This window comes from Helianthus annuus, chromosome 13 (genome assembly GCF_002127325.2).
Source record: "Helianthus annuus cultivar XRQ/B chromosome 13, HanXRQr2.0-SUNRISE, whole genome shotgun sequence".
NCBI classification, from domain to species: domain Eukaryota; kingdom Viridiplantae; phylum Streptophyta; class Magnoliopsida; order Asterales; family Asteraceae; genus Helianthus; species Helianthus annuus.
In genome coordinates this window covers 161,928,552-162,069,316 of record NC_035445.2, presented here as the reverse complement: position 1 = coordinate 162,069,316, position 140,765 = coordinate 161,928,552, and the positions used below count along the sequence as shown (strand labels likewise).

Genomic DNA, 140,765 nt, shown 5'->3' with positions numbered 1-140,765 from the left:
AAGGTGAGTTCATCTAACATCTTTAATAATCAGATATATTGAATATTGTCAATTAAAGTATACCTTGTTCAAAATATCAAACTATGTTACCCTATGAATTTAGTATGCAGATTATGGTATATTGGTGTAAATTTTCATACAATATTTATATGTATGTATTACTAAATTGTCGCATATACATTATAAAGCCTTCAATTTGATGTCAAAAACCTTCACTTAATACAGGGGACATAAAAAGTATTCATGGACACTACCATTTCACTAAGGTAACAACAACAACAATAACTACAATAACCATACTCAGTGAATCCCACAAATAGCAAAGCTACTCATAGAATCTGGGGAGGGTGGAATGTAGACAGACCTTGCCTCTATACCATTTCACTAAGGTGATTTTGTTAAATTGAATGAAGTGATTGAGATCTTTGAATCTCATTAAGCCTTTAAAGGGTCTTAGTTTTTAGGTTGGTTGAAGTTCAAGAACTTCATTTGTTTTGTTTATGTAACATTATGATGATATGCTTATAAATTGGAATGTGTATGTACTACTTACTCATATCCATATGAACATATTTTTAATTGATGCCAATAAACAGTACTGGGTATGTAAATGTATGATTATATTTAAATAAGACTACAATCGCTAAATGTGATTGAACGGAACCAATTAAAATGGGATCTTAAAATTTCAACAAATTATAGATTTGAAGTTCTAGAACTCCACATGTTTTGTTTGAAAGATTCAAGAATATAACACCTTTACAAACACACTAAATTGTGATAGAAAAATTGTAAGAGAGTCATTAAGTGTTTGGAATCATACTAAAACCAAACGTGTCATGAATTATATATATTTTTTAGTTTAAAGACCCGTTTGAATTGTTAGGATAAATTCATAATATGATTAGGTTAATTCAAAATATACACTTGGGGGTACTAGCATGAATTTGGACTTGAAAATTGTGTTGGATCACATTCAAAACAAAGTTGGGCTATATTGATATGTAGGTAGTTTTGACCAACGCTATACTAGTATGCGCTATGGTATCTACACAAATGAAGTCATTTGTCGACATGGTATCCTCATTGACATCATTTCTGATTGTGATGGTCGTTTCACCTCGCGTCATTGGCAAACTTTTCAAACCGCTCTTGGTACTCATCTTAACCTTAGTACTGTTTTTCATCCTCAATCCGACGGTCAAACCGAGCGCACTATCCAAACTCTTGAGGATATGCTTCATTCTTGCATGATCGATTTTGGTGGCAACTGGGATACACACTTACCTTTGGTAGAATTCTCGTACAACAACAGTTATCACGCTAGTATTCAAATGGCACCATTCGAAGCATTGTATGGTCATAAGTATGTTCGCCTATTCATTGGCATGTGTCGCAACCCCCGACCCCTGCCCCGGGAGGCGGGCGGCCGCAAGCTACTCAGAGCTGGTGGTATCGGTGTTTATTAATTTGGTAACGGAATTTACATCAGGACCGTAGTTACGAAATAGTTTATTAGAGTAAAACACCACATTTTTTTATAATAACAAATACATGGGATACACCCAAGTTTCCATTATAAACATGTTTATAGGGATAAACCCTAATTTATTGAAATAAAACTTCTTCTTTATTTAGGTAACTTTTATAGCCACTTTTCCAAACCTCCAGTGCTCTCCAGCTGCCTTCTATTTGGCTTTCACATTTTGTTACCTGAAACGCGTTTAAAAACATTTTATTAGCAAGAAATACTGGCGAGTGAATCCCAGTTTAATCAAGAAAAGTTTTATCATTTTACAGCATTGAGGGCAACCCGCAATTACATTTGTTTACATCTACTTTAATTACCACCCACGGTACTGTTAATCCTAACTGGTGGTAATGTTACTACTCACAGTGTAGTAACAAATCTTGTATACAAAATCCCAACATACCGACGATAATTGTAGAATCACAAATACTCAATCACTGTTAATTATAGTTTAAAACAATTGAGGTTTTGTAAAAAATTTCACAAAAAGGTTTCACAAAAAGAGGAATTACTCACATTGCTAATTTAGGTATTTACTTGTGACTTCCTGGTTATAATCTATTAAATTAAACAATGCACACCGTTAGTATAATAACCCAATTTACATTAGCTATACCCTCCCCGAGACAGAACTCCAACGGCTGAGTCAGGCAGAGCCTTGACATGCGTTACGGAGCACTAGATCAATCGGGCAGCGTAACTAATACGTAACCGGGGGTTATGATACTTACATCGAGGCAAAGCTTTGTTATTTTAGGGGGTATTATGTCCGAGAATTATGTCTATTACTTCAGAAATTTAGAAAGAGATTTTGATTTTGAACGGTTTGGAATGAGACCCGAAGCCCTCCATTTATAGGCCTGATCGAGCACTCTCTCGCGGCCCGCGAGAGAGATTGCTTTGGCCTTAGCGGCCCGCGAGGCAGTCTAGGGTAGGCCCTAGCCTTGCTGCATCGACCACTAGCCTTGACACGAGGGGACACGTGGCAGCATGGGGTGCGATCTGGTGGCCAAGCTGTCGCGCCCCGCGACAGATTTAATCAAGGGGGTCGCGGGCCGCGAGCGCCCCATAAACCTTGTTTTATTTGATTTTTGTAAAATTTAAGGTATTTTGGGCCTTTTTTTGTATACGGGGTGTCTTTTAGGACGTATAGGAGTCTTTTAACGGTTTTAGGAGAGTTGTTATATCCTCCCACCTTGTTTTAGAACTCGTCCTCGAGGTCTTCTGGAACAGGTGTGGATATTTCCTCTGCATCTCTGATTCGAGCTCCCAATTGTAATCTGGTCCTCTCTTGGAATCCCATTTCACTTTGACTAGAACTAACCTCTTGTGTTTGAAATTCTTGATTTTTTTGTCTTCAATTTGTAGGGGTTTCTCTACAAACTTAAGTTTTTCATTTACCTCTATGTCCTTAAGAGGTCCCATTAATGATTCATCTGCTAAGCACTTCTTTAGATTACATACATGAAATACATCATGTATTCTTGCCATTTCCTCTGGCAGTTGTAGCTGGTAAGCTACTGGTCCTATCCTTCTAATAATCTCAAAAGGTCTAACATACCTGGGGCTTAGCTTTCCCCTTTTGATGAATCTAACTATTCCTTTCCATGGCGAAACTTTTAATAATACCTTATCTCCTACTTGAAATTCCAACGGTTTTCGCCTGTTATCAGCATAACTCTTTTGACGATCGCGTGCTGCTTTTAGTCTTTCCTTGACTTGAATAATCTTGTCCGTTGTTTCTTGTACTATCACTGGTCCAGATAGTTGTTTTTCTTCAATTTTTGCCCAACAAACTGGAGTTCGGCACTTTCGTCCATAAAGTGCTTCAGACGGTGCAGCATTGATACTAGTATGATAGCTATTATAGTAGGAAAATTCTATTAATGGTAAATGATCGTCCCAATTTCCTCCGAAATCAATTACACAAGCTCTAAGCATATCTTCCATCGTCTGAATTGTACTTTCGCTTTGTCCGTCCGTTTAAGGATGATAAGCGGTGCTTAGATTTAACTTGGTTCCCATTGCTTTTTGGAAACTAGTCCAAAAATGAGAAGTAAAACGGCTATCTCTATCAGATACAATAGATAAAGGAATTCCATGTAATGAAACTATTTCATTTACAAACAACTTGGCTAATTTTTCCATACTGAAAGTTTCCTTCATCGGTAAGAAATGAGCGGACTTGGTTAGCCTGTCTACAATCACCCAGATTGTATCATTACCTTTTCGTGTCTTGGGTAATTTGGTAACAAAGTCCATTGTTATTAATTCCCATTTCCATATTGGCATTTCTAATTGTTGCAATAAACCTGAGGGTTTCTAATGTTCAGCTTTAACTTGTGAACAGGTTAGACACTTGGCAACATAAGCTGCTATATCCTTTTTCATTCCTATCCATCAGAAATTATTTCTAAAGTCTTGAAACATTTTATCACTTCCAGGATGTATCGTATATTTAGACTTATGAGCTTCTTCTAATATTCGGTGGCGTAGGTTTCCTTGTTTGGGTATCCAAATTCTTTGCTTATGGAATCTCCAAATTCCATCTGTTCCTTGTTTTAACTCCTTAATTATTCCTTTCAATTTTTCAATATCGTCCTTGATTACTGATTCTTGTATTTTTCTAATCTTTTCATTTAAATTTATCTGCAGATTTAATTTGAGAGAACGTACTCGTCTTGGATTTTCATGATATTTCCGACTTAAAGCATCGGCTACTACATTAGCCTTTCCTGCATGGTACTGGATACTACAATCATAATCACTAAGAATTTCCATCCAGCGTCTTTGTCTCATATTCAACTCTTTTTGCCCGAAGACATATCTTAAACTCTTATGATCAGTGAAAATGGTAAACTTACTACCGTAAAGATAGTGTCTCCAAATTTTAAGGGCAAAAATTATGGCTCCTAACTCTAAATCATTGGTTGTATAGTTCTCTTCATGATTCTTAAGTTGTCTAGAGGCATAGGCTATAACCTTTTGACGTTGCATTAATACACATCCATAACCTAATTTAGACGCATCATAGTAGACTATAAAGTCTTCAGTTCCTTCTGGTAATGCTAGTATGGATGCGTTGGTTAATCTTTGCTTAAGGATTCTAAAGGCTTCTTCCTGTTTTGGTCCCCATTCAAACTTAACAGATTTACATGTCAGTTTTGTTAAAGGAATGGCTATTCTAGAAAAATCTCGAATAAACCGTCCATAATAACCTGCCAGTCCGAGAAAACTTCTCACCTCCGTTGGTGATTCAGGGACTTTCCATTTAGTAATCACCTCGATCTTTGTGGGATCCACATGAATTCCTTCATGATTGACTAAATGTCCAAGGAATTGCACTTCTTCTAACCAAAATTCACATTTCGAGAATTTAGCATAAAGCTTTTCTTTTCTCAGCAAATTTAGGAGTGTTTGCAGATGCGCTGCATGTTCCTCTTTACTCTTAGAGTAAATGAGAATATCATCTATAAAGACAATTATGAATTTATCTAGATATGGTTTACATATTCTGTTCAACATGTCCATAAATGCAGCTAGGGCATTGGTTAAACCAAATGGCATGACGATAAATTAATAATGGCCATACCTTGTTCGGAAGGCAGTTCTAGGATGTCCTCTTTCTGTACTTTCAGTTGATGATATCCCGAGCGTAAATCGATTTTAGAAAAGAATTGAGCTCCTTGCAATTGATCAAATAGATCATCAATTCTCGGTAATCGGTATCGATTTTTAATCGTGACTTTGTTCAGTTCTCGGTAATCAATGCACATACGCATTGATCCGTCCTTTTTCTTGACAAACAAGATTGGTGCTCCCCATGGCGAAGAACTAGGCTGTATGAATCCTTTCTCCAGAAGTTCGTCCAACTGTTTCTTTAGTTCATGCATTTCTACTGGTGCCAAACGATAAGGTGCCTTAGCAATCGGTGCTGTTCCTGGTAGTAGGTGGATTCTGAATTCGACTTCCCTGTCTGGTGGTAGTCCTGGTAATTCTTCTGGGAAAACATCTGAGAATTGAGATACTACGGGAATATCTTTCAACTCTTTTCCATTAGTGTTAATGATTATGGAAATCATATACACTAGTGATCCTTTTCTTGCATAGCTGGTTGTTTTCATCACCGAGATGAATTTCCTGGATCTAGATGGCTTGTCTCCTTTAATTGTGATCTTTTCACCTTTTGGTAAATTTACTTGTATTGACTTTTGATCACATAGAATACTGGCTTTGTTGGCTATTAACCAATCCATTCCTAATACAATATCAAATCCAGCCAGATTCATTGGGTAAAGGTTAGCAACAAAATTATGGTTTAGAATTCCTATTCTTGCTCCCTGCAAGATTTCAGTAATCTTAATGGATTCTCCATTTGCCATTTCTACTAGTCATTCTTGTTGAAGTTTAGTTAATGGTTGATTGAGAAGTTTTCAAAATGAAGTATTAATGAAACTTTGGTGTGCACCAGAGTCAAATAATACTTTAGCAAAAACATCATTAACTAAAAACGTACCGGCAATCACGTCCGGAATCATCTTTTCTTCTTCTACAGTCAGAACAAATGCTCTAGCATTCTTGGTAGTCTTGTTGTTCATGGTTGGAGCTAGTTTCAGACAATTCGGCTTAATATGCCCCTTTTCTCCACAGTTGAAGCATATTCCATTGCTGGATTTCCTCCTACAGTCTTCTTCCTTGTGTCCCGGTATCTTGCAGAAGTTGCAGTATGTGGAACATTTTCCCGAATGCTTCTTCTTGCAGAACTTACAGTAAGGTGTAGAAGTAGAACCTACGTTTTTCCCACGATTGGAATTACCGTAGCGAAATTCCTGCGTAAGCTTTTGGACTAGGTTCTTCCTCTGGTTTTCTTCTTGAGTACGTATTAATTCATCAGTCAAGGTATTTGCTAGTTCTACAGCTTCTTCTATGGTTTGTGGTCTAGCTGCCTTGACTACGTGCCTAATCTCATTGATTAATCCCTAGATGTAACGGGACATTAATACTAGTTCTGGTGAGGCTAGGGTTGGCACAATTCTAGCATATTCGAAAAATATGGCAGTGTAACCGTTACAGTCCACTCAAGTCATTCTAAGGTTTAAGAACTTGTTAGCTATTTGTTCTTTTTCATTGGAAGGACAGAATTTCCTTTCAACCATATTCTTAAACTCATTCCATTCCATATTATAAACCCTGTCACCTCCCCTAGACTGGAGAATAGTATTCCACCATTCTAGAGTTGCATTCTTAAAAAGATTGGAAGCAAACATGATTTTATCTTCCTCTGCACACTTGCTTATTTTTAAGACTGCCTTAGTCTTTTCTATCCAACCTAGAGCTGCAATGGCTCCTTCATTGCCAGAGAATTCTATAGGTTTGCAAGACCAGAATTTTTTGTAAGAACAACCATATGACATGGTTCTTCTTCTTTTTGGAATAGGCAATTGAAGTAACGGTCCATTGTTTACACTGTGACTGGGTTCAGTTGGTGGTCGCTTACTTCCACTGTTAGTTTTATTATTTTCTGCTTCCTTAACCGTTTTGATAATATATGGCATAGCATCTATGATTCCTTGTGCCACTATCTGTTGGATGGCACTATTATCTAATTGGTTCCCGTTATTATCGTTATCGGGTTTTCCTGGTTCACTTCGTTGTCCATCTGGATTATAAACATTTGCCAAGTATTAATATCACAGAACAAGAATTAATACCAACAATTGCACAAACAACACATTGGTCAAACCGTCGATCATTGCGACATTTACTCTATTTCATATATATATATATATATATATATATATATATATATATATATATATATATATATTACAAGCTGCAACTGGAAATTAAAATACAATACTAGTTATGCAACAGTAGATATTGGATTAGCTATTTTAGTTTATTTTTATTTTCTACTACATTTATATATATATATATATATATATATATATATATTATTGTAACTAGGGGTTCATCCAATATTGCATATTTCGCTCGTCGTACTTCCAAACGAGCTTTTCCCCTATTTGCCTTATTCTTTCTCCTTCATCTACTAACTCCTCACCAAATGTTCGGAGTTCCTGCACGTTTTCGGTACTCATGGGTGGTGGTGGTGCGGGTATTGGGTCAGCTTACTGTGGTACGGGTTCTCCATATGGGTATGGGTTTTCTAGTATTTCCCGAACATACGGATCGGCATCCCAATATGGATCTAGAGGGTCGAGGTTGGGGTATGGTGATACAGGGTTTGGTATTGGTTCCACCTGTGGGTAGAGTTCTCGATAATCCCTATGGTCATCCTCCCATGGGTCGTACGCTAGAGGATTTGGTGCTGGGATTCTAGGGATTTCGTTTGGGTCGAAAGCGGGTATAGGAACCTGGTCTCCTGGGTTAGGCTCTATTTCCATGGGATGGGTTGAGAACAGTGGCTGTGGCTGTGGTGCAATGATTTGGTCTAAGTTTGGGTCTGCGGCAGTGGTAACTAGTATGTGAAAATTGGCCAATCGCCTATTGACTATGTCTTGGGTCTGGGCATTCATCTCCCTATTTGCTGTTGCTAATGCCCTTTGCTGCTGTAACTTCCTCATTCTTTTCCTACGCTCATGTGCTCCCCGACTGAACCGTCCTCTCTTTTTGGTAGGGAATGGTTCTTCGGATTGCGCCTTAAATATGAAAATCCCTTCTTCTGTGTCAGCTGAATACCCCGAGGGAGTAGGCTGGGAGGAAGTTCCTTCATCTCTAGGAGACTAGACAAGTGACGATAGGCGTCTGACGGAACTTGATCATTCATACTATAAACTAACAAATTGTCAAATAACACAAAACAATAATATACGGATATAAATGTAATTACATAGATTATTTCCTAACATAATAGATAAAATTTTGGTGTCAGCAAAACACTTCTGTGGCTGAAATCAGTGGCTGTAGCTCTGATACCACCTTCTGTCGCAACCACCGACTCCTGCCCCAGGAGGCGGGCGGCTGCGAGCTACCCAGAGCTAGTGGTATCGGTGTTTATTAATTTGGCAGCGGAATTTACATCAGGGTCGTAGTTAGGAAATAGTTTATCAGAGTAAAACACCACATTTTTTTATAATAGTAAATACATGGGATACACCCAAGTTTCCATTACAAACATGTTTATAAGGATAAACCCTAATTTATTAAAATAAACCTTCTTCTTTATTTAGGTAACTTTTATAGCTACTTTTCCAAGCCTTCAGTGCTATCCAGCTGGCTTCTATTTAGCTTTCACATTTTGTTACCTGAAACGCGTTTAAAAACATTTTATCAGCAAGAAATACTTGTGAGTGAATCCCAGTTTAATCAAGAAAAGTTTTATCATTTTACAGCATTGAGGGCAACCCGCAATTACATTTGTTTACATCTACTTTAATTACCACCCACGGTACTGTCAATCCTGACTGGTGGTAATGTTACTACTCACAGTGTAGTAACAAATCTTGTATACAAAATCCCAACATACCGACGATAATTGTAGAATCACAAATACTCAATCACTGTTAATTATAGTTTAAAACAATTGAGGTTTTGTAAAAACATTTCACGAAAAGAGGAATTACTCACATTGCTAATTTAGGTATTTCCTTGTGACTTCCAGATTATAATCTATTAAATTAAACAATGCACACCGTTAGTATAATAACCCAATTTACATTAGCTATACCTTCCCCGAGACAGAGCTCCAACGGTTGAGTCAGGCGGAGCCTTGACATGCGTTACGGAGCACTAGATCAATCGGGCAGCGTAACTAATACGTAACCGGGGGTTATGATACTTACATCGAGGCAAAGCTTTGTTATTTTAGGGGGTATTATGTCTGAGAATTATGTCTATTACTTCAGAAATTTAGAAAGAGATTTTGATTTTGAACGGTTTGGAATGAGACCCGAAGCCCTCCATTTATAGGCCTGATCGAGCACTCTCTCACGGCCCGCGAGAGAGATTGTTTTGGCCTTCGCGGCCCGCGAGGTAGTCTAGGGTAGGCCCTAGCCTTGCTGCATCGACCACTAGCCTTGACACGAGGGGACACGTGGCAGCATGGGGGCGATCTTGTGGCAAGCTGTCGCGCCCCGTGAAAGATTTAATCAAGGGGGTCGCGACCCGCGAGCGCCCCATAAACCTTGTTTTCTTTGATTTTTGTAAAATTTAATGTATTTCGGGCCTATTTTTCGTATACAGGGTGTCTTTTAGGACGTATAGGAGTGTTTTAAGGATTTTAGGAGATTTGTTATAGCATGAGATCAACGAAGCTTAAATCACTGGTCCCGAGCTCATCAAGAAACAACAGACAAGATCCTGCAAATTGGTGATAACCTACTCAAAGCAAGAAGCAGACAAAAGAGTTACGCCGACAGAAGACGCAAGCCCTTGGAATTTAATGTTAGTGGTCACGTACTTCTCAAGGTATCCCCTTGGAAAGGAGTGGTTCTATTTGGTAAGAAAGGTAAACCCGGTCCTCGCGTCGTAGGTCCTTTCAAAATTCTCGAAAGGATTGGCAAGGTAGCATATCGACTGGATCTACCTCAAGAACTCAACAACGTTCATCCGACGTTTCATGTTTCCAATCTAAAGAAGTGTCTAGCCGAAGAAGGACTTCAAGTTCCACTCGACGACCTCCAAATCAACGAGTCCTTACACTTCGTGGAGAAACCGGTCGAAATCATGGCCCGAGGAACTAAGCAGCTAAGGCGCAGTCGCATTCCCATAATCAAGGTTCGATGGGAAGGCAAACGTGGTGCGGAATTCACTTGGGAACTCGAGAGTGAAATGAAGACCAAACATCCGCATCTTTCCGTTGAGTCTTACTCTTGAATAAATTTCAGGAAGAAATTTCCTAAAGTAGGGGAGACTGTAATGCTCTACATTTTTGTACTTTCCTTAATTAGAATGATGTGATCATATTTCTATTTTTGGAAACTTGTATTCGTATCATGTTTGTATTCCCTTTCCAACTTTGTAATCCGAGGCTTTGATCGTAATGGACTTCATACTTTATACATACTTGTTATACATGCAATCAATCGTTTAAATACATAATTACTTGCAAACCGACTTAAAAACATATGAATTATAAAAGTTATTGCATAAAATAATAACATAACAAAAGTTCAGGGGCCAAAGTGTGAAAAATCAAAGTTGTTGTGTGACAACCTGTAACTTCGAGGTAAAAACCGTTCGTTTCGCTTTTGCAAAATAATTATATACTGATCTTATTCGACGAATTTAATTTATACTTATTTAATTTATAGTGTGCGAACGTGTAGTCGAAACCAAATCCATATTGTGTTGAACCAACCCGAACCGTTTGAACCAAAGTACATGTCTCGCCTGTCGATTCGACTCACCCGCATAACTCGAAACTTATGCTAGCATGATCATTAGACTTTTATTATTATCATTATACTTTATTATTATTAGTAAGAAACAAAATATATAACAATATTTTGTCACAAGCGTTCCTCCCACATTCCCCAATTCTTTCTCTTATGACCCAAGCCAACCCCCCCCCCCCAAAGACTCCACTTTATTCTCAAATTTGGAAGGTAAGGAATAATAAGGTTTTTTATTTCCAATTTGGCTTTGGAAGTGGCAAAGACCGTTAAAGACATCAAATGTCTCGGATTTCTTTGGATTATAAACCGTTCGTCTTTTAAGTCTCTTTCATGGTTTGATTGGTGTAATTTCAGTTTCTAACGTGTTAGTTCTTATCTTTACCTCTAGCGTCTTGCTATCGGTTTTTATAGTGAAGTTTGCCCTTTAGGAAAAAAAAGAATTTCCTAAAATTTAGTATAATAAAATATGTTAAGCCGGATTTTGTGTAATTTAATAAGAACGTTTCTAATCATTACAACATATTTTAATGTTTCTTTGTCCTGTCTATATTTTATATAGTCTTGTGTTTTAGTGGTTTTAATCAATATTTTCAGAACCGGACCGGAGGTCGACCCGGTCGTCTTACCGGGTCAAAGGTCGGACCGGATTCAAGACCCGGATTATGTAATAAATTATATAAAAATATAGATAAAATACATAAAAATAGATAAAATTCCAAATACTAAATGAACTCAAAAAACAACCAATAATCATCCTACTAGTTTAAAAGTCCTACTAAAATGATAAAATTATATAAAAATATAGATAAAATACATAAAAATGTTAGGATTTTGATTTTTGAAACATAAAAAAACTAAAAAAAATACAAATCCGGTCCGACCCTTCACCGGTTCACCGGTTCAACCGGCCGGTTCCGGTCCGACCTCCGGGTCGATGAACAAAAGGCATGTTGTAGTGACCCGGCCCGCTCTTATGTCTGGTTCCCGGCCGGCCCGGTCCGACCGGCCGGTCTGGTCCGACCCTCAAAACACTGGTTTTAATCATTTGAGTCCAAAATCAAAATGTTTAACGCCCTGAGTCCCTAGATGTTTTTTATAACCTTTTGAGTCCTTTTGAGTTCATTTTTTTAATAAAATTGGACTCAAAACGTAATAAAATGAACAAAATTGGACTCAAAACGTTATAAAATGAGTGGTTAGAGACTCAGGGCGTTAAACTTTTTTATTTTAGACTTAAGTGATTAAAACCACTAAAACACAGGGACTCAAAAAGTAATTTACTCTTTTATATATTTCTAAGTAATTTACTTTTACAATACTCATACAATATATTAACTTTGACAAATATTATACCTGTTAGCTTTAACTCTAAAAATTACTATTTTAAACATTTTGGAAGTAAATTATATTCTTAGGTAAAACAAAACTACACAACCCTAAATAAAAATATCTATACTTTCTATAAAAGGAGAAATCCCAAAGACATAAGAATAGCTGATGTGTCAGCAGAAAAGCATGTCCAACAATGCTTTTCTTATGACATTATTACATCATAATGCCTAATATTAAAAGACTTTAAAATGCAAAGTTGGTCCGCATCCACCTTTTCAAAGGTCTGCCCATTTGTATAATGTCTTATACTCAAAGATCTGCCCTCATTCATAATTTAAAGTACTGATGTTTATTGAAAATTCAAAGAACCTCTTCTCACATTTAAAATTCAAAATTCAAAATTTTGGCTCCACATTCAAAATTCAAACCATATATATTCTAATCCTATAAATAAGATATAATTATCTGGCTCCACATTCAAATCTCTCTCGCTCATATCTACATATGAATTTGGCTCCACATTCAAATTTCAATTTATCTCTCTCCTTTATATTTGCGATCATATCTCTCTTACTCAAATGCATAGCTCTCATGATTGAGTCGGTTAATCTACATATACAGTTCTTTGTTCCAATATCATTGTTCCAACATCGTTGTTTCATGGAAGCTCTGTTTCACACACTCACCTTTGACCTCGGCTTTGCATATTCAGTCTGTTCATCTGCAATTACAGCTTTTTGTACTTCATGAAATTTTTCCAACATCATTGTTGCAACATCGTTGAGGGTAAACAATCAGTTGCGGTTTATTTTAGGTTTGTGGATTCTTTTAAACTGTTGATATATGTTGATAATATTTATTTTAAGGTGTTGATATATTTCAGCTTTTTTTTCGAGCGAGCAGTGGGGAGTTCTTCTACACTGTTTTTGAAGTCTGAAGTGCAGAAAGTGGAGTACTTCTTTATTGTAAATGAAGAAGTTAATGGTAATATGAGAACCTGTTTTTTTTTTATTTTATTTTTGTTCTTTCGGTTTATTGATATTTAACTTTTTACTACGATTATTATATCCTTCTTTTACATGAGACTTGAAGAAATATACGAGTTAAATAACATATATGAATTTGGCTCCACATTCAAGAGTTAAAAATGTCATCATACCCTTCTGTAGGTTCTTATGATTTAAAGTATCGGTTTATCAAGCATGTTGAGGATCAAGTATATGAGGCTAGGGCTACTGTTCAAGAGCTGAAGAGCTGAAGAGGTGTTTTGGTGATGTCTTTCTGCACTTCAGAATTCAAAACAGTGCAGAAGCTTTTCATCACGGTTTACTACCATTATATCCTTCTTTTACATCAGAGTTGAAGAAATATACAAGTTAAAAATGTCATCATATCCTTCTGTAGGTTCTTATGATTTAAAGTATCGCTTTATCAAGCAAGTTGAGGATCAAGTATATAAGGATAGGGCTACTGTTCAAGAGCTGAAGATTATTAAATTTCGTTGTTCAGTTCTCAATGTAATTGTTGATCTATCGTCATATGTGATATGTAAATTTTAATTCTATTAATCTTTGTAGAGCATTTTATTTTTACTGATTTGATCATCAACAGTTGTTAGTGTTGTCTGTTCTGATAATTCCTGTTTTTTGTAACGACTGTTGAGTTGCTACTGTTGCGAACATCTGTTATTCCCAACAGCAGTTTCCAAAGGATTGTCAACCATTAACCCAATAGAAGTTCTGAACATTCTTAAAAAATAGGTATTTTGAAAAAAATTAGACAAAAACCTTTAAAAGTATGTTGAAAACAGCTGTTTTTAAAACTTCTGTTTGGCAAAAGATTCATCCACTGTTTAAAGGTATTGTCTGTTCTCATAATTCCTGTTTTTTGTAACGACTGTTGAGTTGCTACTGTTGCGAACATCTGTTATTCCCAACAGCAGTTTCCAAAGGATTGTCAACCATTAACCCAATAGAAGTTCTGAACATTCTTAAAAAATAGGTATTTTGAAAAAAATTAGACAAAAACCTTTAAAAGTATGTTGAAAACAGCTGTTTTTAAAACTTCTGTTTGGCAAAAGATTCATCCACTGTTTAAAGGTATTGTCTGTTCTGATAATTCCTGTTTTTTGTAACGACTGTTGAGTTGCTACTGTTGCGAACATCTGTTATTCCCAACAGCAGTTTCCAAAGGATTGTCAACCATTAACCCAATAGAAGTTCTGAACATTCTTAAAAAATAGGTATTTTGAAAAAAATTAGACAAAAATCTTTAAAAGTATGTTGAAAACAGTTGTTTTTAAAACTTCTGTTTGGCAAAAGATTCATCCACTGTTTAAAGGTATTGTCTGTTCTGATAATTCCTGTTTTTTTGTAACGACTGTTGAGTTGCTACTATTGCGAACATCTGTTATTCCCAACAGCAGTTTCCAAAGGATTGTCAACCATTAAACCAATAGAAGTTCTGAACATTCTTAAAAAATAGGTATTTTGAAAAAAATTAACAAAAATCTTTAAAAGTCTGTTGAAAACAGCTGTTTTTAAAACATCTTTTTGGCAAAAGATTCATCCACTGTTTAAAGGTATTGTCTGTTCTCATAATTCCTGTTTTTTGTAACGACTGTTAAGTTGCTACTGTTGCGAACATCTGTTATTCCCAACAACAGTTTCCAAAGAATTGTCTACCATTAACCCAATAGAAGTTCTGAACATTCTTAAAAAATAGGTATTTTGAATAAATTTGACAAAAATCTTTAAAAGTCTGTTGAAAACAGCTGTTTTTAAAACATCTTTGGCAAAAGATTCATCCACTGTTTAAAGGAATTGTCTGTTCTCATAATTCCTGTTTTTTGTATCGACTGTTGAGTTGCTACTGGTGCGAACATCCGTTATTCCCAACAACAGTTTCCAAAGAATTGTCAATGATTAACACAATATAAGTTCTGAACATCTGTTATTGCTCAACGTCTTTAAATGAAGAGGTTTTTTTCCATTGTTGATTTACCACTGCTCAACAGTTCTGAACATCTGTTATTGCTTAACTGTTGATTTACCACTGTTTACAACATTTGTGTCCAATGAAGTAGTAGTAGCCTTTGTTTGCCATGTAGATTATTGTTGGTCTTTAAATGAAGAGGTTTTTTTAAATTTTTTTTATGGAAGAGGTTTAAAATTTGTCCTTTCAGTTTCTTGATATTTAATTTTATATTTTTCCCATGAAAATTTATTTTTTAAATGTTTTGCATTAAATGGCTGCTGATATTTAATATCAATTTATTCGTTTATATTAAAAGTCTGTTGAAAGGACTGCTGACTTACTATTGTTGTATAAGATCTGTTGTTGCCCAACAGTGGTTTCCAAATATTGTTGAAGGGTATTGTCTGTTCTCATAGGTTCTGTTTAATCTGAGGACTGCTGAGTTACTAATGTTGCCTAACATCTGTTGTTGGCCAACAATGGTTTTCGCAACAACTGTCATCCATTATCAGAGCAGAGGTTGTGACGTGGACAGATGTTAGCCATCAGATCTTTCTAACTTCTGACACGTCAGCATTCACCTTTTCACTTTATAAACCCCTGTTTCATCCCCAAATAGAGGTTTTACTTTCGTCTCGAGTTTAAAATTCAGCAGAGCGATTTCCACCTTCTTCTTCAACACTTCTTCGTCAACCTCTCGCAACTTTCAATTCCGATCATGACTTTGGTGATGAAAAATTCGCATAACTACCTTGCTATTTTTGAAAAAACCAAGAATAATACTCTCTATCATTCAATGATTGATATTCTTACATCATCAAAATATAAGGTCATTCTTACCGCCGACGCACCCATTTTCCAAGAGACGCTCCACGATTTTTGGGCTAATGCGGATATTGAAGAACAAAACAATGTGGCCGTAAGTATAACTTCAAAAGTCGGAGGTGAATCGGTTGCTATTACCCCCAGTACCAAATCAACAACATTTGAGGTAAACGATTTGGCAGGTAAGACCTTTTTGCCGAAAAACGAGATTCAAACATACTTGATTGGGAAGGGATATCATGGACAGTTGAATCAGGCAACTATGTTTAAAGGTAATTTTCCACCACCAATGAAATTCCTGTTCCATACTCTCTTAAACTGTCTCTCAAATAAAACTACTTCTTTTAATGAAATACCTTTGAAAATTCAGTCATTGGGGTATGCAATTTTGACACATACTGATTTTAACTACTCCCAAGCACTGTTTGTTGATTTGGTTGCAAATTTAAAAAACATTAAAAAGGGCAAAACTGCTGCTATTAAAAAAGGCAAAACTGCTGCTATTAAAAAGGGGAAAGCTGCTGCTATTAAAAAGGGGAAAACTGCTGGTTTTATTCTCTTTTTATTTAATATTAGGTTTAATTATATAAATCCTAATATTTACAGGGTTAATTTTACCACTAATCGGTATTTTACCCGTCTTTTAGTATTAATGGGGTTTGATTACCAAACCCGTTTTCGGGGTGTTACAAGTCTATCCCCCCCCCCCTAAAGAGGTTTCGTCCCCGAAACCTTATCTACGTAGTTCGTTGGTTTAATCAAACGAACCTAGTTTCGTTTTCAAGGCACCCGTTTCTTTTGGTCAAAGTTTTCATTTATATTGACGCGTACGTCTTTCATGTGTAAGGCCTCGTGGGGCGTTACTTTCAGCTCGTGTCCGTTATCCTTATTAATTATCTATTTTTGCGGTTGGACTTGTTAGTCGCCGTCATTTCATACCCCGTCACTCGGGTATTCTATTGCCAACCCGCCCCTTTGCGTGTTTTCTGATTTAATATCTCGTAACTCACATTATGACGTGGTTATATTATGTATCACCCTTTTTTGTGACCGTGACCACATCACGTCTTGTTTACGTTTATGTCGACTTTTCATTACCGTAAATCTTTCTCTCGAATGTATCGCCTTGCACCTGTCAGTGTCAAGATCTTTATTCTTTGATACTAGTCATTTTTTGAATTCATCTCATAATATTCATATTTGTTAAAACGTTGTTTCTTACTAAAACTAAATTTTAGTTTAATGTTTTCCCCTTTAACTATGTCAATTACTCATGCCAAGGAAATTGACAACCCATATTTTATTCTTTGTCCGTTCTCGTTTTACACGGGGATCGTAACCAGTTCCCTCGCTTTACGCTATTGACCCATAGGTTCTTTCACTTAGCCTCATAGGCTATTTCTTTAGATTTTTCACCTTTTTAAGGTGAGACCCGAACAGTTCGTTTCTTTCTCTTTATGACCCAAGGGTCTTCTTGGTCCTGTAGACCTTAACACTACTTTTAATCGCGTAGGTTATGATGATCCCGTAGATCATCTTTTATTTGTGTCTATATTCAAATGTATACATATACATATATAGCTTCAAGGCATTCCTTGTTATATTTGGAGTCATTTATTTTCGCTTTTGAACTTTAGTTGACCTTCATTCGTTTAGTTTCGGACTAATCTTCCGACTTTATGACTCCTTACGTCATTTACACATCAGTTTGTTTTACGCTCACCGTTTCCCGGTTCATAATTATACTTCTTTACAACCCATTGCCCGGGTCCTTTTATCTTAATGTTTTTAACGCCATAACACTTTACATAGGTTTATTAATATTCCGCGCTCTTATTCATTCGGTTCGTGCTTACTTACATTAGCAGGCGTCATCCTTTATTTAACTCGTTTAACTTGTTCGTGTGAAACTTCATCACTTATGAATGTCAAGCCTCATTCTTTGTTCGACCCGTTCAACTTTAAAATAGTTGAACATAATTTATCAAAATTTCTATTTATAGTATCTTATCATCTTTTAGTCATGACTCGAAACCCGAGTCTTTTGACTTTCCATCTGCGTTCCCGTTTCTCGGTCTACGCATATGTTTAAATCCTTACCCGCCAACCGGGTGTTTTACCGAAGTCGTTATCATTGCAACCCTTCCGGTATGCATTAAGACTTCGCTTCAATTTATTTGGTCGTCTTAGCGAAATCCATCGCTTTTATTCAACCATGTCTTTTATTCCGTATGTGACCATCCTGACGGCCTTATAGATTCCGGGTGACGATTATCATCGTCATCCTTGCTTTACTACGACTAAAGTTAACAGCCTTGATTATCTTTTTGGTATGGGTAATACCTTCGTTTTTATGATCCGGCGGATCATATATACTTTGGTTTTACTTGCCCATTTTGTCAACCATGACTCTTTCGTCCGGAATGACTTATTTTCATGAATTTTTGTTAGGTTATTCATTTATATCATCATTTACATTGGTCTTTGTCCCTTCTCTCGGGCTCATTATTCTAATGTAATACGCTTCCGTTACCCGGCTTGTGTTTACGTTTACCATCAAACATTTTACTTATTTGACTCGTTTGGGTGCCTTTTTAATTTGTCCCATTAACCCTGCCCTTACTACATCGGATGTAAGTATGTCCATCATAAAAAGTTCATGGTACCATGTGTTCACTACTTACTTGGCCAGAGTAAGTGATCAACACCCGATATACATGACCTTTTATAATTTTCATATTACACCCCATATAAGTAACGCTCCTATTTAGCTTTCTTGGAAATAATATCCTGGATAGGTATTCTATTCAGGTTTTCCAAGCTTTTAATTTACATATGCAACAATCATTCTCTACATGTTTGTTGCATGTTGCTATTTGTGCCATTGAATCTAAAATGTGCACCTGATAATGCTTGCCCTAACGGGCTTCTCTTGTCGTTAACCTTGTTCGCGATCGCTACGCAATTTAGGTCCTTGATGAGTATGCTCTGCTTATCATACCTCGGGCCGTTCCTCCGTCATACCCGCAATTTATTCATTTCTCGTCATCTTCAGATGCGAGTTTCCTTCAATTAAAACATTTTTAAAGGTTAGTAATGTCGACATCCATTATCGCCCGTATTATAATACGAGGCTTTCTGCTATACGTGTCAATGCACGTAGTTTCGTTAACTGTATCAATCATTTTAATTGGGGTAGCGTGTGTTACGCGATAACCCTATGTGTTGTTTACAACACTTTAACATGCTAAATCATTAACATACCTGTACTTACCGGATTTGCGATCAAGCCTCGAACCGAACACTTTATTCTTTAACCATGAGCTCTGATTACCAACTTTGTAACACCCTTGTTATTATTTTAAAGGTTTTCGTATATATAACGAAAATAAACATGTAATTACGATTAAGGATCCTTAAAAGTACGAGTAATTTAAAACTTTTACAACTTAAAAGTTTACAACATAATATAAATAAGTTCATCGTTTAAAATGACAACGAAACGCCGTGCGAAAGCTTGTGTCTTTGATCGTGTTCGGTCCTCCCTAAAGCTTGATCTTCATCCGGGAACTTCAAGTATACCTACATTTCTATAAACCATCATAAACGTTAGTTTTGATAGTTATACAATACAACAAGCCAAGTTCTCTAAGCCAAAATTACAACAAAACAACAATTTTCAGCTTGTACACCCGTCGCGCGCCGCGACGGGTTTGATCAATTCTTGCCGCGTGCCGCGACGATGGTCGCGTGCCGCGACGATGATATTGATTGGTTGTCGCACGACGCGACGGCCCCGTTTCAACAGAAAGTTCACTTGGCTAGTGCTGCAGATGCCCAGCTCCACTTTTCTAACTTAACCTATACAAAAACGTGCATAACTTTTGATCTACTTAACCGTTTTACGTGATTCTTGTTTCTATGTGACCGTAATTCAATTACGGACCCGTTTATTCCATCAGGTCACATCAAGAGCTGATTTTTAAGCAAACGACTTAAAATTCAATTATCAATCTTTTTGACCCATTCATATTTAAAAACCACAAACTTGTTTCTGAATAATCATTAAGCATACATCGGCATGTTTAACTCAAAATCTTTAGTTCGGGTTCGTAACTTTAATGGATTATGCGGCTAATACTTAAGCTATGCGCATAATTCTTTTGACCCGTTTAGAAGATTTAAACCTTTAAGATTAAATCTTTCCCCTTATTATGCACAATCAACTTTTATACTTATCTATGACTTACATATTCATAATACATGTTCTTCAACGACTAATAAGGACCGTTTACCCGGTTTAACGTTCATGGGCATTATAGCCAACCTCCGTCTTTCTTTTACGACGAAGGACTATCAACAATATATTTGACCAAAATCTCGCATTTTAGCCATAATCTTACGTATACGTACCTGGCTTGGGTCAAGTATTGACCCGTTTAAAAATACCTTTCTTTAATAAATCGCTCCTTGATAGTGACGCAAATTTCCATACACTATTCATCCCTGTGAGCATAAAACTTGACAAGCGTTTGTTAGTCGTTATTGTCAAATGGTGTTAACTTCACCATTTGACCCATTTAGTCTAAATGACCAAACATAACATAATTGTAGGAGGATGGTATTTATTTACCATTTTGCTCAATTGGCCCTCATCGGATTCTCATCATAATGTCATATTTCTTTAAATCTTTTTTCTTACATGTTTAACCCATCTTGGCTTATGCCATAGGGTATCTTTTGAACTTAAACTTAGTTTTGTCAACACATGACTACCATTTTATCCCTTTTTCTCATTATAAGTTACCCCATGAGATAACATTTCAAAAACTTGTTATTTGTTCGTCATCTCTTGACTTAATTACCGTTTTACCCCTTTTTACCATTCATTATGGTTTTCATCACTTTCGCTTATTCCGACCCGTTTCAATTTACGTCGGAACATCACATTTCAAATATTAGCTTATCATTTTCATAACCTTTATAATCATTACGCATTCTAAAATAAAAGGGTGTAAGATTTACTTACCTTGCATCCATGCCACGCTTTTCTTTCCATACTCGCTCCGCTTGACCCGCTTCATCCACAAGCTTCCACCTAGCTTGTTAAGCGCCAAACTATTATCCAATGTTCACAAGGTGGTTAGATTAACTATAATTTAATACGATTTTCCACCTTAAACATTTCTTATCATTAGCACTCATCCGAACACCTAATATAATCACGTTTTACACACAACCAAGTAGTCCGCGATTTCATTTAGGCATTTCATATCACTGAAAATGGGCTGTTTTTGGTGACCTGTTTAACATGTTTAAAAGTCTTCAAAAATTATGATTTTTTTATGTGACGTACCTCTCGGAGGGTTAGGCCTTGTTTTAAAATTTCAAGATCTAACTCTTTACCAAAAAATCATAAAAATTCATTATTAAGCTGCAATCAGATTCGTCACTTCAGACTTCATCTTACGAAAAAATTCATTTAAAATTCCTCGTTTATCCGATTGACGAAATTCCAGTTGGGGATTTTTGGAATTACCTGAAGCTACCTACAGTAAAAATTTGAGATCATAAATCAATTCTTAAATTGAGTTATGACATTCGTAATGGGCTGCAAATTCTGCCAGAAAACGCAGCCTGAACCTTCGATACCGAAAAATTCATAAAACATTCAATTTTCGTCGAAAAAAATGCAATTCTAGTGGGGTTTTAAAGATATTTCCTGGAATTACATTTTAGACTCAAGAAACACATGTTTTTGTCACGTTTTGTCCACGTTACAGCCAATACAAGTCGGCTGCAAATTCTGATCGGAAGCTGTTTGAATTCAGCTTTCAATTAAAACATGTTTATGACATTATAACAATATTTTTTAGCAATCAAAACCCTAAAAACATCACATACACGAATTTAGCATCAACAAATATGAATTTACTTCATGGAACTCAAATTACACTAGAATAACTATCAAAATCCTAGTGTTTAACATGTTTCTACAAAACCCACTTATCACCTTCAATGGTGATTATGAATTTTGCTACAATTAGGCATGATTTCATCATATACTTGTCTAGGGTTTACCCCTGGACATTATATTGTTCCTATATCACCTATATAACAAACATTCAACCATAGTTTCGAATTCTCTAAGTTTACTCAGAAATTCAACTACAGATTTCTCATGAAATTTACATACCTTGTGACTCCTTTTTCAGTGGAGATCACTAATTCGTGCTCATATTTTGATTTAGAATTGATTTGGACCTTCAATTTGAGAGATTCGACAAGAACTAGGGTTGTGGGGGTTTCTCCTGGTCGCCCTGTGCTTCTGATCGAACTCAAACACACACAAGTGTGTGTTTTGAGTTTTAATTTATGTTTTATTATTGTTAGTTTCGAACTAAACACTTTTAGTCCCTCAACTATTGTTTAGTTCTTATTTTTAGTGTTTTATCCCACTTATGAGTTACTACAAGACTTTTATCTAACTAGGTTATTATTATTCCTAGTTAACTTATTGGATTCCGGGAGTTATAACCCGTCTTATTTAAGTCCCGCTAAGTCGGCCTGTCATAAGCTTTGTTTTTCTCAAAACTTTTATTCTCTTTTTATTTAATATTAGGTTTAATTATTTAAATCCTAATATTTACCGGGTTAATTTTACCACTAATCGGAATTTTACCCGTCTTTTAGTATTAATGGGGTTTGATTACCAAACCCGTTTTCGGGGTGTTACAGTTGCTGAGCCCGCTGCTCTTGGTGATCACAACACTACAACCACTGCTGTGAAACCCCCATCAACAAAACTCAAAAAGACCAAAACAAAATCCAAAAAGCCCACCGAAACCAGCAAAACGGGTCCTCTGGAAGATGAGATCCCAGAGGTTAACCCCGTGACAACATAGATGTCACTACAAACCACTGTTGCTACTTCCTCACAACATGTGGAAAGATCTCAACCCATAAATCAAACTCCTCATGATTCCTCACAAAAGGAACATGTTGTATTCACAGGGACACCACAATATGATGTCATACCCTCATATGAGAGTATACTTAAAAGCCCTTCTCCCGCGGCAATGTCTCTTTCGACAGCAATCCCTTCATCTTCCATTCCACCAAAGTTTGTAACACTGCTTCAAGCTATTGACATTCAGAGTGATAGCAATCCCTCTCACGAACACTTTACTGAGAGTTTAACTTCAACAATAGCTATGTCTGAACCTTTTCAGTTACCTAACCCAGAAATAGTTGAGGAGGCTACACCTCTTGAATTTCAGCAAATTCTTGATGGTATTTCAAGTGGAGCATCTACTACAAATGTCAAATCCACTGATTTACATTTGGACAGTAGTTTCATCAGTCAGACTCCTTTGAAGGCAACCACTGCTGTGTCTATCAAGGTATCCACTAGTGAGTTCAAGTTAACCACGGGTGAGATCACTAAGGTAACCACTGATGCAGAGGGAAGTCCCCAGAACCAAAAACAGGGGGTATCTGCTAATGAAAATTTGGAGATACCTCCTCTTTCAAAAGCAGATACAACCACCTCTGGTAGGAATTCAGATGATCCTATTAAGTTAGGTGATGGATTAAAATACCAGGATTTGACGGACATGATATCTAACTTGGAAATAACTGTTGCTGATATGAAAGATCAATTGAAGCAGTTGGTAGATGCTTTCAAAAGTCGACCTTCTCATCAGCAGTTATGCCAAGAGCTTTGGAATTCGGTACAACCCATTCTTGCAGCTCAAAGGGAACTGGCTGAGATTCAACTTAATTCCCACATGAAGCTAATTAGAGTTATGGTTGAAGCAAGATACAAAGACACACAGGCTGACATCAAGGGCATAAAAGAATGCATTGCAAAGTTAACTGGTACTACCCCTGCACCTGTGTTTGAAAAAGACGATGAAGATGATGCTGAAAAGAGGGAAAATGATTCCATGAAAAACTTTGGGAAACCAACACCAAGGAATCAGCCAAAACAAAATCCAAATCCTGCCGAGCAAACTTCTGCAAAATCTCCTGGAAAATCTGATACTAGTAAGAAAAAGGGAATTGATGATTCCGTTAACAAACAGATAGATAAGGAGATTGAACGAAAGCAGAAGAGGAAGCATACAAAAGAGAAAGATGAAGTGCTCAACATTGAAACTTCAAATAGAAGAAAATCACAGAAAGATAACAAATCTCCTGTTGTCATATTTCCTAAACCAATATCACCACCAGAAAAACCAACCACTGCTGCGAAACTCAAAACCACTGCTGAACCTAAGAAGTTAGATTCTGATACACCTAAAACAAAACTCTCACCAGAAAAACCACCTGTCAAAAAGCAGAATATAAAATCCTCATCACCACTGCCAACCTCGACTGAAACAATTGTTGATGCAACAAATGTTTCAGCATATGTTAAGACAACAACGGTTAAGACACCGGTTGTTTCAACAGTTGTTAGGGGCTGTTTGATAGCCTCTGAATGGTCATTAAGAGGCTACCTCTTAATGGAACCATTAAAAATTTTACCAATGAGAAGGTGAAAGAATGTGAGATGTGATGATTTACCATTCAGAGGTTACCTCTTAACCATTCAGACTTGAAGTTACCTCTTATTCATTCAGAGGTTTTAAACCATTAAGAGGTAGCATCTGAATGATCATTAAGAGGCTACCAAACAGCCCCTTAGTCAATCCAATGATTCTACCCAATTTCAATTTCCATCACAATCAACCCTTACAGTCATGGCACCTTTTTCTTCCCTAACTCCTCCTTCTCCAAAATCTGTTTACACAAGAAAGAGAAAATTAATGGTGCATGAAGAAGAGAGGGAAGAAAAAGATATACCCGCACCAATTCCGTTATCAGCTACTCCGTTCATTCAAACTTCACCCAAACCATTCGTCCCACCTCCATCAACAAAGATCAACCCATTGGCAGTAACTTTCCCTCTGGAACTCCTTGCAGTTCAAGATGAAATGACTCAATTTTACACAGAGGATGATCCATCCAAAATAACCTTCCCATCTCTTCAGGGATTCGAAACTCCAAAGAATATTTATGAATATCTGAAGCTAAAGGGCAAGCAAGCAGAAGATAAGGCAAATGAAGAGTGTAAACGGCTAGGAGACATTAAGTTATCAGCTCGCATGCAACATTGGCTTGGTGAAGTCAAGAAGTTGGAAGATTTTGCTAGAGACCTGAGTAAGAATATGTTAAATCTGTCACCAAATGCTGAGCTAGAAAAGACATTAAGGAATGATTTCTTGAACAGTATCATGGAAACCAAGCCCTACGAAGCCTATAGGTCTGATTTCAAAGACTGGCCCCTTGAGGCTCTTAATGAGGAAGTTAATAGAATTGAAAAGATGAAAAAAGATCCTCAAATGCCAAAATCTGCTCCCAACTGGAAACAATACAAAAAGGTTGAAGTGGATGAAGTGTTGAAGTATAAGAGAATGAAGGCAGAACTTGTAGCAGCTAAGGTTGGGACTGCTAGACAAATTGGAAAATGGACTAGGCAGTCTATTGATCGAGCTTACAGTAGGTTAGAAGAGCGAAGAAAAACAGATCCATCCCTTCCTAAAAAGCCAGTATACAAAGATGAAACGATTGTTATACGTCGGCAGACCGTTACATCTAAAAAGCTGTTCTCATCAGCAGATGTATCCATCGCTGCCTTGAACCAAAGAAAAAGACAACAACTGATGGATGAGGAAGATGAAAATAGGTATGCTGAGTACAGAAAAGAGTCTATCAGAAATCGGTTACGATATGGATTGGATGATGCTTCATTGCAATTACAAGCTCAAGTTGCTCAAACACTTCAGAAGTTGGCAAGCAGGCCTCAATCGCCAAACTCCTCTCAAATAAAGCTTCTCCCAAGAAACCCATCAAACCCAAAAATACTAAAGTGGAAGTCTGACAAACAGACCCATGAATTGACTTTGACCAAGTCTGATGGTAGTGTTGAAAAGATATCAAGGGAGAATGCACTTGGTCTGAATCCAGTTGACCTCCAAGATCTTTTTAACATTCAGCTTGATAGGGATGAAGATGATACTGGTTCCTTGGATTTTGAGCTCCAATTCAAAGGGCAAATCAGGGAAATGTTGATGAGAGAATAAAGATCCGCTGAATTCTAAATCTGCTGATTCCTTGATTTAGTTTTGCTGAAAGTTGTTGAGGCAGGTGATTGTGTGTTTGTAGTTAACGTTTGCTTTAAGTTGTATTCAAATTCTATGAAGTGCGTATGTCTATAAACAGTTTATATTGTCTTTTTGGGTAAGCAGATAAATTGTATGTAACTGATATATTAACCGATAATCTATGTTTATAGTTGTCTTTTAGCTATAATAGATAACACGTTTTGGTACAATATCTATGCACGTATCTATATGTTCTATTAATATGTGTTATGCATGCTTGTCTAAGAAACGACCGTGTTTGCAGCTCTCATTTTTAATGAGTATTAAATTCTTTGTTAATAATATTATTCTCTTAACATCTGTTTACTAACCTTTGTCATTTCTGTTGACTGACCTTTTTAACATAGGTTGACTAACATGCATATCTGTTTACTATCTATCCATCTGGCAAGCTCTGTTGGAGATAATGGATAACATTTTTTAGGAAAGTCTGTTGGAAAGCAACAGAAGTTTTTAACAGTTAATAGACAACAGTAGTTTGCTATCAACATAATGGAATTGCTGTTGAATAAACCTATTGACCATTAGTGTATATCAATTTTATAAGTCTGCACTAATTATTTTTTATTCTCTGTCAATATGAGTTATGCATGATTTTCAAAGAAACAACCCGTATTTATTATAATAAAATAACAATTTCCTTGGATTTTCCTAATCATTTGAGATGGTGGTCGTACTCATATGTTTGAATGCACATGAAGAGAAACATGGAACGTGCAATGTTTGGTACTATAAATAATTGGATCATTTTATAAAAATAATAATAACCACTAGTTTTTCTTTCAGGATTGTGACAATACATCATCCAATCATTCAAATCATTTTCATGTCTAATCATAGTATTTTATTAATAATTAATATGTAAAGGTTATCTTCTATCTAGTAAACGAAAATGATTTTAGATTGTTAAAAATATTTAAAAAACTAGTAAACGAAAATGATTTTAGATTGTTAAAAATGTTTAAAAAATATTGTTGTGTGTGTATATTTTGATTGTTAATAGATAGAAAACTGGAAAATTGTCTTTCATTAAAATGAAAAATGTCATGTTATTTAATGGCTCAATTAATTATATATTTTATTCTGACAGGAAATGCTTGACATTTTTATTTGACAAATTACAACAATTTGATTTGATACTTTTTGTCGAAGTATCGAGAATGATTTAGATTAAAAAGGCATGATGACCCTAAGTTATGGGATACAAAGATGGTCGAGGATATAATAGAAAGTTTATTTTGATAGAAAGATTAGGAAGTAATCTTGATTATCTATTTACTAATTAAGGCTAAAATTAAATGAGCGAAATTGAAGAAAAAAAATGAGGGGTATTCTAGTCAATTAAAGGCAATAGTTTCTGTCTCCTTCAATTTCCCTCTATTTTTTAAACGTTAATAACACTTTCATACGACATTATATTTTTATAAAAATTGCAACAAAAAAACTAACATTTTTTATCTTTAAAACGAGTATACTATTGCTATACTTTCGATTTTTTTTTCAAAAACTCAGTTGCGTAAAACGCAATGGACAAAATCCATAAAGAATGACCTTTTTTCTAAAACGTAATTGACAAAAAACACAAAGAATTATCTTGTTTCTAAAACGCAATGGACCAAAAAACACAAAAGAAATGTGTTATTTCTAAAACGCAATGGTTGAAAAACACAAAAGAATGATTTTTTCTAAAACGCAATGGACTAAAAATACAAAAGAAAGTGTTCCTTCTAAAACGCAATGGACTAAAAACACATAAAAATGTGTTTTACCTAAAACGCAATAGACTAAAAACACTTCAAAATGTGTTTTCCTAAAACGCAATGGACCAAAAAAACACATAAAAATGTGTTTTTTTCTAAAACGCAATAGACAAAAAACACAAAAGAAAATGTTTTTTTTTTCTAAAATGCAGTGGACTAAAAACACATAAAAATGTCTTTTACCTAAAACGTAATGAATTAAAAACACTTCAAAATATGTTTTTCTAAAACACATTAGACCAAAAAATACATAAAAATGTGTTTTTCTAAAACGCAATAGACAAAAATACAAAAGAAAGTGTTTTTTTCTAAAACGCAATAGACTAGAAACACATAAAAGTGTTTTACCTAAAACACAATAGGCTAAAAACACAATAAGATGTGTTATTTCTAAAACACAATTTACTGAAAATATAATAAAAAAACTGTTTTTTCATTCCTTTGTAAAACGTAATGACTCAATACAAAAACTCATATCGTAAAAATGCAATTCAAAATTTTCTTACAAGATCGAAGCCAATTTCTTCATATTTCTTCAACGATTGACGAAATTCGGATGCTAGAAACACTTACCAGTGATCGAATGGAACAAATCGAGTGATTCGCTTCAAAATCACAGGAAAAAAATGAGATATTGTATGAAATTAAACTGGGTTTCTTAAAAAAAGTTAAAGAACACGTTGATTGGGTATTTGAATCATTGATTGGTGACGAAAATCGCACTATAATATAGTGATTATTGAGATAGAAAGTGAAGAAAAGGTTGAAGATGGTGGGGTTGGAAGTTACAGAGAAAGAAGAAAGGAGAAGATTGAATAAAATTAAGTAAAATATCCTTCCCCTTTATTTTTAAATTTTGAGACATGTCATAATCTTATTGTTTCCTATCCTTTCTAGTCAAAATAAACTTTCTATTTGATCATCTCTTATAACAACCATCCTAGAACCCTTAACGTGATCCTAAACGTCCCTAAATATACACCGTACGCGAGAAACGAGCCCGAAATACCCTTATCCTTTTAAAAATCAACAAAAACAAATATTATAGTCGCTCGCGGGCCGCGACCTAGGCACCCTGGGTCTGTCGCGGGGCGCGACGGCTTAAACTTGTCTGGCACACAATTGTGCCACGTGTCAAACACGTGGCAGGGCAACCCTCTTGAATCGACGAAGCTATAAACGCCACGTAGGCTCTCGCGGGGCGCGAGAGACTGGCCGATCAGCCTATAAAATGGGTGGTCGAGCTTATTTGTTCAGTCGTTCATTTCCAAAATCTCTCTCAAACTTTCTAATAGTTATTATTATACCCGGGCAAAATACCCCCTATAAAGTGAAGCTCTGCCTCGTTGTAAGTATTATAACCCTGGTATTACCCTACACGATCGATTTAGGGCTCCGTAACGCATGTCAAGGCTCTGTCTGACTCAGTCGTTGGAGTTCTGTCTCGTGTTACACCCGATTGATCTAGGATTCCGTAATGCATGTCAAGGCTCTGCCTGACTCAATTATTGGAATTCTGTCTCGAGTTGTACGGTTAATGTGATTTTGGTTATTTTACTAATACTATGCATTGTTTAATTTTAATAGATAATAACCAGGAGATTCCCAGAAAGCTTTAGTTTTACCTAAAGTAAACAATGTGAGTACATCTTACTTTTTGTCACCTTTTGTAAACTGTTTTTACAAAACCTCAAATGTTTTAAAATATAACTAACAGTGATTGAGTCTATGTATTCTACAATTACTGCCGGTATGTTGGGGTTTTGTATACAAAATGTGAAAGACGTTACCATTGGATAAAGAGTTGGCCAATGAGTAATATGACCCACAAGTCAGGTGTTGATAGTACTGAATGAGTAATTGTGTAGATATAAACATTGTAATCGCTCCCAATACTGTGAAATTATAAAACTGTTTTGATTAAATTGGGATGCACTCGCCAGTATTTCTTGCTGATAAAATCTTTTAAAACGTGTTTCAGGTAACAAAATGTGAAAGCCAATAGAAGCCAGTTGGAGAGCACTGAATGCTTGGAAAAGTAGCTATAAAAATTGCCTAAATAAAACGGAGTTTTTGTTTTCAGTAATTAGGGTTTATCCCTACAAATGTACTGTCAAATGAACTTGGGTTTTATCCCAATGATTTGTTATAAAAATTTTGGTGTTTAACTCTGATAAAAATATTTCCTAACTACGATCCTGATGTATTCCGCTGCTAAATTAATAAACACTGATACCACTAATCTGAATCTCGCAGCACCCGCTCCCGGAATAAGGGTCGGGGGTTGCGGCATCTCTCATCTAAATAATTTAACTATTCAATTTGTTATTCACATCCTCAAATAATTATTAAAGTCACTTTATATCTTCACTTTCGTTAAGTGATTATAGTTTTTCTTATTTTCTATTGTTGGATAATTATTTATATAGAAAAGGGCCCGGATAGTCATTATGGTTTGCCCATTTTTCAACTTTAGTCCCTAACTTTCTAAATTTACAGCTATAGTCTTCAACTTTTGCAATTTCGTTCCCGGATAGTCCCTGACACGGATAGGGGTTAGTTTTCTCAGTTAAGTTGATGTAAAATGACTATAATGCCCTTAGTATTAAAAGATTAACAAATAAAACATTAAAAGATTAAAAAATATATGTAGGCCCCACCATCCACCCCACCCACTTCATCTTCCCAACTCTTCACCACAACCACCTTTCACCACCATAACACCTCCATACCACATAACACCACCAAATTCAATCATTCTTAGCAACAATTAATAAAGCACATATAGTTATGGTTTAGAAACTATTAATAATGCACATTAATTAATCAGTAAACATATATTTATGTGTGACCCACAATCTTTTTCCTAGAAAACCTTCCTCTCCTTCCTCCAACAGAACCGGAGAAGACCACCATTTTCTCGCCGGAAAAACGAGGGGACCCTTACAACATTCCGATCTCTCTCTGAACTTGAATGGGATCTGAAACGGTGGTTGGTGGTGTTCCATTGCCGGATTTCAGATCTGGCCATAGGGTTGAAGTAGTAAGCGAATAGGAACAGGGGGTTGACATCACTGCTTCTACTAACGATCAATATTTCATGAACTTGTATACATACCATAGTAACATGCAGGAAGGTGCATCCAATGCAGACCTCAACGCGCTTCCTAAATACAGATTTCGGGCATCCAAAAATAACGACGACAAACCTGAGGTTGGAGCAGGTAGAATGGTTCTTGCTGAATCAAATGGCGGTCACTTAGCTGTCGAACGTGTTCTTCTACCTAAGGATGCTGTAAGTTTATTGTTGATGATTTGGAAGGGTATGTTAGGTATTTGACAACAATTAAAGTTTTCGTGGGATAAAATGTTGCAACTTTCTTTCTGTAGGGGTATTTTGGTCATTTTCCATCCAATTAACACCAAAAACTAACCCCCATCCGCGTCAGGGACTATCCGGGAACGAAATTTCAAAAGTTGGGGACTATAGTTGTAATTTTAGAAAGTTAGGGACTAAAGGTGAAAATGGACAAATCACAGAGACTATCCTGGCATTTTTCTCTTATTTATATTTATATCAGTTTTTTTTTATTTTCTATTGTTGGATAATTATTTATATTTATATCAATCAATTCACATAAAAATAACCAAATTTTTTTTTGTTTTTCTATACAACTTTATATGTATTATGTCATCAGATAGGTTTTCGTTATCGCATATAATATAAATAAAACTAAATATTTAAAGAGTTATAAACTATTTTTGTTACATAGAAAATAGTTTAATAGTACTAAACGTTTTTTTAATTACAGATGATCTAATTATATATTATCTTTTTAAATTTAAAATGTAAACCTTTTTGATTACTTAGATAATTTTGTTGTTCGTCTACCTAATATTCTTATGTAATTTGCTCTGGTGATTAAAATGAAACATTTATTATATAAATGTAAACCTTAAACATGTGGGACTGAGTAGTCCAAGTTTCTTCAAATCAATCAAAACCCCTAAAACAATATTAGTAGTTAACTAATTTGTTAATTTAGATACACAGTAGCCACGTATTCCCTGTGGAGATAACCTTACTTAGCCGTACGCATATAGTTATTTAAGTCATTAGAATACTTGTTTTTTATTAGCACACGACAGTTACATCAATTTTTTAAACGGTTTTTTAAGAAATGATATGATGTTAACACGTAATATTCTTTTTTTGGTATCGTTTATTATTAGTAAGAAGATAGGTAAAGTTTATTTAGTAGTGGTTGATTTTAGCTATAATGTTATGAGATTTAAAATTTAAAATTATTACTTGTAAACGATTGTAGATTATAGTTATGTTGCTAAAAAATAAAAGTAATTGTTAGTGTTGTATGTAACTTACACTCGAATGCACTTTAGAAGTGTAACACTTTTATGTCTAATCGAAGCTGTGTTTACCAAATGAGGTTTAACAAGTTTCTAATACACAAGTACATAAGATGCATCCAACTAACGGTACGTATATCTTTTAGGTTTAATTAATTGTTGTAATAACAGTTGACGCATAGGTATATAACAATGTTTTAATCCGTTACACCGGTTCTTCTACTTGCTGGGTTAAGTTATTCTACAAATACTGCTAATTGTAAGAAGTGTACGAAAGATTTATAGATTGACAAGTGTCCAATAACCTAAACCCACTACACCCACCCAAAACCTAAACACCCACCCCTACCCACCACCATTCAAAAACCTAAAACCCCCACCCCGTGCACACACACACACACACAAAAAAAAAAAAAAAAAAAAAAAAAAAAAAAAAAAAAACCCTCACAAAAACCTAACCCCCTAACATAAACGTTTTTTTGCATCTAACGTAAACGTACATCTTTTTTGTTAGTTTTTTTTATTTAATTCTTTACACCCATTTTTGACATAATACCCACATTCTTAATACACCCATTTTAGAAAAAACGTCCAATAATGCCTCTTGCTGACTGGACTACCACATGGCGGAAAACGCCCAATACTGAGGGCATTATTAACCCTTACCACTATGCATAATCTTATATTTGATCCTAATCCTCTACTTGCTATATATGTTTGTTTTGATTTAATTACGCTTGACGCACGTGTATATAACAATGTTGATAATCATTGCTAATAATCATTTTTACACATTCATAAAAAAAATATTTGATCCGGCATACATAGTGTGCGAAAACATGTGTAGCAAAAGAGATTACATTACATATATATAAAGTTAATTTTTCATGATGATAAACATAGCAAAGAGCAAATATTAGCTCCCCATTGTAAAGTCATTAGCTAATAGGGTTTTGTTACATGTCACATTTAATTTAATAAAGTTTATACAAATAATTGATTATATATTATAATTTTAAAATTAGCTACATCAGATAATAAATAAAACTAGACATTACACAAAAAGTTCTGTTAAATAATATAATTTCCAACTACTATAATTATGCATATTCTTTTTTGATAATTAAAATTTAAAATCTCTCTTAGAAAATAAATAATATTGTTAAAAAGAATTAATTCTATTTGTCGTGAAAAGGGTTAACATGTGGGTGCGATGTTATCCCACACGTTTCTTTGTCCTTGCCGTCATGGACAATGTGCGTCCCCCATACTGACCATAAACGAGCTAGCGTATATAGATACCATTAAAAATATTTGTTGATATATAATTTTCTAGAAAACAATTATTGTTATCATTTTCTAATAATTACTAATTTAGTTGAAAGAAATGGAAAGAAAGGATAAACCCCGACATTCCAAGTTGTACCGGGTCCTATGTACTCATGCCAACCTTAGTTTTCACTACTTTATATTCTTTATGTTTAGTGGGTTTGGAGAAGGGGACTGGTTATATATATAGTTATTGAACTTTTTATATATTATTTTAACCTTTAAATGTTCCAACATGTTATTGAGTTTACTACATTTAATGCCTTCTAAAATTGTTTGCTTGACTTAACAAGAGTGAGAGTTAAAAATAACACATAATAGATAGGTATAAAAGATTATTAGTTAAACATGTTGTAACTTGTACCTTATCGCTTGTAGATTTGTGATTTATGACCAATAGAGTATATATTTTGTCGTTTTAATATCAAAGGGAGTTCGAAACATGAAAAAATATCATATTTATAGTGTGTAGATTTATTAGGGAGAAATGTCCACTTAAGGGTAGTATCCTAGCTTCAACCAACCAACACTCGTCATGTAAAATTTGTTTCAAAGTATTCATTAGCAGGTAAACACTAGCGGCACCTACCTATGCCATAAATCATTTTTAATTAAAAATTACATAAAAATAAAACATAAAAACTGAAACATTTCATAAAAATAAAACATAAAACTTAAACATTACATTACATAAAAACATAAAACCTAAACATTACATAAAAATAAACATAAAACTTAAACATTACATAAAACCTGAACATTACATAAAAATAAAACATAAAACTTAAACATGCATCCTAATAATTTGTAATGCTGAAACGTACTCAAAGTCCTCGTCGTAGGCATGTTTATAGTCCACAAGTGCCACTTGAATGACTTCCGTTCCGAGAGCTCGTTGTTGGGATTTTGCACATTCATGAACCTCCCAGCTCCAATGGAATCTTAAACATTTGAAACCGACAAACGAGAAACGTGAGTTTAGATTATCCACATTTCGGGTGGTCTCACTAACATGGAGACAAAATTGTTGAAAAACCTGGTTCCAAAACGAAACCCTTCTACTAGTGGACGGGCATTCGTGATGGGTTGCTACATAAGACATAGCCAACGCAATGTCTCCCTCTTCAGTCCACGGATTCGTTGACATTTTGTGAGGAGTTTTTTGTATATGAAAATATAAAATTGAGAGATTTTTTTGGTAGATGGAAATATAAAATTGAGAGAATTTATGTTGATGTGGTAGATTAAAATAGTGGAATGGGTTAATTAAATAGAGAAAGTTATTGATTATTTGAATTTGATTTTTTTTATAAAAATCAACGATCAAAGGTGGGGCAACAATCATAAAAGGAACGACCAAAACATCGAATTCGAAAATCTTACACGTGTTACCTTTATTGGCTAGCCGAAGCCATACCCACAAGAGTGGTGATGGTGTTTTGGTACGGCTTTGAACCCAAGGAGTCTTACCCGTAGAATGCCCGGCCACCCTTAGCTTTCATTCATGTTTTCAACATGACATGGATTAAATGGACTAGAGCTCATTATGACTAACTGCAATATATATATATATATATATATATATATATATATATAGGGGGCTGCTAGAATGAGAACCACCCCGAGTTGTAAGAACCGCGAGAACTACACCCCACGGAGCGCCGTTCGCCGCGATTTTTTTTACAAGTAGATGTGTGCATTATAAACACGGCCGTAAAAAATCACGGCGAACGGCGCTCCGTGGGGTGTACTTTTTTACACCTCAAGTTTGGTGTTTTTTAATTTTTTTTCTTTTTTCTTTTTTTTTTCACCAAACTTGAGGTGTAAAAAAGTACACCCCACGGAGCGCCGTTCGCCGTGATTTTTTACGGCCGTGTTTATAATGCACACATCTACTTGTAAAAAAAAATCGCGGCGAACGGCGCTCCGTGGGGTGTAGTTCTCGCGGTTCTTACAACTCGAGGTGGTTCTCATTTTAGCGGCCCCCTATATATATATATATATATATATATATATATATATATATATATATATATATATATATATATATGAAATTTTAAAAAAAGTGACTTGAGGTATCTATTATTGTACTTCTCAAGTTCTAATGTAAAACCTTTATTGCCAAAGGAATTCACTTTTAAGGGTGAAAGTTTTAATATAATACATTTAAGGGAAAAAAAGATGGTAACAACTTATTACAAGTATGGGCTGAATTTCTTAAGAGTTGGGCCTAATTTTGTCGCTAGTTTGACTGGACCTTGAGTTCTCTAGTAACGGCCCTTTTCTTAAATTGCAACAGAACAATTCTATATCTTATCTAAAGATATAAATAATATTTATGTTACATAAAACAATATCAGCTTAAAAAATTAAGAATACTCATCATATATTTAGTTAAGAAATATAACAATCACATAAACTATTATATCTATTGCTTCATTATATATATATATAACTATTATTCAAATGCTATATCATAGGTGGGGGTTTGCATAGGTCGGTTTTGATCCCTAACAGAATAAAAACAGAAACTTTCGGTTATGAGATTTTGTAAACAAATCTGTTTCGGTTATTTATTTTTGTAATCGGCATCGTTTCAGTTCGGTTAACCGCCCATATCGGGTATATGTTTTTGGGTTTGGGCCTGATAAAAATCAATCTAATATAATAAGTTAGAACTAAACTTTTGGGTCAAAAATCAAAATAGTGAATTTCAATTCTTCCAAATATATTTTAACACTTCTCTTTTTTCTGTAATATGTTGATGATATGGTCAGAACAAAAAAAAAGTAACTTTGTTATTATTATCAAGTTGTACAAAGAATTTATTGAACCATAAATCCTAAGAAAGAGACCTTCAATCAATGAAAAAACCCCATAAGAGAGGCACAAACAAGTAACGCATATATACACTATGTTACCACTAGGCTACAAACCCTTTGGTATCATAGTGTTCTCTTGATTAATCTAATTTGGCATACTCGTTGAAAACATTGAATCGGTTAATTTGGTTCAATTAATCCGATTTCCAGTTATATGTAGCTTGTTTGGTTAATTGATCAATTCAGTTGGGTTATCCAGGTTTTGTAGATTTATCATAACTGAATTGGACACGTTGGTTATAAAAGAAAATAATAACTCAAACATCGGTTAATCATTTTCTTCAAGTATTTTGGTTTGATGATGTTCGTTTTTTGGTTGGTTAGGTCAATTGTTTTTTATTCTCACCCATAGTTGTAACTTTATTGCCCTCACAGTTCCCTCTCACAAACCACTAATCACAACACAAAAATATTTAGGCCACCCGGGCGGTGATAAATTAGCCCATGATGATTAACTATAACGAGTGATAAAATACAAAACACCACCACCACTCCTTAACATCACGCGTTGAATTGATAACGCGTGGCCACCATCACGCATGATTGTTTGAGTTGTTTGAGGGAAATTGTTGGGTGTGGTGAGTGATGAACATTTCCACTAAAATCTATCACTAGTGATGGAATAAAGCTCGATGACGTGGCGAAACTTGATTGAAAGTTATGAGTGAGTGATGAGTGATGACCACCCCTACCCTTTTATCATGGGATAATGAGTCCTTTCCGTATAATAAACTTGTCATATTTGGATTAACATGTCTAAATGATTTGACAAAAGGTAGTAATTTGGTTGTACAAAGTTAAAATGGTAAACACAACCAACAATTTAAAATTAGTATACATATATATAATACAAATATATAACTTATAAGTTCAACCGGCCAAAACCGCTTACTACCTTTATAAGGTGGGGAGGGGGTGGTTATCACTTGCAAAAATTCCATCACTCACAACATCCAATCATGGTTGCAAAAGTCGTTAGGCGCTCCCTAGTCGGTCGACTAGGGAGTTGAGAGTACTCGGTCTACGCGGAGAGTACTCGGGGAGTACTCGGACATGTTAAATTATAAAGAAATTACTTTTTGGAGATTAAATATATGTCAAATAACACAAATTTACTAATATTTATAACAAAATACGTGAAAATGATATTCATTCTTTAATATGATAGGAATAGAAATTATGTTATATTATTATTTAAGTCAAACTAGGCTCGAGTTGACCTACTAGATCTAATTCTGGCCGAGGTTGACCGCGTTTGACCGACTCCGAGTAATTAGGCGGAGTCAAAGAAAGTCGCCTCGGCAGCCTGCCTTGTAGCGACTACTCGGGGAGTACTCGGCCTTGGAAACCTTGTTTTACAACCATGCATCTAATCAAGTTCCGTCATGTCATCAACCATTATTCCATCACTCACAACCTTTTTTTATTGGCAATGGTCATCACTCACAATACCCAACAATACCCATCACTCATAACACTCAACAACACATCACTCACAACCCTTCAACGCGTGAAGAAATCAACGCGTAAAGAAATCCACGAGTGACAGTGTATGGTGACGGCGGTGTGCAAATTGCCATCACACGTGATGGGCTTCCATCACAGATCCACCCCACCTCCCCTAAGATAAACGTTCGTTTACAACTTGTCACATTATTTACAAGTTGATTACAAACCTTCAACCTGTTTTGAATTGCCAACATGTTTGACTTTTCTAGATAATCAAGTTTTACAAGTCATCATTACAATCGCACATGTGGTTTTGGACACAATTGATCGGCCACATCATGTCTCATTACAATCCAACATGCTTAATATCTAGACACATTGTAGACATCCTTATAAATTTAGACGTACTATTGTAATTGGTTTAAACACGTCATTGTATCTAGTTTTGACACACACTTATGATAGTCAACTTATACACACCTATAGTTTACACGTACCGTACATTCAGGGCCGGCCCTGAGAATTCATGTACCCTGTTCGAGCTCGAAAAAACGTGCCCTTAACGAAGGCCTGTTCATGTGCGACGTTTCATTACCCAGTCCCGGATGAAAGAGTTGCCACCCATAATTGTTTTTTTATTAGTTTTTAGAAAAAAATTGGGTATTGGGCTTACTAACCTAATGGGCTAAATAGTTTAAACAATATGATTTTTTTAAGTGGGCCTATGTTAATATTTTTTTGGTTATACCCTATTAAATTTTCTTTTACATATATAATATCGAATTTTTTTTTTTAAATTACGTGCCCTACGAAATTACGGGCCCTGTTCGGTTGTCCTCCCCGCCCTCCTTCAGGGCCGGCTCTGCGTACATTGTATCAACATTTGTTTAGAAATATCATCCTTATATGATAAAAAGATATTTCAAATATGTACTATACTCAAATTAAAGATAAGACACATTTAATCCTTTTTTTACACTTTTTATCCACATTATTTCTATATATATACACACATATGACATACCTATATACCGATGTGTAAATATCCAATAGTTAAGCTCAAATGGAATATATATTACTATTTATAAGAAGTATATTTTTGTTTACACCCCCCCCCCCCCTCTCTTCATCTCTCCATAGATTGGTTTCCAATTTTCATGGTGTTTATAATCTTGTAGTGAAAAGTGATGGTTGTGTGATTTTTAAGATATGTGCACCTTTCTCCGTCGTCCGTTGGCAGCTTGCCACCGTGACCACTACAAAAAAAACATTAATACAAGTCATACAAATATTTATGTTTCTAAAACTACTACCCTCCTCCCACTTGTCACACACACTCAACTCCTACTCCATATAAACCATTACTCTTACTAAAAACTAGGACAACTTCAACTACAAGATCACAACCCAATCTATCATCATTTCCTCCATTATCCTTTGGTTTCATCTTCTTCATCTTCATGGCTTGTTCCGATGATCAACAACCGAATTTCAAGCATTTTTGCAAGGTTTGTAAGAAGGGTTTCATGTGTGGGAGAGCTTTAGGGGGCCATATGAGAGCCCATGGAGTCGGGGATGAGATTGAGGGTCTTGACGATGGGGATGATCCGACCACCGACTGGGATTCGTCATTTGTTTCGTCACCGGAAATGGATGAGGATGAGGATGTGGATGGTTATGGGCGTCGTGGTGGTGGAAGTGGGTGGTGTAAGAGGAAGAGGTCGTCTAGGGTTTGTGCTAGCGAAAGCGAAGAAGATATCGCGTTGGCTAAATGTTTAATGGCGTTATCAAACACTAGGGTTGATTTGATGGATATAGAGCCGGAGGGACAAAAGAGAAACCCTATTTTCTCTCCGGTGTTTTTATCAAATTTTACAAAACCACCACCATCGCGGGTGGATAAAGCCAAAGGGGTGGTGGCAAACACCACCCCTAAAGGTATGTTTGAATGTAAAGCATGTAAAAAAGTATTTAATTCACATCAAGCATTGGGTGGGCATAGGGCGAGTCACAAGAACGTTAAAGGTTGTTTTGCAACACGAAACGACCAATTTGATGAAAACCTAACGGATGAAGATGTTATCATCCATAGCGATGTTAAACATACAAGCACCTACCAATCGGACCATGAACCTAGCACGGGTTCAGTCGCATTGGCAGGACGAAAATCAAAGGTACATAAGTGCACCATTTGTAGTCGGGTTTTCGCATCCGGTCAAGCCCTAGGTGGCCACAAAAGGTGCCATTGGCTCACCTCTAATTACACACCAAACAACTACATAGGTAAGTTTAACTTCCATGAACACATTGAACAACTTCATCAAAGAGCTTTAGCTATACCTAAAGAACTCGACCTTAAACTCAACCTCCCGGTTTCTTGTAACACCACCACCACAACACGCCAGGAACCGCAAGTTCCGATGAATGAAAAAGAATATCATAAACATCAAGCAAACAAAAACAATGGTGATCTTCATGATGATCATATTGCAACAACAACAACAATTGAGAGTGTAGATGGTGAAGATGAGAATAAGATGAAGTTGGCTAAACTCAGTGAGTTGAAAGACATGAATAATACAAATGGGAGTTCATCTTCATGGTTACAAGTTGGTATTGGTTCAGTTACTGATGTGGCTCCTGACCCATAACTTTTATACATATTTTTTATTTTTTATAAAAGTTTTATACCAAAACAAGTATATATGTAGGTGAGAAACTGTAATTAACTTTGTCATGTCTTATGTATATCTTTTTAACAAATTTGTAAATGATATGTGATCAAAAGTATAAATAATAATTTTACTACTGCCTTACGTACTTATGCAACACAAAAAACTTGCATGGGAAAAGCTATCTTAAATTAAGGGACTTGAAGAAGATATTTGAGTAATTGAGGGGCCATTTTTGTAAAAGTTTTTTTTTGTTTCTAAACGGCAAGTATTATTAGAAAACTAGCAAGATACTAGACAGAAAAAGATACAACGAATTACATTGAGAAAATAAAGGTACACCACGAATTCCGATCCAAAAATTGCATATCCGCCCTACGTTTGATCCATAAAAACGTATTCGATTTTACCGTTTCCACTACTACACCTTGTGATTAAGACCGTTAAAGTTTTTTTAATTGTAAAGTATATTGTATACCATAATAACAAATATTTATGGAGGTCAGAAACTGTAATAAACTTGTTACATCTTATGAAGTTATGCATGTCTTAAAAAAAGTTAAATTTTGTTCATGTGGTTTGGTCTATTTTGGCAATTTAGTCCAAAGGTTTCATTTTTCACATGTGGGTCCAAAAAGGTTTCACCGTTGCAATTTTAGTTCACATGATTAACTTCATCCATTTTTTCTGTTAACGAGAAGGGCAATTTGATTATTTTATATGGCCGAAACCCAAACCACCGGGACTAAAATGACATTTAACTCAAAAAAAAAAAAAACCCTTACATGCGAAAACGACGTCGACACGTTATCACGTAAATAACTTTTCACTTGATCTTTACCTGTTTAGTTTGAAAACATCTTAAACAAAGGGACTTAAAGAAGATACTTGAATAAATGAGGGACCACTTTTAGAAATTATGATATCATATTAATCTGTAATAAATTTATCCCCAAATTTTAGGGTTTTGGTTCATTTGTTCGTATATTTGTTACAGAGAGAATCTCGTCAATCAAACACGAAATCAGGTAAATAACCTTTCACTTGATCTTTATCTGTTTAGTTTATTATGAATCTGCATCTGTTTTCGATCTGTGTAACCGTAATTAGCCCTAATTTGTATGTAAAACCCTAATTTCAACTAATTTTGCAAGTTTATGAGAGATTTTTCGGTAGTTTTTGTGAATGAAGCACATGTACACTGAATTGATATGATTTACACTCGAATTGTTTTGATTCTGCGTCTGTTTTCGATCTGTGTAACCGTATTTAGTCCTAATTTGTATGTAAAACCCTAATTTCAACTAATTTTGCAAGTTTATGAGAGATTTTACGGTAGTTTTTTGTGAATGAAGCACATGTACACTGAATTGATATGATTTATACTCGAATTGTTTTGATTCTGCGTCTGTTTGGATTTGCATGACTGTAATGAGCCCTAATTCGTATATAAAACCCTAATTTTTAACTAATTTTGCAAGTTTATGAGAGATTTTGCGGTAGTTTTTTGTGAATGAAGCACCTGTAGACATAATTGCTTTGATTCACACTTTAATTCTTGTGATTCTGCTTATGTTATGATTTGTGCAACTGTAATTAGCTTTAATTAGTATGTAAACCCCTAATTTTTAACTAATTTTGCATGTTTATGCTAGATTTTGCGGTAGTTCTTTTGGAATGAACCACCTGTACACAAAATTGCTTTAATTTTCTGGTTTTCCGGTGATTTTAATTCTGTATTTACACTCTAATCTAAAGCTAAGATTGGAAAACCATTGATAAAAATGTTGATATCCTAATTAACGGCTTGCATTGTCTCTCAGCCTGCAATTGTTGAACTCTTGTTAGAAGAATCTGGTTAATTGCAATCTTGTTGTTGCTTTCCTTTCTATGTTTGAACCCTAGACATTTGGTTTGTTGAAATTTGGGATTCTTTGAGAAAGGTTATTGTTGGGCTAAATGTAGATCCTGTTTAAAGAAACATAGCCCCAAAGTATACTAGTTTAAGGTTTTTGGGCAGTTGCTTATTGGTGGTTAAAGTACAATGGTTAAAGCATAGCCGCCATGTTTGGTAAAACCTTAAAGAAAATAAATGTTTGTCAAACTTTAGTATAGATTCTAACAACTAGAAAATGTATGCGGTGAGATCGTACCATTCTTCTTGTTTTATGATTGAAAAGTGTAAAGCTTTTCATTGGCTCATAGTCTTGTAGGTTTGTATCACACGTTATGCCAAGTTTCCATGCATACAGTCATAGGTTTAATTCAAATATTAACCTGCAGATTCTTTCTTTATGGAGTAGGATGAGTGATGTTTGATGAAAATTGAGAAGCGATCGGAACTTAATTTGCTCTTTTATTCATAGTTGTCAATAGCGGTCGCTATAGCGAATAGCGTAGCGTATAGGTCGAAGGTCGCTACTCACTACAGGGTATGTAGCGATAAATAGCGGGATTTCAGTTTTTTTTAATATAAATAGCGATTAAATATAGCTATAAAATAGCTGGATTTTAGGTTTTTGTTAAATATACATGTAAAATAGTGTATATACCAGGGTCTTTTGATATAATATACATATAAAATTATAAAAAACTTTTTTTCTAGTGTGTTGCTATTTATAAAATAGCGCCTGCTATTTTTCGCTAGTCGCTATGTAGCATATAGGTACCTTATCGCTATTTGCCATTAACAACTATGCCTTTATTGTTCTTTAAACAGATAAGAGTATTATTCTTGACATTTTTTTAGATTGCATGATGAATCTGTGACCTATTAACGTGTTTAATTAAAATGGACTCAAAATGTTTAATTATATATACGAGTCAATGGATATAGGGGACTGGGCGTGAGATCAACCATTGCACCTACGCTACTTTTCCTTTTTATAGGATTAAATTAATATTTGCAATATGATTAAGTAACACTGTTGCTGACTTGTTGCAAATGGCAATGATTATCTAATCATTGAAAATAGAACCACTTTTAAAGTTTTATGCATTGTGAATACACAGAGGGAAAGAAAACATGATGAAGCAATCCAAAGATCCATTTGAAGTGGCGGAAGAATCACCGCCAGATTCACCAGCCGGTCATGCTGACACCGCAACTCAAGATCCAACCTTACAACCCACTGTTAGTACCCAGGGAGTTGATGCTGATAATAGTATTCATCCTTCAAACCAGCAAAAAGCAACGGTCAAATCAGCCTCCACATCAGCAGCTGGAAAGTCCGTTAAGAACAAAGAAGATGATGACGAGGAAGAAGAGGAGAACATGGACGTTGAACTTGGAAAGTTTCCGTCCTCTAGCGATCCATCCAAGTTAACCAAGATGCAGTAAGTTTTAATATGTTAACGTTGTTTTAACCGTATATTATATGTTGTGATTTTGGCTGACTTACAATGAGATCGTTTTATTTATCGGTGGCAGTTATAACCTACTTAACTAAAACTGGGTTGATGTGATATATATATATATATTTTTATCTTCAACGAGTCATACGGTTACAAATTTGAAAACTTACCTGAAGTGACCGAAAATGTAGTAAATGCTTACAACCTCTTGAATCACTGTATACAAAATAAGTGGAATATTGTAAATAATATACTAATACTGTATCTGTAATCATATTTGATACTTTATTTGTTTATAAAATTAGAAAATTAACAAAAGAAATGTTAACGGATCAACCTACCTGTTTAGACATGTATTCAAAGTTACGCGTTTTGACTAGTTATCCAACCTACTAACTTTTTCCATTTAGGTGACTTTTTTTCTATAATCTATTCATGAAAAATATGAGTTAATTACTGTTTTCGTCCCTGTGGTTTGTCAAAAATCACTATTTCAGTCCATTAGTTTAAAAATTGCGATTTCAGTCCCTGCTGTTTCACTTTCGTAACCATTTCAGTCCCTGTGATTTCACTTTCGTAACCATTTCAATCCATTATTCTGTTAAGTACAGGGACTGAAATGGTTACGAGGTGGACTGAAATGGTTACGAAAGTGAAACTACAGGGACTGGAATCGCAATTTTTAAACTAATGGACTGAAATAGTGATTTTTGACAAACGACAGGGACGAAAACAGTAATTAACTCTGAAAAATATTGTACATAGAATCTTTGTGTAAGTTTTGTATGTGACGAGTAGATACAAATCTTTATGATGCTATTTTTGCAGGTCTATTTTATCTCAGTTTACTGAGGATCAAATGAGTAGATACGAATCTTTCCGAAGATCTGGATTTCAGAAATCCGTCATGAAAAGGGTATATCTTTCTTCATATTCCTTTTTGTGGGTCCCATCTCAACACTTGTAACACACACGGTGTCACGGTCTACTATTTATATCATATAAAGTACAATGAAAGTACCATCTGATCTGGTTACTTTTTTCGTTCTTTGCGTTCATGATATGCTTGAAACGTCACATGGAGCATAATCTTAATCAGCTTTTAACAATTTTAATTTGTAATATGTGTGATTAACATTTAATCGTAATGTTGTACCATAAATGCAGTTATTAGGCAGCATCACTGGGAGCAATAAAATTTCAATGCCTATGACCATTGTAGTATCGGGAATAGCAAAGATTTTTGTTGGTGAACTAGTTGAAACAGGTATGTAGACACCGTCTACTACATAGTTGTCAATAGCGATCGCTATAGCGCGCTATGTAGCGAAGCGATGAAGTGTCGTTATTTGGGTTATAGCGACTGATATCGTAAATAGCGACAGTTTTTTTTTTTTTTTTTTTGATGTAAATAGCAATTATATATAGCTATAAAATAGCTGGATTATAGGTTCTTTTAAATGTACATGTAAAATAGCATATATACCAGGGTATTTTGATATAATATGCATATAAAATTTTTCAAAATTCTTTTTCTGGTGTATCGCTATTTACAAAATAGCGGTGGCTATTTGTTGCTATTCGCTATGTAGCATATATGTCGCTATTCGCTATTAACAACTATGGTCTACTATTTATACCATATAGAGATATATGAAAGTAACACAAACGCTTTTTGTCGGTATTTCAACTTTTGATATATATTAAATGCATTAATTATGATTACAAAACAAGTATTGCATTATTAAAATAAGATTAACGTGCACTGATGGACCCCATGGTTTACCAAAATTTTGGATTTGGTCCCTGGCTTTCCAAAAGTACATGGATAGTCCTTGTGGTTTGCACTTTGTAATGTGTTTTGTCCCCAACCAACAAATCTAAAGGTTTTAGCATTTCCAAGTTAGGGACTAAATGTGGTACAAAGTGCAAACCACATGGACCATTTATGTACTTTTAGAAAAAGTTGGGGACTAAATGCGTTATAAAGTGCAAACCACAGTGTCCATCTATGTACTTATGGAAAGCTAGGGACGATATCCAAAGTTTTGATAAACCACAGGGATCATCCGTGTATTTTACTCTTAAAATGATCTACAAAATCTTTTGAGTAAAAACAATTTTTGGGGTTGTACGCGTTATAAATAGACTTTTGTTACTTTTAGTTGTTCGACATAATTGACCCGCACCCCATTTTATAACTTGTTTGAGATAAAAAACGTAACCATGGTCAAACTCGTTCATGAGTAAATTGGTCAAAATTGATACATGTGACGGATGACAATATGAGAGTGATGATGACATTGCAGCCAAGGTAGTTATGCGAGAGAGAAAGGAGAGTGGACCGATCAGACCGTGCCACATACGAGAGGCACACAGAAGGCTTAAACTAGAAGGGAAGATACCAAAAAGATCAGTTCAGAGGCTGTTCCGGTAGGCGTTTTGGTTTTCATTTGTCTCTGTGTTAAGTCTTTGTTTTTGGGATTGGAAACATGTGTGTAATGCTTTAGGCATGCTTGTAAAGCTTATCCTAGAACCAGTCATGGTTTTAACTGTTGTAACGTGATTGGTTTCCCCGTGGCTAGAAAACATGATGGCTTTTGTTCTAATTTTATATATTATATGTATTATTTATATAACTTCTATGTCAAAGAAAATACATATAATATATAAACTGTTTAACTACTCCTACAACAACCATATCCGGTAAATCCCATGTATAGCAAAACTTTTTGTAGGGTCTCGGGAGGATGGGATGTAGGCAAACCTTACCTCCATCGCTGGGATAGAGAGACTGCTTCAAGAGAGACCCCCGGCTCTAGACAGATAGCAAAGAACAAAACTAAATAAATAGAGATAAGGCCGGAGGGTGTGGGGGCACCACCCCCGTCAACTCATCATCTATAGCGCCCCGGGGCGCTATACCTCCACACCCTCAGATTTAAAGGGGGGGCGCTATAGGAGGGGCTCCATCATGGTAAAGATTGAGAAGGGGCGCTATAGGAGGGGCCCACTTGATTTAAACCAATGAAATCTTTTTTTTTTAAATTTTGTTTAATAGTGGGCTCCATCCACATCATGCAAATTAAAGGGGGCTTTATGGCTGAGGTGGATCCTAGGGGGCGTTGACGTGGCCTGATAAAGCCCCTAGGGGGCTCCAACTACACATAAGAGGGAAGATGAATAAGTAACGTAGAAAAAACAGGCATAAGTATAAACATATAGACATGTATATTCACAATCATGTATAAAGTCCATCTTCGTTTTAACTAATTTAGTTAAAGTAGTTACATAGACTAATTTATTTTTTTCAAAGGTAATAAATGATGTATTTCTGATTTTTTTTTAATGCATTAGATAAGGCTAACGAGATGGTCCTTGAAGATGATATTTTGGAAAACATCGACAATAAGATGCATTAGACTAGTAAATTTTGGTATAATCAACTTGCTTATAAGATCGATTTTTTTGAGACACTTAGTTTTGAAATCAAAGGTGGACTCTTATTATAAACATGCACATAACATTGGAGAAGAAATAGATGTGTTCGAAATATAGGTGGAATGCTCGTATATCTACATCTACGTAGCAAGCGTAACGATATCATATAATATATATCAATAATAACAATCACACGTATAATATATAACTATTTACATTCATGCTCTTGCTGGAAATTGTAAGTCTTCGTTGTAAAACCCTAGACCATATATGGTGAGCAAAGCTATCTTTGCTTGAGTTTGGCTCGAATTTTAAACAAGTCAATTCAACTCGGAATGGTTTTTCACGAGCAGAGCCATCTTTGGTTGAGTTTGACTCGAATTTTAAACAAGTCAATTCGACTTGGAATGGTTTATTTAAGAGTAGAGCTATCTTTGCTTGAGTTAGACTTGAATTTTAAACAAGTCAATTCGACTCAGATTCATATATAACCGATCTGAAAGATAAGCCTGAGCTCAAATTGGTTTGAACTCAAGCTAGCTCGACTCTATTTGGCTCGTACTTGTTTTTTTTTTTTTTTAATATTAGAGGAAAATGATACTCTTTTCTTTGTTTTTTTTTTCCAACAATTTCCCACTTCCAGTCTGTCCTTTTCTATTGGAGATCCTTTCGGAGATTCGTAGGATTATCCGTTCCATAATCCAATATTCGATGACCAAAGCTACAGAGACAGCAACTTGTCACCTAAAATAGTACAACCATGTCACATGTTCAACACCGACTTTCACGATTTGCATGCGTCATTATTACTTTGTTCGTAAAATATTATATAACGTACCGACGTCGGTATAATATTTTATATATTTTATATATTCTTTTTAAGCAGGGCCGTCTCCGAGAATGTTAAAAAAAAAAAAATTGGCCCCGTGCAAGATAAAAAAATCGGACCCTACCCACCAATTGCCATGTAATATAAACTCATCAATTAGTCATTCACATATATATAAAAACTAAAAACCATAAGACAACGTAAAAACTTTGAACCACGTATTCATGTGTTGCCTCGGATTCATTACATGAGAAATTCAGTTGTTGTCGGCTCGGCTCATTACATTATTGTTGTGATAGTGGACTCGATATAGCAACACAAAAAGGAAACAAAAACAAAAGTAAATTATTACTATCACTATTATATTTGCGATTGTTATTTATAGAATGACAATTTATTCATAATAAACAAACAAACATATACTAGTGGTAAGCTAGAGATTTTATTAGCCATGAATATTTGTTTTAAGTTTGTTTAATGAAAGTTTATAAAAGAATAAGAAATTCATAATAACAAACAAACAAAATCTCACACGTATTCTATAAAATATATATCTACAATGTAAATTAAACAATATATTGAATGGAAGCTATTAAATAAAATAATAATATCATGATCTCAAGCTATGGATTTTGGCATCGCAATGTAAATTAATTTTAAAATTGAACCTGTGGTTATTATCTAATGAAATTGTGAAAGAAAGTTACCAACCACTGTAACACCCTTGGTTTATTTATTAAAATTGAACTGTGTTTTATATATATACTTATTATAAAGATAAATTTTAAAAATTACGGGCCCTTTGCGGGTTTGGGCCCTGAGTGGCGGCCCACCCCGCACACCCTCAGGGCCGGCCCTGTTTTTAAGTTACACTTTGTCCCTAGTATAAATAATATACACTTTTAACTTATTTAATTTTTTTAATGACGGGATCACTAATGGATCACCGGAGTATCATTGTGTTACCATCGGAACCACCCGATCATATCCATCACCACTATGTAATAATGCATATACACCAATTCAAGAGTAAACCTATAAATCTGGGAAACCCTCCGCCCCTATGGGAATCGAACCCAGAACCTAATGATCTCTAAACCTTATCTCACCTCTAAGATGTCACTATACGGTTGTGTTCGTGAAATGTTTAAAAGAACATACATAATGTATTTCTTAGTGTCGTAAACTATACCACGTATCGGTAATGAAATGAACCGAACTGTTACCAACCGAACATCGGTGCCGGAATCAGTATATCGGAAGTTCGGAACCACTATTTGTATTTGGGCATATCATGACTTTGTTTTTTCGATTATATGAAAAAAACTTTTGTGTAATCAAACAATTGTAAATAAATTTTTAATTTTGTAAAACCGAACTGATACCACTCGAACAAAATCGGTATCATTGTTATTGTTTCGTTACGAGTCGGTTTTAGTACTTACTAGTATTTTTCACTACAACGTAACTTTACAGCTCGCAATTTTTTGTTTGAAATTTTAGTTTATTAGGTACTGTTGTAAACAATATTTTATGTTTTATACATATACCGAATTCACACATATCACGTAAGAAATTCCACTTGTTAATGTTTATATTTTTTTTTTTGAACGATGACTTTCTTTTTAGTGACTCAATGTCACACCGTCTAAACGGCAGCCCTAGTCAAGATCTGCTCAGATTACGTTGTCTTAACCAGGCCTATGCTGGGTTGGTCAGACTTGGTTACGGCGTTTCCCTGAAAACCATACTGCCTCCACACGAGATGTCTCGCTGAAGTAACAGCTCGATAAAAATCAGGGTGCGACTCAGAATCTAACCCCCCAAGTGAATTTGTCACCATCATTGTCCAATATCTACTCCAATACTCCAATATCACACATCTGAGAATTGATTAAAAGTGTAGATATCTTTGTAGTAAAAAAAAAAGGTAAACCAACGGTCGTTATCAGGCATTTTATAATCACAAAAACGGTGTTGTTGGTCTAAAGCATGAATATTACTAACGGAATATGCCAATAATTCTCTTCCGTCCACGACTCAATTCGTAGCTTTTTCTCTAACTACCACTTCATTCACGCCAAGCATATGCTCTCTAAATATTCTAAACCCTTTACTCCTAATAAATTCTCAAAATTTTTACATTTTTCATTACAAATTTTGATTTTTGTGATGTGGGTATTTTAGATTTTGAGTCCCTTAACAATACCCATATTACGGTTTTAAGGTCTTGTTTGATCAATAAAACTGGAAAATGAAATTCGGTAAGAGGTTGAAGCAACATGTTGAAGAAACTTTGCCTGGGTGGCGTGATATGTACTTGAATTATAAAGATTTGAAGAAGCTTGTGAGGTTGATATCTTCGTCGTTAGAGTATGGGAAATCGGAAGCCGAGTTTGTGTATCTTTTGAACAATGAGATAGATAAGTTTAATGTGTTTTTTATGGAACAAGAAGAGGATTTCATTATTCGTCATAAGGTTAGTTTATAACTTATAAGTGCATACAAGTTTATACATTTGTTGATACATTATACAATAATTTGCACACGTGATATGAAATTCTCTTTTTTTTTTGTCTTGTATATGGATTAGCTTGAAATCTAAGTCGATCTCGGGTCTCTTTTGTATATAGACTAGGAAGAACTCTAAGAAGATTCATGTGAACAAATTTATTGCAAGTTACAATACCCCATGTATAAGTTACATAAATTACGTGTCAAAATAACAACCTTTTGTTTTGTCTTGTATTGTTATATGACAACATGATGTCACTTACAAGTTACAAGTTACAAGTTACAATCCTTATCACATACTATAGACCGTTTGTATAAGCGTCTACATATCAATTGGTGTTTAAAAGCGGTTAAGATGACTTAGCCATCGCGTTGACAAGTCATCGTCTACATATCAATTGGTGTTTAAAAGCGGTTAAGATGACTTAGCCATCGCGTTGACTAGTCTAACGGCATGTGACACTAAGGATCAAGTTTTTTGTTTTTTTTTTCATTATGTGTATCTATTTTCTTGAATATGTAGGAATTGCAACAAAGAATAAAGAGGGTGAATGAGAGTGAACCATCTTCACAAGAAGAGTATGAAGAAGAGATGGCAAGAATTAGCAAAGACATTGTTGACTTCCATGGTGAAATGGTGCTTTTAGTCAACTATAGCAACATTAACTACACCGGTAAACAAAAGAAAAGTCAAACTATTTGACAATTTTATGTCCAATCAAATTATTAAAATTAACAGTTTTATTTTATTTTATGGGCCATGTTTGTATCATATCTCAGGCCCATGTCCAATCATTATGTCCAATCAAATTATTAACATTAAATGTTTTTTTATTTTATGGGCCATGTTTGTATCATATCTCTGGCCCATTAGCTCATAAAAATCTTGAATTTTTGGCATAGGGATGGCCAAGATTTTAAAGAAATATGACAAACGAACCGGTGGATTATTGCGTTTACCGTTCATCCAAAAAGTCTTGGAGCAACCTTTCTTTACCACCGAGCTCGTCTCGAAGCTTGTGAAAGAATGTGAAACCATCATCGATGAGCTTTTTCCAACAGCGGTGATAGCAGTAGAGATGAAAGAGGCGGCAACCACGATGGTGGGAGAAGGGATTTTTAAAAACACCGTTGCGGCGTTGATGACAATGAAAGAGATTAGAAAAGGGAGCTCGACTCAAAGTCATTTTTCTCTCCCGGCTCTTAGTTTGCCGGATACCGAACTTATTCGATCCTTTCAACTCAACTCACCCATACCTACTATATAACTTCATGTTTTAATTTATGTAGTGGTATGTAATGTAATATGTATTAATCCTTTCTTATAAATATAGCTCTTGAAGTCTTAGAACTTGAAATTTATGGTGAACCACAATAAATTGGAAAATTTACAGAAATTTGGTATTTTCCAATTCTATAAATATTTAACCTTTTTCACATATCCGGTTCGAATTTGTTATTTTGTATACCCCATTTTTTACATGTTAGCTTCGGTTTTCATTTGGGTATGACCATAATATTTATTGTTAGGGAAATTTAAATATTTATTGTGAGTCTGCCATGTCTAAAACTTTACTCAATACGGATTGTATAGGCCTATACGATCCGTATTGGACCAGTCAAAATGTGTGGATAGATGGGCCGGTGTGTTAATAGAATTTTCCAAATATAAATGCAATATAATTTACTCTTTCAAGAATATATAATATATAGGGTGAGGTTCGGCTACAAAGTCAATTTTTCCTACAAAGTGTATAAAGTCATAAAACACCACAATTTCAGCCACAACACACACTCAAAACCCACACATAACAGATTGAAGATCAGTAAAACACAATATCCAAAACCTAACATTCCATAAAAACTTCAAACATACCATCGTAAAACTATGAATATAAAACACAACATGATAATCAACATAGAACACACTAATGTTAGTTATTCGATAATCAAAATCTTATCATCCAAAACACAACACAAAACCCATATATATGGGGTTTTAGTAATTCTCATTTTGTTATTTGTGGGTTTTGAGTGTGTTTATGATTGACATCATGGTGTTTTATAACTTTTTACACTTTGTAGGAAAAATAGTCTTTGTAACCAACTTCACCCGTAATCTATCTCTTATATTAAAGCAAAATAACTTTGCCACCTCACTTGATGAGGTGGCATGAGATGGCATGGCTCTTAATCAAGATAATTCAGAAAATAGGCGGGATTTCAATTCTCTTGCTCCTCCTTCTCTTTGAAACCGCGGCTTTATATCTTAGGAAATCATAAATTTCTCTCAATTTCTCTTCTCAATCAAATCCCTATTTCCTAAATTACGAAATCCTTTTCTTTCACATTTTGTTTTCAAATCAAAAACCCTAGATAATGCACGATCTCCTTTAACAATTGAGTTTCAAGATTCATGGATATCTGCATCTTCGATCGCTATTAGAAGCAACCATCCCTTTAATAGTCTTTGCTTTTCTATCTCAAAAACCCTAGATATCGTCATCTTCTATCGCGATTGGAAGCAACCAGGTAACTTTTTTCTCGATTATTGATCTTCTAAATGTAACTTTCTTTGATGATTCATGTTTAATGTATATTAATCTTGATTTATTACCATCCCTATGTTCATATTTTAGGGTTCTTAAAAATCAACATTCAAGAATTGTTCAAGCTTTTTAATGGTTTTCAGTGTATTTTTTCTAAAATCTAACATCGCGTTTCAGATTTTTCAGTGCATAATTTTATTTTGCAACCCCCTACCTTCTAATTCATTTGTGTAATAGATTAGGTAATTGGTCCTAGAAATGTTTTGGTGGCAATTTGAGATCGGGAGTTAATATGTACTGACTGATATAAAAGTATGATGATGAAACTTAAAGTGGTGAAGTTTGACCCTTTCTTTTCACACCTTAATCAGCAAACAAGAAAAGTTCTGCAACAAAAGGTAAGATTTTTTTTTCTTTTGTGCTAATTTTGGTGTTTCCTTTGTGGGTTTTGTTCTGTATGCTTTAAAGATTAAATCTTTAAATGGTTATTTTGGTTTTTATATGTGTTATATAATGTAATTTGCTAGAACCCTAAAGTAGTTTTAAAGTTACTATTTGAAATCCCGGTCCTATTTTAATATTCTTATCTGTTGAAAATTGAAATCTGCCATGTAAATCTTTGTGTATAGTATGTGCAATTTAAATGCCTGGTTTGTTAAATTTGATCAAACATGAATCCTTTTGAGGAATTGAACAAATCAAAATGATTCTATTGCAAAAAGGCTGTTGGAAATTCTCCAAGATCATTCATTTTTGTGTACTTTTTTGAGTTTTTTTTCACTTATTTTGAAAACACACTGAATCGTAATTCGAATGTGTGATGTTTAATTGGATGTAATTATTCGATTCAATCTTCAATTTGATTTTGATTCTTGAAATTTTCTAAATATTCGCAATTCTTGTCAAATTTTTTAAATATTCCCAATTCTTTAATTTGGGTTTGAATATTGAAAAATTTTAAATCTTCTTGGCTACTGTTGTGAAAACAAAGAACGACTACCTGTGACTGAGTATTTGCCCAATAACACCCTTGCAAAACATCTTTTCATTGTAAGCAGTTCTTTGTTTTTTTTTTTAACTCAAGGAACAAGTATAAAGGAACAAGCAAAACATCTACATATCCATAATTTGTTCACAGTCACTCGCTCTTGCAAAGTGTAATGTTTTTTATTGTTAGTTTAAAAGATTAATGTAGTTCTCTGTTGATTCAGGGAAATCACAACCAATGAAATGGGCAATGAGGTTACAAGTGGTGTTACATTTAGTCGAAGCTCTTGAATTTTGAACAAATAAAGGGGGTGCTTTTTATCACGATCTCAATGCCTATAGAATTTTGTTTGATGAGGTCAAACCTTTAACTTTTTTTATTTCTATATTTCACATTATTAAATTTAAAAACCGATATTCACACATTAGATTCTTGCAGGAAGGTAATCCTTGACTTTCGTGCTTTGGCTTGATGAAGAATAACCTGGATGGAAAAAGTTATAGCACGAATCTTGCTTTCACTCCTCCCATGTATCTGTATCTGAGGACAGGTACATTATTGTTTTACAATATTGTTCTTAATTATTTTCAGGGAATATGAGCATTTTGACTTTTGTGGTCAAAAGATTGATTTTGATTTTAAGGTGAAGTGAGTTATTTTTAACTTTAATTTTGGGATTTCATATAATTTATTGTTTTAGTGCCAAAGCACAAATTCCATGTTTACTTTTTCCAATTTTTTGGAGAATCAGTGTGTTCTGGTTTTGGTATAATTAGCATTTTTTTTATTATAGAAAGATGCATTTTAACATTTAAAATCAAAATCAATGATTTTCTACTTTAGATATGACGTGAGTAATTTTTGTTTTCATTTGCTTTTCAGAAATTTGTTTCCATCCTATAGGAAGAGTAACGTCTGAAAGCATGATATATAGCCTTGGGAGTCTTTTGATTGACCTTCTTAGCGGGAAGCACATTCCGCGAAGCCATCTAAGAATACGCCTCCACTCTCCCCATCACCGATGATAGTAAAAATAAGGTAAGAGTCACCAATGTTCTTCTTAACCTGCACTTCCATGTATTTGGTGGTGCTGTATAGTGGTGCCCAGTGAAGTAGAGAGAATATAGAGTTTAGAGAAAGGACACAGAGAGAAAGATATTATGGGTCAAATAAGTTGTTGGGTAGGGATATGGCTGAAGTGGTGGGGCTCTTGTGCTGATCTATTGGATACGCATAAGTAATCTTTTAAGTTTAAACTTCCCATAGAATCACATCTTAACTTTTTTTTTTCATTTTTATTAGTAAATATTGGTTTTTATAGTTACAATCCGTTGTATACATTAAAGTTAGACTTTGGGTGACCTATAATCTGTATTACCCGTTCGACATTAATTCCATTTTTAGCCGAATATATTTTTACCCTTACGAGACAAGACACAAGGTCAACCAAGATCCACACCTTTAAAGTTTCAAATTTCAACTTCAACTGTAAGCAGATCTTGTAGGCAAGATTTTCACTCACTAACATGATTAGTATAATAGTTCCTTTTTTTTTTGAAGGTGATGGTTTTGGCCTATTACCAATGAGTGGATCAAGATGGGTTGTGTTTTACTGTTAAAGGGTAAAAGAAAAAATCTCTCAAAAGCGGACATTTGATATATTGATTAAGAACCTGCTAGCGGAATTAATATCCAAAATGTGATTAACTTCATGAAGCATCCGAATTCTGACTCTTTCTTCCATTTGAGTATGTTTATTTGGTAAAAATATTAATATTTATATTCTGATTTGTTTTCAGGATAATTTAGTGGAATCATCCTTGAAACAAATATCATCAGTTCCAACACTTAATATGGCTTCATTTCCTGTTACCATGAATAATCGAACTCCGTTTGACGGTATAACTTTTGAAGGTAATTATTTGGACCATTTCATGATTAAATAAAAGTAAGTTGATTAAATAAAACGGATTTAGTGATAATTTAGTAATATTAAGTTTACATGAAGATTGAATTCTAGAAGAAAATGGGGCTCTTTTTTTATTTAGTCTAATAATTGTGTGGATTGTTCTACTCATTGATGCAGGATTAAGTGGTTCAGTATGGCACTTACTTGAATAAAACAACCAAGTTCTCGGTTAGATTAAATGTTTTATAGCTAGATTTATGAAAATGTTCGAAAGCTTTTCTCCCTGTGATCGGCTATGTATGACACTCTGCTGCTACTTATGATGCAAACACTAAAAGTGGAGGTCCTTTCAGTACCATGAGGTACAAGGCTGAGCTAAGCCATGGTGCCAACAACGGTCATATTTGTGCATTTATGTTTTCATTTTCCATTTAGATTTTTATGTTTGTTCAAGAATGTTTGAACATTTGTGAGTTTTTGTTATGAGAACAAATATCTAAGTAGGAGGTGGGTGCTTGAAATAGCCGTTGTAGACTCTTCATGTACAAAGCAGTAATTTATATTATCTTCTTGCGTAGGGAAAAACATCAACAAAAGAAGCATAGATAACAGACTGCATTTTTTCCTTTGTATATGCTAGGATCAACTATTATTTGCTTATATTTTTATTAATACTCAATTCCATCTGTTGCACGCCAAGTGTTTGTGATTTTGCTTAAATGAATAGACAACATTGGTTATTTAGTGGTATTCTTTGTGAACAATTCTCAAAAACCTTAAAATAGAAGGTTGTGAACAGAGGTTTAAGCAAAAAAAAAAAAAAAAAAAAAAAAAGAGGTAAGAGTCGGAGACACTGATTTAGGCAAGAGAGAGAGGGAGTCATAGTGATAGAGATATGACTGTTATACAAACTAATTATATTAACAGTGTTGACATAAGCGTTTAAATGTGGGACTCGAACCATTGACCTCACGGGGAGAGGCAAGATTTTATCAAGTGAGAAAAATTAAGAGAAAATCACGTATTAGTGCCATAGATTAGAGTCGGGCTGATTGGATTCTTAGTAGGTTCTGACTTTTGAATAAATTTCCTAAATGGTTTCTGCAAAAAAAATCTATGAGAACTCAGATTTTCAAAACATAATGACTCCTATATAAGGGAAAGACGTCATGAGGCGTTGATGTCAAGCCGAGGCACGAGCTTCACATACATGGTTATAGTTGGTGGGTTTGCGCCTTTGTTCCAATTGGTAGAAAGGTTGTAAGTGAGTCAAGACACCTATAATTTATTTGTTTTGGAATTCATAAATAGATTAATCAAATTCCACAACAATGCCAATGTGAGTCAAGACACCTATGATTTATTTGTTTCGGAATTCATAGTGGGTCCAAGTTGTAGCATTGCAAATGAAACCGCGAACCATCTCATAGTGGGTCGTATCTTCTCCCAGATGGTATGGTGGCATATTGAGTTAATTGCCTTAAAATCTTTCAAATTCTCTGTTTGTCAGTGTCTTTCTTTCTAGCATATGGACATGTACAATACATGAAGATAGCATACCATGGATGCAGATTGTTATCGTAAGATGAAAAAGTCGCTACACATGGGAACACTCTTATTATAGATGCTTTTGATGGTCCTAATTACGCACACATTGATACATTTATCTCTTTAGCTGAAGTATCTGTTTGCTTAGCTCATACATTTCAAGGATAGTAATCCGTATAAAATCTCATAAGTAGAAGGGTAAGGAGCACTTATAACTTGAATCACTAAATCTCTTGCAAATATAGCATATTTATTACATACTCAATTCTTGACTGATGCTGTAGACTGTAGTTGTAAGTGGCTTCATTATGGGAAACTGATGACTAGAGTAATTGCTATTTTATTACTTATTTTTTATCTTAAATTATTTTAATGCTTATTAAATATGGATCTGAATTCATTTAGCTAGTGAACATTTGTTCAACATGTTATAAGACACACTTGATTCAACACACTAATTATAATGCCACCTTTATATTTTGAACCATTAAACTCACCTGGAGCTAATATTTTAACCATCATTATGACAATTTGTTTGAATTATTTTATTATATGATAGTTAATAGATAAATAATTTATCTAAAAACGGGTGGTTTGACCAGAGTCTTTATTTCTTCTCGGCCCGTTAGCGAACTCAATGTTGTTGCCACTACAGTTCAGAAGATAACAAAAGTTAATGAACACTTAGTAAATTGTGTTTTTGTTGTTGAGTAATAATGGTTTGTTTACACCAATTTGGGTAATAGTTTGATTTTTTGACTAAAAAAGTCAAAGTTGGTGTTGTTTTTTGCTTTCTAATATATGGTGGTGTGTTGTAGGTGGAAGGCTTTGGACTCCGCAGCTTTGTGTACACTAGGAGCACTTGCATTAGCCACTGAACCTCCTACCAATGAATTGATGGAACGACAACTGGACCGAATTAATGGAAAAAAAAAAGAAAACAATCGGTGATGGGTTAAAAGAGGTAAAATTTTGTTACACTTCAGGTCAGTCCGAGTTAACCCTAAACATATATCAATGTTTCCGGAGGTTTATAAGTACTTAGTGTATTAAACATATCACAAACATTTCCGGAGGTTTGTAAGCATTTGGATACGCTATAGGTGATTTTCAACACATGACTTTTAACTGATTTTAATTTTTTTAATCCATTTGCTTTGTTGAATATAAAATACAAGCTCAAAATCGACTACTTCTATGTATTTTTGTACTTTCGCGACTTTGGATGAGATTAATCATATGACCTATTTTGCATTTCAGTTTAAGCTTTTGAATTTTAGGTAAATAGTTCGAAAATGTCGCGTCACTATTATATTAAGTAAGATGGCTTTGGACAACTGGAAGAGACTTTACTCCAACACCAAAACTAACTTCCATGAGGTTGCGATCAAAGCTATAATATTTTTAACTGTCAAAACGACTGAGGATGAAGGAACACAAAGTTCTCTTAATTGTTTTGGGAATTGGTTTAGTTTTCGATTGATTGGTGGCAGGCCGGAATCATCCTCTACTACATGCTTACCGACGGATTTTCTGATCAATTAGCAAAATTAGTTTAGTCGGTGGTCTAAATGTCAACTACCAATCAAGGCACTGGCGAACGTACGTTTCTAGATCCACTTTGTGGCGAAGGTTAGCTTTACAATATGATACCTTATATGTTTCGTAGCATTAAAACAAGCAGTTAGGCTTGAATAATTTCACAGTGCTTTTAATAACTGAATTTTGGTGTCCTTATGTGTAATCTGAGGATATAACTGCTTTGTAGATCGAACCACGAGCCCATTCATGGTTTTTATACAACTTCTTTACTTATCAGATCGAGTTCAATCTTATATAACTGTAACATGAATAGAATCATATATGATTGACAGAAGGGTCACGTATTTGATGACTTTTCTTTTTAAATATATGTATTTTTTTATATTTTCTCTTTATTTTACTCAGGCTACTCGTTAGATGGGACAAGATTGTGATAGTGGTGATGAATGAGGTTCGTTTTAGCACAGTCCATATCTAGCTGAATCTGTTACTAGAGGAACTCCTGCTGTGAATAGGCGGGTCAGGAAAGTCGTAAGAAATAAATTCTGATCCATTTACTTATAAATTGGTTTGGGTTGTGTTTTATCTCACATGGGTCACATAAAGAAGCAACTAAAAGGTGAACCATTTATATGGGTTGAAAATAGGCCAATGTTTATTTTTGAAGCATAATTAGAGGGCTTACAAGTTCAGCCCATTTAAATATGAAATGGGTTGTCTTTGATCTGAACAGGTCAAATAAAAATTTTAGCTAAAAGGGAAACATGTGGTATGGGTCAATGTTGGAATTATTAAACTATGTTATGTTTATAAGTTTATTTTTTAATTGTTCGAATTTGTAAGTAGTAATACATATGATAGGAACTCGGATGGTAGACGATAAGTTCATGTAATGATCGGTGTGATAAGCGGGTAAACAATTCAAATAACTACCTTCGGCAGTTACCCGTCAAAATCAAACCTCCAAAACACCATGTATATATTCAAGTTTACCGGCAACTATGTCGGATATCAAGACAGATTGTTTTCATATTCATTCTGTCCATTTGATTGTTCATTCAAACTCATTCTCTCATTTCTATATTCTTGATATCACTCACTCACAAACATGTCCACTAATGTTCCGAAATCACGTTTATCTGCTGCAAACTCAACCGGAGTCCAACATTGTGGTATCAGAGCCACATCAGGGACGTGTGTAGAAATCAGAACCACTTCTACAATTCTACCATGTCAACACTGCTATGATGAACAAAATGAGAGGGAGAAAAACAAACGCAGGGTGAAATTATGTTTCTATTGTCACCGGCCAGGGCATCAAATTTATTCATGCAAATCCAAAGAAAATGACGAAGCAACACAACTTGTTAACCAAGCGGTTAATGCCGGAATCCAGACACAAAGGAGGGATACAGAGGATCGGGGTGAAATGATAGTGACTGGCACGGAAGGCGACCAGTGGAAGGACATATGGTATGTCAGTGACTCTTTCTCTCATCATTATGCCGGTAATATAAATGTTTTCAAAAGGATTAAACATTTGGTTGATGTTGATACAAGCACTGGGGAAAACAATTTTTTGTTCATCCGGGGTATTGGGAACATTGAAATCAAGTCTAACAACGAAAAATTAAAGATTCAAAGTTTCTTTTATACCCCAGAATTGGACAGAAATGTCCTGAGCATGAATCAATTGACATTACAAGGATTCACCGTCAACAAAAACGGTAATACTTATAGAATTTATCCGATGTTCTCTCTTTCCTGTGATAAACACTATAAATGAAGTTACTGGTTTGTCAAAAGAAGAAGAGTTAGGATTGAAAGAAATACAGAAAGTTTTGAATCTGAATGATGTGAACGAGAAGTATAAAGATGATTATTTAAATTCATACTTCGAAACTTTAGATGTTTCGAATGAAAGTGAATTTGATTGGTGTCGAATGATCTTAAGGGCATTAGAATTTCATGAATTCGCCGACTGCAAAGCCCTGTTAGATATGAATTGATGATCGAGACTTCGTATTCAAATACAAGCATGATCTTGAAATAAAATTCGAAATTATGGTGGGTTGGTTTTTGAAAGAAATAATGGGAATAACATCAAGATCAATACCCCCACTTCTGGATGATGGAAGAAGAATAGATCTGCTTGGTTTGTATATTATGGTTGAAAGAGATGGAGGCTATCAAAGTGTCACTGTCGACAATTTATGGCTGGCAATAGCGAAAGATCTTGGTTTCGAATATCAAGATGGTGACTTCATTAGAGTCATTTATGCTATGTATTTAGACGTTCTGGTATATTATTACAAGTTTAAATCAGTTCAAAAGAAGGCGCATGACAAAGAAATGGTGGAACAAGAAGAAAGCTCAATGACCGGAAATGATCGAGGAAGAAGTAAGAGTGTCGACCCTATACCGGAAGACAGTGCTTCAGAGCATTATGCTTTGTATGCCGGAAACAGCTGGGAAGGCTCATGGAATCTGCACAAGAAGCGTCGCCGATTCAACTTCAATGAAGCACGTAAAGCCGTCGATGAAGCAAATCGAAGCGTCATGGATCAAGCCCGGAAACATAACCAAGTTTAAGGGGGGGTTATGTTGGAATTATTAAACTAAGTTATGTTTATAAGTTTATGTTTTAATTATTCGAATTTTTAAGTAGTAATACATATGATAGGAACTCGGATGGTAGACGATAAGTTCATGTAATGATCGGGGTGATAAGCGGGTAAACAATTCAAATAACCGCCTTCGGCAGTTACCCGCCAAAATCAAACCGCCAAAACACCATGTATATATTCAAGTTTACCGGCAACTATGTCGGATATCAAGACAGATTGTTTTCATATTCATTCTGTCCATTCGATTGTTCATTCAAACTCATTCTCTCATTTATGTATTCTTGATATCACTCACTCACAAACATGTCCACTGATGTTCCGAAATCACGTTTATCCGCTGCAAACTCAACCGGAGTCCAACAGTCAAATGGGTTCATACTGGAAAGTTGTCTAAACTCTACTTTTAAAGCATATAGTCTTCTAAAGCGTTTTTATTTATAGATTTATATGGTTAATAACATGGTATAATATATATTTTTTTATAATTTCAGAGCTTAGACCAAGTTGCTCAACTTCCAAGTCTATAATGTATCTGGTTATGACTTGAACATTGATATAGATCCAACAATGGAAGACAGTTACGTTTTTCGTATTTAGTATGATAGTTTCGGTTCTTACCACTTGATCTTTGTTTGCCTTGTGTTACATTGTTAGTGCCAAACATATGAACATCGCCAGGCTTATAGCTGTTTTAACTTAAAAATTAGAGTACGATGCCATTTTCGTCCCTGAGATTTTGGCCACTTTTGTGACTTTCGTCCAAAGGTTTGTTTTTCCGCATCTGGATCCAAAAGGTTTGAAATCTTGCCATTTTTCATCCGACTCATTAACTCCATCCGTTTTTCTCCATTAAATGAGGGGCATTTCTGTCTTTTTATGCATTTTTTATTAAAATAAAACACTAAGAAATAAATATCCACCTCTGTTTACTTTCTCCCCACCCAAACCTATTAATCATCATAAAAATGTCTAAAAAGACAAATACCCCCGACCTAACGTTAAAAAATGGATGGAGTAACGAGTCGGATGAAAATGCCAACATTTCAGACCTTTGGGATCTAGATGCGGAAAACAAACCTTTGAACGAAAGTCGCAAAACAAAAGTCAAACCTCAAGGACGACAATGACATTTTACTCTAAAAGTTATATGCACATTAGCTTCAACAAGTGGTTGGGTCAAAATGGTCACCTTTAACGTACACGTTAGGTTGTCCAAAAACACTTTTTATCCAAAAATATTGCATCTTTTTGTAAGTAGTGTGTTTAAAGTTCATGGTAGGCAGTTTAAACCTTTGTAAATCTGTCCTTTTGCTGTATATCTTCTACTTTATTTTTCTTGAACCTAATTTTAGGTCCGACTGTTTCATTTGATGGGTCAAATTTATTTGTGTATATATAGAAAGAATTGTTAACTAGCACATAATGACAAGATAATTGCTTTGTGTATGTTTTCTGCATTTTAACATTAAGAAATTAAAACTTGTGATGCAGGTTCTTAGTGAATTAACTCGAGGGTTACAAGACGAGATGGAATCAAGCTACTAATACTTGACGACGAAGGCAGACCTACAAATAAAACAATGAATGTTGTATATGAAGAGATCTTCAATGAGTTGTGAAATTTTTATGGTTTTCATGTATTTACGTTATTTCACGTACTTTCTATGATTTATGTTAATATTTGAATGTGCGTGTAATAAATTATTTACGTATTAAAGTATAAGTTTTTTGTGGTTTAGCCACCCGTGTATTACACGGGTACTTAGACTAGTATACTATAAATACAAAAATTTGATTACAATCCTTTCCCTTTGATCTCATTTTGCCGTCGTTTTGTTCTTGTCTTGCGTAAACAATTGAAGCAATTAACCCTAATTCCAGAAATCCTAATCGATTCACCAGGTAATTTCTCCATTCAAACCCTTCATTTCCTCCTTTTCATCGTTAATTTCAGATTATCTTTGAACGAATCAAAGTAATAATCAGGGAAGACTTGTGACTTGACTTGTTGGATTCATCGGTCAAAATTAGTATAAGTTCCAAATCGATTTCAGTTTTTAATGTTTTAGTTTGCGAATTTAAGCCTTTTTATAGTGATTATTACGATTTGAATGATCGAAGATCGAAAATCATGTTAAGAGTTTGATTATTTTGGCTCTAAATGATGCAGAATTTCAGAATTATGACTAATTAATAGCTAAAAAATACATGCAGACACTTCTAAAGTGTGATTCAGTAAGGGGATGTTTGTTTACCTAATGGTTCAGACCTCTTACTTACTGGTTTAGCACTTAATGGTTCAGACTGTTTGTTTCACGAGCAGATGTTTGAAGGGTTTAGACATTTGCCTCTGAATGGTTAAACATTATACAGAGTCTGAATGGTTAAGACCTCTAATCTGAATTGGCCAGACATTTTCCTGTGAACGGTTAAGCATTATACTGGCTCTTAATGGTTAAGACCTCTTACTGGTTCAGCACTTGATGGTTCAGACCTCTTACTGGTTCAGCACTTAATCATTCAGAAGTTGCCAAACGGCCCATTAGCTTGGGTCTTTTTTATACAATAATCAAGACTCCACTTTTTGGTCAAACTACGGTGTGGGATTTAAATTCTCAACAAAAAAAATTATGATTATAATAAATGAAATCCACATCATGGTCATTTTGTTACTAACATAGTTATTAAAGGCGTTACGGGCACCCAAGGCGCATAGGCCTCGCCTGGGGCCTAGGCGCAAAAAAAGCACGGGCCTGAGAAAAAAAAGCTCACAACAAAAAAAAACTTCAAATATTTTTATATAATAGAAAATTAATACTATATACAACATTTAATATCATCTATTTAGTATCAAAAGTTATAAATGCTAGTTTATTAGTGTAGAAAAGTAGTTTCGTTAGATAAAAGTAGAAATATAGCTAGAATCTTGCCAGAATTTAGATAATTTGGCCGAAAGTTCTCAATAATCTAGGAATCTCGCCAGATCTGCACATGGACCATCACCTGGAGAATTAAAGCACAATTGCCTTGACTTAAGGCGCAATTGCCCCGCCTAGCTAGGAAATTAGGCCTAGGCGCAAGAGGCGATGACTTTTAACAACTATGGTTACTAACATACTTTAATCTTAGTAAAAAATCTCTAAATGGTTAATCTAAAACATAAATCCATTATATAGACTTATAATTACATGTTCGGTTCGGTTATATCGATTAACCAAAGCTTCGTAACCGTAACCATAATCGGTTAGTTGGTTATACAAAGTTTCATAACCATAACCATTGGGTATGTCGGTTATCGGTTAATAGTGGTTGGGTTATGTCGGTTATGGTTCGGCCTTATCGGTTATGGCGGTTATTTTGCTAGGTGTTTTTGAAGAACATACATGTCATTTTTTTGGTGGTGATATATTGTTTGATTTGTCTTTGAGAGTATTTGCTATGTTCCCATGTAGCTAAATGAGTGTTTGATGATCTGTTTTGACACCTTTTGTCACCGATCAAATGCGAATTAATTAGAAAGAGGTTTAAATTGGTATGACAGGACACCACATGAAAACATGATGCGAACCTGACACTGTAGTAAGTAGTTCGTGGGTTTATTCTAAACGGTTCAGGCCAATTTCGGGTCACACCCGTTAGCACGTGTAGCTAAATAGATTGGTTAGAGTTGGCCCTATTTTTATAAAAATAATCTTTATAATGTGTTTTTATATCATAATTTAAAGTGGTCGGGTTGACTTGTAGGTTCGTGTCAACCGACGAATATTTGTGTCATGTTCGGGTTCGCGACGGTTTTCATGTTCGACCCATCAACCCTCAAACATGACCTGTTTATCATCCCTTGGTTTGAAGGCTATATTATACAATGAAGAACATTTTTTGATCAATATATGTAATATGTCAAGATACATATCTGATTGTTAACATTGTTTTAAAAATGTTTTGTTCTTTTACTTTTCAGATAAACCCGAAGCAGTTCTTGATTAAAGCTCTATAGATTACATCCAAGAACACCATAAAATGTTGTCTGTCGTACAACCTCCATCTACAATGGCATCGTTGGTTCTTCCGAAAACCCGATCTACAAACCGCAAAATTTGGAAACCTGCAAACTACAGGTTAACCTTTCCTCATTTACTCACAAAACACCGCACTGTATGCTGCACAAATGCAACCCCATGGGACCCACCTCCCGTCAGATACGATGTAGAAGAAGATAACACCAAAGGCGAGTTCTTAACGCCGTTAACAGGTCTCGCCACCTTAGTTGAAACCCATGATTCTAATCAAACAAAAACAGTCGAATCTGTAACAACGGATACAAAACGGGTCACAAAAGGCGGGTTTATTAGATGGCCCATGTGGCTCATGGGCCCGTTGGTACTATTAGCCACGGGAATGGTTCCGACTCTTTGGTTACCAGTTTCGTCAATCTTTTTAGGACCGAATATAGCTAGCCTTTTGTCGTTGACCGGTCTTGCCTGTCTATTCAACCTCGGTGCGTCACTATTCCTGCTCATGGCCGACGCGTGCTCACGTCCCAACACCCTGGCTCAAGACCCGTTTCGTAGCCGACCCCCGTTCGGCTACCGGTTCTGGAACATGGTCGCAACCATATCCGGTTTCATCTTTCCGTTAGCCATGTGGTTCGGTTCTCAAATGGGTTTTTTAACTTTTTTTCAACCTCACGTTTCTCCAATTTCTTTCGGGATTCTCTTGGGGCCATATCTTTTGCTTCTTGGGGTACATATGCTGACGGAGATGCTGACGTGGCACTGGGAGTCGCTTGTGTGGCTCGTGACGCCTGTCGTGTATGAAGCGTACCGCGTGTTGCAGTTGATGAGGGGTTTGAAACTTGGGGCTAAGCTTGGTGCACCGGGTTGGACGCTTCATGTGATCAGGGGTCTGGCGTGTTGGTGGGTCCTGGTTCTCGAGGTGCAGTCATGCGGGTTGCGTGGTATGCTGGTTTTACGGCTCACTTTCGTCAAAAAGAGGCATCCAACGCTAGTGATGTTCGAATTACTTCTGGTTGATGCACAATGCAAGTTTCATGTTACCATTTTGGTATGGTTTGTTAAGTACATCAATAAGGTATTATGTACATATTTTTAGCAATTTAGTGTTTGATGTTATATTTAAAAATGTTTTGTACTTTTACTTTTCAGATAAACCCAAAGAAGTTCTTGATTAAAGCTCTATAGATTACATCCAAGAACACCATAAAATAAAATGTCGTCTGTCGTACAACCTCCGCCTACAATGGCATCGTTGGTTCTTCCGAAAACCCGATCTACAAACTGCAAAATTTGGAAACCTACAAACTACAGGTTAACCTTTCCTCATTTACTCACAAAACACCGCACCGTATGTGTGACAATTGTCAAATTTGCATGTATCCGTACAATTATTAAACAGTAATTAGTGCTTAATGACTGTGCTGATTTAACATTTATGACATGAATGTTTTCTGATTATTGTTATCATATATACAGGTGCATCATGTCATATCATTATTACATGCAACTCTTTATTGATTCGAATGGTGCACGAAACAAAGATAGCATAGTTATCAGACAAATTAGAAAAATGCTGACGGAGTTCAGTACATAGACAGACATGGTATTGGGATACAGAATGAGCAAGAAACCAAGAGTTACACTAGTATAGTGTGTAGGTGTTAGGATCGGTGAATCGATCAAACGAGACGTTCAGAAGAGATCTCGATCAATACGAAAGGCGGAATCAGACGTATCGATGTTATTTCAGCTTGTATTGCACTTAGAATCACTTTAACTATCACTTGTATTGATTTCACAACGTTACACGAGCTGGCGACACTTCGGCAGAGCTTCGCTACCGGAATCAGAATGTTACGAATGAAGAACCAAGACCCACTATATATAGAGAATCCAGGTCGCACCAACATGTCCACACGAACTGGCTCAGGTCGCACGACCTGGCCACTTCGCACGAACTGGTCACCTCGCATGAGGTGGCTGGTTCAAACCTGTTTCCCGTTTCTATTGTACAACGTGTCCTGGTTTATCTATCTTAAATGACTCGATACAAGACGAAGTCAACAGACATAAGCACCAAAAAACTCCCCATTGGATGTTGACGAGTCTTCAGTGTATTAAGTCTTCAGTCTTGATCGGTCTTCTTGCTCTCTCCAAAGTATCTTTCTCTGTAAGTATCCTCATCAATCTCTTTCTTCTTTTATCAGAATCTCAACCTGGCTCTATTCTCTCTCTTTATCAGATCTCTTGATTCCTTAAGCTCATCAGCATCAGCAGCTTCTATCTTGAGCAATGTTCCAGACGCTGATTCTGGCTCTTTCAATCTTCAGACTCCCCTTTGCTAACAGACTCCCCCTGAAGTTGTGTCGGGATCGTAATCTGACATAGCACTCGTTCTAGAATCGTAACCTGGCTCAAACTCTGCTCAGGTTTAGAAACAAGGATCTGGTTCTACAACTTACACAGGTTCAGGAACGATTCCTGGCTTTCCGTCTACCACAGGTTCAAAACGTCACCTGGCTTTACGTAGTAACAGGATCAAGAACCTGGCTCTAATCTGCATACGCTTATGCGGAAAATTCTCAGGAGTCGAAACCTAGCTTTTACAAAGCTTTTTACCTGCACATACTCTACCCAAAAGTAAATTTTTCAATTGTTTAAAATTTAACAAATTTAGAAACCACTTGTAGATAACATTCATCATTAATAATAGTTATATCAAGTTGAAATTAATGACCTTGATTTACCACTTGTAAGATTAATGATACAATACATCAATACAAACATTGATCATTTTTCATTTCAATCACACTCTCCCAATCCACTGTCGTTCATCATGTTTGGCACTCGGAATTTTGAAAATCAGCTTTTCAACATCAGTTGTCGAAAATAAGATGAAATAAAATCTTTTTGATTTTTCAAAATTTTATGCTAAAACAATCTTTTTGGATTTTTTTAATGAAAAGCAGTAAAGAAATATATACAAACATATTTTTGTGAGTTTGTGTAAGAGGATCATATCAGTTTATGACAAATCACTAGCACCGTTGAGCTTTAAACACTTTAAGTTCTAAATGATCACACAAAGTTCAATTGTTTCGAGATACAAGAATTAGTGTTTTAAGCACTTAACTTATTCGCGTGTCCCACCTCAGAATATACTCCCGTATCAAAATTCCCTAGATTCAGTCTTACAGGTGAGTATACCAATCTGATATCTGTTCTCTGGGTTAGTGCGAGACCTTGAGAGCTCAGGTATGAACTTCCGTTCAGTCAAAGAGATGAAGGCTCGACTTTAGGTGTGTTCCTTTTAGAGAATATTTTCTTCAACTGCAATTGATTCATATCTTTCGATATTTTTTAATTTTTATGAAGAGGGTGAGCTTTTAAAGCGCATAAAGTATTATACTAGGTCTAGGCCATTGCTTCCGCAATCAGAAGACCAGGTATAATACCCCAGATATCAAACAGTATAAAGACCTAGTATCTCAGAATCAGGCAATCTCTCAAACAAGATTTCGGGGGTTACCCATATATCCAAGAGATGTTCCCCACGAGATAAGTAAGTATTGATATTTAGGTTTATATCTCGAAAACAATCTACTAAGCGTGTAAAAACCTACTAGCATATCATCAGTGAGACCGTTTATTACATTAAAACATTCCATTTCTTTAGCGTACTGTGATTGTCTACTGATGTACTATCATTTCCTCTTTTTCACAACAAAACTCACTTTTGATTTTTCAATGTTTTTTTGGTTTTTAGATTTTATCATGTTTTTGGGTTTTTTAAATTTTCAAATTTTCTAATTTTTTACTCCCCCTAAAATCAAAAATATGTTTCAATTTTTGATTTTCCGGAAAAATTTGAAAATAAATGCAATAAACTGTACAGATAAAATGACAAACTGATGTGAATTGCTTCAATACGCCATCCTCTTGGCATAAACAATCAGAACTCCCCCTGACAACAAACTATTTTCCCATTATGATTTCAAAACACTTATGTTTATTTTAATCAAAATGGTTTTTCTGGAAAATTAGTTTTGTTGATTTCACACATCATGGGGTTTCATCACATTGTTCTTTCAATCACTTGTAAAAATTTATCACTTGTAGGTTTTTCACAAAAACATTTTTTAAGAATGATGCCGATTCATGCTCCATGATTACCAACTTGGGAGCTCCGGCAAGTCAGGATTTTCAGTTAAAGAGATTCACCTAAGCCTGACGGTCCTTGGGTGATTTCGAGTCATCATCACTCGGTTTCTTTCCTTTCTTATTCTTTTCATAGAATTCCTTTACCCCTTTGACCTTCCCGTCAACCATTTTTCCAAAAATATTTAGAACTTTAAGGATAAAGGCTTTTTCAACATCAAATTCTTTCTTTTCAGAAAAGAATTGACTTGAAATCTCAACCTTTGCCAATTTTTTGTTTTAAGTTTCCGTTTGACAATGGTGGAAAATTTGCCTCATCCATTGTTGGAACGGAATTATCACTTTTTAGTTCAACTTGTGGCTCCTCTGACTTTGACGAGTCAGATTCATCGCCAGAAAGTGCATCTGATTTCTTAACCACCCACTTGTGGTTGTTCAGATTCACTCTTCTTTTGTAAAAACATTTTGAACTCTCACCAACCTCAAATTTTGAATTTTTGAACACTTTAAATTGTTCGGTTGGTGGTTCATTATCAACCAACTTTTCTTTCAATTTTTCAGAGATTCCCTGTTTTGTTTGGGTTGCCTTTGGACAGTTTCATGTAACGTGCCTAACCTTTTTTACAGTTATAACAGGTTCTCGTTTCCTTCTTCTGAGCAACATCATTCTTCATTCTCTCTTGCTTCTTAGCAAGGAATTCTTTGTTCGTCTGCTTCCTAAACAAATTCTGTTTTTCTTCTTCAGAAGATGTTCCTAATTTTTGATTTAAAATCTTTAACATATTTTTCATTTTCTTTTGGAATAAAACCTAATCCTTTCTTTTTGAAATTACTATTATGGTTTGGTTTCTTTCGATAACCCGAACCAGAACCGTAACCCTTTTTCTTGTTTAATCTTTGTTGAACTCTTGAAGTGTATTTTTTAGGTTTTTTAGTAAGATTTACATCTTTTATTTCAGAAATATTAATTTCTGTTAATTTGAAAACCTTTTTAATCATTTCAGTTTTAACACCTTTTATTGGAAATTCTTCATCAGAATATAATTTGTCAGAATCATTCAAAGTATATGCTACTTTGAATGTTTCGTCATTCAAATTATTTTGTGACATCAGAAAATCTTTATTGTAAACCCTTTTGACTGATGATTTCGAACTGTTGACTGATGAACTCGAACTGTCAGATTCAGACTTTGACTCTGACTCCTCATCTTTATCCAACACCTGATCGACCACTTTCTTTATTAACTCAGACTCATGATCAGTGTCAGACGATGTGAATATGACATCAATATTATCTGGCAATCCATCTGAAGGTTCAGATTCCCACTTTAAATTGGTTGCCTTTTTGACTCTTTCTGAATTAGGATTTCATGGAGAATATCTTTCTTCAAGCGGCGGTGGACATTTTGTATAATTGGTACTTTTCTTACCAGTATTCTTTACTTCAGATTTCTTTTCTTCAAACGCTTCCATGCCTTCTACTGTAGGATAAATCCTGTCAATCACATAAGAAGCACATGAATAACTTTTCAATAACCTGTTTACTCTCTCAGTTTCTATCCTCTGAGTTTCCAATTTTTGTTCAAGTTCAGCACATTTCTCAATGTACTGATTTATGATTTCTGCTTCGTCATGAACGCTCCATTGAGTGTCTTCATTGCTATCTCTTGTACAGTGCTTGACTTGCTATATTGATTCATAGCTTTGTTTAACACATCATAAGATTGTTTCAATTTGTTCATGTCATGAATCAATTTGTTGTTGTGCCTTTTCACAGTATCACAATTATCACATTTCACAGGGATCTTTCCAGTATCTGCTTCCCTCTCAACCTTGATAGCTAAAGTTTCTTTAACCTGCTTCTTTTCTTCTCGAACATTTTCCTCAGGTTTGACATTTTCTTCAATAGTTGATGCTTTATGATTCTTCATTTTCGCAGCCTGTCTTTCTTTGATCTCTTCCATTTTACCTGCAAAATACAAATTATACCTATCAGGTGAAAATTCTCTTTTATAATATTTAAGTTTTTGAATTTCTTCACTGTCATCATCACTCTCTTCATCTGATAAGTGATCAAAGATTGGTGCTTTTTCTGAAGCCTTTTCTGTTGAAACTGGTTCTTCTTCATCCTTTTTAGGACTGAATTGCTGAGATTCGTAATAAACATATGCTATTTCATCTTCAGCAGTTGAATCTTCAAAAATTTGAGCAACAAATGCTTTAGAATCTGAAGGTCTGTTAGGATCATAATGATCCCAATTAAAACCTTCTGGAATTCTTTCATCTTCTTGATGAACTAGATAAGCTTTCTTTGATGGCTCTTCGATCTCCTTCCTAGCATGTGAAGTTTGTGGTGATTGTTGTTGATGCGGCTGTTGAGCAATTTGATGATAAATCGCTTTTCGATGATAATCATTGTTGCCGAATGGATTTTGAGCTCCACTTGCTTCGCGATTTGTGCATTCTCGCTTAAAGTGCCCCTTCTCCCTGCAACGAAAACAAGTAACTTCAGATTTATCAAAACCTAAAGGTGAAGTTCCAGCATCACGAAAATCATCTCTTCCAGTGATCTGTTTAAACTTCTCAGCTCTTCTCAACACACTAGCCATACACCACTTAATATCCATTAATTCCATTTCCTTAGCATTAATCTGATCATAATCCTCTTTGGTAAACATTGGATTACCAATCCTTCCTGCTACCAAACTTTCATAAGACTCTAATACGGTCACCAATAAAGACATATGACCTTTGGCAACCTCTTCTAAGAAATTCTGACCATTTTGAAGATGTAATGCAATGTTGCATTGTAGTACTTGGCCATTATTGGTTGCTGAAAAATTTGGATCAAAAGATGGATATGAAGAGAATCCATTATTGTTGTTTGATCCTTGAGATGACCCTCCAGAAGAATTGTTTGCGTTAAATGCAGTTTCGATCTTTGGTGCAATGTTGGTTTTATCAACCGTACTTCCTTTGTAATACATACCAATGTCCTGTTCACCATTAGGATTCTTCATTTTCTCCATCTTTCGTTGTTCTATCTCTTGAACTTCGAGTTTTTCAATAAAGTTGCTCAGTGACAGATTCACAAATTCACCATTATTCTTCAGAATCATAAGATACGTGCCCCAAACATCTTGTGGTAATGCATCGGCCAACTTTTCACCCATTCTTCTCTATCTTTCTTGATATCCAAACGCTTCATGTTAACCACCAAATTGCAATATCTTTCTATAATCATTTTGGTGTTTTCAGTTTTCAATCCACGGAATAGATCAAATTCTTTCTTCAAAAGCGATTTTTTGTTCTTAATCATATCCAAACTTCCAACAAACTTTGTTTTTATTGCTTTCCGCATTGAGTGTGCACTTCCGTTGTGTTGCAATAAGATCAAGATGTCTTCCTTAATGGCTTGTTGCAATATACTGATCATCATCTTTTCACTTTTGTATTTCTTTTTCTCTTTGTCATCTAAATCCTTAATAGCAACAATCTCTCCGTATTCATCAATCGGTCTAACATATCGTTCTTCAACACATTCCTACGCCTCTAAGTGATTCGCTTGAACCCAATTTTCGAAACATTCCTCCCATCCACTAAACTCTTCGATATTCATGAGCTTAGGCGGATTTTGCATAGTGCCCATTTCATTTTCTAAGTTCACGTTCTGAGCCATAGTGATCGGGGTAGCAAATGCGCTGTAAAATTCAGAATCCATGTTTTGGTACGATAAATTTCACAAACTATTTGATCTGGTGAAAACTGTGCGAGCTGGATTGTCACTAGGTCAAACCGTGCAAGCTGGATCAATTTCAAACGATCTGATGACACTTCAAACTACCTGAAGATCTATTTCAAACGACCTGGATCAAACCGTACGACCTGGTTCACAATTACAAACGACCTGACACTTCGTGCGAGCTGAGTGAATCAAATCGTGCGAACTGATGTTGTTACAAGCGACCTAATCAATTCGTGTGATCTGAGATGTTCAAATCATATGACCTGGTAAGTTTTCACATGATGTGGTGTGATTTCAAACGATCTGGTCAAACTTCGAATGATCTGAAATATTTTTCACGCGATTTGGTCAATTTTACCAAGATTTAGGTTGAATTAGGTTCTGATTTTTTCACGGATTGTTCAAAATAGTGTTTTACGTGTTATATCACAAAATCAGATCATTTTATCCGTAAATTCATTGAAATTTTGAAGAAAAAGTGTAGAAACTGAGTAGAAAGAAGTTGTTTTTGATGAAAACAAGCTGAAATGGTAAGAACTCTTCCTCCTGAGCTCTGATACCACTTGTTAGGATCGGTGAATCGATCAAACGAGACGTTCAGAAGAGATCTCGATCAATACAAAATGCAGAATCAGACGTATCGATGTTATTTCAGCTTGTATTGCACTTAGAATCACTTTAATTGTCATTTGTATTGATTTCACAACGTTACACGAGCTGGCGACACTTCGGCAGAGCTTCACTACCGGAATCAGAAATGTTACGAATAAAGAACCAAGACCCACTATATATAGAGAATCCAAGTCGCACCAACATGTCCACACGAATTGGCTCAGGTCGCACGACCTGGCCACTTCGCAAGAACTGGTCACCTCGCATGAGGTGGCTGGTTCAAGCCTGTTTCCCTTTTCTATCATACAACGTGTCCTGGTCTATCTATCTAGATACATGACTCGATACAAGACGAAGTCAACAGACATATGCACCAACAGTAGGAAAGTAAGGATCATGAAACTGCCCTTCTAGAGATAGTTTAAGTGTCGGAAAGTGCCTAAAACTCGCACAAACTGCAGAATTCTGCAGAATTCAGCAAAATTCAGCATTTAAACAACTTAATATCATGCAGAAATATGGTTAAATGGTCCTGAATGCTTTCCTAAGTGTCGGGAATCAAAACTGCCACAAAAGATAACATAAAGCACACTAAACTGCATAGTTTAGCACCTTAACGAACCGGTAACCAACCGAACAACCGGACACTACCCGAAACACCAAATTTTCACTAGAAGCATTGTTTTAACATTACCAAGCTAGTTATGGTCCCCGAACATCATAACACACTACATAACAACATACTAACTAATCACCCTAACTAAATACTTAGATTTCAACTAATATAACTAACTTACCTTTACAACCTAGTCTAGACCCCCCAACCTATTCACAGCTTCATGTGGCCCCCACACAAAGATTTTATCTTGTTATATTAATTGATCATGTTTCCTCTTTTTTGAGCATAATACACAATAGAAAATATGATGTTGGAGGATTATAAAGTTTAACCACTAGTTCCATACTTCTCATTCTCAAACACTCACCACACTTCACTTCTTCTTCTTCCTTTCCCCTTGGCTTCGACCGTAACCCACACCTACACCATCATCTTCATCAATCATTCTTCATCCATTCTACACATATACAAGGGTGTAAGAAGCACTATAAGGAAGCTAGGAACTCTTGGAAGTTGAAGGACCACTCATACAAGCTTTTATCCACCTCTTCTTCATCTTGTGATCATCCCTAGCCTTGAGCTAGTAGTAAGATCATCTACACTCTATTTTACACCTTCTTAAGTTGGTTAAAAGATGGTATAAGTTGTTAATCTTGAAGAACACTATGAATCAAGAACATGAATCATGAACATAAGCTTAAAAATCATGAGAATACATATTGTTTAAGTGTTGTTATGCTTGTTGATTGTTGATTGCTCATGTTTATGATGTTAAACATCATATGATTCTTGATAGATGGTGATTAAAGACATGATCTAGCAAGATGAGAGGATGATTACGTTAAGATCAAAGTAATCATCCATATGTAAAGCGTGAACTTGAAAGTATAAATTGTTTTTCTTGTAAAATGATGATCAAAGTGAATATAAAGTCTTGTAAATCTACGATTTCAAGAATGATTTTTCAAGAAACCAAGTTAAAAATACAAGGTTTACTTAAGCTTGGTTCTTAAAGAAATTAACAACATTTTTAGTGGTTAATCAAGTGTAGAAATATATATTTAACAAGAAAAACTCAAGAAGGAATATTTTTTAGAAAATTTATTTACAAGTTGTAAAGAACTAATTTCTTCAATAATGATGTTTTTAATTAAACAACCACACTTTAAAGGGTAACTAACCTTACTAAACACAGTAGTAAGTTACTACAATTTTTTGTAAACTTTCAAGTTCATAAAGTAGTGATTAATGCTTGATTTTGGCAAATTGGTAAGTATTGGTTGATTTGTTATTGATTGTGATGATTTATAAAAGAAAATGATATGCTTTGAAAGCATGGAAACCTCCTTTTTAAGGGGAAACTATGGCAAAATTTTTCTAAAAATTAAACACTTAGAAAAATATTTTTGAACAAATATTTACAAGTATATTTTATTCTAAAAGTTTCATATAAAGTTTGCCATAATTTTTGTTACAAAAATTACAAATATTGGAGGTTGGTTTTTGATAATAAAAGTGACTAAATATGTATTTAGGAGAATATATATTTAGATGTCACCATGTGCGTGATTATTTGTATATTATGTGTATTAGTTATATTATTTTAGGACTTGAAATAATATAACTCACCAAGATACCAAGAAATTACAATACAAAATATTACTAAAATTCTAAGAGAATGAATACATAATTTATATTCAAAATATTGGAGAAACCGAACAAGGAATCTAACTCACATAAATATTCCGGAAATAAATTCATGAGTATATTTTGGTAATTGGTATTTTGGACACCAAGAGAACAAAAATATAATTTTTGCAATTATTACAAAAATATATCATATTTTTGACAATGAGAAAATATATTACTTTTGGGTAAATAAAAATCTATATTTTTCTTGAAATTATTAGAAGATATATTATTTTTGGGAGAAAATATATATTTTCTTAAATAAACATGAAATACATTATTTTTGGGTGAAAAATAGAATTATATATATTTTCTAAGTTAGACTTGAAAATGTAACACCCCGAAAACGGGTTTGGTAATCAAACCACGTTAATACTAAAAGACGGGTAAAGTACCGTTAGAGGTAAAATTTACCCGGTGCATATTAAGTTTTTTTTTTTTATATAAATAGATCAAATGTTAAATAAGAAAAGGGGAGAAGGGATGTTTACGAGAAAATAAAATTATGAGAGGCCCGAGTTAACGGGATTTAGTATGGAACGGGTTATAACCCCCAGAAACCACCAAGTTAACTAGGAATATTGAACCTAGTTAATACTTGAGAATATTGTTAAAAATAAGTAGGATGTGGCCTACTTCATAACGAACCAAACATGGGGGGTTAAATTTGGATAACTTAATAAAGTTATTTAATAGAAGAAAAATCAAAAACAAAACACACACTTGAAGTGTGTGTTCTGCGATCGAACATGGGCGACACCAGGAGCCAAACCCTAAACCCTCACAAATCTCTCAAATTGAAGGTCCAAATCAAGCCTAAATCAAAATCCGAGTACGAATTAGTGATCTCCACCGAAAAAAGGAGTCACGAGATATGTAAATTTCATGAGAAATCTCTAGTCGAATTTCTGAGCAAACCTAGAGAATCCGAATTAGATGGTTGCATGCTTGTTATATGATGAAATAGGAACATTGTAGTGTCTAGGAGTAAACCCTAGACAAGTATATGATGAAGTAAGGCCTAATTCTTGTGAATTCATGATCACCATTGAAGGTGATAAGTGGGTTTTTGTATGAACATGTTAAACACTAGAAATTTATAGTTGTTCTAGTGTAATTTGAATTTTCGTATGTAAATTCTGATGCAGTAGATGCGAAAAATTCATATGAACATGTTAATTGATGTTAAAACTTGGTTAAAACAATAACCATGAACTAGATAATAGAAGAATACAAATTATGCACATTAGGTGTTTGTTAAAATGCCTAAATGAGAACTAAAGTGTTGAATTTTAGAGTGAAAACGCGTATTTGAATGGTATGTCAATTACGCGTAATATGAAGTGATAAGGGTTCTAAATATTATGTTGATCTAGACTTAATGTTGTAAACCATGTGATTGAAAATAGTTAACTTTGATAAACTAAGTTAACCAATCATGAAGTCGAATAGTAGCTTCGACATAGAAAATAAGTGAGGTGGAATAGTCGTGATTGTTAATGACTAATTTAACCGCCTTGTAAATGATTGACAATAGTTTGACGCTTAAACGAGCTAGGTGAAGGCTTGGGAAAGAAGCGGTCAAATAAATCAAGTACGAGAAGGGAAGCGTAAACTGGATGCGAGGTAAGTGGAACTTACACTTTTTGTAGAATACGTGTTTATTCTAAAAGTTTCTTATACAATTAAGATGATATTCAAGACATGGTTCCGATCCGAAACGATACGGGTCGGAGCACATCTAACGATGAAAAACCATATTTAATGATAAAAGAGGAAAAATGGTAATTTGGTCATGAAGTGACATAAATAAAAGGCGTTTTCGAATGGCTACTTTAGAAGTAAGCCTAAACGAATAAAAATGGGTAAAAAAGGGGTGATTTAGTCACGTATAAATGGATAAAAGTCGGGGCTTAAAAACGATGCCCAAGTGGCTTAAGCTACATTGGGTTAAACGCGTAAGAGACGGAGTAGTAGACGTGACCAAATGGTAAGAAATCTGAATGTTAAATAAATTCATTTAATGATAAGCGCAAAATGTTTGGTCGTCTAGACCAAACGGGTCAAGTGGTAATGAGATACCATTTGACAAATAATGACTAGTAAGCACTTGCCGAGTCTTATGCTTACAGGATAAAGTGGCTTATGATTTAGCGTTGCTATGAATTAGCCAAAATATCGAGACAAAATATTAAAACGGGTCAGCGTGTTGATCCGAGCCAGGTACGTACAAATATGATTGTAGTTAACGTACAAATTTGGTCAAATAAGTGGCGAAAGTTCTTCGTCGCAAAATGAGGGGCTAAGTTGACCAAAAACGCCCTTGATGGGTAAATCGGGAAAACAGCCCTTAGGGATGGTTTAAGAACATATGTCGTGATCAAGTAAGTTATGGAGAAGTATAAAAGTTATAGGCATAAGCCTTTTTGGGTCAAATGTATCAAAATAGCCTTTGCCGTAAATTGAAAATCCGAAAGGGGTAAATTTAGGAGAAAAAAATAGATACACCTAAAATCCACCACAGTAGTAGTTGTGGTGGAAGACCCCTTGAAAAGCAATGTGAAAATATGAAGTTAGAAGTGAATAAGTGTGGCTTATGTATTAAAGCGCTTAAATACCCTTAACGGGTCAAAAATAAGCGCATAAGTATAAACGGGTCAACGATGTATAATAACCCGTGAATGAACTTCGTGTGATAGAAAACATTTTTTATATATAATGTCCGTAGTATTTAAGTGTACCATAGTTAGTTTGATGAAAGTATGAAACGGGTCAAAAGTTTTGCTAAAGGTTCAATAGTTAAGATAAGGCCGAGATCTTAAAATCTATAAAATTTGTAATCCGGATGTCGGATTTTAACTCCATGTGATGGAGATTTAAATTACGGACGCGTAGGAAAAAGAATCGCGTAAAACGGAGGTCTAGATCAAAAGTCATGCCATGTTGAAGTATGGTTTTGATTAGAACTTAGCTGGGCGAATATGCAGCACCAGCATCAACACATTCTGTCAAAATGGGACCGTGGCGTCACGCCATGGCCAAAGGAGTTTGCCGTGGCGTGCGGCGAAGAGATGAATTCTTGAAAATTTTGTTTATTTTGATTATTTGAACCAATTACCTTGTTGTACTTGTTATTTAACTATCAAAACTGACTTCTAAGTTGGTTTTGATCATAGGTGAATGTCGAGAGTCCCGGATGAAGATCAAGCGACGAGCAAGAACCGAACACTCGTTAAATGAAGCTTCCGCGTCAAATCTTGATTTGTTTTGTTATAAGTGAATTATGTAAACATATGGAAATGTTGGTATGACAAGTTTTTGTGAAGTCACATTTTAGCATTAAAATGTGTATTTTATTATTAAAATCCTGATAAATTGAGACGAGCGTTACAAGTTGGTTATCAGAGCTCAAGGTTAAAAGAATAAAGTGTTCGGTTCGAGGCTTGATCGCAAATCCGGTAAGTACATGTATATCAATGGTTTAGTATGATTAAAGTGTTGAGAACAACACACATGGTTATCGTGTAATACACGTTACACCAATAAAAACGATATAGAGTAGATATAATCAACGAAATTACACGCGTTGATGCGTATAGTAGAAAAGCCTTGTATTATAATACGGGCATCCATTAATGTCGAAATTACTAACTGTTGTAAATGTTTTAGTTGAAGGACACTCGCATATGAAGATAGCGATAGTTTAACAAATCACGGATTTGATAGAGGAACGGTCCAAAGAGTATGCTAATCAAGGACCTAAATCGCGTAGCGATCGCGAACAAGGCTAATGGAAAAGAAGCCCGTTAGGGCAAGCATTACCAGGTGCACATTTTAAATTTAATTGCACAAATAGTAATATGCAACAAATACGTAGAGATTGAAAGTTGCATATGTAGATTAAAAACTTGGAAAACCCAAATAGAAAATCTATCCGGGATATTGTTTCCAAGAGAAACAAATAGAGGCATTACCTACATGGGGTGTAATGTGAAAATTATAAAAAGGTCATGTATACCAGGTATTGATCGTTACTCTGGCCAAGTAAGTGGTGAGCACGTGGTACCATGAACTTTTTATGATGGACATGCTTACATCCGATGTAGTAAGGACGTGGTGAGTGGGACAAATTAAAAAGTACCGAAATGAATCAAATGGGCAAAATAATTGATAATAATGTAAACACACAGCCGGGTGATGGAAGCGTATTACATTAGGATAATGAGCCCGAGTGAAGGGACAAAGATTAATGTAAAATGATTAAGATATGCATTGGGAGGGGGTGTACTTACACTCGAACCCAGAAAATGCAAACATGTAAAAGATTAAGATATGCATTGGGAGGGGGTGTACTTACACTCGAACCCGGAGAATGCAAACATGTAAAATGATTAAGATATGCATTGGGAGGGGTGTACTTACACTCGAACCCGGAGAATGCATATATGTCTCTTAACGGGCCGTTTTTGTAAAAAGTCAAATTTAAGGACTAAGTCGGAATATAAATGTGAAGCGAAGTCTTAATGCATACCGGAAGGGTTGCAATAATAACGACTTCGGTAAAAACACCCGGTTGATGGGTATGGATTAAACACATGCGTAGACCGAGAAATGGGAACTCGGATGGAAAGTTAAAAGACTCGGGTTTTGAGTCATGACTAAAAGATGTCAAGATGATGTAAATAGAAATTTTGATAAATTATGTTCAACTATTTTAAAGTTGAACGGGTCAAAACAAAGAATGAAGTTGACATCCATAAATGATAAAATTTCACATGAATAAGTCAAACGGGTCGAATATAATATAATATAATGCCGGATGGCATGAGTAAACGCAAGCGGTATAACGGTAGCGTTAAAAGCAAAAGAATAATGAGCCCGGTAATGGGACATAATCAAATACGAATATATGTAAACTGAATAATGGTGAGCATAAGATGTACCGACGCATAAATGACGTGAGAAGTCATAAAGTCGGAAAATTTGTCCAAAAGAAAACGAATGTAGCCTTAGACTACGGTCAAGGTCAAAGGAAATACCAAGGCGAAAATAAATGATTTTGAACATAAAAGGGTGCCTTAATGCCATATACATATATAAATGTATATACCTTTGAATAAAGACTTGAATAAAAGATGATCTACGGGATTATCTTACCCTACGAGATTATAAATGATGCTAAGGTCTACGGGACCAAAAAGACCTTCGGGTCACAAATTTTATAATCTACGAGGCTAAGGTAAAAAGGTGAAAATATAAAGAAATAGCCTACGAGGCTAAATGAAAGAACCTACGGGTCAATAGAATAAAACAAGGAAATTGGTTGTAACTTCCAGCATAAAATAATAACGGGAGATAAAGTTAGTATAAAAGCGATAGGTTTCGCTAAGTTAATTAAATGGGTTAAAAGCGAAGAGATTGTGAAAGGTCTGGTTGACAAAAGTGAAAAAAATTTCACTAAAACATTTAAACGGGCAAAAATGACAAAATTGTTCACAATTATTTAAATTGTGTTACGCCACAAAAGTGGGTGAAGTCATTACCGAAATGACAACGGAAGGGAATAAATCCTTGAACGTAAATTCCTTGGAATTGACATGAGCTAAAAAGAAAACGTTAAACAAAAAAAATTCAATTTTTGGTTAGCTTTAAGTAAGCATGTTGAAAATAAATATACCCGAGTGATTAGATGACAACTCGGTCGAATAAGTGACCAGATTAAGAAATACGAGATGAAAGTATCGGCCTATGAGGCCATACACGTAAAAGACGCATATGCTATGAAACCAAAAAGACATTACCATACTTCCCTGGTGATGTCTGTCGTTAGTGACATGCAAAAACCGAAATAAACTAGGTAGCTAGAGTAAGTCGGGTATCGAACCAGAGGAGGATTGTGGAAAATGTGTAACGTTAAGTATTTACTAACAATATAAAAAAAATAAACTGATGATTGTAAAACTGATATGGAATTAAAAACACATGAAGCAAGTTGCAATTAAGATAAAGATTGAGTCATAATAAACAATGATGAGAAAAGGTGAGCACTCCGGGATTCAGATTCTGTAATTACTAATAACCTAGTTCTGATTTTATTGGATGCTATTGATTGAATAGTAAATCTGTCACATCTACCAATTACCTATGCAGTTCAAAATCTTAATATTAATTGATCAGATAAATATTAAAACAAGCATACATAGGAATCATCCAATCAACAAAAGCATAATTGGATTCAACACATAATTATAACTCTGACTGTCACTCAGGATTTGTCTGTCACACAAATTATATAATCACGCAAATAGTCGGCTGTCACCCGACTACAAATCCAAATCTCAATAAAACAGAAACTAGAATTAATAGTGTCTCACAAGAATCATCCACCCGAAGTGTCCACGAGAGATTTAGCCGCTCATCTCGGTTGATTGATCTTCGCCATGGTTGAAACCCTTCTGTCTGCCATCGAAAATGTGATGATTATAATTGTTTTATTAAAAACAATGATCCCTCAGTATTCCAATATGTCAGCGCCAAAAGCCCAGCCCACATGTCCTATATATCGGCCCAAATAAAGAAGTCCATATACTGCTTTCAATGTATGGATGTAATTATGATGATGGATCATGTGAGGTGATTTGATGTTGTTTTATAAAACCAATAATAGCCCTCAATTAATTCACGTGCGCAGCCTCTAGACCTCTTGCTTGCCGCCAATTACCCTAGTGCACCTCTTGGTCTGCGTGCTTGTTGACTGCCTTCCTAAAAATTGTCCAATCAAGTCGGCATGTCTTGGCCCCTTTATGATGATGATAGATGATTCATAAAAACCTTCCAAAGGGTTGTCTTACATGTGCCTCACGAAACCCCAAGGTAGTCTTCACATGTGCCGCCTATTATATGTGTATGTCGGCCCAAAGGTTTCAAAAGCCTTCCATCAACATCCAATAATATCATGTGTGGCTCTTGTTTTTTTTACATTCAGCCGTAGCCTACGGTTTAATACCGTAGGTTACGTTAACAACATTCTGTTTCTTTATCTTATCTTCAACTGTATGCAATGAAAGTCCACCGTAGGTTACGTTTTAAATATACTAACTTTCAATTACTGACCAGAAGACCCCTGGACTTTAATCTTTTCCACTTCTTGCACATCTAAGCTATAACTTGATTCGAAACATGTCCCGAACATTGCGGTTCACCTTATTTATTAACTTCGGACGTCCCGCTTCATCACTAAGCATTCTAATTTAACCGAATTAAGCAATTTACCTGTAAAACACACGAACACTCGTAGTTATCACATTCAAAGCGTATAATCACATGAACGACAATAAATCACACAAAATAAGCACGTTAACCCTCGGGTTTCACACTCTCCATCACCTCGTAAGAGTATTAAGTGTGAGCAATGCTCAAGTGATCACCGAGACTAAGGTTCGAATGATCTAAGCTCATAAAGTACGTGAGAAAGGTTTCGGGGGACGAAACCTCTTTAAGGGGGGGGGGGGTGTAGACTTGTAACACCCCGAAAACGGGTCTGGTAATCAAACCACGTTAATACTAGAAGATGGGTAAAGTACCGTTAGAGGTAAAATTTACCCGGTGCATATTAAGTTTTTTTTATAAATAGATCAAATGTTAAATAAAAAAAGGGGAGAAGGAATGTTTACGAGAAAATAAAATTATGAGAGGCCCGAGTTAACGGGATTTAGAATGGAACGGGTTATAACCCCCGGAAACCACCAAGTTAACTAGGAATATTGAACCTAGTTAATAATTGAGAATATTGTTAAAAATAAGTAGGATGTGGCCTACTTAATAACGAACCAAACATGAGGGGTTAAATTTGGATAACTTAATAAAGTTATTTAATAAAAGAAAAATAAAAAACAAAACACACACTTGAAGTGTGTGTTCTGCGATCGAACAGGGGCGACACTAGGAGCCAAACCCTAAACTCTCACAAATCTCTCAAATTGAAGGTCCAAATCAAGCCTAAATCAAAATCCGAGTACAAATTAGTGATCTCCACTGAAAAAGGAGTCACGAGGTATGTAAATTTCATGAGAAATCTCTAGTTGAATTTCTGAGCAAACCTAGATAATCCGAATTAGATGGTTGCATGCTTGTTATATGATGAAATAGGAATATTGTAGTGTCTAGGAGTAAACCCTAGACAAGTATATGATGAAGTAAGGCCTAATTCTTGTGAATTCATGATCACCATTGAAGGTGATAAGTGGGTTTTTGTATGAACATGTTAAACACTAGAAATTTATAGTTGTTCTAGTGTAATTTGAATTTTCGTAAGTAAATTCTGATGCAGTAGATGCGAAAATTTGATATGAACATGTTAATTGATGTTAAAACTTGGTTAAAATAGTAACCATGAACTAGATAATAGAAGAATACAAATTATGCACATTAGGTGTTTGTTAAAATGCCTAAATGAGAACTAAAGTGTTGAAATTTAGAGTGAAAACGAGTATTTGAATGGTATGTCAATTACGCGTAATATGAAGTGATAAGGGTTCTAAATATTATGTTGATTTAGACTTAATGTTGTAAACCATGTGATTGAAAATAGTTAAGTTTGATAAACTAAGTTAACCAATCATGAAGTCGAATAGTAGCTTCGACATAGAAAATACATGAGGTGGAATAGTCGTGATTGTTAATGACTATTTTAACCGCCTTGTAAATGATTGACAATAATTTGACGCTTAAACGAGCTAGGTGGAGGCTTGGGAAAGAAGCACTCAAATAAATCAAGTATGAGAAGGGAAGCGTAAACCGGATGCGAGGTAAGTGGAACTTACACTTTTTTGTAGAATACGTGTTTATTCTAAAAGTTTGTTATACAATTAAGATGATATTCAAGACATGGTTCCGATCCGAAACGATACGGGTCGGAGCACATCCAACGATGAAAAACCATATTTAATAATAAAAGAGGCAAAATGCTAATTTGGTCATGAAGTGACATAAATAAAAGGCGTTTTCGAATGGCTAAAGGTTCAATAGTTAAGATAAGGCCGAGAGCTTAAAATCTAGAAAATTTGTAATCCGGATGTCGGATTACAACTCCATGTGATGGAGAATTAAATTACGGACGCGTAGGAAAATGAATCGCGTAAAACGGAGGTCTAGATCAAAAGTTATGCCATGTTGAAGTTTGGTTTTGATTAAAACTTCGCTGGGCGAATATGCAGCACCAGCATCAACACATTCTGTCAAAATGGGACCGTGGTGTCGCGCCACGGCCAAAGGAGTTTGTCGTGGCGCGCGGAGACGGAGTGAATTCTTGAAAATTTTGTTTATTTTGATTATTTGACCCAATTACCTTGTTGTACTTGTTATTTAACTATCAAAACTGACTTCTAAGTTGGTTTTGATCGTAGGTGAATGTCGAGAGTCTCGGATGAAGATCAAGCGACGAGCAAGAACCGAACACACGTAAATGAAGCTTCCTCCTCAAATCTTGATTTGTTTTTTTATAAGTGAATTATGTAAACATTTACAAATATGTTTTTGAAATGTTGTAAACATATGGAAATGTTGGTATGACAAGTTTTTGTGAAGTCACATTTTAGCATTAAAATGTGTATTTTATTATTAAAATCCTGATAAATTGAGATGAGCGTTACAGAAAATATATCATTTTTAAGGTTTATATGAAAATATAAATATTTTTGCCAAGGGAAAAGTTATAAATAATTTTTCTATGTAATATTTCTTAAAATACATATTTTGAGAATATATATTGATGGATTTTTATTAGAAATATTATTCCGGAAAAGTTAATACAAAAATTAAGTATAAGATACTTAATAAACATAATAAAATACGTATTCTCGTACGTATAAATATACACCGGAATATGCCGTCGATACTTGGCAAAATATAAAAGGTTAAGAATACGAGTATGAATACACCCATCCTTGGGAAGTTATACATGTACAAATACATAAAAGTGTCAAGTTAAAATATATTATTTTAACAATTATTCCAAAATTTAATAAATATAATTTAAGTTAGAATATTTATTATTTTAACAAATAATTATATAACTTGGAATAATATTAAAGACACAATGAAACGTAACTCAAAGACACTAACTAAGACTGAGTCAAGGCACGACCCACCCGTCTAATAAACCGTAGTACGCTTGTAGGAAGTCGTGCGAACGAGTATCTGCTGTGAGTTACATTGGATTGAATTGAAGAACGCAAAACTGTGAGTTCATGTCCCACTTTTCTTTTAACTGTTTTCGGTTTTATAACTTCGGGGGTGAAGTACATGTTTACAAATTGTTTACAAATGATTACAAAGGTATGGTTAGCTAAGGAATGAATTGTTAGATCATGTGAATGGGTAGGCGCACACTTAAGACCATTAATCCTCGTACATGGACCGAGGGAGATGAGTGATAGATCTATTTGGGTGTAGCGAGCCCACACCCATGAGGACCGGGGTTTGGCCCATGAGGTGACTATGTCTTACAGCCGGAGGCCCGGTACAAAATCTGCTAGGGGTGAGCCTTCCTACGTCGTTGCACGCATATTAATGGCCTTGGAAACCATTAATGATTTGTTTCCTTGTTTGCTTTCATACTAGGGTTTACAAATACATACTTACTTATAATGATTACAAAGTTTATTCGAGCTCACACACTAAACACATGAACTCGCTCAACTTTTGTTGATGTTTTCAAACTACATGTATTTCAGGAAACTAAGTATGGACCTGGCGGGCGTTGAAGTTTTCAAGTCATGTCTATAATAAAAGATGTCATCCGAAGTCAAAGGGGTTTGGGTTATATATTTTATCTTGGATAAGATACATGGCGCAAAACCTAGTTTATTAGTGTCTTTTGTGAAGTCCTTATGGAACTTAAAACTTGTTGGTGTTGTATTCTGAACGCGAAGTCTGTGTTTTGGGATTTAAAACAACGTTGCATGTAATGTTTTTAAAACTATCTATAGATGAACATCTTGGTTTTATCATATAGTTGTTTGTTATGGTTGAATGCAATGATATTAAGCAAGTCACACCTAATCACGCTTCCGCAAAAGTCAGGGCGTGACAGTATGTTGCACAAATGCAACCCCATGGGACCCACCTCCCGTTAGATACGCTGTAGAAGAAGATAACACCAAAGGCGAGTTCTTAACGACGTTAACGGGTCCCGCCACCTTATTCGAAAGCCATGATTCTAATAACACAAAAACAGTCGAATCTGTAACAACAGATACAAAACGGGTCACAAAAGGCGGGTTCATTAGATGGCCTATGTGGCTTCTCGGCCCTGGTTCTATTAGCTACAGGAATGGTTCCGACCCTTTGGTTACCAGTTTCGTCAATCTTTTTAGGACCGAATATAGCCAGCCTTTTCTCGTTGACCACTCTTGACTGTCTATTCAACCTCGGTGCGTCACTTTCCTGCTCATGGCCAACGCGTGCTCACGTGACTCACGTCCCAACACCGCGGCTCAAGACCCGTTTCGTAGCCGACCCCGTTCGGCTACCGGTTCTGGAACATGATCGCAACCATATCTGGGTTCATCTTTCCGTTAGCCATGTGGGTCAGTTCTCAAAAGGGTTTTTTAACTTTTTTCAACCTCACGTTTCTCCAATTTCTTTCGGGATTCTCTTGGGTCCGTATCTTTTGCTTCTTGGGGTAAAGATACTGACGTGACGTGGCACTGGGAGTTGCCTGTGTGGCTCGTGACGCCTGTCGTGTATGAAGCGTACCGCGTGTTGCAGTTGATGAGGGGTTTGAAACTTGGGGCTGAGCTTGGTGCACCGGGTTGGACGCTTCATGTGATCAGGGGTCTGGTGTGTTGGTGGGTCCTGGTTCTCGGGGAGCAGGTCATGCGGGTTGCGTGGTATGCTGGTTTTACAGTTACCTTCGTCAAAAAGAGGCATCCAATGCTAGTGATGTTCGAATTACTTCTGGTTGATGCACAATGCAAGTTTCATGTTACCATTTTGGTATTGTTTGTTAAGTACAACAATAAGGTGTAATGTACATATTTTTTGCAATTTAGTGTTTGATGTTATATTTAAGGGGTCATGATAAAGTGGGGGTTTGTAGAATTGTAGAAACCGATCTAAATGGTCGGGTTTTCTATCTTGGTTCTCGAATAAACCCGGTCTCTTGGTCCGTGTCAAAACCTGAAACAACGGAGATTTGGTAAACATGCACGTTCAAATCTTTTCCAGATCCGGGTATGGGTATGGGATTAGCCATACCTGACCCATATGTGCACGGCACAAACCGATCACTAGTGGTTTTTTTCTGGTTCACATTCTACCAATGTTTTGAGATTTGAACTGGCTGTCAAACTGGTCGCACTACTGATTTACTGGTCGAACAACACTCAGAAACCGGATGAGTGATAACTAATTTCAAGAGAGAATTTTATGACAAATTTTAAGCTTTATATTGTTATGTTGTGTATAAACATGGTGTTTTTTTTCCTTCTGTAAATTAAACGATTCATCGATTCATCTGCTAAAGCTCATGTACACGTTATGAGAATCCAATTTCTCATTGAACGTAGCGTAACATTTAGAGACATGGGACGTCACCAGTTACCTATTTACATGCTAATGGACATTTAATCCAACTAATTAAAATGTGTACTCCTTGAAAGTGATTGTATTGGATAGTGTTGATTTCTTTAAATAGCAGTAGTTGCTTCAATACCTCAATTCTGAATCAAACATGAAATGAACAACTTGTGTAACATGGCCATGGAATGAGTTAGAAGATCAATTTAAGGTCAAGATATCATCAGCTTAGAGTCCAGGAGGTAAGTATCCCAAAAACGGCATTCCGAACTCATTTCGGTTATTACGAGTTCCTTGATATGCCGTTTGGCTTAACAAATGCACCTGCGGTGTTCATGGACTTTATGAACCGTGTGTGCAAGCCGTACCTCAATAAATTCGTGATAGTATTCATCAATGACATACTAATATATTCACGACACAAGAAGGATCCCGAACATCACCTTCGAACCATTCTTGAGCTGTTAAAGAAGGAGAAATTGTACACAAAGTTCTCCAAATGCAAATTCTGGCTTCGCCAAGTCCAATTTCTCGGACATGTAGTCAACGAGAAAGGCATACATGTCGATCCATCTAAAATGGAAGCCATATAAGAATTGGAACTCACCAAAGGACCCCATTGAAGTACACCAATTTCTAGGATTGGCAGATTACCATCGGAGATTCATTGAGAACTTTTCAAAGTGCTCCACCATTACCCCCCCCCCACTTAGAAAGATAAGAAGTTCGATTGGGGAGAAAAGCAAGAGACAACTTTTCAAATGATTAAGGATAAGCTTTGTGATGCACCGATGTTATCACTTACGGACGACAATGACAATTTAGTAGTCTATTGCGATTGCATCACGTCAAGGTTTAGGATGTGTATTGATGCAACAAGAGAAGGTTATCGCATACGCATCCCGCCAGTTGAAAGTTAACGAGAAAAAATATACCACACATGACCCAGGGCTAGGTGCACTGGTATTCGCGTTAAAAATCTGGCGTCATTATCTGTATGGCACCAAGTGCACAATCTTTACCGATCACAAAATTCCTCAACATATATTTAACAAGAAATAGTTAAATATGCGCCAAAGGCGTTGGCTTGAGTTGTTGAATGACTATGATTGTGAAATCAAGTACTATCTGGGCAAGGCGAACGTTGTCGCGAATGCTTTGAGTCGAAAGGAACGAGTGAAATCTCTTCGTGTACGTTCATTAGGACTCACATTCACAATAACCTCACTTCTCAAATTCTTGACGCTCAGCGAGAAGCATTAAAGGAAGAAAACCTTAAAGCAAAAATGCTTAGTGGCATGGAGAAACATTTAGAGCCGAAGGAGAACGGAACCTTGTATTTCATAAGTATAATTTAGGTTCCTGATTTTGGCAATTTACGAAACCTAATCCTAGATGAAGCATATAAGTTCAAAATACTCGATACATCCCGGAGCGGGTAAAATGTATCGAGATCTCAAAGAATTCTATGGGTAGCCTAATATCAAAGGAGAGATTGCAACTTATTGTGTCTAACATGTGCAAAAATTAAGGCCGAATACCAGAAACCTTCAGGATTGTTACAACAACCTGAGATTCCCACTTGGAAATAGGAACAAATTTCCATGGATTACATAACTAAATTACCCAGGACTTCTCGCGGTCATGACATGATTTGGGTAATCGACCGACCGATAACCAAGTCAACCCACTTCTTATCAATATGCGAGAAAGACAAGATTGTGAAGATAGCTGAAACTTATCTAAAGGAAATCGTGGGGCAAGGCACGGAGTGCCTATTTCATTAATCTCCGACCGAGATGGTCAATTCCAAAAGGCTTTTGGATCTCATTTAGATCTAAATACGACCTTTCATCCTCAGACCGATGGCCAAAGTGAACACACGATTCAAACCTTAGAGAACATGCTTCGTGCTTGTGTGATGGTTTTTGGTGGAAATTGGGACACTCACTTGCCTTTAGTGGAGTTCTCATACAACAACAGTTATCACACGAGTATTAAAGCTGCTCCATTTAAAGAGTTATACGGGCGTAAATGTCGATCTCCACTATGTTGGGCGGAAATGGGCGGTAAACAAATGATAGGTCCAGAGTTAGTACAAGAGACTACAGACAAAATATTTAAAATCCGAGACCGTATTAGGGCGGCTCAGGATGGACGGAAAAGCTACGCGGATAAACTCCGCAAACCATTATCCTTCAAGGTTGGAGACAGAGTATTGTTAAAGGTCTTGCCTTGGAAAGGCGTAGCTAGATTTGGGAAACAAGGAAAGCTTAGCCCGAGATATACAGGACCATTTAAAATCTTGGAGAAGATTAGAACTGTAGCATATAAGTTGAAATTGCTAGAAACACTTAGTAGCGTCCACGACACTTTCCATGTGTCAAATCTTAAAAAGTGTCTTTTGGATGAAACACTTATTATTTCCCCGGACGAAATCCATATAGACGAAAAACTCCATTTCATCGAAGAACCTGTTGAGGTTTTGGATTCAAAGATTCAGAAAACAAGGAGTCGTATCAAATTAATAAAAGTCCGATGGAACTCGAAGCGCGGACCCGAGTTCACATGGGAACGAGAAGACGAGATCAAAAGAAAGTACCCTCACCTGTTTAGGAAAGTCCCGGCAAAGAGTAACGCAACTTAAATTTCGGGACGAATTTTTCTTTAACAGAGGGAGAATGTGACATTCGGCAAAATTCCGGAAATTCCGTACAACCCGAACAACTATTACATTATTTATTTTCGCATGACATTTTTTTTGTTTGATTAAGTCTTAAAAGTCTAGGAATTATAAAAAAACATAGCTTATTATGATAAAAAAATCCGTTACGATTAGAAACTATATCCTACACTGACGGTAGAAACGCGAACAAGCAATACTTATCAGAACTAGTCGCGGTACAGTCTGACACGATAAAAACGAGACATAAAGATATGTCTGCACAAATATTCAATAAAAACTTTGTCTAAAATAACATGTGCCTTATATTATTTAGAAAATTCCAATTAAAAACCAAATTGTCCAAGTCCGCAGAAAAGTACAGTAATCCTGCGGAAGTGTACAGCATTCCGTACAATGAAACAGCAACTGTCCGAAAACCAAAAAAATAAATATTATTTATCATAAATAATATAACGAGGATGAGATTCATGTTGATCCATCCAAGTTTCCGAAATTCGACTTTTGGCTTCATGAGGTCCATTTCCTAGGCCACGTAGTTAATGAGGATGGGATTCATGTTGATCCATCCAAGGTTGACTCAATCAAGAATTGGCCTGCACCCTGAACACCAACTGAAATCCGTCAATTCTTTGGATTGGCAGGTTACTACAGAAGGTTTATTAAGGATTTATCGACGATTGCGCAGCCTCTTACTATTCTTACTCAGAAGGGTGTCACCTACCGATGGGGTGATGCTCAGGACTCCGCATTTCAACAACTGAAGTTGAAACTTAGTAGCGCAGCTATCCTCTCGTTACCTGAAGGCACAGACGATTTTGTTGTTTATTGCGACGCGTCAATCCAAGGACTTGGTTGTGTGTTGATGCAACGTGAGAAAGTCATTGCTTACGCATCACGCCAACTCAAGGTTCACGAAAAGAACTACACCACTCATGACTTAGAGTTGGGAGCAGTGGTGTTTGCGCTCAAGATATGGAGGCATTACTTGTACGGTACCAAGTGCACCATTTACACACTGATCAAAAGAGTCTCCAGCATATCTTCGATCAGAAGGAGTTGAACATGCGACAGCGTCGATGGGTCGAACTTCTTAACGACTACGAATGCGCAATCAAGTATCATCCAGGCAAAGCTAATGTGGTGGCGGACTCTCTCAGTCACAAAGAAACCAAACCTAAGTGTGTACGTGCGTTACAGCTTACCATTCACACCAGTCTTCCTACCCAAATTCGTGATGCTCAGGTCGAAGCATTGAAGGAAGAAAACATCAAGGCAGAGTCACTGCGAGGCATGGAAAAGAAACTCGAACGTAAGGAAGACGGCACTTACTACTTCATGGAACGTGTTTGGGTTCTACTCTTTGGAAACTTCAGAGAAATCGTGATGGACGAAGCACACAAATCTTGCTACTTGGTGCATCCTGGTTCTGACAAGATGTACCAAGACCTCAGAACTCTCTACTGGTGGCCCCACATGAAAGCTAACATAGCGACCTATGTTAGTAAATGTTTGACCTGTGCTAGGGTCAAGGTTGAATACCAAAAGCCATCAGGCCTACTTCAACAACCAGAGATCCCGATATGGAAATGGGAGCAAATTTCCATGGATTTTGTTACTAGCCTACCTAGATCTCAATAAGGAAATGATACCATTTGGGTAATAGTGGATCGACTGACAAATTCTGCACACTTTCTGGCTATTAAGGAAATGGACAAGTTCTCTACTCTTGCAGTCATTTACCTGAAGGAAGTAGTTGCGAGGCACGGGGTGCCAACTTCCATCATTTCTGATCGTGATCCGCGTTTTGCATCTGATTTGTGGCAGGCGTTGCACAAATCCTTTGGCTCACGTCTAGATATGAGCACAACATATCATCCACAGACGGATGTGCAGACTGAATGCACCATCCAAACTCTTGAAGATATGCTTCGAGCATGTGTAATCGACTTTGGTAACGGCTGGGAAAGACACCTACCTTTGGTGGAGTTTTCGTATAACAACAATTACCACACCAGCATCCTGGCTGCTCCGTTTGAGGCGTTGTATGGATGGAAATGCCGATCACCCTTATGCTGGGCAGTGGTTGGCGACAGCCAAATCACTGGCCCAGAACTCGTAGTCGACACGACGGAAAAGATTGCCCAAATACGACAACGAATGGCGGCAACTCGTGCCCGTCAGAAAAGCTACGCTGATAAGCGCAGGAAACCGCTTGAGTTCCAGGTTGGGGATCGAGTGCTACTTACAGTCTTACCTTGGAAAGGTGTGGTCCACTTTGGTAAGCGGGGCAAGCTAAATCCACAATATGTTGGACCTTTCGAAATCACTGAGAAAATCGGCAAAGTGGCGTACAGACTGAATATGCCCGAAGAGCTCAATGGTGTTCACAACGTATTCCATATGTCAAATCTGAAGAAGTGTCTGTCAGATGAGACCCTCATAGTTCTTTTCAAGGAACTCACTATCGACGATCAGTTGCGATTTGTCGAGGAACCGGTGGAAATTACGGACCGGGAAGTTAAGACTCTCAAGCGTACCGAGATACCCATTGTTCGAGTTCGTTGGAACTCCCGCTGTGGCCCAGAGTTCACCTGGGAACGAGAAGACCAAATGAAACACAAGTATCCCCAGTCGTTTAAGAAAGATGAGTCCACTGCTGAGGCTGAAGCTATTGCGGAATTTCGGGACGAAATTCCAAACCAACGGGGGGATGATGTGATACCCCAGGAAAACCAGGAAACCACGCAACCTAACTAGCTTCCTCAGTAACTACGTGCTAAATTTTGGGACGAAATTTCTTTCAACTTGGGGATGATGTGACAACTCGTATTTTAGAACTTTTCCTTTGTGCTTGATGTAACTTGTATGAGTTTTACGTGACAAATTGTTATGCTTGATTTTAATGGAATACGACAAGTTTGAATGATTACATGTTATGTGATTATATTGTAAGTATGTATATATATAACAACTACGTGGTCGCACAACATGTGACCGATCGCACAAACACTTGGGCGCACAATTTGTCTTTTGTCACACACCTGTCTCGGCCCACTCTGCTTGAACTCGAGACCTAGGGGCAGCCCATGAATGGGTTCGGCCCACTCCCTCATACGCATAACAATATGAGGATTGGTATACTCCTCATAATTCACAAAAATACTCAACATACACAAAACCCTAAGCGCGCTCTCTCTCTCTCTCTCTTTGGAACCCGACGGCAACCCCCATCTTTCGAAGCTCCCTTTGTGTTCATCTTGAATTGGGACGTGGTTGACCACAAATAGCTCAAGTGACCTTTTGTTTATCTGCCGAGCTAATCTAAGGTGAGTTCACACTTTCTACAAGGCATGGGATTCCCGGTGGTTTGGGAATGGGTTAACGGTTAATAAGGAAACCAGCGTATTCTCCTTGGGTAGAATACGTACTCCCACCCTCTTAGGTGAAGGGTGACAACATTGAAACCTGCGTGTTCTCCTTGGGTAGGACACGTACTCCCACCCTCTTAATTGAAGGGTGACAACATTGAATGACACTTAACAAAACTTTATCATTAAGTCCCTCATTTTATATCGACTTAATCGCCGGGCCAATGGCGAACTATAAGAAATTAGGGTGTTTACCCACACATAATTTACCTACACATGTAAATGTGTGGGTATTTACCTACACATGTTTGTATATGTGTGGGTAATGGTTGATAATATATTTTCATAATGATTAACACTTAATATGTGTTGGTAATGGATTTTAGCCACACTTGGTGTTGGTGGGAAAATTTCCCCCCAAAATTGGCAATCGATTAAATATTAAATTACCTACACATGTGTCAAATTTTCGTCATGTGTAGGTAAATTATCTACATATATGCAAAAAAACTAATATATGTGTAGGTAAATGATTATGTTTGCCAACACATAATTTAAAAAAAATATGTAGATAAACTAAGTTAATATTTATTTATTTTATTTTTTTAAAAATGACGTGGCAAATTAAACGCCTACACATGTTTAAATGTACAATATGTATACGTCAAAACTAGGCTTTAGCCACATTTTTTCCAAAATCGACCTGCCACATATCTGAATATATGTGTGGCTAAAGGTCATTTATAATATTGTAAAACACTTTTAGCCACACATTTTATTTATTAATGTGACCATTGAATAACAGTTTAACACCTTTCGCCACACATTTTATTATTAATGTGACATTGTATAACACTTCAAAACCTTTAGCCACATTTTTAGTAAAAAATGTGACATTAACTAGCCATAACTCATAAGTGTGGCGATATATGACCTATTGCCACAATATTTTTTTGATTCATGTGACGAAATACATCTTTTAGAAACCTTTAGTCACACTTATAATTAAAAATGTGACAATCACTAGCCACAGTCATAGCAGGCTTTTAATAATGTGACTAAAACATAATTTATATGGTCAGTTACGAATTTGTGTGACCAAAGGTATCATTATTAGTCACTTATAATATTTATTTGTGGCTAAAAGAAAAATGCGACTATAACTATTCTTTGGTCACAGCCTAGTCATTTTACGTGACCATCCAGTCATCCACCCTCCACGTGCAATTGGAGCCCTAATCCATCACCTGCTACGATAAGTTCAACTTCATCGCTTATCCATTTTTGAGAAAATTTTGATAATATGCAATATCCACTGTTCATCAACATCGGTTGAAGCTCGTCTTGGTTTGGTAAGTTATTTACACCAAAACTTTGAGAAAATTAGGTTATAGAATTAGAAAGAGTTAATTACTGTTTTCGTCCCTGTGGTTTGTCAAAAATCACTATTTCAGTCCATTAGTTTAAAAATTGCGATTTCAGTCCTGTGGTTTCACTTTCGTAACCATTTCAGTCCTTGTGGTTTCACTTTCGTAACCATTTCAACCCATTATTTTGTTATGTACAGGGACTGAAATGGTTACAAGGTGGACTGAAATGGTTACGAAAGTGAAACCACAGGGACTGAAATCGCAATTTTTAAACTAATGGACTGAAATAGTGATTTTTGACAAACCACAGGGACGAAAACAGTAATTAACTCAATTAGAAATCTTATAACTGAAATTACCGATTATGAATTTAGTTTTGTTCGTATTTGGTTTTGTAGGTTTTTCTGAATTTATTTTGGTCGTGAGTGGTCGAATTACTTTGACGTTTAAAAATTAGGGCTTGCAATTATGTAGATTTTTTATATGTGGTGTCGAGCATTCTGAATCTTTCCAGTATTATGATCTTGGGCTTCACATGTATATGATTGAAGATGAAGATATATATGAATCTTTATGTATTTCCTTGTTGTATATAGAACTGCGATTATTGTTGTAGTGTGATTTACTGATTTTGGATGTTCAACTTTTCTCTAGTCAACTTGTTGTCTGATGAAATGCCTCTTAATTAATGGTTTATTAGTTTGGATGTTAACGCCTGTAATGTGCAAATTATTCAATCTTATGTGGTTATGATAATGTTGAGATAGTGTTAAATTGTCTAGTTGTGGACATTCAATTTTTTTGTATTGGTTTTTAATAAATTCGTATGATATCTTGAATCTTGATGTGTGTATTACTATCAACTCAAGGCATGCTAATCATATTTAGTGATAGAAATGACAATTTTCTTTTCTTTTCTATGTAGACCTGTGCAAAGTGTTGCAGCTGCTCAAACTTCAAAACTGCTTTAAGACCACCCGTAGGGGGGGGGGGGGGTTTGCATTTTTCTCAAAAAAACGGCCAAACAGGCCTTGGGACCGCCCCCGGGAGCATTTTTCTTGAAAAAATGGGTGGGGCGTCCTATTTTAAACGCCTGCACTTGATTTTTTGGCCAATAAGACCGCTGCCAACACCTGCCCTTGATGTTTTGGCCAATAGTTTTAATTTGAAAAAAAAATAATAATTGGGTATTGATTGGTTGGGGCATTATGGGGCATTATACCACTAGAACCATTTTAAGATAATGCCCCATAATGCCCACATGCTGACTGGACCACCACATGGCACAAAACGACAAAGGGTAGGGACATTATCTTCCCCTCCCACTACACATGTTCTTAGTTCAATACTCATTTAATTTAATGACTGAATCCAACTGTACCATATGAGGCAGTGCGTACAACCTTTTTTTATGATTTTTATATTATGTTACTATGGTTGACTTTTGACTTTTTTGACCCTGGTTTCCTGTTTATCTAAGTTATTATCAACATGGTCTTGTATGCTTGCAGGGTGTGCCAAGTTACTTTGGTAGCTGCTGTTTTAAATTTCAAGGTTTGTGATGTGACTAAGTGATGCAGATGTGATTTGTTTTGTCCTGAGGGTTCGAACCTTAGTAACATCGCCACGAGAATACTGTATTGGTAACAAGATCATTTGGTACATGTACATTATTATCACTCTTTGCGTATCGTTTTATGAAAGCCTAACAATTTTTATTAGCAACAAAAACCCTGGGTAGCCGGGATCACCCAGCACACCTGCCTAGAGGAAACCCACAATCTCCAAAAACTACAACAGTACAACTACAAACATCTAGGTATAAATACCCCCAATCTCCTCTCTCCATTCTATAAACGAATTCCACTGTTTCTTTCGCACTTCACTCGTTTCAACTTATAAACATATACATGATTCACCATCTTTGATCTTCCATTTCAGTTGGTTTTGCTACTGTTTCATTGATGGACAAGAGAGTCGAAGCCATGTGAGAGTTCGAACCCACCACCAGCCAACTGTTGAAACTCCCGCTCGCTATTGTCCCTTTTGTGCCTGAAGATGTTGTTGTCTTTGTTGTTGGTGCCCTCTCCGGTGCTACTGCCAAAATAATTATTGCCCATCTTGACCGGATTAAACTCACCTTGCAGGTCCCAAATTCAAATTTAATCTAGAATTGTTGTGTTGTTTTAATGCTAGTTGTATCGTCCCCTTTACTCCACAAAAATGTAACCAAACCATAACCACAACTTCAAGATATTTTTGATGTTCTATATAGGTGTGAAATGGTGCAAATGTGTCTGAAAGCTTTCAGTCAAATACTTTTTTAAATAATAAACTTTTAAAATTAAGTTGGTATATTGTATTAAAAGAAACCATTTTTTTTACTGAAAGTAGGTTTTTTTACATGCAGTTTATCATTTGATGAAGTTGCAAATTATAACTTTATTTCAGCAGTCCAAGGTTTGGGTATGTTTATAGAGCTGGTTTTCAATTTGATACAGGGATTATGCTTTTGCAATGTTATAAGAGGTTGGTTGTTGTTATGGCTGGTGAGTTAAATATGTTGGGGGAGGGGTATGATTATTGGCATGAAGTTGCTGCTTAGAATGAATATTTAAGCATGGGTTCGGTTTGGCTTGGTTTGGTTTTAGTTTCCAACGGTTCAGTTTCGGAATCAACCCGTAAACACCCCTAGTGGGTATGGTTAGTTGTATTTTGTTATAGGTTGGATGTGCTAAAAGGTTGCTGATTGGGGCTACTATGGGGGAATAGAGGTCAAGACTACTAGGAAGTTTGAAGAGAAGATTTATATCTTATAAGTTTGGTTAATTTTTTTTATTATTGTTTGTTTCTCTGTTTGGGTGCTTTTAAGAGGTTAATGATTCCAGTTCTACCCCTCTTGTAAGGTAAAAAGAATGTAGCATATCGTCCAATTTTTTATGAATGGGTCGTTTGGGTTGTATTCTTTTCTAACGGGTCATATGTATTCTTTGTGTAGCGTGTATTATTTTATCTTCCTATATTAATAAACGAAAATCTTTTTGTACACGTGTCACTCTCTGGTAACTCCTCCCTTTTAATAGTAGTATTACATATTAATTTTATACACAAAATATAATATAATATTAAATAATATAGTTAGAGATAAACGTCAAAGTTCAAATTTAAATAATAATTATCTATAACAAATATAAATGTATCAAATAATATAATAAGTATAATATTATTTAATATAATTAGAGATCAAACGTATAATTTCAAATTTAATTAATAGTAAATTACTTTTTGAGTCTCTAAGTTTTAGTGGTTTTAACCACTTGAATCCAAAATCAAAAAGTTTAACACTTTGAGTCTCTAACCGCTAATTCACACCCTCTGTAAAAAAAAAAAAATTCAAAAAACCTTTTGTAAGGTTAATTTTTCTAAGTTCTCACAACTTGTAGAAGTTTTTATTTTACCCTAACCATATATATTTGTTAAGATAAAATATATTATTTGGATATAAACTATAATTACTAATAAAGTATCAAATCACATGTACAAGTAACGAAAATACAACTGTTCTTTATTTTTACTAATTTATCTAAATAAATCATTTCATTAATAAGGATTATATACAAGTTTATAATTTATTGTAAGCTAGTTTTATTATAAACAAAAATCAAACACGTGTATTATTTTTTTTATTATTATTCATGTTGATTTTGAAAACTTTATTCAATTTGTTGGATTCATTGATACCAGTTGACTTTAAAAAGTCAAGAATGTACATTCAAGTAGGGATGAGCGTGGTATTGGTACCGGTACCGAAAATACCGATACCGAAATTCGCCAAAACTAGGTACCTGTACAGAAATATTCGGTACGGGACCGACATTTGAAGGTAAAATTCGGTATTTTACCGGAGCCATACCCAACCGGTACTGATACCGAAAAAGACAAAAAGTGGGTACCGGCATCGAAAAAATTCGGTATGAAAAATTCGGTACCGGTTCCCAGTACCAAATGCTCATCCCTACATTCAAGGGTAATAGAATGCAGTTGACGTTGAAAAGTCAGGAATGTCATAACTTTGACAAACGTTGGTGTTGCTAATGTTATGATCTGCTCATAATATTTGTATGAATTTTGGTGGTTGCTATCAAGTTCTAAGTTCATTGACTTTATTAAAAGTCAAATATAATACTTATGAATATGAAATCAAACATGACAGAAGTTAATGATCTTAGATATCCCCACATATGAGTTCTCAAACTGTACTTGTTGGGTCGCCACGCGAGAGTCGGGTTGTTCAAAAACCTCAGGCTCGGAGTTTGCTCGAAAAAAAATAAAAATCAACTCGGTTTTAAATGATTCAAGTCACTCAGCTTGGTTTGTAAATGAGTCAGGCCCCTTAGCTTGACTTGTAAACGAGTCGAGCCCCAACCAAGGTAGGTTTGGTTCGTTTCGTGGCTCGCTCGTTTGGCTCATTTAAATTAAACTTCATATGTGTGTGTATATATATTATTAAACAATGGTGTTTAATGAGTAATAATGTTATACTTTATGGAAAGAAATAGATTGTTAAGCTATAGTTTTAATTTGTAATAATGAATTAAAAAAATATAGATTAAGGTAACCCGCTTTCGTCTCTTGATCGTCTTTTTTAGTTTGCCCAAAATTAGTTTTCATGAGGAAACCCCATAAATATGGGAAAACCCCCTTGTGTGAATCGAACCCAGGACCTAATGGTTTCTAAGTCTTATCCCACCCAAAGTTGTCACTAGGCTACAATGTCATGTGCATATCATACATGTCTTAATCAACCATATTGGGCCTTAATATATCACAATGGACAATAATAGATCGTACATGTCATAATGGACTATGTTGGATCATAGTGGATCACAATGGACAATAATAGATCATGCATGTCTTGATGGACCATATCAGATCTTAATCGATCACAATGGACAATATTACACCCTGCATGTCTTCATAGATCATATTGGATTATTAGGCCTTAATGGATCACAATGACCAATAGTGGATCATACATGTCTTAATGGACCATATTGGGCCTAAATGAATCATAATGACTAATAGTAGATCATACATGTCTTAATGGAGCATATGATGCCTTAATGGATCACAATGGACAATATTAGATCATACATGTCTTATTGGACCATATTGGGCCTTAATGGATCATAATGGCCAATAGTAGACCATACATGTCCTAATGGACCATATTGGGCCTTAATGGATCACATATTGGGCCTTAATGGATCATGATGGCCAATAGTAGATCATACATGTCCTAATGGACCATATTGGGTCTTAATGGACCATACTGAGTCTTAATGGACTATATTAAGTTTTAATGGATCACAGTAGCCAATAATGGATCATACATGTCTTAACAAACTATATCAGCAGACTAAAAAACATACGACTTTTAGTAAGGGTTCAGACGAGCTGAGTCAAGCTCGACTAGGCTCGAGCTCAAGCTTGTTTAACTTATGAAGGTTGGAGCTCGGCTTGATTTGTGCTTAGTTTTTAGGCTAGAGCTGGGCTCATAAATAGTTTTTCAAGCTCGTGCTTAGCTCAGGCTTAGAGCTCGGGCTCGGCTTGTTTAATATTATTAATTAATAAAAATGTATATATAATATAGTTTTTTAGAATATTATAAATGCTATTTAATATTATTTTAATATAATTAAAATTTAAATAAATAGTGAGCTCGTGGTTTTTTCCTAAATGTGCTTGGTTTTGGGCTCGGGCTAAGGCTCGAGCTCGTTTAAACACGACTAATTTTGAGTTTTTTTAGTTGAAATTGACTAAGTCACGAGTAGCTCAACTCATTTATACACTTGTGCCTTAACTATTATTTGTCACGGTGTCACCTATGCCTTAACTATTATTTGTCTATGCTCATATGGCATTTATTTACCCGAAAATTCATTTCCCACCTCCCAAAATCAATCTAAATTTTCATTTCCCTACCCAAAAATCATTTCCCTCCTACCGAAATCAATATGAATTTTTATTTCCCTCCTACAAGATTCATTTCCCCCAATCAATTCAAATGAAAGACCCAAGCTTCCTTTTACATACTCAACCTTTGAACCGCAACCCTAATCCCTAACAATCAAGGATGATGATGGTGGTTATGACAGTGGTTCTGGTTGTAATGTTACAGCGACTAATGTTTAGATCGAAGGTGATGGTGTCGTGAAGGAGGGTGTGCGGGAGAGGTGGTTGTTGACGGTGGGTAAGAGCTGTGGAGGTTTTCGTCAACTTCCTCTATTCCATTCGGTTAGTCTTGAACACATGCAGTGATTCTATTTAGTTTAGTCTCAGTTAGAACCTATAACTACTTGTTGATAGAGTGGATATATTTATATAGTTGGTGTTTGTTGTTTTTAATTATTGGTTTAGTCTTATAAGTTATAAGGTGTTTTGTTTCTTATTTTTCTACAAATTTGAGCCCTAATTATTTTCTGCCATGTAATGGAACTGGCATATTTGTATTTTTCTACATGTTTCAGCCCTAATCATTTAGAGGAGCCATGGTGATTAGGGTATTAGCTGCATCTAGTAGTTAAAATTTTAAGAAATTTCACATTGGATATCAGCTAATGTAATTAAGTTCTTGAAAAAACTTGTTTTTAGCATCCTACCAACGAGACAAAGAAGCAAAAAGGCAGAAAATATGGAGAAGCGCATGCAGACCGAGTGTAAGGAGTTTAATGATGCAATGTTAAGGAGAAAAATGTAATTATAACCAGTTCTGGTTCTTTTCCAAAAAACAAAATGTATTTGCTACTTTTCAGAATTAATTCTAGTTTATAATCTTATCTTTCAGGGATTCGCCTTTGCCTGAGACAAGGGGCGTATGCCTTTCTGAAGAGCTGACCGTTGCAACTGTACGCCTTTTAAAAACTTAATAGTTGATAGAATGATACTTGTTATTTGTTACTTCGCTTTTACGTATTAATTAGATTATATTTGTATAATTTTATTGCCTTTCTGAAGAGCTGACCAAGAATCGATGGCAGTTGGTTTGTTGGAATGAGAACTCTGCATCACAAGCTTACATGTAGATGTGAAGTTACCGCCATTCTTGTTCTATATGTCTTCCAAGGTGATATCTTTATGGATACGTTTTGAGTTAAATTCATTAATTTGCACAAATGACATGTGGGAAATTAATTTAAAGCCTTTTTGGTGATTAAATGCTGCAGGTTGCCGCTAATTGGATCCATTCTTGCTCATGAGCTGATGCATGGTTGGTTATGATATAACGGTAACTAAAAAAGTTTCTATTTTTCTTTCAAGAAATTAAAAAAAGACTTGAATCGTGAAATTTCACATTTTCCATATTAACTCTTCTTAATGTTCATGACCTGATGCATGGCTGGTTACGCCACATTGCTCGCGAAATCAAAAGTGAAAGTGAAAATCATGCATAAAATAGAATCGGAAATGAAGTTGAAAGCTTTGAGGTGAATTTAAGCAAGACGCCTTGTAGTTCTAGGTATCCATGTATTTTGACAACTTGCATGCTTTGAAATTTTTTGATTTTGAGAAATTTAAATCTAATATATTCAGACCTATATTAGTGTATCAATAAAATGTAGCTTGATTTATTTTCTACTAGTGAATGCAGGCACACTTACTTTGAGCTGCTGAAGTTAAAAAGCCATTGAGTGGATAATGTCGTATCTTGATGGTCACTATGTTGTTGGACTGAATCAAACCACAACAGCACCGGTTCCAACAAAGGTAACCAAGCTTAATCCATCTTCTTTATTAGTTGTCGATGAGACATCGAATCAGACAAACCCCAAAGGTGCAGTTGTAGATGCTACTTATAACTATAATGCTTCATCTTTCGTAACAAACTCTAGTACAAATGATGAAAACAAAGGAGATGCATCAGACACATCTTTTTGTAAGAAGGTTGGTTAATTTTTCATATTAATCTTTATCTTCTTTTTTAATAAGAAAGAAAAAATAAAAACTTGTTTTAGTTGTGGATTTGATTTGGTTAGATAGCATACTAACAGAACCTGATTCGACTAAAGTCCAGGCTTCCTAAAAATCGCCTAAAAACAATCTAGAAATGAGCTAATAAAATATTTCACATGCTATCCTTGATTAGGTACTTGACTCGCATCTTATCTTTAACCGAACCTATCATTTGATCAAAAACTAAAACAAATCAGTTGTTGCAGGATATTCGTCCAAAGGCGAACAAGTTGCCGGTAGGACCACGCATGGTGAGAAATCGGGATTTTCCAAGATGCACTTACGATGAAAATTTACCAATCACAAAGAACTTTAACGCAATAGGAAGTTGATAAAAAATGTTGAAGGCATGCCATGCTCTATTATCTGATCATAGTTTTTGCATCACTATCAAGTCAAAAAGGAGTGAGTTCATAGACATGAAGAAAACAACCTATAAATAGTTTTAGTTTATGTGTGTTGTCATTTCTTTTTTCAACTTTTGTAGATAGATTTTATCAGAGGTTTTTTATTAGTCTTAAGTTGAAAACTTATGTATCAATTTTGTTTTATTATTGTTAATATAATTTGGTTTTAGGTTTTTTTCATGTTTACAAATGTTTTTATTTTACAAAAAAAAATGACTAATTACACGAAAATGGCCATATAGAACCACAATAAATACGTGTAGCCAAAGCTTAAACAATAGTCACACTTAAAATTACTAAAAGTCATGTGGCTATATATAACCATTAGTCACACCATGGTCATTTTATTTTTTTGATATGACAGAATATTAGCAAACGTCATAGGTAAAAAAATACTGTGTGACCAAAGGTTACACAATAGCCACACTTAAAAATAAAAAAAATTCATGTGGCTTTACATATTTTTTAGCCACGCCATCCTTGTTTTGTTTTTTATGTGACAGAATATTAGCATACGTAATGGACAAAATGAATATGTGTGACCAAATGTTAGATGGTAGCCACACTTAAATTATAAAGTTTCATGTGGCTTTACATAATCATTAGCCACATTATCGTTACATTATTTTTCTATGTGACGGAATGATAGCAAACGCCATGAGAAAAGTAAATTATATGTGACCAAAGGTTAGCCATTAGCCACACTTAAAAACACAAAACTTTATGTGGCTTTACATAAACATTAGCCACACTATGGTCACTTTTTTTTTCTTGTGTGACAGAATGATAACAAACGTCATGTGAAAAAAAAGAATGTGTGACCAAAGGTTAAACAATAGCCACATTTAAAATTACAAAACTTTATGTGTGACTAAAGGTTAGACAATAGTCACATTCAAAATTACAAAGTTGTTTTGTGTGTCTAGAAATAGTTTTTAGCCACACTTATAGTAAACTCATGTGACTAAATAATAAAACGACCACACTTATAGTAAGTTCATGTGGCCGTTGCTACCATTTAGTCACACTTAATGAACGAAATGCTTGATTACAACAACTTTTTTTGCCACATTTTTTAATTGATGTGACTAAATCAAACTTTTATGTGACTATATGATAGAAACGGACACACTTACAATAAATTCATGTGGCTGTTGCTACTATTTAGCCACACTTATTGTACAGAATGTCTAATTGCAGCAAGATATGTGGTACCCTATAGCCACACTTTTAGGTTGCTACGGCCACTAAACGTGAATGTGGCTGTATGATACCTACGATGACTCGACCTTTGGTCACACTTGAGCTGGAAAAAAAACGCGTGGCGAAAGGTGTATGGTCACACTTTTTTTGTGTGGCCGTAAGCCTTTTTTGACGTAGTAAATATATATTTTTTGATGATGTGGCAAAACAAATATCTACACATATTTAGAAATGTACAATATGTGTAGATATTAAATGCATATAAAATACATATTTAAATATATTTTATAAGGTGATGTGGCAAAACAAATACCTACACATATTCATAAATGTACAATATGTATAGATATTTGATACATATAAAATAATTTATGAGGGCTCCAAGCTCCATCTAAAGCTCAAGCTTGGTTTGTTGGTAATTTTTCAAGCTAGGCTCTGACTTGACTCCTATTTGATTTATTAATTTATATAAATTATAATTATATAATTTTCAAACTTTTATATATAACATAACATATATCTATACTATACATATAATGCATATCCGAATGGCAGAAATGGTCATTTGCCACTTTTTCAACACACTACAAGAAAACTGGGTTTTTAGTACGCGCAAAAGCGTCCTAAAATGCTATTTTATAGGACCTTTCATTTAATAGGACCAACGGTAAAAGCGTTTCATGTAAAGGGGTCGTAATAAGTCCCAGAACTAAAAAAGCGTCCTAACATCTCAAGTAAGATTATGAAACCAATTTTGTGGTCGCGTAATATGTCTTTGAACAACCAAAATAGTGTCCTAATAAAAACATATTAGGACACTTTTACGATGTTCTAACATGTGCTTACATACTTTTAATCTTTTGATACACTTACAAGCGTCCTTAGAAATTAATTGATAGGACCCTTATGATGTAACATTATAGCTAATTTGGTACCAAGAAAAGGGTCCTAATATACCAAATAAGATCATGAAACCAATTTTATGGTCGCATAATATGTATATAGATAACTTGAATAGCGTCCTAAAAAGAACATATTAGGACACTTTTACAATCACTACAAAAAAAATTGTCATCTTGTGGCACACAAAAAGTGCCACAAAAAACCAAAAAAATGCCACTAAAGACCTTTGTTGGAATGGGCGGCACCCAAAAAAAATGCCACTAGAAGCGATGACCCTAAAGCCTATTAGTGGCACTTTTTTGATCTGCCACTACAATCTTTTGGGCTTTTAGTGGCACTTTTTTGTTTGCCACTATATAGTTTTGAGCTTTTAGTTGTACAAATTAAATGCCACTATAGACATTTATCATATTAGTTTTGATTAATTAAAATCATTATTTATTTACAATATAAAATAAAAATAAAAATAAAAGTAGAAAGCATAATATCATAACTTCTATTATCTTCCAAATGTCTAACAAGTGTCACATTAAGTCTAAATATCTAACATATAAAACAAAAACCTAACAAATATTTAAATAAAAACTCGAAACTTCATTATGCTCATAAATAATATCCTCATCAATTGTGTCATGGTTGATGGTTATCACCAACTCCCATTATGCAATATTTCATATCCTCTTCACCATTTGGTCATTCACCCTCCTTACAATGGTTTGCAACATATGACATCCATCTTGCTAAACCAACAGCTCTCTGACTGAAACACTGAAACATTGAAGACAAAAAGTATTATTTCTAAATTCCAGATGCACAAGTTAAACTTTTAAAAAGTTTAAAAGAAACTGATTAATAGAAACAAGCTTTTTCAAGTGAAATAATCAAGATTCTATAATCATTTGCCAATTGAAACAAAAGTGGAACTAAGATCAAGGGTACATAATAAACTTAAGCCATGGTAGTAGCCATTCCACCTTGTCATGTAAAATCGAAGACACAATTAGTTGCAAAGAGCAAAAATTTTAACATGTGAAAGTTGAAATTAGAGTTAGCCATTTTAGCCCATTTAATAAAGAACTAGCAAGTGCACCCCGCGCGTTGAGCTGGGCTCGTACTATTTGTAAATTTCAAATCTATCTATGATTAGCCAACTTTTGAGAATAAAGTAGTACTAACTGTAACCATGATGAGTCGGAACGGTATCGGTATTTTGGTTACTTTAACAGTCAATACCGGTACCGAACTGTAACCATGACGGTTATTTTTTATACCAGAACCGGTACTCGTTTTTCGGTATCGGTACAACGCTCATATCCCTAGAATAAAGCATCAGAATAAATTTTAATAACATAAGCTTACGCATTTACACCATGAGATGCCTAATCAATTGCAAATAAAAGAAGATAATATTGTACTCTTGATATTTACCAATGGAAGTTTGTTGGTGCTAATATTCCTGTTTCGAGTATCTTTCACACAGTTCATCAACTTTCTATAAGTAACGAGTTTGTATTGCTAAATAGACCTGAAAAGAACATTATACAAACCAACAAATATATTCACTAAAAGCTCATGTAAATAATACATCATTCCATGCTAAATTATTAGAATAATGTTAAGTACCTGAAGTCACTTACCGTATAATTAAAAAGTTGACTGTCAGATTTTTCCCTTATATATGCTATATGTCCCAGCATCCATTTTTTGCTAGCTTCTTTTGTGAGCTGCAAATAAGACTCATAAATAACAAATTAAATAAGTTTAACTAAATGAGCTGTAGAGGACGCACAAATTTAGTGGAACTAGAGGTAGTAATTTTTTATCCATTTTTTTTACGAATAGACAATTTTGGCTTGCGTCTCAATCGTAGACGGGTCATTCTAAAAACATGCTAAAAAGAAATGGGTGGAATGTGTCAAACGAGTGAAAAGTTGCTCGAACTCTATATTTTTAACGTATAACCTCCCAAATCATTCATGTTCAAAAGACTCCGATTATAATTTCAAAAATATTGTTTTTTTTCTCATGAATCTATTTTACAGCAACAATTAAATGAACTAGATTGAGCAGTGGCAAAGCTTGAAAATTTTAACCGGGGGGTCGGAAGTCACCGGACCTAAAAGTATATACCTAGGGGGGTCGAAAACGTACATACCTAAAAATTTCTATACGAAACGTACATACATAACACTACTAAGCGAAAAGTTCGGGGGGTAGGACCCCCCCCCCCCCGGGTCGAAAACGTATATACCTAAATTTTATATTCAATTCAATGGGTTGTATGATCCAGGTAAAAAAAAATAAAAGCATATTACAGTATGTCGAAGTACCTTCAGAAACTGAATTAAAGATTTAAATTGTCCACTATCTTCTCATATTGTATCATGTACAAACTTAATAAAAAAAGTCTTCGAATCATAATATCTAGTGACAGTAAAAAACCCTCAAGTGCAGAATGTGTACCTGACCATAATTGTTCCATCTCCGGCAAAATACCTATTTTGCTGAGAACCAATTCTAACCGGAACCTATTTTGCTGATGAGCCGTTCTGAGCCAAACCATATTAAATCCATTTTTAATTTAACCCGCTCTAACCCGAACCCAATCTAACCTGCCACTCAACCCAACCAGACCCAATCCCTTAACAATGTGACTACAACACCAATTATGGTTTAAGTCTTAGTTATCAATTTGATAGCTTCTTTTAATATTGTGGAATGTATAGAACATTGAGTTTATGAAAAGTTAAAAAAGAACCAGCTTTAAAGGGGATGGCACTCCAATAATGGGAAACAATCCAATCAAATTGTTTGCCGGTGTTAATAAAGCTTGTTCCTTTGGGCGTTAAAATTTTTACCCATTTTGAACCTCAAATCAAATTGCAGCAGTTCTTTTCTGTTTTAGATTTATAAATTTTTATAATCTGAACTCCATAGTTTAACTAAGATGAAGTAAAAAAAGAAAGAAGCTTACTATACTACCATTGAGATCAACAATAGGGTTTAAACGAACCTTAAGGGCTGAAGAGAGTGACTAAGGGAAGGCGAAGGGCTGCGTGACTGAGGTGCTGTTTGTTTTTTCAGAGTTAAAATGTCTGCAGTCTGCGGACCACATCTGCAGACATCTGTAGCAGAAGAAGTGGACTAAACCTCTCTGAGTCTGCAAGAAGAAAGCTGAAATAAACAAATAACATAAACCTAAACCTAAACGTAAACGTAAACAATTAACATAAACCTAAATCTAAACATAAACAATAAACATTGTATAAACATGAATCTGAAACAATAACCATAAACCTAAACATACACAATTAACACCCTGTTACAATCAAGATAATTACAATCAAGATAATTACAATCAAGATAATTCAAAACAAATAAATACATAAAATTAAGTAACATTTCGTGAACAATTGATATGAAATTATGAAAACTAATTACTTAAACATATAAAATGGTAAAGAACTAAAGATAAAGAATTGTGGGGTTTAAGATAAATCTAAAAAAAAGTGAAAGAACCTGTAAGCCGTTACCAATCATGCGGTTAACGGCATTGTTGCCGCCGCCGACGACGTTAGATGAAGGAGGTTACGTGTGGCCATTAATGTGTTTGGTCCTAGGGTTTTGTTGTTTTGAGAGCAGAAGTTCAAAGAGAAGAGAAGAGGAGAGAAGAGAGGAGGTAAAAAGAGTAGAAATGGCAATGGGCCAGGCTTGGGCCGGGTATTGGTAATTCCAGGCCCGTACCCGGTTGTAATTCTTTGTCCCATACCTGGTTCGTTACCCGTCGGGTATTTGTCGGATAATTACCCGTCGGGTATCGGGCTTACCCATGGGTATCGGGTATACCCGTTAATTTCATAAAAATACCCGTTGAGATAAATGTGCAATTTTTTACTTTGATGTTTATATAATTTACTATTTTAATGACTATAACAAATAAAAATATGATTAATAATTTACATCTTATATTCAGACCACATATACCAAACTAAATCAAAACGATTACTTAATTAAGTAATTGTATCAGGACCACCAAATTACATAACCATCTACATAATAAAGGTGATAGCTTCCATATCCAATATACATAATTAAAAATAAGTTATTTGTTCACTAAGAATTTGCCAAATACATATCCACATATGACGCTTGTGACGAGAGCAAGTTCTTCTTCGTTTGTCCAAGATGCCATAGCGGGTTCGTGGGATGTTGGGGTTGGGGTGACCGGCTGGGGTAGCGGGTTCGTGGGATGTTTGGGATGGACCACACGGTGGGGTTTGGGATGGACCACACGGTGGGGTTTGGGGTTATTTATAGGGGATGTTGGGGTTGGGGTGACCGGTTGGCCAAGCCAAACGGTTTGAATTTAAAATTCAAACTTTTCATATGTCCCACTATAACATGGCGGGGCCAGCCAATGGAACCAAGCCAGCTAGGATGTCAAGACCGCCCCACGCCCGGCTTGAAACCCAAGCCCCAAGGGCCACGCCCCAACCCAAGCCCACCCGGGGTGGTGGCTTGGGCGTTTTCCCCCAACCCACGCCAAAACCCCCGCCCCATACCCCACGGTCTTAGATCGTGAGGTATGGTGGGGCTTGGGTTGGGGGCATAAGTTAACACGTGGAGTTCGAGCCCTCCCATCGCCTAGTGACGTGTCCGTGGGGTATGGCGGGACATGGGTGCACGTTTGGGTTGGCAGGTTATTAAATATATAGATATATATATACATATATGTAAATATATATATGTATATATATATATAGTGTGAGGTTTATTCAGGAACACTAAAAAAGTGGGGAACCGACTTAAAAGTACTCGTACCTTATTTTTTATATACTATTATTTTTTACATATAATTTTTTAGAGTTAGTAGATGTTAGGGATGAGTTCGAAAGTATTATCTCGAAAATCGTAAAAAATGGATACTGGTATAGGTACGGTATAATACGGTACCGGTCATCCCTAGTCCATGGACCAAGTATATTATTACTTAGTTTGTAAACTATTTTTTAGATGTAACTTCACTTTAAGAAAATATATTTTTTGTTTTTAAAATATCTAAACAATCTAGCTCTTTCTCCAAAAATTGTTCATTAAACATTATACATAAAAATTTTTTAGAGTTAGTCGATGGATATTACTTTATAACTATTGTTACTGGTGTAACTATAATTTAAAAAAATAGATTTTGTTATTTATATACATATATTTAGAGTTAGTTGATGTATAGAATGGAAACATGTAGAACGAGTCTTTTTGTTTATAAATTCTATAATTCTAACTTTTTTTGAATAAACTTTCTCTTCACACTTGTTCCCTCCAATTTTCTACTAGAAAAGTTTAAAAATTCTCCTGCTAATTTTTCGTTTCCCCCCAAAGACCACGATTTCACCAAAATTTGAAGTTTCCTCCACATCTTCACAATCTCACCGCTTAGCTTTCTCTAGTTGTGTTCTCCACCTCCAAATGGACCCTCTTATTCATCGATGGTTGCCGAAATCTATCACCGGCTAGCGAACCACCGTCGCCTAACAGTCGGGCAGCCTTTTGGTTTTACTCAATGATACTTGTACTATTCTCTACACCGTCCGACGGACTCCGACATAGAGTTGCCGCCATGTTACCCAACATTCCCCTCATGTTACCCTCACTTTCATACAGTTAGGTAAGATATTCAGTCTTGGTATTTTTCTCTTTCAATGTAGGATTTTTGCTATATCAACATGTCGAAGCCTTGAAGCTAATTGATTATGAGTTTCTCATATAATTTCTGAATTAGGGGTAATGCTTATAGTCGTGTTGTTTCAAAACTAGAAGGTCTAAAGATGCGCACCAACTGCTTGATGAAATGCTTCACCCAAATTATAGAATTACTGTAGGTCCCTGTTTCGCGGAGGATTACGAACCTAAACCTTGTTATACAAACCTACTAGCGAGTGCGGAATCCAAGCTAGCAAGCAAACCGAGTTAGTAGCAAGTAGAGAAACAAACACACAAAGATTCACCGATTAACACTAGTCGTATTAATGCAAATGAAGGTTCGGTTACAAGCTCAATGTTTACAGAAGTGTTCTATAAACTCTCTAAGTGTGTGAGTGAGTTCTGGGCAGAATGCTCTCTAAGCTTCTATCTCTCGGGTGTGTGAAAATGGCAGAACTCCAGAACTCTCAACACATGCATGGGTATATATACCCAGCTCAGCAGGTCTGCTCGAAGGATTCGACAGATGGTCCGAAGGATCATCTGTCGACCACATGTTACACGAAAGATCAGCATGGACCTCGAAGGATCATCCTTCGAGGTCTAATGGTCGAACCATGGTCGAACCATATCTTTCGATCACCTCGAAGGATCAGGTGTATCCTTCGAGGCTATCCTTCGATCAGAACATCTTTCAACTGTTGTCCAAGTCACACCGGAGGATGGTTGACTTGGTCAACTTACAATACAAATCAGGACATCGTTTATATCAGACCGAATACAGACAAAGTACAGACACAAGTGCACCAACAAACTCCCCCTTGGCTGTAGCTTTGTCTTTGATCTCTAATCTTTGTCTTGTTCTTCTAAAAGTGTAGACTCGTCTTGAACTTCGACGGTCTTTGGTCTTCAAGTCTTCAAGACTCTGATGTCCTATCATGTCTTCAATGTCGGAGGATCTTCAAAGTCTTCACGTCTTGAAAGTAGAGAGTGTATCAACAAACTACCCGTATCATGTAGGAAGTGTGTTGACAAACTCCCCCTTAACATAAGCTCCCCCTTGAGTTATGCTCGTGAAAAGACTTTATCTTTATGAAGTGAGATCCTTGTGGTGTTGATGATGGCCAGCGGCAACTCGATCATCTTCATCTTTTGAGCGCCTTCTCGTCGTGTCTTCATTCCAAGGCTTGTCATCGACCATGTTCTCCTAGCCTTTAGAATCTGCACATGCAAGAAATCTAAACGCGTAATGAGAACAACTGCTTGGAATAGTATAAACAAATGACACACGAGTGACCATGTCAAAATCAAACACCGTCCGACAGTTTGAAAGTTTAATAAATTTATCAATTTTAAATTCTAACTTTCAAAATCTGCAAATTTTGACCGTTTATGAAGATTTAGTCAGTTCGGTTTTCAGTCAGGTTTCAGGTAACGAAGACTTGAGCTCCAACATCGTACGATCGAAAATAAAGCAGAAATAAAATCTTTTTGGCTTTTATAAAGTTTATATTAAAACAAGCCTAAAATCTTTTTGGTATTTTTGAAATTAAAAGACAACAATTTAAAATCCTTTGAGTGTTATCAAACGACATCACCGCTAATGTCGTGCTGATATGCACCAAACGATGAAACTGTTTAAAAGAACTAATAAGAACTAATAAAGGTTAAGCAGTAAATAAATATATACAAACATTCTTTTTGCGAGTTTCGAGGGTAAGAGAATCATATCAGTGTACGGTCATGCCAAAACACTCTTGTTGTTCAGTTAGTTAACATTAAGATAAGCATCCTATAACAATTATCGGTATTGTTGTCCACTTAAGCTCAACTTATCAGATGTAATCATGTTTAGAGGATACGTTAATGTATGATTTATACTTACCGACCGGTGTTCATCCACATCACGACACATTCCCGTATCAAGGTATGCACGAGGGTTCATCTTACCGGTGAGTATACCGATTATCATCTGTTTGACCGTATAAATTGTGAGATACTCACTTATTTTGAATTGAAAACAAGTCCTTTGTGATATAATCACTTATTGATGAGGAACTTGATTTTCGTATGCATGAGGGCACAGGTGCAAGTCCGTGAACAGGTCAGTACTTCCGTACAGCAGAGAGACGAACTTGACACCCGGATAAATGTGATATTTTATCACTTATTTGATTTGGACATGTGATTGTTTATCACTTATTGAGGTCGAATGCAGTATGTAATATGTACACGTATGTATAGTATCATGGAAGATCTAGACTTCACCGTTATTTTTCGGTAAAAGATACAACCATGATACCCAGATGATAAGCAGCATAAAGACCGAATATCTCAGAACCTCGGCAATCTATCAAACGAAATTTCGGTACTAAGACCATATGCCAATGAATGGTTCCCACCTGGTCTTCAGTCGATTAAGATTTATATCACCCTGCACACTTTAAAATGATTGTGAGCCTACCGATACATCTTATATAGAGCTGCTTATCGTTTTTCATTTAAGGTTTAAAGAGGTTTGGATAGACCACTGATGTACTATCACTTTCTCTTTTGCTCGCCAGGAAACTCATTTTTGTTTTTCTATTGTTTTTGTGTTTTTGAATTTTTCGATGTTTTTGGATTTTCAGATTTTTGGATATACTCCCCCTAAAATCAATAAACTAAGATAAATTTAAAACACACAAAGATATTTTCAAAAATGATTTTCCGATGTTGGTTTACTCTTGTGCTTGACCTTAATGCCGTTTACCAAAATTAAGTTTTATCAGAAAAGATTTAACAAATTTTGGAAAAATGAGTTGGCATGTCGGTAAGCGGTGCGAACCATGACAACATTGATGAGTTTCACATTGAAACAATCACGTGTGAGGTGATATCCGAGATCAACGTGTCAGGTCAAAGAGTGCTGTACGAGATAATAACAATTCACAAAGCAGCTAAAATATCGACAAGTATAGGAGAGATTAAGGATTTAAAGGCGTATCCTGCAACTGTTCCGTGCATTGCAAGGAATCTAAGCACTCCCCCAACTTAATATTCACCCGGTGTGAACTTCAAGGTCGAATGTGCAGCTACTGAGAAATCTCTTGACAGCAACAAGCTCATAAAGCTCCGGGTCCGGCTGGTCTTCCACATTTCACCAGCGAAGGTCTTGACTTTCTCTTTCAGAAATGGTGTGCGGATGTTCAATCCATGCAAAGGCATCGGCACACATTTCATTTTATTCGTTCCTGAGGACCCGATCAAAACCAGAATGACCAAGTTTTCGGCACGTTCTTCATATGGTCGAATTTTGCAACTTCATTCAGCCACATTTTCTTTTCATTCCTCTCTCTCCATCAAAGGCAACAATTTCTTCTGTCGCCTGACTTGTGCAAGGACATTCCACTATCAACAATCCTAAGACTATCAATAGTTCCTCCTGGAACTTCCTGCACACTCACTCAGAGATTAGTTGGAGAGGGGGACCCAAGCCATTGTGGTCTTGGGTCTTCCATTTTCATCAATGACAATAACTTCTTGTCTTTGATGGTTTGTAAATTGTGATGGTCCCCCTGATTCAGTAACCGATTTAGGTTTCCATGTCTGTTTTGTTTTATCAGTGTCATTCTTTAAAATTTTAACTTCATTACAGTTTGAAGTTTTTGAATTTGTTGATTTTACAGAAACAGATTGTTTTTGAACCACATCGGTTTTAATTGCTTTTTCAATCCTTTTGACCTGTTGGCGTTTCTGCTTCTTCTCCCTTTCTTTTACAAGTCGGGGATCTTGTTTTGTGGAAGTAGATGGCTTACGGTCAGTCTTGTCACGGGGATCATCAACCTTCCCTTTTTGCTTATGAAGGTAAGGGCAATTTCGAATTATATGCCCAATGGTTCCACACTCAAAACATGATCTTCGTTCAACATACCTCGAAGAATCATGTGTTCTCTTAGCTGATGATGTTGAACCTTGTGAACTCGAGGTACTAGGCTTTGAGCTGTTTTGTTCATTCCTTTTCAAAACAGTAGCTTTCTTGACAAAATCTAAGTTAGATTTATTTTCAAACGTTTCAATTTTGTCCGTTCCCGTCGATTTCACAAAGTTAACATTTTTCTTCTTCTTTTGATTCGGCTTCTTCTGGACTTGAGCCGGTGCTTTACCTTTGGGTTTGGTGTGATTTTGCTGTGTTGGCACTGTTGGCAATTTCTTGTTGCCAAATTGCTTTCGAACTTCAGCCTTTGGGATTGGAGGACACTGTGTAACTGTAACATGTGGTCCTTTCTTCCCCAAAAACTTACTTGTCGAATTTTCAAAGACTTTATCGATTAAGGATTGATTAACGTTCTTAATAGGAAAATCTTTGTCTGAGTAAATTTTATCATCACCAACCAAAGTGTACAGCAAGGTCACACTCTCCGACTCCTTCTCAGACGAGGACTCAGTTGCAACAGTCTTAGCGGGTGTGACAGGGGGATCACATAGAATGTGATTCTCAAGAGGTATGTCCTCATTTTTGACTACCGCATCAGACTTTGCTGGAGCAGCATCATCAGATTCATCATCTGAAGAATCAGCATCCTCAACCTCAACTGGAGGATCCTGTTTCTGTTCAGCAGTTACAGATGTATCTGCTGACACATCCGAATCTGAGGATACTTCTTTCTGGTATCCGAGTCCTGCTGCAAACTCCTTCACATCAAGAGGAACAGATGGTTCGAAGAACACTCTATCCTCCTCATCAGGCATGGCATCATAATTGTGTCTGACTGGTGGTGGACATTTTTTGTATCCTATGCATGTGACATCCCGTTTTTCTTTCTGAACGTCAATGATGTGATCCAACACGTAGCTAGAGCTCAAATAGCTGTCTAGCTTGAGTTGGATTGCCTCACTTTCCGTTTTTACACAGACCATTTCTTTTTGCATTGCCTCAAGACGTGAGATGTACAAATTAATGTCCGTTTGTTTTCTGGAAACCATTTTAGTCAATTCAGTTTTGTCTTTCTTTAATGTCTCAATCATTGACTTAAATTCCTTTTCATGGTTTTCATAAAACATATTGGCTTCTGTGCATTTTGAAAGATCCACAGTCAACTTCTGATTGTGGATGAATGTCACATCATATTTTTCTTGCAAAGCCTCGTGTTTGCTTTGCAATGCACACCACTCAGCATTCAAGGAATCATGTTTGTCTTGCAAGTCAAACAAACTAGCTTGTAAAGCATCATGTTTGGCTTGCAACTCAGACATGTTTGCCTCAAACTCAGCACATTTAGCCTGTAAGCTATCACAATTATCACAGTTTACAGCAATGGGTTCATCGACACATACCTGACTTGAAGAACTGTCGACATTAGCCATAAAGGCTGAATGGAGAGAAGACGAAGTACAAGCAGCTTGATCCATCAGAACAGATCTTCCTTGAGTTTCTGCTACAGCTTCCTCCAACAGTTCATCAAAGTCAACATCATTCGAGACACCAGATGTCTCACCTACATTCTCATCGCCTGACCCAGATGAATCTTCATCAACACTCCTGCTGTACCCAGAAGAGTCTTCATCTTCAGACGATTCACCACCACTGGCGGAAGATTCTCCACCAATGGTGTTAACTACATCCTTCACAACTTGAGCAAAGCAAGCTGTACCATTAGGACCATCACCACCAAACTGGATTGACCAGTCGCAACCTTCATCCATCTGAACTACAAGTGCCCGGTTGGCTTGATTGTTGACAGGCACTAATGTACGTTCATTATTTCTGTTCTGGTTCTGCTGGTTGCCCTGGTTTCTGAAGGGGTTCTGGTTTCCATGCTGTGCTGGCTTTGCACATTCCCGTTTAAAGTGACCCCGTTCACCACAGTTGAAGCACCTTACTGCTTGTTTATCGAACCCATACTTGGTGTCTCGCTTACTTTCCAAGCTGGTTCTGCCAGTACTTTCCATCCAATCCTTTGCTCTTCTCACAGCACTAGCAAAGGCCCACTTGATATCCATCAAGTCCATCTCTTCTTTATCTATCTGCCGATAGTCTTCCTGTGTCAGATTAATGTTACCAATCTGACCTTCTATCAACCCACAGTACGCGCTCACTATAGTGTTAAGTAGCTCCATGTGTTCCTTGGCTACTTCTACACTGACTTTGGAGAAGCTTGAAGTGTCGAGCTGTACTGTACTTGGCTTTGATTGTTGACCAGCAGATGATGTTCCTCCATAACATGCACGTTGTTGTTGAGCAGGAGGAGGTGGAGGTGGTTGGATTGGATTTCCAAATATGTCTGTGGTGGGAGGTGGCTTAACAGGAACTTGTATTGGATTGCCAAAACAATCTGTACTTGTGACAAACGCCGTTTGAATTGGAGCATGTGAACCAGTTCTTGCAGACGAAGAGCTGGAAGTTCCATAATACACTTCTGGATTCTGTGGCAATGGAACTCTCTTCGCCTTCAATGTTTCCTCCTGATCCTTGTTTTCCAAAAGCTGCACGAAGTCGTTAAAAGTTGTAGTTCTCAACGCTCCGTTATACTTAAGGATTTCCAAGAAACTACTCCATTGAGGAGGTAAGGCATCAGCAAACTTCTTCACCACCTCTGCTTGAGTTGTTGTAACTCCAAAATTGTTCAACTCAGTAAGCAGGTGATAGAAACGACTTGTCATGTCTCCCAGAGACTCCTTATCCATGCAAGCGAAGCTGTCAAATTCTTTCTTGAGTAGGTCATGACGCAGCTGACGTGTTGCTTCATTCCCTACTCCTCTTGTTTTCAACCCGTCCCACAACTTCTTAGTTGTCTTGAAGCTGACAAACTGGTGATAAATATCTTTGCTCAAAGCCTGGGTGAGAATGGCGTATGCTTTCTTTTCCAGATCATACGTTTTCTTTTTATCTTCGGGAAGATCAGCAAATGACGCAGTCTCTGAAGCAGCAACCTCTATGGCTTGATCGAAATCTGTGGTGAAACGTATCCACAGTTCCGTATTTTGACCAAGAACATATGTTTTAAACCTCTCAGCCCATCCTGGATATTCATTCAAACTCATCAGTTTTGGGGGTCGATTCAAACTTCCTGTTTCGCTTTCGCTTAATAAGATACTTTGTACACTCGGAGTTTGACCCGTTACTAATGCCCATTGATTTGATGGTAAAGCATTTGCTTGTGAAGATGTAGATACTGGAGATTCGGCCCATGATGGTGATAGACTTGTACACGTGTATTTTCCACTATCAGGAGCCGGTGTACCCCACCATGAAGGAGTAACTCCTGAACTTGTATATTTACCACTATCTGGAGCAGGATTCCACCAACTCGGATTCATCTTTGACAAGAAAAATAAATTCTAAGTGAATAATCCGAGAGATCACACAACCGAAGGTTCCTGGTCGAAAGATCTGCAATCACAGAAAGTTGTTAACAATAAACAGATCACAATCGAAAGATATAATCTTGTTCGAAGGATCAGCAGTACTCGAAGGATTACTGTTGACTCTCGAACAATGATCTCGAAAGATTCAAGAACTCGAAGGATTCCCTTTTGAAAGATCCTTATCTTTCGAGTCAAATCCCTATCTTTCGGACACTTATCTTTCGAATAGCTAACTTCCGAAGGATCACACTTGTTCGAATGATCAACAGTGTTCGAAGGATCACTGTTGACTTTCGAGCACTGGCTTCGAAAGACTCAAAATCTCGAAAGATTCACACTTGAAAGATCCTTATCTTTCGAGATAAAACAACTATCTTTCGAAAAGATTCCCTGATCGAAAGATATGTTTCGAACTTCGAAGGACTACTCGAAAGATGTTTATCTATCGAGCTGTCACTGATCGAAGGATGGTCTTTCGATGTCGAAGGATATCTTTCGAAGTCGAAGGATATCTTTCGAATGTGCACTGACACACTGACACAGATGTGACGGGTTGGTGAAAAGGTGATGGGTAGGTAAGTCAACTTTCGGCAGAATGGTATGGCAGGCTGACAACTTTCCCACCAACCAAGATTTTCAAAGGTAATTTACCCAAAAAGGAAAACTTAACCCAGAAACCGGTGACCGGAACCTTAACCGGAATATTTGCCGGAATTCACCAAATCACTCAAAAACAAGTTTTCAAGTTACCCAACCCACTTTAAAACACTCCCGGTTAGTTTAGACACGTTTTTACTCAAAGAATGTGCAGGAAAACAAGTAAAAACAGGTGCAAAACCAAGTGTTTCAACACACCAAAACTTGTAAACAACCCGGTTTTAAACAAGGTAAAGAGCGAGGCTCTGATACCACTTGTAGGTCCCTGTTTCGCGGAGGATTACGAACCTAAACCTTGTTATACAAACCTACTAGCGAGTGCGGAATCCAAGCTAGCAAGCAAACCGAGTTAGTAGCAAGTAGAGAAACAAACACACAAAGATTCACCGATTAACACTAGTCGTATTAATGCAAATGAAGGTTCGGTTACAAGCTCAATGTTTACAGAAGTGTTCTATAAACTCTCTAAGTGTGTGAGTGAGTTCTGGGCAGAATGCTCTCTAAGCTTCTATCTCTCGGGTGTGTGAAAATGGCAGAACTCCAGAACTCTCAACACATGCATGGGTATATATACCCAGCTCAGCAGGTCTGCTCGAAGGATTCGACAGATGGTCCGAAGGATCATCTGTCGACCACATGTTACACGAAAGATCAGCATGGACCTCGAAGGATCATCCTTCGAGGTCTAATGGTCGAACCATGGTCGAACCATATCTTTCGATCACCTCGAAGGATCAGGTGTATCCTTCGAGGCTATCCTTCGATCAGAACATCTTTCAACTGTTGTCCAAGTCACACCGGAGGATGGTTGACTTGGTCAACTTACAATACAAATCAGGACATCGTTTATATCAGACCGAATACAGACAAAGTACAGACACAAGTGCACCAACAATTACTTTGAGGTTTTAATGCAGCTAGTTCATAAATAAAAGCAAGTTTATTGTTACCTGTAGGGAAAATGCCACACAAATGTAACCAAGTTTGCCTATTGTTTCAATTAAGTCATCCAAACTTTTTTTGTCTCTCTAAACTAACTAAACTTTAATTTCGTGTTCTAATACTATGTAATTACCAGGTCACCAGGTTATTTTTTATTTTATTTTAATGCTTATGTTTATGTTTATTTATTTATATGTCTATACTGGATTTTATTATAAAATCAAAATATATATATCTTAAACTACTACCTTTCTATCATCTTGTATATATCACCAGATCCTTCAATGATCCTCCCAATCAAACCCTTTCCGACGTTTCAGACCCTTCGAACGACCGATAACCTTCGATGACAACCACAACCAGCAACCTTCGATGACAGAGACCAAGTATGGTTGCTTTTTTCGTTTTTCTTTCAGATCAATGACCAAAGAATATAGGGTTCCATGTTTCAGATCCATTTTTGAAGGTTGAATAAAGAGGTGGATTTTAAAGATGAACAAAAACTATAAAATTGAAAGGTTTAGATGAATTTTTGAGGTGAAACCTTCGATGAAAGAGACCAAGTATGGTTGCTTTTTTCGTTTTTCTTTCAGATCAATGTTTCAGATCCATTTTTGAAGGTTGAATAAAGAGGTGGATTTTAAAGATGAACAAAAACTATAAAATTGAAAGGTTTAGATGAATTTTTGAGGTGAAATGGTGAAGTCTGCATTTGCTTCTAATGTCAGAATATATTATGTAATGGAATTCCAAATATTAATATGGGTGGTGGACTCCATTTGATGATGGAGCATCTTCTATGTTTCTGTGAAGATGGTTTTACAAGAGATGAAGATGATAATTTTTTTTACTTATTCAAGTTTAAAGACTAAAAAAGAAATATGACGCTATATTATGAAGGTGACCTGTTAACCTGGAAATTGCATAACATTAGAACAATAAATAAAACTTGAGTGATTTTATAGAGACAAAATAAAATTGAGTGACTTTATTGGAACATATTAAAAACTTGGTTACTATTTTGTAAAGTTACCCCTTACCTGTATGCTTATTGTGCTATGTATGTATCTTTGGGTTCGTTGTAACATGGGCCTTGTCGTGGGAAATTGCTTCAAAGAACATAAGAAAAGTTTTGCCACAAGGTGTCACATTTGGTCTTGGTCTTGGTTGGGGGGAAGAGTAGAGGAATACTCGGCTGCAGATATGGATGACATTCGCGAAGATTGGTCGATTTATGCGGTTACCTCTATTGTTAAGTGAAACCATATTTTAGGTGTTGACGAATGTATTGATAAACAATTTTTTTTTTTGTTAAAGTTAACATATTTGTAATATACTTGACATATGATTATGTAATGGATTGTTTTGGTATATATATGTGTATTTGTTTTATGAAATTGATTTATTGTTTTTGGTATTATATATGTATCCAAGGTAAATTAGTAATTTAAAAAAAAATATTTTTTAAACAATTAAAAGCATGACACGCGTAAACAAATGTCATACGTATGTGTCATAAATGCATGTCATGAATGCGTGTCATTAAAAAGTGTCATAAAATGAGTGTCATGAATGTGTGTCATAAAACATGACACATAAATGCATGTCATGTTAGTTTTATGACTCCTCAATCAACGACACGCTTTTACGTGTCATAATTACCGTTTTATGACGCACAATGTGCGTCAATAAATGTGTATTTTCTAATAGTGTACAACTGGAGGTGGTTTCATTTTAGCGGTCCCCTATATATATATAGGGAGCGGTTAACATACAAAAGCCCTTATCATACTTCACGTACGCGACAATGATAACCGTCAGATCAGGGCTATAATCACGCATGGAACAGATAATAACGCATGGGATCAGTTTTTTTTTTTTTTTTTTATAATCACGTATGGGATAAAAAAATAACGCATGGGATCAGTTTTTTTGGATAATCACGCATGGGATCAAAATCACGCACGTTAAGTTGATTAAAACTGTAATCACGCATGTTATCTATTTCGTCGCGTACGTTAATGTACGTTAAGCCGTGAAGTACATTATACTCTCTCTCTCTCTCTCTGTATATATATATATATATATATATATATATATATATATATATATATATATATATATAATTTAAAACCCAAGGCGAATAGGAGGCCGCCACATCAAACCCAAGCCCCCCGCACGCCCCAACCCAAACCCAAACCCCAAGTGGTGGTGGCTTGAGCGTTTTCCCCTAACCCACGCCCCAACCCAAGCCCCATACCCCACAGTCTTAAAACTTGTAATATTTCCCCCTAAAAAATCATTATCTTTTAAAATGTTTATTAATATCTTCAAAATCACTTTACGTCAAAAAAAATTTAAAACAACCTTTTTTAAATAAATATAATGTTTTTAAATAATAATAAACTATTTAAAATATTAAAAAAAGACACTTTAAAAATTCATAAAGCGTTTATAAAACACTCTCTCACACTAGTATTTTATCTTTTAATATAAAACGTCTTTAAAATATAATCATATAACAATTTTTATAAGAAATAATAGATACGTTATCAATTAAAAAAACTTCATTTATGTATTCAAATATGTTTTACGACTCAAATATCAAGTGTCTTATTAAGTTATGTTATAATAGAACTCTAGCGAATAAGCGTCCTACAAAACTGATGTTTTATGACTCAAATATCAAGTGTCCTATTACAATGTATTATAATAACACCACAATGATTAAGCATCCTATAAAGGTTAAATTTATAAGACCCAAGTGTCAAGTGTCCTTTTATGTTATATTATAATAAAACTCTAGCGAATAAGCGTCCTATAAAACTATTGTTTTATGACTCAAATATCAAGTGTCCTATTACGGTGTATTGTAATAACACCATAATGATTAAGCGTACTATAAAGTTTAAAGTTATAAGACCCAGGTGTTAAGTGTCCTATCAAGTTAAGTTCTAATATGACTTCGACTAGAAAGGGTCCTATAACACTGAACATTTATAACTTAACTACAACGTGTCCTATTAAGTTATGTTATAATAGAACCCCAGATGATCAAGTGTCCTAATATAGTACCACATAATGGGACACTAACAATTAAATGTCTTATAAAGTACTTTGTTAGGATTTAGATTTTAAGTGTCCTATTAAATTATATGATAATAGGACACCAAAAAATCATCCATCCTATTAAATAGTTTTTTAGGACACCAGTTTAGTAGAGTATAGTATAAAAGGACCCCAAAAGTTCATTAGTCCTATTAAATAGTTTTTTAGGACCCTCTTTTACAAGCGTCCCACAGAAAAGGTCCTAAAAAGCCATTTTTGTTGTAGTGACATTTACAAGCCTTGAAGCTTTATGTACAAGGATTCAAAGCACAAATGAATTTCAACTACTTTCAAACACCCTCTATCTCTTAGGCGGGATTTAGATGAGCGGGCTTTCAAAATTCAAAATCAAAATATTTCAGATCTATGTGGGTGTTTGGGATTTCTTCTAAAAAATGACTTATTAACTTATATAAGTCCTAAGTGAGAAATTAGAAATTCTAACTTCTCAAAAATAACTTTTCAACACACAAACCCCTCTAAGGCTATGGGGCTTGGGTTGGCTGAAAACGCCCAAGCCACCACCTCGGGGCTTGGGTTGGGGCGTAGGTTTGGGCGTGGCCCTTGGGGCTTGGGTCTGAAGCCGGGCATGGGGCGGGCTAGCAAGGTGACATGGCGGGCTCTCAATGGCTAAACCAAACTCATGCCCCCAACCCAAGCCCCCAAGCCCCCAAGCCCCCAACCTAAGCTCCACCCTACTCCATGGGCGTGGGTTTAGGTTTGTTTTCCACGTGTCGACTCATGCCCCCAAACGGTCAAACCCACGCCCACCATACCCCATGATCTAAAATAAGATAATCCAAACACTAAAAAAAACAACTTATTAACTTTTATAAGTAAATAAGTCATTGTTTCAAAATAAGCTAACCCAAACACCCCGTATATCTTCTCTTTTGCAAACCCTAGATTCCCATACTTTTCTTTTTCCTGGTATGAACACACGCCTTATAGAAACCCGCGTGGATGAATTTTTGGGCGGCCAATTCTTGCGTTCGAATTTTGAATTCCCGCTGCACATCCCAATCTCGGTTATCATGCCTTTTCCATTTTCTTTTCATTTGCATATACGCTGTGTTCCCGAGTTAAGTTAAGGGGAGAAAAGAAATGATTCTCTCATTTTCTTTTCTCTTCTCTCCGTTTCTTTCCAAATTGGAAAGATTAAATTTAGGCAAAAAACCTCCCATTTTCTCTTCTCTTCTCTCTTTTAATGAAACTCTGGAACACAACTAAAAATTATTTCCTTCCAAAGCTTTTCTTTTCTCTCATTTAATGAAACTCGGGAACACAGTGATAGAGAGAGTGAGAGCGAAAAGAGAGAGAGAGAGGGGTAGGAGAGTCTCTAGAGGAAAGGAAGTCCGGCAAGGTTTTTGGTTGGCGACCGCAGAGGAAAGGAAGTCCGGCAAGGTTTTTGGTTGGCGACCAGCGGTAGTGGCGGCTAGGGTTTCAAGCCGATTTTCTCAGGTGGCGGCAGGAACAAAATAGGCGGCAGCTAGGGTTCCGACCACCCTTATTCACAGCGCATGCCTTTTTTTTTCTTGTAGATCGACTACTTTAGTAGTTGAACCTGGTAAGTTCATTTCTTCTGTATTGTTCACTTCGTCTGTATTGGTTCAGATGACTATTTAAGTTTAGTTTTTGATAATTTGGAAGTTGTTGGAGCTGTATTGTTTCAATTATCACCCTTGAAAATGTGTATCATGCAAATCTTATTTTTTTATGCCTATTTTCTTTATTGTTTGAGTTATTCATTGTGTGTTATGTGAGCATATCTCGTTTCTTGATCTGGCTATCATACTTGTTGTTTTTGGGCGAACTCTTCAACATGTAGATGAAATCATTCCCTTCAAGTTTTTTTTTTTAATTTTATAATTAGTTTTCTTTCCTTGTGTATATAGTAGATGGTAATATCGTTTTATTCTTATCATCCTAATTTACCATTTGTAATGTCAGATTTGGTGACATGGACCAACCGATTACTGGTATTGCTACAACGTTGCTTCTGGTAATATTTGAAATTAATTTCAACCAGAGCGTATTAGAAGGAGTGGGTAAAGAAGAAGAAAAGATCATTCATTGGTGGTTCTAGGTTTTCATTGAAACAAAAGACCAAAGATGAGAATGGGGAACCTGTTATTACTTTTTCTTTTGAATTTTATGAACTAAATTTTTCATTTTTTTGGTTTCTTGTATAAGCAAGATTTTAATTGCTTTTAATTTGGTTGTTAGTTCATGTGAATTTGCTGATAATGAGTTAAATTATTGTTTGCACAGGAACTAGACATGGATTCACTTCCAAGGAACAAGCATGAGTTAACTGTCATCTTGAAGGATGTTACATCAAACAGGTATATCGTAGTTGGGGGTGCAAATGAGCCGAGCTACTCGCGAGCTACTCGGGCTCGGCTCGAAAAAAAGCTCGAACGAGCCGAGCTTAAACGAGCTCGAGCCCGAGCCTAAAAACAAGCTCGTTTAGTAAATGAGCCCGAGCTTTGCTTATCGAGCTCGAGCCGGCTCGCGAGCCTAATCGAGCTTTCTATTTATATATTTTTTTATTAATATATTAAACATATATTTATATAACAATAATTACCATTTATATAAATATAAAAAAATAACTAAATTATAAGTATAATAATAATAATTATAATTAATATAAATTAATTAAAAAATACTAAACGAGTCGAGCCCGAGCCGAGCTCGAGCTTGAAAAATTACCTTCGAGCCGAGCTCGAGCTTCAGAAATAAAGCTCGAATCGAGCCGAGCTCGAGCTCGAGCTCGAGCTTTCATATGTTAAACAAGCTCGAGCTCGACGGCTCAGCTCGTTTGCACCCATCGTAATATTGATTTGGGTTGTATTTCATTGATAACAGCTCTATGGGCTAAAAATATCTGATGTTTAACAAATTTTACATGTTCAGAAATAATGGAAACACTAGCCTGGGCCAGTGGTGGATTTTCTTATCAACAAACAACCAAAATGTGAAAGATCCTTACTCAATTGACTGGGCTAAGGTAACGTTGTAAAGTTCCTTACTCATTTGACCACTTATTTTCTCTTTTGATGGCACATTCTTAATATTGTCTTTACATCAGGCAAAGCGGAACCTAAAAAACCTTAGGGTGAAGGCCAGCCCGACTAATACAGAGTACAAGATTACTGGTCTGAGTGAAAAGCCCTGCAACGAACAACTGTATGTTTTTTTCTTTTATTTTTCCAAATTTGTTTGTCAATTATTATATAACAATTAAATTCTCATTGGTGGTTTGAGACGTTTAATAAGTGCAACCCTTTCGACCGGTTCCTTTTACAACTAATTTTCTGAATTCGGTATGAAGCTGCCCAGATATGAACTACTTTGTGCCGGTTCCTTTTACCACTAATTTTCTGAATTCGGTATGAAGCTGCCCAGATGTACCTGATCTGATTAATCGGTTATGTCAAGAGGTTGCTTTTAGATTTACAACAAAGGGTTAATTAGTTTTATAACCACATGTGGATATTGTTTGTACCGCAAATGTTAAATTACAAGTTGCATATTGATTGTAAAACGGGTCAGATTGCAGCTTACGTAAATCTGAGATGGCAGATTGTATTTTCTTGGTTGCAGGTTGCTTTTTGTTCATAGCTGGTATCATCCTATAAATATATACCCAATCATTTTAAGTTATAGCATAAATATATATTTTTAAAAGTCAAAAAATGAATAGGTTAGGTGGGCCAACTCACCAACTCGACCTGAACGCAGTTCGTTCAGCTTAATGTGGTTGTGGAATCGACCCACAAATCTAAGCTGGACATCCCAAATACGTTAATTACATGTCTAAGTTCGTGTCGTTATCATGACTTTTAAACATTTTCCATTCTCTTTGATGTTAAATATTGTATCATTACATTTTATTTGCTTCAATGCTAAATTTTGTATCACTACATTTTACATTATATGCACTATGCAGCAAGAACTGGAAGCAAGTACAGCACAACCTATATTTGTTGATTCAAGTATCAGTGAAGTGTGCACGCATCCTGAAATGTGTCCTAGCTTGGCTATGGTCAGGTTATATAGAGCTGGTATGCAACCTATAGAACGGGATACTGATGTTTTTAATTGTTCAGCACATGTCCTTTTTAAAACTAGACTTATGTACAACATTCATTTCAGCAGCCAATATATGTAGCAGAGCTAAAAGAAAATGGAGGAAACATCGAGAAATTCAGTAGCATCATTCACTTATTTAAGCTGAAAACGTGATATGCTGACCAGTTGTGCTCAGATCATGCCATGCTTCTTATATTAAAAATTTGTTTGTACCGCTGACCTGTCGGGAGTGGTGCTCAGGTGATGCAAGGTAGCGGCTAGGGCTCTACTAGGATTCGGTGTCAGCTATGGTTCTGCTAATGACAAGTTCATATCAATATCAATGGTCAAGATCCAACTCTTGATTCTCTTGTTAAGTTGACAAGCCTTTTGATTATTTATGATTTTACTGTCTTTTAGTTTACATTTGTTTCATGTATTAATCAAATTGACACTTTGTTTCATGTATTAATCAATCGTGACGTTTGTGACATAATGTATGATTTTACTACCTTTTAGTTTACATTTGTTTCAACACATATTAAGATCAATACCAACACATCTTCAACATTTACCTACACATAATATTACTTTTACCTACATATAAGATTATTTTTACCTACACATATATTCATGCCACGTCACCCACCACGTCGGATGCCATGTCACCTGCCACGTCAGATGCCATGTCACCTGCCTTATAAACAAATTGTTGTACTTTTAACCACACATATAAATGCCTTTTAGTCACACATATATGTGTAGGTATAGCTTGCTATATACCTACACATAACTTATGTGTGGGTAATGGCCTATATCCACAGTCACGAGTCTACACATCATTACACTTAATTTATGTGTAGGTAAAGACAACTACCAACACATTATATGCTTTTTCCCACACATACTTTATGTTGGGAAAGCACCAAATTTCTTGTAGTGAACGGGTCATTAGTTAAATAGCACTATTAGGTTTGACAAGCTTCACACCGTGCCACAGAGGACGGGCGTGGACTAATGGACTTGGGCACTAGTCAATGATGATAGACATTGACGCAGAGCACATAAACATAACTACTGTCAGTAGTCGATATGGTAACAGGTCTAGTGGTTAACATGGGGAAGCCCCCACTGGTTATGGTTTGGGAAACAAGGAATTGGTTAAACTCGTGGTTTTCAAAACAACTTATGGTTTTTGAAACAACCCTAAAATGGACAACCAACTGTGAACTCGCTCAACTTTGTTGTTGATTCGTTACTATATGCCTTGCAGGTCGTTAGGTGCTTAGATGGAGCTTGCACAGGAGAACGAGGTCGTTGTGGGACATGGACTGTTGAGTTCCATGTTAAACTTATGAACTTTTAAACTTATGTTTTGGGTTTTGAACTTTATGCTTCCGCTAATAACTTAAACTTTGTTGAATTGTTTTGACACCAATTATATTGTTTGGTTTGGACTTTAATTTATTTAATTTATATTGTTCAATATGATTGGTGGTTGGATCCTGGTCAGTCTCGCTCCCTGCGGTGATACTCCGCTTGTGGAATTTGGGGGTGTGACATAACGAGCAAGAGGACCGCTATCGCCGAGACCCGCGTACGAGTGAGCTTGGATATTATCCAATGCCACCAACCACCCCTACTTTTCCTCATCCCACCACTCAACCGATGCCCCCATATTTCGGGTATTATTCTCAACCCCCATTTTTTCCCTCAAACATGCCCCAAAACATACCCGAAACCCAAGACACAACCGAAACCGAATACGTTCCCGAAACCCAAGTCGAATCCTCTTCTAAAAAAAAGAAGTCATAAAAAGAAGGATGAGACCGAAAAACGTACCCCTAAGAAGGTAGAATTTTGGTCGCCTAAGGAAGAGTTCGAGTTGGCAAAAGCATGGCTCGACGTGTCGGAGGACGAGATTGTTGGTAAATTTTTTTTATGCTTTTGTAAATAATTTTTTTATGCTTTTGTAAATAATATTTTTATGCTTCTGTAAATAATTTTTTTATAGGAGACGACCAAGACATAAAGGTATTTTGGGGTCGTATACGTGTGAAGTTTTTCTCCGCAATGGGTCGTGGCGAGTATCAAACCGCCGACTCTTTTTCGGGAAAGTGGGGTGCTATGAGGACGAAGGTTAGCAACTTCAACAACATATACAGTAATCTCGTCAATAGTACTCAAAGGAAAAGTGGGGCGAGCGACGTCGATGTCATGACACAAGCCCACAACGACTATAGAATGCACCATGGGCATATGTTTACGTTGGTAACCACATGGGAGCTTCTTCGCAAATCTCCAAAGTGGCATCTTGTGCCACCGTTCGACCCAACCCGCCCTAGATCCAAACGGTCCAAATCGACATCCACCACCAAACCATCTGGGTCCGATGCTCGTACAGTAATTAATCTAAACGGCGATGCTGACGAGTTTGAAGAACCACAAGAGCTGCCTCGTCTAACTGGTAGGGATAAAAGTAAGGCCAATGCACGTGGATGTAGGAATAAATACAAAATTATACACTTCCACAAAAATTACAAATATATATATATATATATATATAGGATAAGGATCCGTTAGGAACCACCCTTTATTGCGAGAACCGCGAGAACCAATGTGAACACATGGCATTATTGTAAATATATTAAACTACAACACAAAACACATGGTGGCATATATTGTAAATATATTGAACTGTAACATCACGTCCCCTGTTTTAGGGTTTCTCCTGTTCAATTCATTCATTCCCAAACCACAATCTGCATCATCAGCAGCGACACATTGAGGGATCACGGCTGTTCACGGCGGCGTACAGGCGGAGCACAAGAGTGTACGGTGGTTCTCACGGCAGTAAACAACGGTCGATCCCACAAATTTCACAGGTTCGTTCGTATCTCATCGGCCGTTCACGGATTTCACGGTGGAGCGGCAGTCGACGTTCACGGGTTCCACGGCGGGGCATAAGTCGGCGGTGGTGATGGTCTGGTGGTGGTGACCATGACAACTGTGTGTGTAGGGTTCCGACGAGGGTACCAGTGTCTCTCATAGTGTCTCTCATCGACCGATCTAGATACAGAATGGGACACTTGAATGTTATCTTGAACAACCGCAACGTCATTGACTTGAATCGACCGATCTAGATACAGAATGGGACACTTGAAGGTGATCATGAAGTCAGAGACTTGAATCGGTGTTCCAGCGAGAATTCAGGTAATCTCTTTTCGTTTGCATCTCTCCATTTTTATGCAGATCGGTTCATCGTGTAGTTAGTGGGCGAGCGTGAAGGAGATGGGAAGTGACTGTAGGTTCACCACCGTCAATCCAACATCGCGGTCACAACTACATCACCGGACCATCCCGGATGGGTCACTGCGGATTCGACATTTGTAAGTGTTTATTGTTGTGTAAATCGGTGTTAATTTTAAGTTTTTTTTTCTGTCCGTATGTTGCTTTTGAATTATTACATTTACTATATTTGAAGTGCTTATGTAAAAGTGAATAAAAATGACGTCAAGAGGAGATGAGATTGCTCTGATTGGCATAATTCAGTGTTTCTCATCTTTATAAGTTTTTTTTTGTGACTGATATGCACATGTGCATTGCAGTTTATACGGTTTGAGACAAAAAGGTATTATACATCTATACTTGTAAATTATCTATACTTGTGAATTATACTACTGCATTAAAATGATAAGCAATAAATTATACTGCATTGAATGATATGTAAATGTGCATTATGTTGACAAATACATTATGTCGTTATATATTAAATGATAATGCACATGTGCATTATGTGACAATTACATTATGCACGTGTGCATTATGTAGACATTATTATGTTGACAACTACATTGTGCACATTTGTGCACATGTGCATTATTTTGACAATTAAACTATATAGACATTCAACGACAATCCGTAACCATCACAAATTAATCATCACATATAAACTTTTAGCCAACCCAACGGTACATAACTATACATATGTTTAAACATCACTAATACCACCTATTTATCATTAATAAACATCAAACAACTAACTTGTTGTTTTCTTACGTATATTACTTATCATGCACATGTGCATCCCATTACCACACGCTGTAATAATTACAAAATTTTAAACAACTTTTATTTATTATTTACACAGGAACAGTACGCCTATTGGCACCTAATGGCACCCCATATTGGATACCCGATGTTGACGATGATCCCGAAGAATCTGCATACATACAAGAATCTGAGCAAACTCTTAGACGTTCAACCAGACCAGAAGTCCGTAAATCAACCAACCCGACTTATTATTCTTGATTGAACTATTTACGACGATAAACGTTTTGCACTATATGTTTGTTTTCAAATGTTTATGATTATCATCGTTATATTTTGTTATCAATTACGTATTGTATGTGTTATACTTTGTTATCAGTTACCTATTATATGTAATCGTTTCAAATTTTATTATTATCCATCTAACATATATGACCAAACTTACTATATTGACAGAAAAATGCACATGTGCATACATGTTTACTGTTTGACTCCATATGGTTACTGATATGAAAAAAAATGCACATGTGCATACACTTACTTAATTATGGTTACTCAATATTATATGCACATATATTATCTCCACTTTGGGGTTTCGGTAGTTCACCAGCACCAGTTCATGGTCTTCTCACTTGGCCGAGAGGCATTCACGGCGGTTCACGGCGGCGGAGAGCCATGCACGGTGGTTTTCATGGCATATAGATAGTCGTGTTCATGTACTTCATGGCGGTTGCAGTCGGCACGATGTTTACAATGGCATATGGCGTCTTCGTGTCGATCCTCGTATATCCGATGAACCTCCTCATATATTGTCTGAAATATCATCATCATACAACATCTGATGCCGACTTTGGTGGTCCATCTGTTGTCAATCCCGTTGATAGTCACAGAATTATGTCTAAAACTGTTGAAAGTCAACATACCCTTCATAGGTTTGAAATTCAGACTCTTGACTCTGTGTATACATCACTTTGACAACACCTACAAATACAGATCATCAAGAGTTGCAATTCATTCGATTTGTGACTAAAGGTATTATGTTGACTATAAACGATGTTTATACTTTTGTACATGATATTGTATTAAATGATGTGCACATGTGCATTATATTGATTGTAAATGATGTTGTATTACATTATATGCACATGTGCATCATGTTGATTGTAAATGATATTGTATTAACTTATATGCACATGTGCATTTTGTTGAAAATTATACCATGTCGTTGATGTATGGATCCTGTTTATGTATGGATTCTGAACAGGTGCCTTATGGATGACTATCCAGTTATGTACAGAATGGCATTAAACAAAGGGTCTTGGGTGGCGGACAACTACAAAAAAAATGGAAGAACAAGCCGACAACCGGGGAGGCATGGGTGGAGTTTATGCATCTTATGGCGTGCTGAGGAATTAACAATCATTTACGTCACAATATTACACACTTGTGTATTTCTAACATATACTATACCAACCACCATATAACATTTGAAAACGTTGTAAACTGAATATAATCATCCGGTAACACATCATATATCACCACTATGCATACTAATTCACCTTATGCACATGTGCATTTCCAACATATACTATACCATATTACATCAAATTATGGAATTAATAATCACATAGTTGTCACCGTCCAATAAACAAATATAAATTATCGTTAAAAGAAAATAACTAACATATAAACCATCATACAAAAAACAGCCATAATTTTCAATATAACATCGTTCTATCCAACTTTCTTTCATTAATGTTTTCCACTGTCTTGTCGCCCTTATCATCCATCACATAAGATCCATCACATCGTGCATTTGTCTACTTGTCCTATTCCTTGTATTTCTTTATCCTGCCGTAACTGCACGTAACATCAAAGAACATCGTTCAACAGAAAGTAACAATTGGATGCACATGTGCATATATTACCAACTGCATCATCGACTAATAACCAACCTTCTTTGGCTTTTCACTTAACACTTTTGTATTCACCTTCCTTATCATCACCTTCCTTATCATCTGGCAGTTTTGTTGCCCCTTTGTCATTCGATCTCAACAAAAGTGTTATTTTCTTCGCTTTTTCCATTTTTTGCCTACAATAATAATTAAAACATAATATAATCAAACATGCAATTTCAATTAGTATGTGCATTAAACAACCTTTTTCATCACTATCACTGTAACGATATGAATTCGTGCATCTATATGCACATGTGCATCACATATTCTTATAATGATGCTTAAAATCAATCCATATGTAAAGTTTAATGTTATGTGCTCAAATTCAATATGCACATTTGCATCAATTTAAACAACAACATCAACAAAATCTAATTACACAGAATCATGTACACGTATATTAAACAAAGCTGCTCATGTTTGCTATGCACATGTGAATCACATGAAACAATAACACCATCATATCCTAATTACACAAAATCACAATAACACCATCATATCCTAATTACACAAAACCACGTATCTTACACAAAACTTCACAAGTTCACTATGCACATGTGCATTACCTAAAACAACAACACCAGCATTTTCTAATTGCCCAAAATCATATACACGTATCCTAAACAAGTCTGCTCAAACTCACTATGCACATGAATGATATTATTAACTTTGTTTGGTTCACATATACATACTAGGTCGGCTATGGCACTGTATAAGATATGTGCGATAACATAACAAGCACAGTTAACAGATCAACGAGTTGAATCACATTCATATAAATCATTGATGGAAATCAAAATTACTGATAAAAAACAGATACCTAAAGAACAATATATATATATATCTACTGGTAATAATCAGATCCTTACCGAGTGTTACTGATAAAAAACAGATACTTAAAGTGTTGCACTTTGCCCTGTTTTTTATCCAAAGAAACCCAAGCGTGTTAACTTCCTCCTTCAGACGTGTCAGATTCGTTTGCTTCCTATTAAAAACATCATTCATGTTTCTCCATATAAACAATAGCATAATCTGAATGATTGAGATCATAACCTGTTTCTATTTTTTAGATCCGCAGTAGCGCTGATGCAGATACACAAAATCCTTCAGATCTAGCACGAATATTGATCCCAACTTGCACCATTCAGCGACAAAATCCCATAGACTTTGAGCCAATCTGCATGAAACAAAAAGTTGGCTCACTGTTTCGTCCCCGTCATGGCAGATCTTGCAATCAAGGGCTGGAATTTGGACATTTCTTCTACTAAGATTCGTTGTTGTTGGTAGTCTATCCAAAACAAGCCTCCAAACCAATAAATTTATTTTTAGCGGCACCCATCTGTTCCAAAAGAACCCGAAACCATCATTTGGAAACGACTTTTCCTCGATTATCTTCCTGATGTTACGAACTGTAAATAACCCTGAGGATTCCGGAGACCACATCCATCTATCTGGACCCACCTCAAAAGAGACCGCATTCGCTGCATAGGTTAAGTCCGACAACTCAGCCAGTTCAGACGGGTTAAGTTGCAGCCTAGACCATTGGAGATGCAGCGTTAGTTGTCCGTTTTCTACCCCCATCCACTCTTGTAGACACCCTGATTTGCGGCGTTCCAGCGCATATAAAAGTGTGTACCTGCTGCACAACGACTGGTCACCCAACCATACTTCCTTCCAGAATGTTACTTAACTTTCTGAGCCCGCTTAAAAACGACATTAGATCCACCCCCAAACCTGCAAAATCGTTGGAAATATTGGCAATTTGTTTCCACGTACCAGGCGCGGACAATTTAACTGGAATGACCTTATTAACCTATTCTAGCAAATTATGCACATGTGCATAAATATACGCATTTTCATCAATATGACTGACCCTTTTAAACTAATATGGCAAAATATGCATATGTGCATAACTATGCACATGTGCATTAACATGACTGACCTTATCAACAGTTTTGCTTCATTAAAAAAAAAACCCTAACCCGTAACAAATCCAATTTCGTATTACCACCAATCATATTTAATATTAATCAGTAACAAAATTACATACAAAAAAGCACATAACTACCACATTACAGATTGTGCTATCACACAACAATCAGCCCTAATCCCTCAAAAATTATATACATCACACCATTTTCACTAATGCATATAAGAAACGAAGATTAAGCCTCATATTCACATATAAAAGATCTGAATCGGTGATTAAGCTTCATGCTAACATATAAATATGCAAAACAAAGTGTATAAACTTACAAATTCACGGAACGGTGTAATGACGCTGGATATTCCGACAATAACTAGGTTATGGCAGTTCATTGGACGTTTGTTCTTCAAATTCTCCCTAATTATGCCACAATCTTCAATGATTCTGTTCTTTTTTGCCCTAATTTCGCATATATAACGAATATATGCTCGATGACTCTTTTATTTGTGCCCTAATTTCGAATATACTACGAATGAAGGATGAAAGGTAAGATCGATGTGACGAATTTTGGAGAATCTGGAGTGACGGATGTGAACTGAGATGACGAATTTTGAAGTCCTGGAGTATCAGACGTGGGTGTTTAGGAGGAGGCTCTTAATGTCAGGTGTTTAGGAGGAGACACTTAATTTAAGTTTTGTTATATATTTACAGTATTGCCCCCTGTTCACATTGGTTCTCGCGGTTCTCGCAATAAAGGTGGTTCTCGCATGAATCTTACCCTATATATATATATAGGGTAAGGATAGTGTAAAAAGTGCTCAAAGTGTGAGAAGTGTAAGAAGTGTATTATAACACTATATATAATACTATATAACACCATATAAACATCGTATAACAATATGTAACACCATATAATACCATATAACACTATGTAACACTATATATCATTATATAACAAATATAACACTATACATCTATAATAGACATGCTATCAGACAACCTATAGTGTTATATTTGTTATATAATGATATATAGTTTTACATAGTGTTATATGGTATTATATGGTGTTATATATTGTTATACGGTGTTTATATGGTGTTATATAGTATTATATATAGTGTTATAATACACTTCTTACACTTCTCACACTTTGAGCACTTTTTACAGGATCCTCTACCTATATATATATATATATATATATATATATATATATATATATATATTAACACTTGGAAAACCAAAACTATAAAAATGGAATGTCCATCCTTGGACATAAACAAACAATCGGACAATTCGGACACTTTGGACAATATGGACACTTTTGACAAATTCGGACAAAATAAAATATATGGCACGGACGAAACAAACGACATAAACGAGACGGACGACACGAACGGGACAAACGACACGAATAAACCAAATCGACACGAAGGAAATAGTCATAACAAAAATACGAGCCGTCACACACACTTTAAAAGTCTTTTGCACTACAAAGATTAAATATTGACATAAGTAACAATTTTTATAGAAACTAGATTTTTATAAAAATACAAGTATTATTATTTATGATCAAGTCCATATAATTTAGACTAAAAAGAGTCCATAAATTAAATTTGGACTAAGTCCACTTTTCTCAAATAAAATTTGGGCTAGGCCCACTTTTACAAGATATTTGGACTAGAACCTACTTTTTAGTTAAATTGGGCTAAAGCCCACTTTTACAAGAATACTTGGGCTAAAACCCACTTTTTATAAACTAACATGGACTAGATCCACTTTTTAGAAATTAGTTTGGGCTAGGTCCATTCTTACATAACCTATTTGGACTAGGCCCACTTTTATAAAACTATTTTGGGCTAGGCCCACTCTTGCACATCAATTTGGGCTTGACCCACTTTAAACAAAATCATTTGGGCTAGGTCCACTTAACTAAAATAATTGGATTAGACCCACTTATACAAAGACATATGGGCTAGGCCCATATACACTAAACATGCAAATTGGACTTAAAACCTAACACATGGATTAGGCCCATTCAAACATAAACTAAATAGAATATATATATATATATATATATATATATATATATATATATATATGTAAACATAAAAAAAGAAAACAAAGAAAGCAAACGAATACAAGAACCAAAAACGAAATTCAAGATGAGATACTTGTACGAAAAACAAACATAAACCTAAGTGTCTAATGAGATTAGAACACTTGTAGGTCAAGAAACAAACGAAGAACCAGGAATCGAAAAGAGATTTGCACGGAAGGCAAATCTGTGAGTTCATGTTTTCCCCTTTTATTTTAAATGTTTATAGTTTTAAACTTTTGGGGATGAATACATGTTACAATTGGTATGACGATAAAAAAATGAAATTATTTAGATCACATGCGGATAGGTGTTTTAAATGAAGGGGCCATTAATGAATAAACAAGTACCGAGGAACAAACGGATAGATCTATTGGGTTTTGTCGAGCCCCACTCTTAACGGCAACGATAACAACGATCCATAAGAGTGCCTTTGTGTCTAAAACTAGTGTCATTGACGCACACGAAATAAGTCGTCAATGTTTGGTTGTTTCCTATTCTGGCATACAGATTAGTGTCCTTGCAAAACACTAATGATCGCGCAAGTTTCATTATACTATAGAAAACGAATTTACTATTTCAAATGTTTTAAAGATTCATTTGATACAAATTATACTATACAAAACGAATTTACTATTTCAAATGTTTTAAAGATTCATTTGATATGAATTATACTAAGCAAAACGAATTTACTATTTCAAATGTTTTAAAGATTCATTTGATACGAATTATACTATACAAAACAAATTTACTATTTCAAATGTTTTAAAGATTCATTTGATACGAATTATACTAAACAAAACGAATTTACTATTTCAAATGTTTTAAAGATTCATTTGATACGAAAGCTAATAACATGAACTTACCAACTTATGTTGACGTTTTCAAAACTAACATGTATTACAGGAAATTAGTGGATGGCCTCGGGAAAGTGTGTCCGTGGGAATGTCAAGTCAAGCTGTGGAATGTTACCTTGTGTTCAGTCTAAGTCTAAATGTTTGAAACAATGTATTTGAAAACTTGGGTTTTGATACAATGATGTCAAGTATGGTACTTTTTCGAACAAACAAATTGTTGTAAATTTGCTTTAAACAAATGTATGGATGAACAACTTGTTATGTTTTACATGTATTGTTTACTTGGTTGAATGTTATGGTTATCGCTCTGGCCACACCTCGCGACGCTTCCATTAAACCGAAAATCGGGGTGTGACACTCTTGCTGCCATTCATCATTGGCCGCTCCACCAGCTTGATGTCAAGAACACCTTTCTCAATGGTGTTCTTGAGGAGGAGGTTTATATGGAGCAGCCACCTGGTTCATTGTTGAAGAGGAGGCCTCAAAAGTATGTAGGCTACGCCGCTCCTTATATGGTCTTAAACAGTCTCCAAGGGCATGGTTTGGTCGTTTCTCTAGTGTTATCTCTAGTGTTATGGGAGAGTTTGGAATGGTTCGTAGTGGATATGATCACTCCGTATTCTTTAGACATCACTGGGGGTAGGGAATCATTCTAGTTGTTCATGTGGTGATATCATAGTTACA

At 35.8% G+C, this 140,765-nt stretch overlaps 4 protein-coding genes, 5 long non-coding RNA genes and 2 pseudogenes across 29 annotated transcripts; 10 read left to right on the top strand and 1 right to left on the bottom strand.

The window, feature by feature from the left end:
• The first annotated feature begins 39,482 nt into the window (after positions 1-39,482).
• Positions 39,483-40,673, top strand: LOC110903501 (zinc finger protein ZAT9). The gene has a single exon (XM_022149398.2). The coding sequence runs from the start codon at positions 39,483-39,485 to the stop codon at positions 40,671-40,673; it is 1,191 nt and encodes a 396-aa protein (XP_022005090.1).
• Positions 40,674-41,601: 928 nt separating this feature from the next.
• LOC110900084 (transcription initiation factor TFIID subunit 11) lies at positions 41,602-46,682 on the top strand. Of its 3 annotated transcripts, none has more exons than XM_022146986.2 (6): positions 41,602-41,722; positions 43,707-44,030; positions 44,877-44,964; positions 45,216-45,315; positions 46,358-46,523; positions 46,554-46,662. In XM_022146986.2, the coding sequence occupies exons 2-5, from the start codon at positions 43,720-43,722 to the stop codon at positions 46,483-46,485; spliced, it is 627 nt and encodes a 208-aa protein (XP_022002678.1). In that variant the 5' UTR covers positions 41,602-41,722; positions 43,707-43,719; the 3' UTR covers positions 46,486-46,523; positions 46,554-46,662. The 3 variants fall into 3 exon arrangements, with proteins under 3 accessions (XP_022002678.1, XP_022002677.1, XP_022002676.1); XM_022146985.2 differs by having other exon boundaries at positions 46,358-46,526; positions 46,557-46,662; XM_022146984.2 differs by having other exon boundaries at positions 46,358-46,682.
• Positions 46,683-50,455: 3,773 nt separating this feature from the next.
• On the top strand, positions 50,456-52,236 carry LOC110900085 (SPX domain-containing protein 3). The gene is made up of 3 exons (XM_022146987.2): positions 50,456-50,797; positions 51,356-51,506; positions 51,736-52,236. Exons 1-3 carry the CDS (start codon positions 50,573-50,575, stop codon positions 52,098-52,100), a joined length of 741 nt encoding a protein of 246 aa, XP_022002679.1. The 5' UTR covers positions 50,456-50,572; the 3' UTR covers positions 52,101-52,236.
• An 808-nt stretch (positions 52,237-53,044) lies between these two features.
• On the top strand, positions 53,045-56,693 carry LOC118485517. Of its 2 annotated transcripts, XR_004876495.1 has the most exons (7): positions 53,045-53,364; positions 53,619-53,779; positions 54,593-54,726; positions 54,808-54,919; positions 55,252-55,407; positions 56,169-56,283; positions 56,456-56,693. It is a non-coding gene; the product is annotated as an uncharacterized LOC118485517 (long non-coding RNA). The 2 variants fall into 2 exon arrangements; XR_004876494.1 differs by lacking the exon at positions 54,593-54,726 and having other exon boundaries at positions 53,047-53,364.
• Positions 56,694-57,836: 1,143 nt separating this feature from the next.
• On the top strand, positions 57,837-62,879 carry LOC118485516. The gene is made up of 4 exons (XR_004876493.1): positions 57,837-58,024; positions 58,645-59,458; positions 59,774-59,899; positions 62,487-62,879. It is a non-coding gene; the product is annotated as an uncharacterized LOC118485516 (long non-coding RNA).
• A 3,111-nt stretch (positions 62,880-65,990) lies between these two features.
• On the top strand, positions 65,991-67,114 carry LOC110900086 (annotated as a pseudogene).
• A 14,532-nt stretch (positions 67,115-81,646) lies between these two features.
• LOC110902186 lies at positions 81,647-88,906 on the top strand (annotated as a pseudogene).
• Positions 88,907-96,658: 7,752 nt separating this feature from the next.
• On the top strand, positions 96,659-99,799 carry LOC110900088. Of its 5 annotated transcripts, none has more exons than XR_004876492.1 (5): positions 96,659-96,819; positions 97,763-98,480; positions 98,560-98,656; positions 98,779-98,984; positions 99,339-99,799. It is a non-coding gene; the product is annotated as an uncharacterized LOC110900088 (long non-coding RNA). The 5 variants fall into 5 exon arrangements; XR_004876491.1 differs by having other exon boundaries at positions 97,763-98,496; XR_004876490.1 differs by having other exon boundaries at positions 96,666-96,819; positions 97,763-97,907; positions 98,349-98,656.
• Positions 99,800-102,801: 3,002 nt separating this feature from the next.
• On the top strand, positions 102,802-105,432 carry LOC110900089. 8 transcript variants are annotated; one of them, XR_002570760.2, is made up of 8 exons: positions 102,805-103,134; positions 103,492-103,593; positions 103,685-103,745; positions 103,855-103,963; positions 104,064-104,125; positions 104,270-104,356; positions 104,480-104,781; positions 105,057-105,432. It is a non-coding gene; the product is annotated as an uncharacterized LOC110900089 (long non-coding RNA). The 8 variants fall into 8 exon arrangements; XR_004876485.1 differs by having other exon boundaries at positions 102,803-103,134; positions 104,064-104,356; positions 104,489-104,781; XR_004876487.1 differs by having other exon boundaries at positions 102,803-103,134; positions 104,064-104,356; positions 104,480-104,604.
• Positions 105,433-107,838: 2,406 nt separating this feature from the next.
• LOC110900090 lies at positions 107,839-111,035 on the bottom strand. 3 transcript variants are annotated; one of them, XR_004876481.1, is made up of 5 exons: positions 110,883-111,035; positions 109,827-110,523; positions 109,001-109,087; positions 108,792-108,888; positions 107,839-108,131 (listed from the first exon to the last, which is right to left on the bottom strand). It is a non-coding gene; the product is annotated as an uncharacterized LOC110900090 (long non-coding RNA). The 3 variants fall into 3 exon arrangements; XR_002570775.2 differs by having other exon boundaries at positions 110,377-110,523; XR_002570777.2 differs by having other exon boundaries at positions 110,377-110,523; positions 110,897-111,035.
• A 15,360-nt stretch (positions 111,036-126,395) lies between these two features.
• On the top strand, positions 126,396-129,717 carry LOC110900091. Of its 5 annotated transcripts, none has more exons than XM_035981705.1 (7): positions 126,396-126,684; positions 127,068-127,096; positions 127,389-127,462; positions 128,037-128,130; positions 128,212-128,309; positions 129,073-129,187; positions 129,282-129,717. In XM_035981705.1, exons 3-7 carry the CDS (start codon positions 127,398-127,400, stop codon positions 129,366-129,368), a joined length of 459 nt encoding a protein of 152 aa, XP_035837598.1. In that variant the 5' UTR covers positions 126,396-126,684; positions 127,068-127,096; positions 127,389-127,397; the 3' UTR covers positions 129,369-129,717. The 5 variants fall into 5 exon arrangements, with proteins under 5 accessions (XP_035837598.1, XP_022002683.1, XP_022002685.1 ...); XM_022146991.2 differs by having other exon boundaries at positions 127,068-127,119; XM_022146993.2 differs by having other exon boundaries at positions 126,397-126,684; positions 129,279-129,717.
• Positions 129,718-140,765: the final 11,048 nt, after the last annotated feature.

Excerpts from the sequence above, each read along its gene's own strand:
- LOC110903501 (XM_022149398.2), top strand. The coding sequence starts at position 39,483 with ATGGCTTGTTCCGATGATCAACAACCGAATTTCAAGCATTTTTGCAAG.
- LOC110900084 (XM_022146984.2), top strand. The coding sequence starts at position 43,720 with ATGATGAAGCAATCCAAAGATCCATTTGAAGTGGCGGAAGAATCACCG. Across the intron at positions 44,031-44,876 it reads TCCAAGTTAACCAAGATGCA|GTCTATTTTATCTCAGTTTA; the intron begins GTAAGTTTTAAT and ends CTATTTTTGCAG. Across the intron at positions 44,965-45,215 it reads AGAAATCCGTCATGAAAAGG|TTATTAGGCAGCATCACTGG; the intron begins GTATATCTTTCT and ends CCATAAATGCAG.
- LOC110900085 (XM_022146987.2), top strand. The coding sequence starts at position 50,573 with ATGAAATTCGGTAAGAGGTTGAAGCAACATGTTGAAGAAACTTTGCCT. Across the intron at positions 50,798-51,355 it reads ATTTCATTATTCGTCATAAG|GAATTGCAACAAAGAATAAA; the intron begins GTTAGTTTATAA and ends TTGAATATGTAG. Across the intron at positions 51,507-51,735 it reads TAGCAACATTAACTACACCG|GGATGGCCAAGATTTTAAAG; the intron begins GTAAACAAAAGA and ends TTTTTGGCATAG.
- LOC110900091 (XM_035981704.1), top strand. The coding sequence starts at position 127,078 with ATGGACCAACCGATTACTGGTATTGCTACAACGTTGCTTCTG. Across the intron at positions 127,120-127,388 it reads TTGCTACAACGTTGCTTCTG|GAACTAGACATGGATTCACT; the intron begins GTAATATTTGAA and ends TTGTTTGCACAG. Across the intron at positions 128,310-129,072 it reads AAGCCCTGCAACGAACAACT|CAAGAACTGGAAGCAAGTAC; the intron begins GTATGTTTTTTT and ends TGCACTATGCAG.